The following is a 126,179-nucleotide window of genomic DNA, read 5'->3' on the forward strand; positions in this document are numbered from 1 at the left end:
TTTAACCTCTTCATGGCAAAATTTGGGCTTTCTTTTTAGATACCTCATAACCTGCTTTCCATAGGAGATGCAGGAGGTCCCGGATTCCCTGATAACATTCCTCTTGGATTGGGGCTGCCAAAAGGTCATCCACATACTGTAACAAGGCGCAGTTATCATTTGGTGGGGTATAGGCCTTGAGGTCTGAAGCCAATGCTTCCCCAAACACTGTGGGAGAATTTTTAAACCCTTGTGGGAGCCTAGTCCAGGTGAGCTGTAGAGCTTCTTTGTCCCATTGAAAATGCAAAGATAGGCTGACTAACTGGTGTGAAGCAGATACAAAAGAAAGTGTCCTTTAAGTCTAAGACTGTAAACCAGGTAGCACTTGCCGGAATGAGTGCCATTAAAGTATACGGGTTGGGTACCACTGGATGGGTGGTTACCATGGCCTGCTCCCTTTACGGTGCAGCGCACTCTTACACACTCACTCTTCCTCTCGTTTTGGCTGACTATACCGTCTCCTATTACGTGAGTTTCCAGACGCTGCTTGGTTTTGGAGAGTTCCTTATTCCCGCTACAACTGCTGCAGTCATAGAGCAGCTCCTGTTAGCCGTATGCAGATTGCCACTCGTCTTCGCTGGCCCCACACTTCGCTTGGAGGACACAGTCCATGCTAAGAGATCTGTGACTCCCCACTTCATGACTGATGAGCTTAATTAGGCCCCTTCATTTATACACTTTCACACACTTCCCCACTCCTGGTTCCTGTGTTTCCAACTGGGGTGGCAAGTCACTCTCCCCACCTCCAGTTTCCTTTTCCTAACTGACTAAGTGAGCCACTCCCGCATCCTGTGTCAGTTGGGGTATGAGTTCCATCCAAATTGGCAAGCCACTCTTGCCGCCCGCAGCCCCTCTGGGTCGGATTAATAGTCACACCGTAGGAGGTGATCAGGCTCCTCTTCTGTCCTTATGGGATGGGTCTTGACTTGGGTCCCAAAACCATACCATGGTTCCTGAACCACGCTGTTTCTGGAACTGTCCTGTAGCCCCTCAGTTTCCATTGTGCTGCTGGGTAGAGGCGCCAGGTCACGGGAGAGCTGATTTCCCTCACTGGCTGAAGTTCTCCCAGCATCGCCTGGGGCCATGATCGCCTACTGGACCAACTTTGCCAAAACAGGGTAAGGCGTGGGTTGAGAGCAGGGCGAAGGGCTGCAGCCAAGAAGGGCCTCCCACCACGAGGCCCTGTTCCCTCATTTGCCAGCGGAGGGACTTTGGGCAAGTCACTTACCCTCCCCTGCATCGGAATCCATGTGTGTTTATGAGGATAAGAGCTACTGGCAGAGCCCCAAGCCCGCGCACATGCACAGCCTGTGTCCCGTATGCAGTGAGGGGCCACGGTGCCCAGGGCCAGCTCAGAGGACGGGGATGGCTCAGGCATGCGGGTGCAGAGCAGGCCTTCAGCCCCTTGGGAGTCCCCAGCCCCTGCACAGCCTCTTCTCATTCTGCAGGGACCCCAACATGGGCCACTCGGCTGTGCCCACACACTGGGAACCCTACACCTCGGAAAACGGCAGCTACCTGGAGATCACCAAGAAGATGGATGGCAGCTCCCTGAAGCGGGGCCTGAGAAGCATCTTCCTGTGCTACTGGACCCTCACCTATGTGGCGCTGCCCACGGTGACTGACGAGGAGGCCACCCCTGTCCCCACCACGGGTGACTCTGAGTCTGCCCCCGTGCCCACAAGGGGTGACTCTCAGGATGCCCCTGTGCCCCTCACAAGTGACTCTGAGGCCGCCCCTGTGCCCACCTCGGGTGACTCCAAGGCTTCCCCCATCCCCACTACAGGTGACTCTGAGGCCGCCCCTGTGCCCCCCACAGGTGACTCCAAGGGAGCTCAGATGCCTGCAGTCATTGGCTTCTAGCATCCCACGAGCCTTGGTCTCAAGAGGCCGCAAGGGTGGGACCCCAGGGGCTACCCTCCGTTCTTGAGCTCTTCCAGAATAAAACCTCATTTCCCTGTCTGGCGTGTTTCTTTGCTCCCAGGGCTAAGCTGCAGGAAGGAGTGGCCCTCAGTCACCCTTACAGCACCAGGTGGGGGCCCAACCTGTGACCCCATCATCTCGCACAATCCCCAGGCTCCGGGAGGTCGATGGTGGCATCCTCACTTTCGAGTGGAGGAGGCGGGCCCAGGGAAGTTGATTGGCAGGCCCAGGAGTGGGAGTCAGGCACAGGTCACTCCAGAGCCTGACCTTCCCTGAATGGAACCAGGCTGCTGGCCCCCAGGGGTTAGATTCTGTCCCAAATGGTGGGAGGGCCTGGTGGCAGCTGCAGTCAGAGAAGGAGGCTGTGGCCTCCTCTGGACTAGGGGAGCCCAGCCACACCCACACCCTCTGGGTACAGGGAGTAAAGTCTGTGTTCTGACTGGGGTCTTGGGAACCCACCTGGGAAAAGAAGGGGATTCTGCTCCTCCAGCCGGATCCAAGTCAAAGAAAGAATCACACATGAGTCCTGTAGGTTGGAAGCAGAGGATGGGGAGGGTGCTGGGCAGTAGGCGCTGGGTGGTGGGCCTCTGGGGGGAAGAGTCAGGAAGCACTCCTGCCTCTGCTGGCTCCAAGCCCGGGCACATCACCGAGCAGCTGACCAGCCTGAACTCACTATGGCCTTGTGGGGTGGGTACTGTGCACACCCTCATTTTAGATGTTTATAGATATTCAGAGGAAAATGAGGCCCTGAGAGGGCATCACGTGCCCAAGGTCACTCAGAGCAAGGATTTGAACCCAGAAACCTGACTCCAAAGCCAGTGCTTGGAACAACGTTGGGGGGTCTTCTTCCCCAGTCCTCACCCACCTTCTAAGCAGGCGCTGCGGGGCAGGGTGGGGCTCAGATGAGAGAAGATTCTGGAATCCTGAGCAACTTTGCCTGGGAGGGCTCCGCAGTAGAGGGCAGCAGCACCCAAGGACCAGCTAGCCACTCTCTCTGTCCCTCCAGCCTACAGGTGGGAGAATAAGTCTCAGGGCCGACCAGTCCCGCGGCCCTCATGCCGCAGAGCTGAGCCGGGACGAACCCTGTACCCCGGAGAAGCAGGGGACACCCTGGCTGGCTGTGACCACTTTGGCCACCCTGGTCTTCCTGGGTTGGTCGAGGGGTCTCCGGTGTATAAAGGGGACTCCCTGTCAAAGACTGAGTGAGATGGATCTGCCCAGCAATGTGGGCCTCTCCCAGAGACTGTCCCTGTTCTCTTGGGCAACAGAAGCCCGAGGATACAATGATGTGTCCCTCTTGGCCGCACTGGGACCCACAGGGATTATTGTGTTCCTACCTGTGGGGTCAGCTCTCAGGAGCCTCCAGCACTGTGGGAGAAACCCCTGGGACTCTAGTGCCTCTTCCCAGCCCTCAGGACTGGCACCTGTCTCTTGTTGAGAGAAAGCACAGTCATGCCTGTCATTCAGAAAATCACATCCCTGGATGGCCAGGCCACGTCAGAAGGGATGGGCTGTGGGGATCCAGGTGCGTTCCACCTCTGGGCTGCACCCACCTTGCCTCGGGTTTGGTTTGAATGCTTGTACCCGCCAAAACTCATGCTGAAATTTAATCCTCAATGTAGCAGTATTGAGAGGTGTTGCCTTTAACAGGTGATTGGATCGTGAGGGCCCTGCCCCCGTAAATAGATTCATCCATTCATGGATTCATGGTTAATGGGTCATCATGGGAGGGTAGCTGGTGGCTTTGTAAGAGGAAGAGAGACTAGAGCTAGCATGTGAGCAGGCTCAGCATCCTCACCATGTGATGCCCAGTACCGCCTCGGGACACCAGAGTCCTCACCAGCAAGGCCCTCACCGGATGCAGCCTCTCTGAGGCAGGAAGAGAGGGAGTTAGGGAAGCCAAGGGTTAGGGCGGAAGCAACGGAACAGCAGGTGCAGTCAGTTCACATAAGCCAGAGAACAGCAGGTGCAGCCAGTTCACATAAGCCAGAGAATAGCAAGTGCAGCCAGTTCTAGGCAGGATTGGGGAGCACACAGGCCACATCCTCACTCCTGTGATAACAAGTCAGGAGCTTCCACTTCAGCCTCTGATTGACCGTGGGCCAACCCCCTTCAGCCTTTGATTGGTCCCAGGCTAATCGTTCATAGGCTGTAACCAATTGGAGGCCTCTAAAGGGCATCGGGGGTGTTCTTTATAAAAACCCTGAGAAGCGTTGCAATCACGAGGCTCTTGAATCATTTGCTCGGGCCTGCTCCCACCCTGTGGGTTGTACGTTTGCTTCGTCAATCAATCTGTGCCTTTGGTACGCTGTTCTTTTGTTTTTTGTTGTCGTCGTTTTGGTTTTTGTGTTTTTTTTAGACGGAATGTCACTCTTGTTGCCTGGGCTAGAGTGCAATGGCACAATTTGGGCTCACTCTAAACTCTGCCTCCTGGGTTCAAGTGATTCTCCTGCCTCAGCCTCCCAAGTAGCTGGGATTACAGGTGCCGGCCACCATGCCCAGCTAATTTTTTTGTATTTTTAGTAGAGACGAGGTTTCACCATGTTGGCAAGGCTGGTCTTGAACTCCTGACCTCATGTACCTCGGCCTCCCAAAGTGCTGGGATTACAGATGTGAGCCACTGCGACTGGCCTGTTTTGTCTGTCATTGCTTCGTTCTTTGGTTACTTTGTGAGTTTTGTTCACTTCTTTGTTCAACACACCAGTAACCTGGACAACTCATGGCCAAGACCTTCCATCCTGTAACACCTCAACCTTGGACTTCTCAGCCTTCATAATTGTGAGAAATCCCTTTGCTTTATAAATTACCCAGTTGTAGGTATTCTGTTATAAGCAACAGAAAATGGACTTTAAAAGCCTCTATGGCAGAGGTGAGCCCTGCTGTGTGTCTGGGTGATGCCTGCAGCTGTTGAGAGGGAGGGGACAACTCAGAGTCGCCTGCAATCCATCTGGCTCTTGCCATTACAGACTCCAGAGAATGAAGTTAAAAATACAAGGGCAGGCTGGAGGCTGTCTGGGGTCCTGCTGACTCCCAATCCCAGGAAGCCTGGAAGAGCAGTGGGGTGAGCTTGAGCCAGCGCATGTTGACGGTCACAGGGTAAGTGTTTGAGCGCTTCATTGTAAGGCTGTGGCCTTCTGTGCTTGTGGATCCTCAGTCTCAGTGGCCTCCCTCTTCCCCCCACCCCAACTCCTGTGTCTCATGTTTAACACCCCCACCCCCCACCAGGACATAACCAAATCTCAGGCTGTGGACAAAAATACAGTCATCCCAGGAGGCTACAAGCTCTAAAGGCTCAGGGCCCAGCTACCCTTTTAGGATGGGTCAGTAACAACACGACTCAGTCTGTAAACTGGTGATCACCTGAGACTGGACCTCAGCACCACCGGGCCCCGGGCTTCACCTTGGCCATCGGGGGAGACGATAGAGGTCTGCTGGTGGCAGGAATCAACACCCTTATCCTGGCAACCAGTGCTCACTGGGCATTCATGAGGCTCCAGCAGGACGAGTGGCCACAGTGTGCAGGGCAGACGGGCTGGGGCTTTCCAAGGTGTTTCCGGATGACATCAATCACACAAGGGGTTGTAGGAATGCTGGCGTCCTGGTTCACAGGTAGACGCTAGAATAACACGTCACTCTGGAAGGTCAGAAGCAGAGGATGCCAAGGGTGCTGGGTGGCAGGTGCTGGGTGGGGGGCCCCTAGGGGGTGCCCAGTGGCTCGGGCAGAGATGTTGGGGCAGAGGGTAGGGTCGGGACCACCCACATCTCTTCCGGGTCCAAGCCCAGGCACTGCACTGAGCATTTGACCAGCCTGACCTCACCATGGCCTTGTGACGTGGGCACTGTGGGCAGGAATGCTTATGGAATGAGGCCGACTGTAGCCCTAACACAGCGTCACAAGTCTTTCCCCAGACAGAAAACACACAGGCAATGGAAATCTATGGTTAGGAGCAAGGATTCCCTTCTAAGAAAAAGCGTGCACCACAGGCCTCTAGAGGGGACTGAGGGGGCAAAGTCCTGCCCGTACACTGGCTAACACTCTTCCTTCCGCTTTTCTCCCGCTTTCCATATTGTACATTTTCTCTGTTTATAATTTGTCTTAGTGCTGACTAAATTCCAGAGTTAGACCTTGAAATCCACAAGTTCCTAATTGGTGGTCAACAGAAACCTCAGCAAGACGTGCAGAAAATGCTCCTCTTCCCCTAAAGCTGTAGAAAGGCGACCACTAACCTGGGCTAGGAAATGGTCCTTGCACATACTATTTTTTTTAATTGTGGTAAAACATATATAACATAACTTATGCTAATATAACTGTTTTTAAGAGTAGAATTGAGTGGCATTAGTTCGATTCACTGTTGGGCAACCATCACCACTATTTCCAAAATTTTTTTCATCACCCCAAATAGAAGCTCTGTATCCATTAGCTAACTCCTCATTTCCCCTCCCTGTAACCCCTGGTAAGCTCTGTCCTTTCTGTCTCCATGAATTTGCCTATTGGAGATGTTTCTCATAAGTGGGATTGTAATGTTTTCAAAGCTTATCCATATTGTAGCATGTGTCAGCACGCCGTACCTTTTTTTTTTTTTTTTTTGAAGCAGAGTTTCCCTCTTGTTGCCCACGCTGGAGTGCAGTGGCACAATCTTGGCTCACTGCAACCTCTGCCTCCTGAGTTTCAGCAATTCTCCTGCCTCAGCCTCCCAAGTAGCTGGGATTACAGGGGCTCACCACCATACCTGGCTAATTTTGTATTTTTAGTAGAGATGGGGGTTTACCATGTTGGTCAGACTGGTCTTGAACTCCTGACCTCAAGTGATCCACCCACCTTGGCCTTGCAAAGTGTTGGGATTACAGGCATGAGCCATTGCACCTGGACTTTTTATGACTGAATAATATTCCATTGTATGTTGCTGGCATGCAATGGTGCATTCTCTTAGAAAGCATTCTCTTCTCATCCCTTTTATTTCTGTAAAGTTAGTAGGAATGTTCCCACTTTCATTCCAAATTTTAGTAATTTGAGTCTTGTCTCTTTGTTGACCTAGTTAAAGTATTGTCAATTTTGTTATTTAGAAAGAACCAGTTTTTGGTTTTGCTGATTTTCTCTATTTTTCTATTTTCTATTTCGTTTATCTCTGCTGTAATCTTTATTATTTCCTTCATTCTACTAGTTTGGGTTTAGTTTGCTCTTTTTCTAATTCCTTAATGTGTGCAGATAAGTTGATTTGAGATCTTTCTGCTTTTTTAATGTAGTCATTTACAGCTATAAATTTCCCCCAAGCACTGCTTTCAATTCACTGCATACTGTAAGTTTTGGGATGTTGTGTTTTTGTTTTCATTGTCTCAAGGTGTCTTCTAATCTCCCTTGTGACTTCTTTTTAGACCCACTGGTTGTTTAAGAGTGTGTTAAGGCTGGGCGCAGTGGCTCATGCCTGAAATCCCAGCACTTTGGGAAGCCGAGGCAGGTGGATCATGAGGCTAGGAGTGCAAGACCAGGCTGGCCAACATGGTGAAACCCCATCTCTACTAAAAAAAAAAAAAAAAAAATTAACCAGGTGTGGTGGTGCACGCCTGTAATCCTAGCTACTCAGGAGGCTGAGACAGGAGAATTGCTTGAACCTGGGAGGCAGAGGTTGCAGTGAGCTGAGATCACGCCACTGCACCCCAGCCTGGGCGACGGAGCAAGACTCCATCTGGATTTGGGGAGGGGAAGGGTGTTAAGATCCTTTTTGTAGTTGATGAACATGATGGGGTGTTCACACACTTGTGTGAGGTGTGTCATCCTCAAACCCTATTATGGTGGCACGTTAACCATCTGACGTGAAAAAGAGTGTGTTAACTTCCACATATTCATGAGTGTTCCAGTTTTTCTTCTATGGATTTATAATTTTATCCTATTGTAGTTGGAATGATACTTTGTATAATTTCAATTTTTAAAAATTTATTGCTGGGCACGGTGGCTCATGCCTGTAATCCCGGCACTTTGGGAAGCCGAGGCAGGGAGATCACCTGAGGTCAGGAGTTCGAGACCAATCTGCTTAACATGGTAACACCCCATCTCTACTAAAAATACAAAAATTAGCCAGGCGTGGTGGCAGGTGCTGTAATCCCACCTACTTGGGAGGCTGAGGCAGGAGAAGCACTTGCACCTGGGAGGCGGAGGTTGCAGTGAGCCGAGACTGCACCACTGCACTCCAGCCTGGGCAACAACAGCAAAACTCCGTCTTAAAAAAAAAAAAAAAAATTAAGACTTCCTTTATGGCCTAACATATGGTCTATCCTGGAAAATGTTCCATGTACACTTGAGAAGAATGTGTAGTCTGCTGCTGCTGGTTTGAGTGTTGTGTACATGTCTGCTCAGTCTAAGTGGTTTATAGTATTGCTCAAGTCCTCTTTCCTTATAGATCTTCTGTTTGGTTGTTCTTATCCATTATTGGAAATGAGGTATTGAAATCTCCAATTGTGTATTTCTCATTCAATTATGTCAATTTTTGCTTCATATATTTCGGGTGTTGTAAGTGTGTATGTGTATATAATTGTATCTTGATACGTTGAAGCTTTTGTCAGTGTATACTGGCCTTGTCTTGTTACCGTTTTGACTTAAAATCTGTTTTGTCTAATAATACTATAGCCATTGTTAAAATATACTATTTTCATAGAATAACTTTTTCCAACCTTTTACTTCCAACCTTTTTGTATCTTTGTATTCAAAATTTGTCTCAGCCGGGTGCAGTGGCTCACGCCTGTAATCCTAGCACTTTGAGAGGCCAAAGCGGGTGGGTCACTTGAGGTCAGGAGTTTAGCCACAGCCAGCATGGTAGGCTCCCTGTCTCTACCAAAATGCAAAAAAAAAAAAAAAAAGCCAGGTGTGGTGGTAGATACCTGTAATCCCAGCTACTCAGGAGGCTGAGGCCAGGAGAATTGTGAACCTGGGAGGCAGAGGAGATTTGCAGTGAGCTGAGACTGCACCACTACATTCCAGCCTAGGCAACAAGAGTCCAGATTCCATATGCAAAATAAAAATAAAATTGTCTCTATAGGCTGGTATTGGCTCCACGCCTGTAATCCTAGCACTTTGGGAGGCCATAGCGGGTGGATCACTTGAGGTCAGGAGTTTGAAACCAGCCTGGCCAACATGGTAAAACCCTGTCTCTACCAAAAATACAAAAAAAAAAAAAAATAGCCAGGTGTGGTGGTAGATACGTGTAATCCCAGCTACTCAGGAGGCTGAGGCAGGAGAATTGCTTGAACCTGGGAGGCAGAGGTTGCAGTGAGCTGAGACTGCACCACGACACTCCAGCCTAGGCAACAGAGTCAGATTCCACCTTAAAATAAAATTTGTCTCTACAGGCTGGGCGTAGTGGCTCACGTCTGTAATCCTAGCACTTTGGGGAGGCCAAGGCAGGTGGATCACCTGAGGTCAGGAGTTCAAGACCAGCCTGGCCAACATGGCAAAACCCCATCTCTTCTAAAAATACAAAAATTAGCTGGGTGTGATGGTGGGCGCCTATAACCCCAGCTACTTGGGAGACTGAGGCAGGAGAATTGCTTGAACCCAGGGGGCAGAGGTTGCAGTGAGCTAAGATCATGCCACTTCACTCCAGCCTAGGTGAAAGAGCGAAACTCCATCTCAAAAAAAAAAAAAAAAAAAAAAAAAAAAAAAAAAATTGTCTATACAGCATATAGATTGATCAAGTTCTAACAAATCCATTCTGCCAATCTTTTTTTTTCCTGAGACAGGTCTTGCTCTTGCTCTGCTGTCCAGGCTGGAGTGCAGTGGCAGGATCACAGCTCACTACAGGCTTGACCTCCTGGGCTTAAGTGATCTTCCCACATCAGCCTCTTGAGAGCTGGGACCACAGATGCACACCACCATGCCTGGCTAATTTTAAATTTTTTTAGAGACAGAATCTCACCATGTTGTCCATGCTGGTCTCAAACTCTGGGGCTCAAGCCATCTCCAATCTCAGCCTCCCAAAGTGCTGGGATTACAGGTGTAAGCCACTGCATCTGGCCCAATCTCTGCTTTTTAATTGGAGAATTTAACCTATTTATATTTATAGTAATTAATGAGAAAACCTTTACTTCTGCCATTGAGCTGTTTGTTTTCTGTATGTCTTATGACTTTCGTTCCTCAATTCCTCCACTACTGCTTTTTATGGATTTACTTTTGTACAACTGATTCCTTTCTTTGCTTTCCTATATACTTTTTAGTTATTTTCTTACTGGTTACCTTTGGGATTACAAGTAACATCTTAAACATATAACAATCTAGTTTCAATAATAGCAACTGAATTTAAGTAATATACACTGCTATTATACATCTTCCCTCTTTATACTGTCAGTCACAGATTGTATCTTTACACATTGTTTTCATTAATGTGGATTTATAGCTTTATGAATTTTACCTTTAAATCATAAGAAAAAAGGATGAGTTACACAAACCCAAAGTAAAATAACACTGGCTTTGCTAACTACCTGTTAGTTATCTCTACCAGTGTTCTTTAGTTTTTCATATGGCTTCAAATTACTGTCTAGTGTTAATTTTAACTGGAAGGACTCCCTTTACCATTTATTGTAGGGCAGGTCTACTAATAAAACTCCCTTAACTTTTATCTGAGAATGCCTTAATTTCTCCTTCATCCTTAAAGGATGTTTTGCTTCTTCTTTCAGCACTTTATTTATTTTGAGAATATTTTTTGAGATGGAGTCTTGCTCTGTCGCCCAGGCTGGAGTGCAGTGGCGTGATCTTGGCTCACTGCAACCTCTGTCTGCTGGGTTCAAGCGATTCTCCTGGCTCAACCTCCAAATAGTCGGGACTATAGGCAGGTGCCACCATGCCTGGCTAATTTTTGTATTTTTAGTAGAAACGAGGTTTTACCATGTTGGCCAGGTTGGTCTCGAACTCCTGACTTCAGATGATCTGCCAACCTTGGCCTCCCAAAGTGCTAGAATTACAGGTGTGAGCCACCACACTCAGCCTTCTTTCAGCACTTTAAATATGTCATTCTATTACCTTCTAGACTCCTTGGTTTCTGATGATAAATCAGCTGTTAATCTTGAGGATCTCTTGTATGTGATGAATCGCTTCTTACTGCTTTCAAGATTTTCTATCTTTTGAGAATTTGACTAATAATTTTGGGTATGGATCTCTTTGAGTTTATCCTGTTTGAAGTTCAATGAGCTTTGTGGATATGGAGATTTACATCTTTCAACAAATTTGGGAAGTTCTGGACCATTATTCAAATAATCTCTGCCTTTTCTGAACTCTCATTAAATGTATGTTGGTACATATGTACCTCTAGTTCTGTTCATTTTTCTTCATACCTTTTTCTTTCTGTTCCCTAGACAGTAATTTCTATTGCCTTATCTTCCAGTACACTGATTCTGTCTTCTGCCTGCTCAAATCTGCTGTTGAACCTCTCTAGTACATTTTTCTTCTCAGTTATTAAGCTTTTCAGCTACAGAACTTCTAGTTGGTTTTTATAATTTTTTTTTTTTTCTTTTTGAGACGGAGTCTCGCTTTGTCGCCCAGGCTGGAGTGCAGTGGCCGGATCTCAGCTCACTGCAAGCTCCGCCTCCCGGGTCTACACCATTCTCCTGCCTCAGCCTCCCGAGTAGCTGGGACTACAGGTGCCCGCCACCTCACCCGGCTAGTTTTTTGTATTTTTTTGGTAGAGACGGGGTTTCACCATGTTAGCCAGGCTGGTCTCGATCTCCTGACCTCGTGATCCGCCCGTCTCGGCCTCCCAAAGTGCTGGGATTACAGGCTTGAGCCACCGTGCCCGGCCGGTTTTTATAATTTCTATCCCTTTATTGCAAATCACCCATTTGCTCATACATTATTTTCCATGGTTTCCTTTAGCTCACCAAGCATATTTAGGACAGGTGATTTAATGTCTCTGCCTAGTAATTTTAATGTCTGAGCTTCCTCAAGGATAGTTTTTGTCAAATCCTCTTTTCCCCTGTGAATGAGCCACATTTTCGTTTCTTTGTAATTTTTTGAGAACTGAACATTGAGTATTATAATGCAGTGACTCTGGAAATCAGATTGTCTCCCTCCTCAGGAAGTGTTTTTTTACTTATTGAAGGATGCAGTCTTCTGTCTCCGTAGTAACTTCTCCAGGCTTAGAGTTGTCAGGCTTATATTTGTATTTTTGCCAGGCTTATATTTGTATTCCTTGTTGTGTACAGTCACAAAGTTTCTGTTTTGTTGTCTCTTGGTCAGCCTCTGACTTGATGGAGATTCCCTTAACTGTTAGAGTTCAGCAGCATCTCCCTTCACCAAGTGTTCTCGTGGTGACTATGTCCGATCAGGTGCGAGTCCCAAAACAGTCTATTCTGATAGTTTTCTTTTTAATCGTTGTTTCTGTGGAGAGACTGAACCGTGGGTTCTCCTACTCTGCCATCTTTTGTCACAAATATTACTTTATTATTTTTTGAGATGGAGTCTCACACTTGCCTGGGCTGGAGTGCAGTGGCGTGATCTCAGCTCACTGCAACCTCTGCCTCCCAGGTTCAAGCGATTCTCCTGCCTCAGTCTCCTGTGTAGCTGGGAGTACAGGTGCCTGCCACCAGACCTGGCTAATTTTTTTAATTTTTAGTAGAGATGGGGTTTCACTACGTTGGCCAGGCTGTTCTCAAACGCCTGACCTCATGATCCACCTGTCTTGGCCTCCCAAAGTGCTGAGATTACAGGCATGAGCCACCGTGCCTGGCCAGAAATGTTACTTTTAAAGACAGCTAAATTTCAGAAATTCTTGCTATGCCTTGTGAAAGTACCTCCAACCTCTAGCCCCAGGAGTTCTGAGGGCTGTCTCAGCACATTCCCAATTGAATGATGCCGAAAGGAACATCTGCTGTATGAAAGGTAAACTTTGTGTTTCCTTCAGTGTGCTGAGAAAGGTGGCTGGCTTTTCCTGTGCATAAAATCACTGGATAATCCTGCAAGAGTCCTTATTTTAACATGGAATGTGAGAGTCTCTATCTCATTTTAATTAAGACAGGCAATGAAAGAACAAATCTGCAATGACCAGGCTATAGTAGAAACAGGATTTTAATATAATATTCAAGTCTAGCATTTGCTATTTACAACAAATAAATATTGCCCCTCCCCAATCAGTAAACATTTTTTTTTTCCTTTTTGCTTTTTATACAAATAGTCAATTGCCCCACCCCCACCCCAAATCCTCCTTCCTCACTAACCCCCGTCTTGCATGGTCTGGTAAAGCCCAGGACGCAGTGGTGAATGGCACTTGCAGTGGCATGAGATTCAACATCGATGGGACTCAGCTGGGACTGTCCTCATTCACTGGGTGCAGAGTCTGGTCCATGAAGAGGGATTCTCTCTCTGCTCCCGGGGCAGGGCTGGGGTAAGTGGTGGGTGAGACTCCCTCACTCTCAGTTGGCCCTGATGATGGAATCTTTGGTGCAGCCTGAGAAAGGCTAGAGTGGTGGGAGGGGCCGGGACCCCCGCAAAGGTCACAGGCCAGTGCCCGTGGGCATGAGGAGAGAACTGCAGTGGTCAGACATGGTGGGTGAGTGGGTGCTCTAGGGTGCCCATGGCACAGGTGGCAGTGACCCACACCTGGGAAGGTGTCAGGGAAGTGTACAGAGGTGGTGCCCGGGGGCAGGCAGGGCACCATGCCCGTTGGCACTGCTCCTTGGCAAAAGTCAGCTAGTCCTCTGGTTCCAGAGAGCAGAAGGCACCTAAGGCAGCAAGTGGTCCACGGGAGGCCAGGTCAGCCTGACCAACGGCAGGCGTCAATCCCAGCGGCAGGAGAGGTTCAGGATGAAACTGGAGTCTGGGGTACCCTGGGCTGGCAGGTGGGAAGAAGGTGCCCAGCTGGCCTGGGCCACTCTGGTCCATAAGTGCTCGGCTACCAGCCAGCCAGACCCTGGGGAGATGCCCTCAGAAGATGCCCTTGGCAATCTTGAGTCCTTTCTGCTTCATGCGAGGGAGGGTTGAGCTGGCTCCATGCTTGACCTTCACTCCCTTGGTGAAGGTCCGCTTCTTCAGGACAAAGTCATAGTTGGCGGTAGAGTTCATGGCATAGAAGACGTTGGCGTTTTCAGGGATCTTCAGCTCTGGTGGGGGAGGGGCAGAGGGGTGATCAGTGGTGCTCCTGGGGGCCCTGCAGGATCCCCCTACCACTTGACAGCCCCTATAAGGAGCGTCTTGAGCCACAGACCTGAGATCCCCTTCCAGTACAGCTCCGGGACTCCAAGGACCCCTCTCAATGACTCTGCCTGAGGACAGACTGCTGAGGTCCTCACAAAACCTGGTGACTCTTATTTAAACAGGGACTGACTCCAGAACATTCCGGCTTGGCCTGAGCTGGCAGAGGGTCACCCTGTCCTGCCCATACTGCAGTGCTGGCTGCCCAGCTGGAACAGACATTCTAGAATCCAGAGCACCTTCTGGAATCCTGCCCCACTCAGGACAAGGGCTCCAAGGACCAGGAAAGGACAGGCTTGCCCCAGGGCTCTGGCACCCATTCCAGGGAGGCCTCTACTCCTTCTGCAACCCTGGCACCCAGCAAGCACTTCCTCTTGGCTCCATTTCCCACCCTCTCCTCCGGCCCACAGCCCGCTGTAAACCAGAGCTGGCCTCGATTCGTGCTCCTGCCGACATGCTGTGGCTTTTGGTCATTATCTTTAACCTCTCTAGGCCTCGGTCTTCCTTTTCTGTAAGATGGGGGTCCCACCTACCTTGCCCACCTAACCAAAATGGTGCAAGAAGCTGCCAGAGGATTTAGACTATAACTTCTAGGGATCATAGGAGTCATTGCTAACTGTCTGGGCTAATGGTGGGGGGTGGTGTTCAGCTCACTGGAAAGAGAACAGTTGATAATATTTGTAGTTAACTTTTATGGTGCACATAGATGCTTTATATATACATGCACATATATATATACACGTATATACGTATAGATTTTTATATATACGATCAACCCACTGGCTACTTTCATTTCCATTTGGGGAAAAGAAGAGAAGCACAGAGGGCTTAAGGAACTTGCCCAGCATCTCCAGGCCCAGGACACCCCACTCTGAGCCTGTGCTGTTCTTGACACTTTCCCAGTTTCTAGAACACTGAGTTGGCCTCCTAGTAGCCTGTTCTGCTTTTAGAGTCTCACACCCATGGATTTTAACACTTGACACTTTGGTCTACAGCGGTCACCATTCTTTCTAGAGTACATGTTTTCCTGTCTTAGCCAGAAAGGGTCCCTTCCAGTGGGCCACCTGGCTAACCTGTCCCAGTGAAAATGCCTTTTCTCTTTGCTCCTCACTGATGTGAGTTTTGAACTGCCTATTCACGCCTAGGGAAGGGCACACACTGGGGAGGTCCAGGGGTCACTGGGGGCAGCAAGCAGACAATGGGGGTAGCCAGGGCGGCCCTGTCCACAGTGTCCACCCACACTCTGCTGATGAATTTTCTGGGGCCAAAGACTTCCGACCTGGGGCTGGGGAGTGGTGTGGACCTGCCCCCTCCGCCATCGCCCTCTGGTCCTCTGACTTACTCCGGTCATCGGAGAGAATCTGCAGCAGCTCGTAGTCCTCCGGCTCATCCCCCTCCAGGTGGTGTTTGTCCATGGCCTTGCGGATTACGGCCGGAGCCTTGTCTTGGCTGGTCACCTGCATCGCGGCGGGGGATGGACCATCAGGGAAAAGACCCTGGAGCAGCTTCCCCAGAGTGCAGTGGCTAAGGACCCTCTGGAGTCCCCTCAGCACCGGGCACAGGCACTCACAGCCTCTGGCCAGGTGCTTGGTCCAGAGACGGCCTTGTCACCCTCTCCTGCTCCCCAAGTGAGGTCTCCGTGGAATGAGAACAGGTCTTTCCCAGCAGTTCCTACCCTGCTTCTATAAGAGCCTGTTTCTTCCTCCCGTGCTTTCCTGGGAAGCACTTGCCCCTCCAGGATAACAGCATCATTGAGCCTGGGGAACAGACAGTCCCTAGTCGAAGCCATGGAGGTAAGAAAGGAGGGGCCGGCCAGGATGCTCAGTGCGGTCAGCACAGGCCAGGCCCCTGCTCCCTTGACCCTGAGGCCCAGAGCACAGGCGGAACTCGGACACAGGGCCACCGGTGACTGCTAACCATGCTAGCCCCCGGCAGCGAGAAGCTCGGGAGGGTGTGTGAATAATGGGGCACCTGGCCCAGGGTGGGGTACAGAGAGTGGGAGTTACAAATGGCTCATCTGTTGCAGGATACCTGGAAGATGAAGAGTGAGCCTCCAGACAAACCCATTCTGTGGGCACCTCCCATCGGCTGTCTGCAAGTGCTATCCAGACTCTGACCCTGCTGGCCCCCTCCAGGGCTCCCAGCCTGGTTGCCACAGAGGCCTCCTAACCAACACCCCTGTGGTTCTAGTGCCAGCCCACGCCAGACAGAGAAGCCAGTCTTCCTCCCTGAGAAAGTCGAGGTCCTGACAGTGCTCGGGGCCTATGTGGCCAGGCCCCAGATACTTCCCTGACCTCATCTCCCCCACAGCACTGCCCCTTCACCTCCCGGGGGCTTTGCATAGCTGCTCCTTCCCTCTCCCTCTGCCCTCAGGCCAGCCTTGTCCCTGATCACTACCTTCTTCATTTCTGTACCTGGCTGACATCTGTCCTTCCCCCCCACTAGAAGGGGGAATCCCAGGAGGGCAGGGATGGTGCACTGTTCGAGTGCGTCTGCCACCAGTGAAGGGAGGGACCCAGGCCGCCCGCCCGCCCGCCCGGCTCACCAGGATGCTCTTGTACATGTTGCCGTTGTCCACGTCCAGGCTGACGCGGATGATGCAGCAGTCGCCCACCTGCTGGTTGTAGAGCGGCAGCGCGGAGCTGGAGTTGCAGAGCCCTGAGACGGAGCGCTTGTGGGTGCGTGTGGCAGCCACAGGTGTGGTGGAGGCTGAGGAGGACGAGGTGCTGCTGGAGGCCGAGCTGATGCCGGAGGTCTCCGGAGATGACTGTGAGGCTGATTCCCAGAACTGAGGGAGACGACAAGATCAGCAGATCTCCCTGCCGCGTGGGGCACCCCAGGCCAACAGCCAGATGGGGAACCTTCTAGAAGCTGTGTTCAGGATCCAGGGCTTCCTGGTCCCGTGCACGGATTTGGAGTGGGGAGATGGGGAAGGATATTGGGGAGAGGGGCAGGCAGTCACCTTCTTTTCCTGGCCATCTGGGGACTCCGGGACGAAGCTGATGTTGATCTCCTCCACGTCAGAGCTGGAGGAGCCGGCCGAGTGCACGCTGAGTGCGTCAGCTATGTCCCCGCTGCTGAGGTAGGGGCCACACCTGAGCTGGTCACAGGACTTGGAGTGGGAGCTGCCGCTGGTACTGAGCTCAGTGCTGGGGGCCTGGCGGCTGGGTGAAGGGTCAGCTTAGTTAAGGGAGCTCCCCAAGGACACACCCCACCCCCGTAGCCCCTGCACTCTGGGCCCGAGGACTGTGCTAAGTGCTGGGCCAGTTGCCAGTACTCCATTCACCACAGCCATCTGGGAGAGCATTTAGTATCACCCCATTTCACAGGAGAAAACTAAGGCCCAAAGAGGTGGGGGGAACTCATCCGGGTCTCAGGGCCAGTCAGCAGCGGGGCAGGATTCCAGCGCCTGCTGCCCTGACTCCTCGAGCCCAGGCTCAGCCCTGAAGCTTCTAAGCCCCACGGCAGCTGCCCCTGCCACCCCTGGCCAGGCCCTTACTCGCTCCAGCGCTTGACAATGGCTGTGTTCTTCTTGGTCCTGAGGGTGTTGCTAGCTGACTCAGATGGGGGCTCCAGCTCGCACGACAGGTTGTAGCTATGAGCAGAGGGCAGTGGTGTGATGACCGGGGGCCATGCTCCGGCCTTCCCCCAGCACCTGCCCAGAAGCTGGAGTTAGGGTGCCCCAGCCTTCTTCAGGCAACAGGGGCTGACGCTGACCATAGGTCGTAGCTGCTGGCCCTCTGGAGCTGGCCCCCCAGGACAGCCTGCCCACGCTGTCCCCATTTGCTGCCCCGGCCTCACCTCTCAGTCTCGCTGAGCCGTTCCACGGCCCGGAACCAGACCCCAAACTGCTCATCTGGCGTGATGCTGTAGTTGTTGCAGGCCGACTGCAGCAGCTTGATCTGGGCGATCACCTCGAACTCCTGGGAGCGGAGGGAAGCACAGGGCGGTGACAAGGCCCGGGCAGGACAGGGGCCAGTCTCCAGGTCTTTGCTCTTGGGGTCCCCTCCTCACCTCTATTCCCATCCAGGCCTTCCTGTTCTCAAAGCTGGGCTCAAACAGCCATTCCCCAGGAGGTGGTCCTGGACTATAACCTCCTACCCCCACCCTCCAGTGGGAGGGGACCCCCTTCTCTCTGTATCCAAATGTCCCATGAATCTAAGAGGGAGAGGGTGGGAGTCGAGTGTCCTGCCCTGGTGGGTCTGTTTTCCACCCCTCCCCCAGTCAGGGCTGCAGCTGCTTACCTTCCTCCTCTTCTCGAAGTTGATGAGTCTGCCCTGGAAGGTGGACACCCAATGGCCATCAGAAAGTGACCCCTTGACCATTACAGCCTCCCCACCTCATGCTTCACTACCAAGAGCGTCCACCAGGGGGCAGGGCACACACACCCCTGGACTGGAGTCCATGCTGGGCACCAGGGCAGGGTCACATGCGGGCAGAGGCTTGGGGACTTCTTGTCCAGCCCTCTCCGAGGACAATGAACTAAGGCCTCGGGCAAGAAGGCCCTGCTCAGCCGCCACATGCTGTCTGATCTTGGAGGGCCTGGCTTTCCTCTGTGCTTAGGGTCACTGCCTGAGGGATAGGCTGTGTCCCACTCAGCCAAACCCTGCTTCAGCTCTGTGTTCGGGCAGCCCTGGGGTGTCACCAGCCGGGCATTGAGCTGTTTACTCATTGCTGGGACAGGCATGGTGGCCCAGCCCCCAGGGCTCAGGGAAGGTATCTCCTCCCGGGCCCCACTCCAGCCTCGCCCGGCATACTCACATACAGATAGTCCTTCATGGCGGTGTCCAGCATCACCAGGTCTGTGAGGAATGTGCCCAGGTAGGGAACGGTGCCCTGGATGATGCCCTGTGGCATTGGGGTAGAAGGATGAGCAAGACCCCTCCCCTGAAGGCTTTCTCAGCCCCCGAACCCAGCTGGCCTCACTTGGAACAGCCTGGGGGCCTCCTGGAGCCCGCTGCCTCCCTGGACCTCAGACTCCCTCTAGCCACCTCCCTGGCTGGCATCTGGGAAATGCCGGGTTCCTGAGTCGTGTGGTCCCTGGTCCTCCCCAGCCCCACGCCCGCCTGAGCTGGCTCTGCCAGGCCTATCCTTTCGTGGCTGCAGCTGGTCCTCCCAGATACCAGCTGATCCAGGCATGGCTCTGCCAGGGTCCAGAGGAGGCCACCTCTAATGGGGCCCACAGGCACCATGGCTACAGACGAAAGGGTCCCTCCTCCCTACTCCCAGGCCAGCCCCCTTCCCCTCCGCAGCCTCGGGCACTCACCGTCTCCTTTGGCCGTTTCTGGGCTCTCTTGGGGTTCATCTCCAGGGTGGCAAACTTGGAGGTCCCCTCCTGCCAGGGTAGAGAGGACAGGGTCAGCGAGGCCCTATCCCCTCAGCCCTTAGCCCTCAGGCACCCTGACCTGGGGCGCTGCCAGTGTGCTTGGGTTCCAGGGCTGACCCTGGTATCAATACTCATTAGTGTGGGGTCCTGGGCCAGCAGCCTGGCCTTCCTGAGCCTGCCTCCCCCTCTGGAAAGTGCGGATGAGAACTGTGCCTGCTGCATGGTGAGGTGGCTCACGCCTGTAATCCCAGCATTTTGGAAGGCCAAGGCAGGTGGATCACTTGAGGTCAGGAGTTCAAGACCAGCCTGGCCAACACAGTGAAATCCCATCTCTACTAAAAAATACAAATATTAGCTGGGCATGGTGGTGCACACCTGTAATCCCAGCTACTTGGGAAGCTGAGGCAAGAGAATCCCTTGAACCCAGGAGGCAGGGATTGCAGTGAGCCGAGATCGTGTCGTTGCACTCCAGCCTGGGTGACACAGCGAGACTCCTCTTAAAAAAAAAAACTGTAGGCCGGGCGCGGTGGCTCAAGCCTGTAATCCCAGCACTTTGAGAGGCCGAGAAGGGCGGATCACGAGGTCAGGAGATCGAGACCATCCTGGCTAACACGGTGAAACCCCATCTCTACTAAAAAAAAAAAACAAAAACCAAAAAACTAGCCGGGCGAGGTGGAGGGTGCCTGTAGTCCCAGCTACTTGGGAGGCTGAGGCAGGAGAATGACGTAAACCTGGGAGGCGGAGCTTGCAGTGAGGCGAGATCCCGCCACCGCACTCCAGCCTGGGCGAAAGAGCAAGACTCCCTGTCAAAAAAACCTCTGCCTACCTTGCAGGGCCTCAGAGACTGTGCGCTACAGCCCTGTTTTGGCTGAACACTCCTTTTCTCCCTTGAACCTTCCGTGAGGTCAGTACCCCAGGGCTGGCATTCCTCCGTTTTCCAGATGAGGAAACTGTGGCCCTGAGATGGGCAGCGACTTGCCCAGGGCCCCCAGGGACTCAGAATAGGCTTTTCTGTCCTAGCCAGAGGCTCTGCCCCACCTGCCTTTACCCCTGTTTAGCCACTGATTGGGATACCATCCTCTGGGCTTCTCGTGCGTGCCAGGGCCCCCAGCAGAGCTGTGCCACGGAGGGAGAGGGACAGCTGTTCCAGACCCCCCTGCGATACTCCTCTGTAGGGAACTCTGCGTTCGTCCACGCAGGAGGGGGGCCCTAGATGTCATTTCACTGACCGGGCACGCCGGGGCACCAGGCAGTGACACTTGACTCCCTCTGAGGCCTCGTGAATCCATTAGTCCCTGAAAGTTCTCCTCAGTCATCTGGGGTATCTGCCATGGCTAACGGGGTACCATGAGAAGAATGCTACAGGGTTCTCTGGTCAGTGTCTCTTCTCAGGGCAGGATGGGGAAGCCACACAGGGCCTCCAAATCTACCTGCCAGGTACGGTCAGCTGGCCCTTGGCATCCCCTGCAGCTCCTGTCCCTGGGATAGGCAGGCTGCCCTCTCCTTGGGTGTGCAGAACAGACAGAGGTAGGAGCCTGGCCTCCCGGGGACAGACTGGGCCAGTGTGGGGGCAGGAGCTGCATCCCCTTCCCGACCAGCGAGGAAGCCAGAGCCCTGCTGGTCCTGATGCCCATCTACTTCTGGAACCTCCACTGCCAGCCTTACTGTGTTGGATTAACCAGGGCCCTGTCCCTCAAACGCCCAGGGGCCAAACAGATCCCTCTTCCCTCTTTGTGCACACGGGAAAGGAACTTTTCCAGCAAGAAGCGAATGCCACCACCCCCTGCCCCAGCCCCAGCCCCAGCCCCAGCCTCAGCCTCTGCCTGCCGCCACTCCACCTTGATGAGCAGCTCCCGGCTCAATGAGTAGTTGTTCTCATCTGAGAAGATCTCCGACAGCTTCTGAAAGATCCGGAAACTGTCCCTGTCAGAAGGGCAAAGAAGGAAGGAGAAAGCTAGCAATGGCGGGGAGGGGTGTGAGTGCAAATCCATTTTACTTTAGAGTTAAAAGACCCCAGGCTGCCTGAATGCAGCACACAGGGTTCCGCAGAGCACCCAACGCTCTGCACGTCTGGGGAGCGGGCCTTCATGTTGGTGCAACAGGACCCCTGTTCCCATTTCCACTGAGCAATTATTTCCGAAGGGTGTTTTTTCTTTTTTTGGAGACAATTTCAGCCACCCAGGCTGGAGTGCAGTGGTCCGATCTCGACTCATTGCGAGCTCCACCTCCTGGGTTCAAGGGATTCTCCCGGCCTCAGCTTTCCGAGTTGCTGGGATTACAGGCGTTAGCCACTGCGCCTGGCACAAAGGTTTTGATATCAATAGCATAAGGGTTCTGTGGCTACAACATGAACACCTGAAAATCTCTGATGTGGCTCAACCCAGCATCTGACAGCTTAGGAAGCCGAGCTCTGAGGCAGAGCTGCCAGCTCAGGTCAGTGGAGGATCCCTGCGCTCAGGGTTTGTGGCCTCCCACCGGCTCACTAAGCAGGCAATGCCAGCTCTGGGGGAGGTCCCCAGTGTAGCAGGAGCTCCTATAGAGGCATGCCCACCTGGAAACGTCTTCCCACGTCTTCTTCAGCCGGTGGATGGAGTTGCTCTGCAGGGCGGAGAGGATGGCATACAGCGACGAGAAGTTCTTGAGGATCCGGCACTCCTGGGGCGGGAAGAGCAGGAGGCGTGAGGTGGGGCTGGGGTTCCCAGTTTGCCTGGCCTCAGTCACCCTTGGCCTCCCCTCCCCTCCTAATGAGACAGACGCTCAGGGAGTCCCCAGAGGGCACACCTGCGACCCAGGGGTGACGGGAGGATTTTAGCTCAACTTAAGGAAACGGCGTAAGGAGGATGTGAGCATCCAGGCAGTGGGCTGGGAGAGTCAAGGAAAGCGTGCCCCTGGGAAGAGGGGACTGGGGCCTGTACAGGGGCTTGGACTGCAGACTACAACCTGAGAACAGATGAAGGCAAAGAGGGGGCCCAGGCCCCTCCTGTGGCATACCCTGGCCACCTCGATCCAGTGCTCCACCACCCTGGCCCTGTCTGGGGCTTTCGTGCTTCGGTCCCCGAGGCAGGTGGTGATGACGCAGTTGGCCACGCTGTTGAACTGGGTGACAGTGGCGCGGATGGTGGGTGCCAGGTGCTCCTTGCCCTTCTTGTCCCGCTGGGACCAGATGGAGCCCAGGCAGTGGTAGGGCACCACCTTCTTGAACAGCTCCTAGGGAGGAGGGTAAGCGTCACCTGGCCGTGCCCCAGCAGTCTGGGCTGGTGCTGGGGAAGCTGAGGATGTAGCTTGAGCCTTGTGGGGGGTCTCTGGATTTTATCCCATGTCCATGCAGGGTGCCTAGCACACAAGTGACCCAGGACAGAATGCTGGTGGGGACAACAGGAGCACTGCCTCGCACATCCTCACCAAGCCCCAGTGCCGACAGGCGGCTCGCACCTGCATGGACCAAACGGCACTGCCTGCCCACGCCCCAGTGCCCCACCCCCTACCCCCGCCATCCCCATGGCACGCCTCAGTCTGCTCCCCATCCAGACGCACATCTGCTGTGGGCGCTATAACTAGGGCCTTTGTCCAGTGTCTGCTATGGGCTCCAGGACACACCAAATGCCTAATGAGTGCTGAGGCTGGTGCGCCTCCTAAACAGATGCCGGAAGGGAGGTCCACCCCTGCCCTGCCAATCTGAGCTGCTCACCGCATCCATCAGTGTAAACTGCTCTGCCACCAAGTCGGGAGGGAACACCAAGAGGTGAGGCTTCTCACTCAGCCCGTTCTCTGCAATCACAGGTGAAGGCCAGGAAGGCTCTAATGCTGGAACTGGCACTGGAGCTGGCTCCAGCTCTAGAGTTTGGGAGGGAGCTGGATCCTGTTCTGGAGGTGGTACTGGAGCTGGCTCTAGTTCTGGAGCTGGTGCTGGAGCCGGTTCTAGTTCCACAGCTGGCTCTAGAGCCTGCTGGAGCTTCGGAGCTGGTGCTGGAGCGACCTCTAGCTCTGAGCCTAGAGCTGGTGTTGGAGCTTGGGCTGGCACTGGGCTGGGTGTCCGAGCTGGTGTTAGAGCTAGCTCTAGCTCTGGAGTTGGTTTTAGAGCTGGCACTGGTGACAGAGCTGTAAAAGGAGAAAAGTTCGAAAACATGCCAGCCTTTCCTGTGCCTTTTCAAAGACAGAGAACAGCCCCGGCTTCCAGAGAAGCAGCTCCCCTCGAACCCACAAAACCTGCACCAGGCTGCCCTCCCACCTGTGGTCCCTGCCTGTGTGGTCTGAGGACATCTGTGCCCCTGGCCCAGCACCAGACCCTGGAGCCGCCTCCTCGTGTGGCCCAGCACTGACCCCTCCTCATTCAACCTCTGGCACCCACCCCAGTCCTCCTCACCCTCAGGCTCTGCCTCAGTGGGTTCCGAGTGCTCCAGCTGGGCCAGGAGAAGGTGGGCACGGCGCTCCAGGTCTGAGCCTGGCATGTTGAGCTGCACATAGGCCACCAGCTGCTTGAGGCAGGGAAAGTCCGGGGGTTGACAGAAATCCTCCGAGTACTGGTCCAGCCAGGTGCCCAGGATGGAGGAGATGGCACTGGGGACAGGTGGGTGGGCAGCAGAGTCAGAGGTCTGGGCTCCCCTTCCCCATGGCCCTCCCATGGCTCCGCGAGCCAGACTGGGCTTCTCCGCTAGCCCCTGTCCATCCGGAGGCCACCCGCCCCAGCCCAAGCCTCAGCCTCCTTGGCTGTCCAGGCAAAGAAGCAAGGAGGCCCCTGGTCAGTGGTGACACCTCTCCCCTCCTCCAGGGAAGCCCCGCCCACGCCTCTGCATGTCTCCAGCCCCTCTCCTCGCTGGACCATAAACTCCATGAGGGATCTGTCCTCCTGCCTGGCATCCCAGGTCCCTGGCGACTCAACTTGTAGCTCGGGGCTGGTGAGTTGCCTCGCTCTTTGAGAACAGTGTGGGTCTCATCTTCCCACTGATCCCCTTCTCCCAGAGAGTGGGGTGCAGCCTGCCCGCTAAGCACTCATTGAGGGGCGAGGCAATGTGAGAGCAGAGGCTCACCCCACCTCCTGCCCTGGGCCCCTATATCAGGGCACACTGAGCCACGCCCAGCTGGGATGAGGTTATGGTGGGATGGGTTCCCGCCGGCGGCTGCTCTGAGCCCCAGCCACCCCAGGACTCCTCCACAGCTCCTGATCTTATTTCCTCCTGCAGGCGAAGCCCCCAGACCCCAGCCCTCCAGCAGGAACCGCAAGAGGTGTGGGAGCCACGGTTCTGTCCATCTGGCTCCAGCCCCAGCCCCAGCCCCATGCACTCTCCCACTGTTTGCTGGAGACAGGGTCCCTTCCTCTGGGCTGAAAGCTCACTCACTTTTTAAGTTGGTCCTGGGGTCCGCCATCCTCGTCGGAATAGGGGAGGACGCAGCCGTATCTAGAGGAGGCCGTGAGGGCATCACATCTACCGTACCTGCTTACGACGTCGTGTGTTACTGTCTGACTCTCCGACTAGAACGGAGGCCCAGGAGGGCAGGGATTTTTTTTTTTTTTTCATCAAATTATATTAAATGCCTAGAAATGGGCCAGCACACAGTAGGTGCTTCATATACATTTGTTCAATGAATGAGCCCCAACCAGCTCCTTCCCAGCTAGCTGAGTGCCCCTCGGACCCCTCCACCAGCCCCCGGGTACAATCTGGAATGTCCTTGGCAAGTGGGAAAACTGCTTTGTCCAAGGCCACATACGAGTGAGGCTTGGGGCAGAGCGCTTCCCCATGGGGGACAGGAAAATCGTAAATACAAGCACCACAGTCCAGCAGCCCCTTCCCTAGGGCCACGTGGTGGGGGAGCACTTTCCACCCCTCATCCCGCGCAGGCCTGATCACCCCATGAGGTCCTCTTAGCACCCAGTTTTTCTTTCGTACAAGCAAAGCGAGGCTCAGAGAGGTGAATCAGCATTGCCAAGACCCACAGCCGGGCGGGGGTGAGGGGCCCTGTGCATCCCATGCAGTGGAGGGTGCGTGCTCACCTTTTAAACAGCAGGTCCAGGACCTGTTGGGTGGTGGTGAAGGCTCTGTAGGTACACAGGAAGATGGTGACGTAGGAGAGGTCGCTGCCCTGGAAGGCGGGCACCAGGTGCTCCACCAGCTTCTCCAGCGTGCCAGCCTTCACGGTCCGCACCTTGCAAGTCTCATAAAGGTTCAGGGCCGACTCATTCTCATACTGGGGTGGGACAGAGGAAGGACAGTGAGTGGTAGCACATGAATCTCCTGCAGCTCATATGGAACCCTGAGCCCTCAGTGGCTTGTGGCAGGAGGCAGGACTGAATGTCTCTAGCAGAAAAAGGTTATCAGCTTTAAAAGTAGAATTTCAGGCCAGGTGTGGTGGCTCATACCAGTAATCCCAGCACTTTGGGAGGCCAAGGTGGGAGCATCACTTGAAGCCAGGAGTTCGAGAGCAGCCTGGGCAACAAAGTGAAATCCCATCTCTACAAAAAATTGTTTGCAAAACTTAACAATTAGCCAGGGCCAGGCATGGTGGCTTACGCCTGTCGTCCCAGCATTTTGGGAGGCTGAGGTGGGCAAATCACTTGAGGCCAGGAGTTTGAGACCAGCCTGGGCAACATGGCAAAACCCCATCTCTACAAAAAATACAAAATTAGCCAGGTATGGTGGCGCACACCTGTAGTCCCAGCTACCTGGGGAGCTGAGGGGTGAGGATCGCTTGAGCCCAGGAGGTCAAGGCTGCTGTGAGCTATGATCATACCACTGCCTGGGTGACAGAGTGAGACCCTTTCTCTAAAAGACTGAAAAAAATGTAAAGTAGAATTTGAGGTACGGGAATGATTTAAATATTAACACCTTCAGGTCAGTCAGTTGTTAACTGAGTAATGGTAGCTGCCCTGCGGGAACAGCGTCACCTGAGAGTTCTAACAAAACATCCCCATTCTAGGCCTGGCGCAGTGGCTCACGCCTGTAATCCCAGCACTTTGGGAGGCTGAGACGGGCGGATCACGAGGTCAGGAGATCGAGACCATCCTGGCTAACATGGTGAAACCCCGTCTCTACTAAAAATACAAAAAATTAGCCGGGCGAGGTGGCGGGCGCCTGTAGTCCCAGCTACTCGGGAGGCTGAGGCGGGAGAATGGCGTGAACCTGGGAGGAGGAGCTTGCAGTGAACTGAGATCGCACCACTGCACTCCAGCCTGGGCGACAGAATGAGACTCTATCTCAAAAAAAAAAAAAAAAAAAAAAAAGTGTATCCTCATTCTAGAGATGAGGAAACAGAGGCTTACCCAGGGGCTGGGAGGGACTGGTCCATTAGGACACACGGCATCTTCCCTGTGGCACTGATTTGTTTTGTTTTGAGACAGTCACCCAGGCTAGAGCGCAGTGGGGTGATCTCAGCTCACTGCAACCTCAGCCGCCTGGGCTCAAGCGATTCTCATGTTTCAGTCTCCCAAGTAGCTGCGATTATAGGTGCACACCACCATGCCTGGCTAATTTTTGTATTTTTAGTAGAGATGGGGTTTCACCATGGTGGGCCAGGCTGGTCTCGAACTCCTGACCTTAGGTGATCCTCCTGCCTTGGCCTCCCAAAATGCTGGGATTACAGGCGTGAGCCACCGCGCCTGGCTCCTGCAGCACTGTTGAAGTGGCTCCAGCCTCCCTTCTGGAATATTACGCAGCTGAGTCAGGCACCGGCTCTCAACCTACAGGAACCCCAGGGATGTGTTCTGGGAGATGGAACAGCCTGAAACCCTGTTCTTCTTGGGTGAAGACAGCCCCACTACTCCAGACAGTGTGCACGTCTGGGAGAAGGCATGGAGGATGGCGAGGCTGATAGCTGCACACCCGGAAAAGGGAGGTCAAACATGAAAACTTGCTGCAGAAAACCTGATCAAGCCTGGGCTGGACAGTGGGGGTCGGGAAGGGAGTGAGGGCCATTTCCTTTGGGATCAGAACTGTGGGGCCCTCAAGGAGCAAAGCCCTGGGAGGGATCCCCAGCTGCGCCTCCTAGTGGAGACCCAGAGCGTACTCACCCCGAGCCAGCGCTGGCCCTTGTTGGCTCCGTGGTGCAGCTGCACCTTGCGCAGGGAGATGGAGTAGATGACTCCGTTGATCAGCTCCTCACCGATCTCCTGCGTGGAGCTCTGTGAAGACAACGCCCAGCAGCCGGGCGTGGGGACATCAGGGGCCTGCCTGGCCACCATGCAGGGGATGGACCTGTGCAACCTGTTCCCCAGACAGGGCACAGACTGGTGGCTGCACAGACCTATAGCCCGGGGTGGAATGAGATCACAGCTCTACGGTCTGGGTTTAACATCGGCACAGAGGGCCACTGTCCTGGCACTCCACTTGCCCAACCTGGCTAGCCACCACCTGGGGCATGGTCATGATGGGTTCACCAGGCTTCCGATCCCCTAGTAACTGGCTCCTGTTCCTGCCCAGGACGGACCCACCCTCAAGTCATCCCCCTCCATAGTGGAGACTGTTATTCAGCCATTTTACAGATGGGTAAATGGAGGCTGAGAGAGGAACAACTGGTCCAAGGTCATGCTGCCTTGGGTGAGGTGGGGATCCCAGGGCTCTGACACGGCTGACTGCACCCAGGCGGTTATGCCCCGAGAGAAAGTTCCCCCACCTCCCCAGGGCCAGAGGCCCATGGGCGTCCTCACACTCACCCCTCCTCTGCCCAGCCTGGCGGGCCCTGGCTGACCCAGCAGGAGTGGGCAGCTCCTCCAGGCCCAGCTCTGGCGTGTCAGCAGCTCGGATCTGGGCAGGTGGGGGGCACCCCCGGCGGCCACATCCCAGCCACTTCCTTCCCCTCTGCTCATTCATGCTCTCGTGCCTGCTTGGGCAATGGGATTTCCCAGTTCCCTGACCGTCATCACATGAGGGGACGGGCGTGAGAGGTGACGGTGCCAGTCTCCAGGCAGACGCTGGGGTTCCACAGAACCCTAAACCACAGGCCTGGGCTGGAACAGGAAGGGGGCCTCTGGCTCCAGGCAGTAAGGAAAGGCCCTTGTCTTAGGAGACAGATTCCCCCCACCTGGCAGGCTGGCCTAGGTCACTTAGCCACAATTACCCCCTGCCTCACAGCCCCCTCTGCCACTTGCTCTGTCCAGGAATGGAATGAGCTTGCAGCAGGTAGAGGAGCCGGGGTGGGGGGTGGGGTATGGACACCAACCTCAGAGGTTAGGAAGGAGGTGGGAGGTACTGGCCTGGCCCAGGGTCATTAACCGCACAGTCAATGCCCCAACCCAGGTGGGAGTGGAGCTCAGAGAAGGCCTGGTGGACAGTGCTGACTCAGGTCCTTCCTTCAACCCCGGCAGGAGTCAGGTAGACCGTCCAGCATGCTGTGGACGGGACCCCGGCCTCCTGCCTCCTGCGCACCCTCGGAGGCCCGGCCCTGGGAGGCCCAGGAGCCATCCTGGAAGTCCACTTCCTCTGACCCGAGGTCGCCCTCCCACTCTGGGCTTTGTACAACAGGAAAGCTGTGGGCACCATGCTGGGCTCCTGACCGCCACCGCCTCTGGACAGCCAGCCAGCCCCATTTCTTGGAAGTTAGCAGGGAACCCACAGGCACACTCACACCCACACCCCACAGACAGCCCCGCCAGGGGAGGTCCGGCCCTTCCACTGACAGGAAAACAGAGACATATGCTCAACCCCTTTCCTGACTCACACGTCTGTCCCCTGCCTAGAAGATCGTTCCTTTGAAAAGAAAAGCATTAGCGGTTACACTGCCCAGGGCCCCCAACCACCCTGGCCTCCTCAGGGGTCCCAGACTGCCTCCTGTGAAGGCTGTTGGCTCAGCTGGGAGTCTCTCTCTCCCCCAGGGATTTTAGCCACATCTGGACCAGCTACGAAGCAGACAGTATCCTGAGTGCCCAAGTCACCGGCAGTGGCTCTGAGGTCTCATGCAGGACAAGCCCGCCACAGGGGACTAAACATGAACCCTGGGGGAGCCCGGCACAGCACCCAGGTCCTGGCTGAGCACCACCCGTGCCTGCCGGACAGAGGTGTCCCCAGGCAGGCCAATCTCCAGGAGGGGCTGAAGCCAGGTGGCCTCAGCCATCCCTGAGCAGGTCTAGATAGTGGCTCCTCGGTGAGCTGGCGGGCCAGCAGCTGGCCCAGCCCTGCTTGGTGTCATATGATCCCTGCACCCTTCCCCCACCCCCCGGGGGCCCTCTCCTGCCAGCCGGGTGGTGGGGAGGGATGCAGGCCCAATGCTGAGAGCCACACATGCTTGCGGTGAGGGAGCTGCCACCCTGTCACACGGTCAGGGAGACGCTCTAGCCCTTGTGGAGCTAGTCTGTCTTCTCTGGTCCCTTCCCGTCACAGCAGCAGCGGGCATGGAACTGACCATAGAGCTACGTGGAGCACAGGGGCCGTTTAAACCGCCTGCTCAGATGGTGGAGGTGCAGGCTCCAGAGCAAGCTGCCCTGGGGTCTGGGAACAAAGTGGCAGAGTAGGGCCTCTACCCCTTGCGCTGAGCCCCCCTCACAGGACAGAGAAAGCAAGCCAACAGCCCTGGCAGCTGCCCTGGGACCCTCTGGAGCAAGAAAGGTAGGGTTCCAGCACCCACAGGCCACCCTAGCTCACTCTGTTAGCGGACTCCCCATCTGGGCAGCGCTTGGGCCCCAGGGCACTCTGGCAGGGCTGGGAGTTCAGAGGCGGAGGAGCAGAAACAGCCTAGTGGACAGCTGATGCAGAGAAAATGCTTCCCCCCAAGGGCAGGCGCCCAGGCAGCCGCTATGAGCTGACTGCTAGGAGAAAAGAACACCACATGCTTGGCTGTGTACTCAGGGGACACTCCTGTCCCACCCCCAGCAGGCGTGCTGATGTCCCTGGGCTCTGGGACCCAGTCGGCAGCTGTGCCTGTAAACACACTGCCTGGTCTTCTGACATTTGGGTCAGTGCAGTGAGGGTGGCATGGGGTCCCTGGTGAGTAGGGGCCCCCACACCCCAATGTCCCCAGGGACACAGCCCGGAGCCCTGAAGATGAGGAGGGGAAACAGGGCCTGGTGGCGTCTGGTTGAGTGTGTCACCTGATCAGCCTTCTCAGAGTGACAGGCCAGCAGGATGCCATGTCCCTGGCTGACAGAGGGAGGAAGCCACAGGCCAAACCCAGATTCCCTCTGGGTAGAACAGTGAGGGTCTTAAGGAGCCCCACGAGGCCTGCCCTAGCCCTGCCATCTCCCCGCCCAGGCCAACGGCACCTCCTCCCAGCATGAGCCCTCTGGTGACTGGCACTGGGACCTGATGGCGGTGTGGTACCGGATGACACCTGATACCACATCCTCCACGGGGCTGGCGATGGACGCTGGGCGGTAAAAACCTGAGGGAAACTTGTCTGAGGCCTGCCTAAGGCTTGGGGACCTAGCCGAGGGACACTGTAAAGAGAGGCTGAGTCACCCTGAAACCCAGTGGGTGGGAGCAGCTTTCTGACTTGAGCTTTTCGCTCCAATACAGAAGCCAAACGCGAAACGCATCAGAGAAGGCTGCTCAGTCTCTACAGGGCCCAGGTTCCCGGGACAGTGCGGGGCCCATGCTGCTGTGCACCCTCTCCGTCCTACAGAGGTGGGGACCCAGGCCCGAGGAGGGGAGCCGGTGGGGCGTGTGCTGGCTGAGGTGAGAGCCCAGGACTTCTCAAGTCATGAGCTCAGACCACGAGACCCACCAAGGGAGGTGGAATGCGAGGACAGTGTGTCCGTGACCCTCTTGCCCTCGGGCCTGCCCTCCAGCTCTGGGTGGGTGGACCCAACCCTGATCCCCAGGGCATGGACAAGGCCCCAGGATGACAGGAGGCCAGCCCTGGGTGTGGGTGGGCCATACTCCTTCCTGATCCTGGGCACGGCAACCCACAGAAGTGGCCTCAGACCGGGACGACACGAGGTGCCTGCCCACCAGGATGCTCCCTGGCCTCGGAAAGTGGCGGCTGGGAACCAGCCTGTGCTGAGCCCCCCAAAGGCCAGCCCATCTCTCCAGAAACCCTCCCTGCAGGCCTGTGCCGTGCAGACCTCCAGGTCAGCCACAAGCCTCCAGGGTCCCTGTCCACACCCAGCCCCTGACAGTCAGGCGAACACAGGGCCAGGCCCAGGAGGGGCATGGCTGGTGGTAGCTGAGGAGGAAGGTGGGCTGGTCCCAAGGGAATGCAGGGCAGGGCCAGCTGAAGGTCCAGCCCCAACTTTAACCAGCCACGGCGCCCAGTACGTGCAGGCACTTCCTGGGTGCAAGGCCCTTTGGACACCCATCATGTTTAATCCTCCTAACACCCTGCCTGATGGATAAGGAAACAGCCCGGCAGGAACTCGCCCAGATCGGGAGCCAGGAAGTGGCAGCCAGAACGTGGATTTGAACCCTGGCCTGTTGGGACCCACCCAGGCCTGGCGCTGCCTCTGCCACAGTCTCAAGCTTGGAGCAGAGTCCAACCCCTTGTAGCACAGATGTGGAGGAGGGGCCAGAGACAGGAGGGATTTTCTCAGGTCACACAGCAAGTTCGCAGGGGAGTGTGGCAGGGCCAGCTTTCCAGCACCTGCATCTCCGAGAGGTTTGTGGACATGCCCTGGGCAAAAGGCCTGCAAGACACCAGGCTAGGGAAGTGCCATGCTGAAGGTGCCAGGTGATGCACCCCAGGAGCCCAGGGCACTTGGAAGGCTCAGGCCACTCCCCTGGCACCTAATCAGAAAACCTCATTGTGGCAGCTGCCACCTATCCACTGTGCCAAGTGCTGTGCTGGCCACTCCTCAGACCTCCTGTTTCACTCGAGGGTGCTCACCACAACCCTAAGAAGAGGGCTGGCATCACGTCCATTTTATCGATGAGGAAACTGAGACTCAGGAGCACGTCTACAGCTGCCAGGGGACTGAGCTGGCATCCCAGCACAATTCTCTTCTCTCCAGAGCCCAGGCTCCCTGCCTCTCGGTTGAGATGGATAAAAGTCTCCAGGAATGACTACAGGGGAGGCTGGCAAAGCATGCAAGCTTCCCCACGGAGGAAGACGCCAAAACCCTCCAACGCAGGTGTCCTGCCCTGCCCGCCAAGCCACCGTTGGGCTGCCATCCCCCTGCCTCCCCGGCCCGTGGGCAGGCAAGGTGTGCGGAACTGGAAGAACTGGGTCTGCTCAAAGCTCAGTTTGTCCTGCATGAGGCTGCAGGCTTCAGTGTCTGCCCCTTGACAATCAAATGGGGACCACTGCTCTGCTGGTGCTGCGTATCTGTGAACACAGCGATTCTGGGCCTGCAAGGCTGGAAGTCCAACCCTGGGACTGGGTGGCCACAGCATGGTGGCACCATGCCATGGGAGTCACCTGGGTGGCCAACCGGCAGCCCCTGGAAACCAGTCCTTGACTGCCTGGGCGCAGCTTCCTGAAACCGCTCCACTGGCTCCTTCCGAGCCTGACTGCAGAGGGCCAGGGACGAATCTCCCAGCTCTTTTTCTCACTGGCAACGCAGACAGGCCCGGCAAATGCCCAACTTCCAGGTTAAGAATCAGACCCCAGCCCTGCCAACAAGCAGCTTCATATCTCCCAGGGCCATTCCTGAGCTTCCTGGGAAACAGACCAGCATGCCTGAGCATCCCCCACCTGGAGAAGAAACAAAGGCCCAGGACCAGCCAGCCGGGTTGCCCTCTTCTCCTGGGGGACCCTCCCGAGGAGTAGAGCAAGAGGGGAACCTGAGGGTCCTGGGGGCTGCCCCTTCGGAGTCACCTAGGAAGCTCTCCTGGAAGACCAGTCTGCACACATGCACGCAGGGACACACACCCACACAGGGACAGACAGGCTCCTTGCCTCGGGTCTTCAGCGTCAAAGTGCTCATGAGCCCTGGCGATTAAACCAAAGACCTGCACACAGTGTGATCAAGAGATCAAACAGTGGGAAGACGTGGGAGGCTGAAGGGAGATGCTCCCTGTGAATACAGAGAGGCCCTCTCCACTCCAGCCCACCTACAACTGCCCTCAGGCCTTGGGTCAGAATCCTGCCCCTGCTACTGACCAGCTTGGTCACTCTGCACAATCTAATTAGCCTCTGTTGCCTCAGTGACTTTATCTGTCAAATGGGCTCTTACCAGTCTTGACCCCAAAAGGAGGTGATGCAAATTACTTAGCTCAGAACCTCCCCAAAACCTGCTGACTCCTATTAGCTGTCATTTTAAACCTGCGGGGTCCAGTTCTGGGCTTGCTTTCTCCGGGTAGCTCTCCCCGGCGTCCTGTGGCCCAAAGCACTTTTGCCTTCCTCTGAGCCATAAGCTTCCCTACTGCTCGGGGCATCTGGGCTGCCTGGGCCTTCTCGGATTCCTGACGGCTCCTGCACACAGTAGGTGCCACAGAGAACATAGCCCATGCTCAAATCCCGGCTGCGGCCCTTGTTGGCTGCACGGGGGTTTAGGTCAGAGACTTCCCTTCTCTGACCCCCCAGCCTCCTAGAAGGTGGTGTTGGCACCTACTCTGTAGGGTTGGTCTAAGGCAGATGAAGTGAGGGGGTGGCCCACAACCTGCACTTTTTGCCAGGCCAAAGCAACCGCCTGTCCAGAGATGGGGGCACCAACCAGGTCACCTCCAGAAAGCAAGAACTGTGCAGGCCAAGCTGGGTCGGTGGTGGCTTGGCTTAGAACCGAGAAGATAAGCGGAAGCCCAGATGTGAGGACATCTGGCAGCCCAGAGGGAAGCACCGGGTGGAAGCTAGGTAGGGAAACACGGGTGTGGGGGAAGGCAGAAACTGTCTGGTGGTTTCCAGAGGACAGGGACCAAGTGCGCAGCGTCAGCTCTGGCAGGCCACATAGCCACCAGGAAACCAGCCCCAGGATAGGGGGTGCTGGCAGGAGGGACAGGGACTTCCCCGCCCCCTCCCTTGGGCCCTTGGTAAATGGTCATTGTGTTCAGTTTCCGGCAGTGGCCTCCTCTCCTGCCAGGATCCTGGTTTTCCTGACCCAGCCAGAAGTTTCCCCTTTGATTTTTAAATAGCAGCCACAGGCTGGATCTCAGAGCTGAGGCTGGGCCAGGAGGGCCAGGGCCAGAGAGGGAAGGCAAGACCCCAGGCAGGGGTGGGGCTCAGCTCTGCCTCTCCCTTGGTTCCTCAGGGACCGAGAGAGCGAACCTGCACGGCCCCTGTGAGCGCTCCGCCAGACCCTCCCAGCACACAAAGGCCGAGCTGCTGCCAGAGGTAATGAAAGCCAGATGAGCGCTGGGCTGCTGTCAGCCTCCCACTCCCACCCCCACCCTCCCAGGGGTCCCTCTCCAGCCGCCAATGAGGACCAGAGCCCTGGGTAGATGAGGGTTGAGGGAACACGTCTGGTCCGGCCATCTGCCAAGCTCAGGAGGAAAGGGTCTCTCAGGCGTGGGGTGTTCCCCCACCAAGAGCTCTTCCCAACACTGGGCGGAGAAACAAGTCTCATCCAGGCCCTGTCTAGGTACCAGGACACCAAGAGGCACGAGACTCAGGCTAACAATCGCCAGCAATCACAACACGCCACAGTCTAAAGCCATAAAGGGACTGGAGATGCACCAAGGCGACAGGATGCAGCACGGGGACTCAGGAGGTTCACTGTGAAGGCTGCAGCCCGGCCAGAGCTCTGATGGGCCCTGAGCCCCTGATCCAGGGATGACCTCTGTGCAGGCCCTGTGCCCAGGCAGAGCAGGGCGAGGGGGGCGTCTCTGAATTAAACCAAAGACCTGCACACAGTGCGATTAAGAGATCAAACAGCGGGAAGACGGAGGCTGAAGGGAGATGCTCCCTGTGAATACAGAGAAGCCCTCTCCACTCCAGCTGTGCAGTCAGGTGGGAGGCAGATGGCACCACCCAGAGACCCAGGGCACAGGAGAAACAAGCCCCAGCCCTCACCTGGTCACCCTCCCATTCATCCATCACAGGTACACCACTTCCTTCTCTGAATCCTACCCAGTCCTTACAGATTCAGGGTGTTGGCACTCTTTCCAGTTAAGCAGAAACAAGTCTCGCCTGCTCTGGGCCTGGGCTACCTTCCTCCGCTCACCACCAGGACATCTGGTCCCACGTGTTGGAGGCCTGCTGCTCCGCCTCATTCCCCGACCCTCCCCCCAAACCCGCCCCCGCTATGAGCAGCCCCGATGTCCCTGGTCACCAGATCCACATCTGCCCCAAGTAGGGTCTGTCTGGAAGGCCCCTATGGTCTCATCACCTCTGAGGATTCTAGGATTCGGCCCTCCCGACCACTTGTTCCACACCTGCATCGGAAAGGCTAACGACGTGGTGCAGGCCCTGGGTGGGCAACTGGGTGAAATAAGGCACAGGCCACCGATGTAAACAGTGACAATGCCGCAGGAAAAGGTCCACCTGGGTTGCGGGGACTCGGTGACAGCAGGCCCTGGGACGGTACTGAGGGGGGCAAAATCCCAGCCGTGGTCCCTACTGTTGGACGGGGCGGGGCGGCAGCCCCCTGGCCCACCCTGCTGGCTGATTTCTGCAGGAGGCCCCGACCCCCACCTACGGAGGAGGGAGGAGGGAGGCGGCCCGCTGGGATCGCCCGGCCCCGTCCAGGGCTCGCCCCGGCCTGCCCAGCTCTGCCGTGGGTGGGGAGGCTCCGACGCATCCCCCACCCGACCGCCCCAGCTCACCCACCTCCGGGCGCGGCAGGTCGGGGTCGAGCTGCGTGAAGCTGTGCAGCACCACCGGGCAGCTGTCGGGGACGCCCACCTCCAGGCGCACGGCGTCCCACACGCTGCGGCTCCGCCGGGAGCCCGGAAACAGCGGCTCGGCGCCGCCAACAGGCCCGGCCGCCTCGGCCCACATGCGCTGCACCATGGAAGGCTCGCGGCAGGGGCCGGGCCGCGGGAGCCGGGGCAGCGCGGGCGCGGGGCCGGCCCGGCGCGCGGCGGGGGCGGCGGCGCAGCCCGCGCGACTGGGCTTTGCCTCCGCTGTGAGCCCGCGGCCCGGCCCCTGCTGATGTCAGGCTGGGGGCGGAGCCGGAGGGGTGAGGAGGGCGGGGCCAGGGAGGGGCGGGACCTGAGAGGCCCAGGGACGCGTGCGTGCGTGCGCGCGCCCGCGGCCCCGCCCTCGCCGAGGTCAGACCCGGGAGCCTGGAGGGGCGGAGTCTGAACAAAGAGGGCGGGGCCGGGGAGGTCGAGGGGCGCGCGTTGGCTGGGTTTCCCTAAAGGGCCTGTTGTCACGTGTGTCGTCGGGCCTTGGGTACCCCGCTTAGGCACCGTCTGCGTGTTACGCTGCTGCAGTGCGTGGGTTGTGTAGGTCTGAAATCTGTACGTACTTATGATGTGTGGGGAAGCCGCCCTGGTGTCGGCAACCCCGAATTCCAGCAAAGCCTCTCCCCAGCTCTGTGGCCTTCCACAAGTTGCTTAACCCCTCTGAGCCTCACTGTTTCTTCATCTGCAAAATCTGGGTAGTGAAAATGACTTCCTCAAACAACTGCGGGGAGGATGACATTACGTGAGGGACATAAAGCACTCAGCACCTGCACCTGACTACAGGCTCATGCGGAGTTTGGAGAGGCTGACTATGTGTTCAGTGACCATGTCAGTGCAATTGGAAATCCTGAGTGCGGGGCTGTGTGTGCAGTGGGGGAAAGAGTGGGGCCCTACCATTTTTGGGGTAAAGCCCCATACTATCCCCTTTCAGCCTTACAGACACCCTCAGAGGAGGGGAAGTCAGGGAGGTGGGGGAGAGCGGGAGGCGCCAAGGTTGGGGCTGAGAGGCAACTGAAGAGGAAGGCATCAAGAGTGACAATGCTGGGCAGATCACATGGCTGCGGGGCCTGTCAGCTGGGGCTGCTTGTCGCTTGGACATCCCTGGTCTCAGGGTGGAGTGGGGCTGCTGGGGCTGAAGGGGAAGCAGGGACAGGGAGATCCTCAACTACTCTTTCTAGAAGCCAGTGAGGAAGGAAGACAACCTGGGGCTTAACAGCAGGGCCAGGAGAGTGGATGAATGAATGGGACCCTTCCTCGTGCCTCACCCACCACTGGGCCTGCCCCGGCCTCAGCCCTCAGTCCTCAGGGAGGCCAGCAATCGCTGCCAGCAGCCCTGGCCATGCCAACCTCCCCACTGGTCCGGACCATTGCGCCTCAGTTTCTCCATCTGTAAACTGAGAGGGCGGGACCAGACAGCACATTCCACGAGCACATCTTGCCCCCTTCCCAAGTGCCAATCCTCAGACACCCTCGGAAAACGCTTCCACTGTGACTGGAGTGAGGTGGCAGGTCATCCTTTCAGAACCAGACCCCCATGTGCACACGACTAGAAGGGCCTACTTCACAAAAATTATGGTGGTAAGTTGCAGCTGGGTAGAGAAGCTATACTGGCTTTCATTTTACTTCCCTGAATTTCTAATTTCTAAAATCAGTATTTTAATAATCAGCTGTATGTGATAAATGCTATTTTTGATTTTGTTTTTTAGACAGAGTCTCGCTCTGTCACCCAGGCTGGAGGCTGGAGTGCAGTGGTGTGATCTCGGCTCACTGCAGTCTCCGCCTCTTGGGTTCATGTGATTCTCCTGCCTCAGCCTCTCGAGGAGCTGGGATTACAGGCACCCACCACCATGCACAGCTTGTTTTGTATTTTTCGTACAGACAGGGTTTCGCCATGTTGGCCAGGCTGGTCTTGAACTTCTGGCCTCAAGTGAAGCGCTCTCCTTGGCATCCCAAAGAGCTGGGATTACAGGCATGAGCACCACGCCCAGCCTGTTTTTGTTTTTTTTTAAGAAGCAAGATGGGTAGATTTGATTTGGGATGGAGATCCCTAGAGGCTGTTTAGGAAGCCTCCAAGCCCTTTGGCCAGGGAGGGTAATGTAGGTGAGGTACATTTAGAGGCAGGAGGTTCCCACAGGGCCACAAAGAGGTGACCTAGACACTGCCCTCTGGCTCTAAGCTCCTCCTCCCATCCCTTTCTCCTGGGGCCAAGCTCCCAGTGCCTCCAGAAACTGAAAGTCCAGAAGCTGCCTGCCACTGACTTTATCTCCTCTGCTCTTTATCTCCTTCGCTGAGTGATGGGCCTGGGAACAAGCGCCCACCCGTTTTATAGCCCAGAAGGACAAGTGACTCATGAGGACACAGAAGAGTCACCACTATTCTGGCCTTGAAGGTCCTGGGTGCTGGGGCGAGGGGTGGCCCCAAGGAGGCTGGAAAGGTGAAGAATAAAGAATTCATTACACTAAACCCTCCAACGCGGCTGGCCTGGCTCCTTCCCATCTGACTATATCATCTACAGGAGCCAGGGTCGGGGAGGGCATTACTTAGCCAGTCCCTCTGGCTGGTATCTGTTTTTACAAAGTTCCTCTTCCTGCCTTGTTCACCTACCTTTGGGACTCCCCTCCCAACTCCTGGGAAGCCTGATCACTGCTCTGGCTGTATCATGAGACACACACACAGACATAGAGACAGACACAAAGATACACAGAGATGCACACACAGAGACACATACATAGAGAGACAGAACACAAAGATACACAGAGATGCACACGCAGAAGACACATACATAGAGACAGAGACACAAAGATACACAGAGATGCACACACAGAGACACATACATAGAGACAGAGACACAAAGATACACAGAGATGCACACGCAGAGACACATACACAGAGACAGAGACAAAGAGACACAGACACACAGAGACACATAGAGACAGAGACACAGACACACACACACAGAGACAGACACAGGCGCACACATATACAGAGACACACACACAGAGACATAGGGACAGAGACATACATACACACACAGAGACAGAGACACACAGACAGACAGACATACTTAGAGACATGGAGACAGACAAAGAGACTGGGCCTGGTGGCTCATGCCTGTAACCCAGAGCTTAGGGAGGCAGAGGCAGGATTTCTTGAGCCCAGAAATTGGAGACCAGCCTGGGCAACATAGCAAGACCCCATTCTCCACAAAAAGGGAAAAAACAAGTTTGAGATAGACACAGACATATATAGATATAGAGACATAGACACATAGAGAAACACACACATAGAGACAGAGACACAGATACACACACCCCACTAATGAATGTACTGGTAGAGTTCCCTGCACAGGATGTGTTGCCCAATGCCCCCAGATCGGGCAGGCCTGACTGCTCCATACTGTTAGCAACCGGGCTTGGTTGCAAGACCCTCTCCTGAGGCCTCCTGTGCCTCCTGTAAGCTGTGGGGACACCCTAACCAAGGGCAAGGCCATCCTGGGACAGCACATGTCACCAGTGGAGGAACATAGCACCACTCACAGTGTTCTCCTCAAAACCCAAACCTAAATCAAAGCAGGCCTCTGCATATAACTGCCATTTTGGGGATTACAGGGGACAGAGGAACATGTTCAACACACCACGAGGCTGCAATCCACAAATCCAGGCTGTGGGAACCTCTACAGGACAAACAACCCAGTTTCTTCAACAAATACATTTCAGAGGAAAAAGGGGGAAACTGGATTAAAAGAAGGGTAAGAGACATCTAACAAATGCAATGTGTGGATTTTGGATCATGATGTCGGCAAGACAACTGTTTTAAAAAAAAAAACAACAACTACAAGACATGTGGATTGTCTGAACACTGCTGCATACTGGATGACATTAGACATCTTTTTAGGTGTGAGAATGGTGTTGCGGTCACTAGCAGTGTTACATCTTGGGCTATCTGTGGATGGTATCACATGCCTGGGATTCATGTAAATGTCTCCAGGGATGGGCAGGGAGTGGGGCAGTGAGAGGTGAACAAGAGTGGCCCTGCACCGATGGTCGTGAAAGCTGGGGGTCTTTATGTAATTTTCTCTACTTTTGTGTCTATTTGGAATTATCCATAATAAAAGTTATAAGAAAAAAAATGGCTGGATGCAGTGGCTCACGCCTGGAATCCCAGCACTTTGGGAGGTTGAGCTGGGTGGATCACTTGAGGTCAGGAGTTCGAGACCAGCCTGGCCAACGTGGTGAAACCTCGTCTCTACTAAAAATACAAAAAAATTAGCCTGGCATGGTGACGCGTGCCTGTAATCCCAGCTACTCGGGAGGCTGAGGCAGGAGAATCGCTTGAACCTGGGAGGTGGAGGTTGCAGTGAGCCGAGATTGCACCTCCACACTCCAGCCTGGGCGACAGAGCGAGACTCCGTCTCAAAAAAAAAGAAGAAAAAGGACACAGCTTGAGACTCGCCCTCTGATACCTCTGAGGCTCCCAGCAGTCCTCCAGAGAGGACTACAAACTTCTGACCCCGGGCAGTGACACTTGGCCAGGCTCACCATTTCCTGTATTACTCTCTGTGTGCTCAGGGGTCACTGATGGCATCTTTACTACAAAAGGGGTTGGGGGCCCTGCTGCAGGGAGTGAGGCCATGGGCAGCTAGAACCCAAGTCCAGATGCCCAGATGGGGCTGTCAGAGGCGGCTGGGGGCAGCTCGGGTCAACTTGGGTGGGTTTGACGCTCAAGGCTATGGACAACCCTGTGCTTGGCTGTTGGAGCCTCTGCTGGGAGGAACTAGGGACTCTCGACAGCACTAAGCACTGTCCGGAAGTGGGGGTTCTTAGGAATCAGCGTCGGTCCCTTCCTCCCTCCTGCTCCAGCTCATGCCCCCCACCTCCCAGGTTCCCAACCTCCCCCTGGGACATGCACCTGCCTTTCCTTGGGGGCTACCACCACAAGCCCCTAGAGCACAGCTGCACAGACCTTTCGGAAGCCGGGACGCTGCTCACAGGGGAACTTAAAAAGGCAGGCTGTGAACTGACAGATGGCAGCCAGCTCCCGCCCACACACGTGTTTTGTTTGGCTTGCGAAGTGTTTTTAAAATTTTAAGCCAACAGTAAAAGGTCAGGTGATTTCATATAAAAATCCACATTTCCCACTTCTCCTGTAACTCTGGCTGACCTGACCATACCGGGTCTGTGTTCCCAAGTGTCGCCGGAAGCTGACTGCAGCTGCCTCCTGTAGCCAGGGCATGTGTGGGGATCGCTCTGACAACTGTCCCCCACTCCTGCAGTGCCCAGGCCCGACACCCAGGGGAGTCACTGCCACCCTGGAGGGGCCACCAATTCAACATGTGACAGCCCGAAGTGGAGGGAAGCAGAGGAGGAAGAGACAGAGGGGGACACACAGATGGAAACTGAGCCCAAGAACCAAGAGTGAGCCTGAGGACCACAGCGAGGGACAGCGCGAGAGGGAGGCAGCAGGCAGACGGTGGCGAGGAGAGACTCCCTGGGCATCTTACGTCACTCTTCAGCCCCTGAGCAGCTGTCTCATTTAAGGAAAAGATGTGTTCAGGCTGGAACTCTGTGGTCCCTCTTCTCCCTGCTCCCATACCCAGACACTGTGGCCAGTGGGGTCTTGATCCCACTGCCCTCAGGCAGAAGACCACTGGCTCGGTGTGGTCCTAGCTTCCCCCTCCAGGCTCCCTCTCGGCAGAACTGCTGCAGCTCCTTCTTCACGCTGCCCCTTTTCTCTGGCTGGTCCTTCCCTCCTTCCACCCGTTCCTCGGCCGGTACATCCTTGGCCAGTACCTGAGAGGCAGATCATAAAAGCTGCCCCTGTGCACCTTCAAGTCGGGACCCAGGCCTGCCTTTAGGCAGGATCCCAGGGAATGGGTTTTGGGCCTGGGGTGCAGTTCTAGGGACTGCCAGACACACAGCAGTTCAGAGCGGGAACCGGGCACAAGGCAGTGTCTGGGTGACTGTGGCCTTTAACTACCACCCTTTTCAACCTGGGCTCGGCCAAGGCCGGGAGGAAAGGCAGCCAGGTATCCAGACTCAGGTCAGGCCCTGGTGGAAAACCTGTCACCTCCTGTTGGGCAGGTGGAGGTCACTGACCCCTTTCTGTCTCTTGTGATCTATATTTAGAGCCTGGGGAGGACATGAAAAGGGTGAGGCCTGAACACGCTCCTCGGTCATTTCCCAACACTGGCGTCACCATTCCTAGCCTGCCTAGGTCCTGGGGTGACCCTCTGTGGACGGGTGAGCACACACCTTGGCAGGAGGTGACGCAGCTGGACCACGCGTGGGAACTCCCGGCACAGCAGGCGGGCCTGGCTCAGCCCCACCTCCCCTGCCACTGGGTTCCTGGCAACCTCTGGTAGCTTCTTCCTCCTCCTTCTATCCCCAGGATGCAGGGGTCCCCACAGGCGAGAGGCTGAACTCAGAGCTAGCCAGGTGAGAAGCGAAGCACCGAACCACTGAAATCTTCAGGAGACCACACTGGGTGGCGGGGTGACAGCAACCCTCTGACCTCACAGGGCGCTGCTGTCTCAGCACAACCGGAACAAGGTGTGCCGATGCCGGGAGCAGCGGAAACGGCCCTGGATGGGGATGCAGAGGGCTCCGGATCAGCCTGGGACTCGCTGTGAAAATGGGTACACCCACAGCATATTGAGGGGTAGGCACGCAGAGGAGCAAACATGATAAATGCATCCATGGGCTGCAAACCGGGGGCCGCTGGGACAGCTGTCCCCCACTCCTGCAGTGCTCGCTGCCTGGCACCATGACGAGTCACTGCCACCCCCAAGGGGCTACCAATTCAACATGTGACAGCCTGACGTGGAGGGAAGCAGAGGAGAGAGGAAGACATAGAGGGAAACTGAGCCTAAGACCCAAAAGTGAGCCGGAGGACCACAGCGGGAGAGGGAGACAGCAGGCAGACGGAGGTGAGGAGAGAGAGTGGCAGAGGGGCTGCGGGGGCGCTGGGCACACCTGGCTGAGGAAGGGACCAAAGGCCCAGAGGGTCCCATAATCTCAGCCTAGTACCTGTCCCCAAGCCCGGGGGCCCTGATCAGGAGGCAGCGACGTCTATCCCACAGCTGTGATAGGCGGGGCACATCACACCCCGAGGGGCCCCAGCATCCATGGTCTCCCCTCCTGCAGGGTGGTCAGCCGCCAGCCTGGCCCCGGACTCCTTGGAAATGCTCCACAAAGTGCCAGCTGGAAATGTCATAGCACAGGGGGCCTTGGGATGAGCCAGCCCCAAGGGGCCATTCTTTCTTGTGGGTTTGGGGAACTCTTTTAAGATCTAGAGCACAGATTCAGGTTCCAGTGCCTGCCCTGTGTCTTCCTAGCCTTAGTTTCACCTCTTGGGGCCTCAGTTTCTCCATCAGTAAAATGAGGACAGTAACCGTCATAGCACCAGGCTCTCAGGCTTCTCAGGAGAGCAGACAGTGAAGTAGCGCACAGAAGTCCTTGGTAATCCAAGAAGCACTCTCCGGACAGAGCTTCCGGGACAGCCCACAGCCACCCTGGACCGACCCACGGAGCACGGGGCAGCTGGGGAGGCCAAGTGGGTGCACACAGGCACCAGCAGCAGAGCAGACCCCCAGTCTCCTCTCTCATACCCGAGATGGGAGATGAAGACTCCACTGCGAGTTCCAAACTCCTCCAACCAGTTCTGACGGGGAAGAAGGGGAGTCCTGGGAAAGCAACTCCTGCGCCCCTGGGGCCCGGCGGTGACCCACCCAGCCCCTCCCCGGCAGAGGCACTGGTTGCCCTGGAAACTCACCTCAGTGGTGGCCGGTGGTGGCAGAGGTGCCAGCCAAGGTGTCGGGCTTTGGAGAGCGGCACGGCGGGCGATGGCCCTCCTCCTGGCAGTCACCACAGAGACACAGGCAAAGAACACGGAGCCCTTCCCCACTCTGGGCACGGCAGGCCTGGCACAAACCTGGCCTGCTTCCCGGGCCATGGTGGGGCGAGAGCCAGGTGGGAAGTGGGCCCTGCGGGAGGCCCTCTGCCAGTGTGCTTGTCGCCTACGTGCCTTAGTGGAGTGGAGCACCCGAGTGCCTAGGCCTCGTGTCACCTGCGTGGCTGTCATACCTGCTCCTGTGACAGGCAGGGCCAGGAATTCCCGCTTGTACCAGGCCATGGGCCAGCCGAGGACAAGTGGAGAGGCTGCCCCAAGCTAGCCCAGCTTTCTCCCTTAATTCTCCAAGCCCCCACTCCCATTCCTTCTGTGTCAGGGGACTGGAAACCACTACATAGAGTCAGAAAGGTGACAGATACAAGTAACCAAATCAAAACAGGGCTCAGTCAGCAGAGCTACCAGGTGGATGTGAGTGTAGCCAGAGGCACTGGGAGGCAGGCAGGAGACCCCTACTCACTTGTTCTGGAAGGCTTCCCTGCCCCCTAGACCTGAGCTCCTCCATCCCTGGCACCCAGGCACGAGATTTCCTTTCTTCTTTTTTTTTTTTCTCCTGAAATGGAATCTCTCTCTGTCGCCCAGGCTGGAGTGCAGTGGTGCGATCTCGGCTCACTATAACCTCCGCCTCCCAGTTCAAGTGATTCTCCTGCCTCAGCCTCCCGAGTATCTGGGATTACAGGCACATGCCACCATACTCAGCTAATTTTTTTTTTTTTTTTCTTTTGGGACATCGTCTCACTGTGTCACCCAGGCTGGAGTGCAATGGCGTAGTCTCAGCTCGCTGCACCTTCGCCTCCCGGGTTCAAGCAATTCTCCTGCCTCAGCCCCCCAAGTAGCTGGGACTATAGACACGTGCCACCACACCCGGCTAATTTTTGTATTTTTAGTAGAGACGGGGTTTCACTATGTTGGCCAGGCTGGTCTCGAACTCCTGACCTCATGATCTGCCTGCCTCAGTCTCCCAAAGTGCTGGGATTACAGGTGTGAGCCACCGCGCTCAGCCACTTGGCTAATTTTTTTGTATTTTTATTAGAGATGGGGTTTTGCCATGTTGGCTAGGCTGGTCTCGAACTCTTGACATCAGGTGATCCATCTGACTTGGCCTTCCAAAGTGGTAAGATTTCAGGCATGAGCCACCGCACCTAGCCACAAGATTTCATTTTAACTGTTTCATTAAGTAGGATGGTAAAAAATAATAATATCACCAGCACTACTCCCACCATTCAGAAAAAACACCACCAAAGGTAACAAGAAAGGGCTGCCATCAGAAAGAAGGACAGCCATGAAATGAGTACATTTGGCTTTTAGAATAATTTACTAGAGTGACTACTGGAGTTGTAAACAACCACCACCACCACCACAACACAAAATTTACCACCTTGTCCCCATCCCTGTTTTTCTTATTTTGCTTCAAACCAGACATTGGAAGCCATCGGACGCATCCAACACACCCATCTGACAAGTGGAAAGATGAGCCCCAGAGAGAGCTGGGACTTGCCCAAGATCTCACAGGAAAACCCAGGACTCACGTCTGTCCAGCCGCTCTGCAAAGCTTGCAGACGCTCCCTCCATCCTGACCTGGGGGTAAGAACACTCAGAGCCCCAACCCCAAAGCCCAGAGATGCCAGGGTGAAGTCAGAGGCCAAGGGTCTCAGCTACTTCCTTACCTTCCTGGGACCCTGGCTGGGTGGATGCCCAGTCCCTGGCTGTAAGTGGAGGGCACAGGGCAGGGAGCAGGACAGCAGAGGCAGGGAGGAGGGGGTGTGGGCAGGGGCTGTGGAGGGCCCCCACAGGCACATCAGGCCCCGGGGCCCAGCGGCTCGCCCAGACACTGCCCCAGCAGCAGCTTGCTCCCAGCTCTGCTCCTCTGAGCATCTCACATCCTCTTCCGGTGGCTTTGTGGGCCTCAGGGGACCCAGCTGAGCAGGCAGTTCAGGGCCTGGGAGCTCTGCCACCCTTGGGGTGGGGACTCTCAGGGGATGTGGGTGGACATCTGGGGGTGGGGCCAGGCTGGGCTGGAGGGGCATCAGAGAAATGGAGCTAGAGGGTCATTTCAGGGGGGCCCTGGAGCAGCCACCTTCCTGCCTCCCTGGACTCACCCTGCAGCCAGAACAAATCACCTCTGCTAAAATCCCTGCACCATTTCTGTCCCACCCAGAAGAGAATCCCAAGTCCTCACCTGCCCACAGCCCCCTCCTACTAACTCCAGCTGCCAGCATCCTCTGCTGGGAACTATGTTCTTCCCCCTTGGTCTCAGGACTCGGTCCCCACTCAGAGCAGCCTTCTCCAACGCCCCTGTCTTAATGCACCAACACCATCCCTGACCATCCCTGCCCCAGCCACCCCATTCCCTGTCCTTTTTCCATCTGGCACACTTCCTCCTGTGGGCCAGGCTCGAAGGCCCTGTCCCCTGGAAAAGTCAGGCATCACCTCTGGCCTCTCTCGCACACAGTGACTCAACCTTTAGCTTCGAGAAATAGTAGAGCCAACCAGGCTGTGAACCGGTCAGCCCAGGATTGAAATTCTGATCCCCAGGGACTCTGGAACCCTGGGCCAGTGATTTAGCATCTCTGGGCCTCAGTTTGCTCCTCTGTAAAATGGGCACAAGGGCGCTGGAGGATTCCACAATAACTCAGCATGGGCTTGGCTCATGGTCGTGCTTGGCAGATGCGCAACAATCATCTCCCACGGGGATTTGAGGAGTTCAGGTGCCACAGGGTCACGTGCCTGCCCCAGTGCCAGGCACATAACAGACATTTGATCAATGTTGGTGGGTGCTGCCCCTGTGCCAGGAGTGCCATAGCCTGACTCCATCCCTGAGAGCAAGGTCCAGATGGCAGTCCAGGGTCTGCCCAGTGCTCAGAGTGTGGCTTGTATCTGGATCCTAGCAGATAGCTCGGAAATGTTTGCCGATGTAGAAGCACACACAGATGGGTACTGCAAGGCAGGCCTGGTCCTGGGAGAGGAGACCAATGAAGAGGACGCTGTCTGGGTACACACTCTTAACGGGAAAGAAGCCCTGTGCAGACAGGCAGGATCTGGGTGAGGCAGGCGGCAGGGGTTGGTATCCGAGCAGGGATCCGAGACTGTCCCCAGCTTCGGCCTCTCACTCCTGTGTCGCCAACTGCCTGGCCATGTGACCGTGGGCATTGTGTGGTGTGGTTCGGTGCCGCTCCAAGTTTAACAGGGAGCTCACCACGTGGTTTGGGGGGGTGGGGAGGGTTTCCCTGAGCCTCGGTTTCCTTGTATGTAAAGTGTGACCTCTCAGCCCAGCCCTGTAGAAAGGCTCAGTGGGCGAGAAGGTATTTCCTACAGTGTGTGCGCATTTGATTGGGTGGGGGGCTTAAAGAGGCCCTGGAAAGAAGCGCTCAACTTTCTCTTTCTCTTTTTTCCTTTTTTTTTTTTTTTGAGACGGAGTCTCGCTCTGTCACCCAGGCTGGAGTGCAGTGGCACCATCTCGGCTCACTGCAACCTCCAACTCCCAGGTTCAAGCTTGTCTTCTGCCTCAGCCACCCGAGTAGCTGGGATTACAGGCACGCGGCACCATGCCCGGCTAATTTTTGTATTTTTAGTAGAGACGGGGTTTCACATGTTGACCAGGATGGTTTCAAACTCCTGACCTCGAGATCCGCCTGCCTCGGCCTCCCAAAGTGCTGGGATTACAGGCGAGAGCCACCGCGCACGGCCAGAAGTGCTCAGCTTTCATGGTGGGGGACCAGTAGGGAAGTGGCAGGGAACCAGGTTACCCTGCTAGGTGTGTTTGTGAGCTAATGCCTTTACTTGGACAAGCAGCTCCTGGGTACCAGGCCCTGTGCAGGCCATCGCATCTCTCACGCAAGCTTTCTGTGTTATTCTTGAATAGCCCACTCCAGCCCAGCTTCCCAAGCCTGTTACCCCCATATCTCCCCTGCCCCCGCCTCCAGCACAGGTCAGCCTGGCCTCAGGGCCCAATCCTGGGGCTCCTCCTTTTGGAGCCAGGGTGGGCAGGGTTACCCACGGCAGTGGGCACTGAGTTTGCTGAAAAGGCTGTCGAGGGGCTGGTGACACAGTCAGGCTGCAGGAGGAGCAGCACCAGCTGTCACTCAGAAATGCAGGCGTCCTGAGGAGGTGGTGCCGGCGGGAGGGGAGCAGCAGGGCCACGCACTCCTCCTTCCACCCACGTGGTCCCTGGCCCTGCCTCTGCCGCCAGCCTGGGGGAGAGCAGGGTCTTTGTTCCCTGCCGGCCAGGCTGCCACGTGATGCGCCACATCACTGTCACTGCCTGGAACGAAGACCGCCATGGAGAGCCCAGGCGCTGGGGCCTGGGGGTGAGGCCAGTTGGAAGAGCTCCACCTGCAGCCCCCCACCACCCCAACTCTGGCTGCCTTCAGGAGCTGGGCCTAGTGAGGGCCATACACGACACAAACATTTCCAGCTACTGTGTGCGAAGCTCACGACAGCCCTGACCTCAGGCTTCTCCCAGGACACACGACCTGCCAGCGGTCCCACGATGCTCTGCCCAGCAGTCCAGGTGGCCTGGGATAATGCACCTGGCCACACACACAAGCCCAGGCTAGCAAAACCCAACCCACAGGCACCTTTCTAGGTAGGGGCAGGGCCAGGCCGGTGCGAGGCCCATTGTTTACAAACACTGTGCAGCTGTCGCTAGGAGCTGTGACTCAGAGCCAGAGTGGTGACTCCTTGCGAAGCTGTTTACTCGGCACCACATCCTGTCCAGGAAGCAGATAGCAGAGGCTGAGGCCTGGCTTTTGCTCCTCTTTCCTGCTGCTAACTTGACTCAGGGACCTGCTGACCAGACTTGGTATCCAGCTGGGGGGACACTCAGCTCCCCTCCCCCTGGCTTCTGGGAACCTGAGGGCCCGTCAAGTCGCTCAACACACATTCAGGCCCAGCCGGCTCTGCTAGGCAGCGATGGTGCTGTGGTCGTGCATGAGATGGATCCTGCCCCTGGAGGCTGCACCTATGCCTGGCATCTGACTAGGAGACTCCCAGGGATGGGGGCACCACTGACACCTGTCACCGTGCAGCCCAGAGGCAAATTCTTGCCATGTTCAGAAGCCTGGGAGGCAGGATCAACTCCTGACATGTCTTCATCCCCTAAAGCCTAGTCTGGCGCTGCCTTTAGCATACCTCAGTGGGGACAAAGCACTTTTCCACACAGCCTCTGCCAGAAAGATGAAGCCACAGTCATCATCTTTGTTGTAAAACTGAGAAAACTGAGGCCCAGAGAGGGCGAACAACTTGCCTGAGGTCACACAGCATGTTAGTGCCAAGGTAGGGTGTAAGTCCGGCCCCCTTGCTTTCCTCTACTCTGTTCCAAAGCAAGGATCACAAGTAGATTTGTTCCAGGCAGCACACAGACTTGACACTGCTGGGTCCCTGTCCCTGGGGTGGGTGGTCTGTCCCCTGTAGGAGGCCCAGGCTGGGAACTCTGACTTCCATTTCTCCTGATCACTGCTGCCTCCAACCTGGCGCCTAAACCAGAGTCCACAACCCCCGATAATTTCTACTACTCACTGCCATGCCAATGCGGGTATCATTTCACCATCATGATACGTAAAGCAGGTTTTGCAGGTAAGTTTGAGGACAGAAGCTCAGAGATGGCACAAAACTCATCCAAAGCCACACAGCAGAGCAGGGCTTCCAGTCCTGTCTGACTCTGAGACTGCGCTCCCAGTCGCTCCCTCCTGCAAACTCTTAGCAGGAAGACTTTTGTTTTTTTTTTGAGATAGAGTCTCGCTCTGTTGCCCAGGACGGAGTGCAGTGGCGCAATCTTGGCTCACTGCAAGCTCCGCCTCCCAGGTTCACGCCATTCTCCTGCCTCAGCCTCCCGAGTAGCTGGGACTACAGGTGCCCACCACCACGCCTGGCTAAGTTTTTCTATTTTTAGTAGAGACGGGGTTTCACCGTGTTAGCCAGGATGGTCTCGATCTCCTGACCTCGTGATCCGCCCACCTTGGCCTCCCAAAGTGCTGGGAAAAGAGTCAGAGGTGATTTTATCCTCATGGTGCCCTTCTAAGTCCAGGGTGCTGGGAAAAAGAATCAAAGGTGATTTTATCCTCACGGTGCCCTTCTAGGTCCAGGGTGCCAGTATCTCAATGGCCTCTGGTTCACGGGAGGGCCCCTGTGTGTGGTGGGGAGGCAGAGCCTCCAAATGACTTGTGGAAGGCTACACACCCCAATGGGGAGGCCCTTTCCCTCCACAGGACACACCTGCCAAGGCATGTGGAAGGTGGGCCACCCCGGAGCGGGGACAGAAAGGCAAAGAGGGGCTGTGTTTATTTTGGCAGCTGGGGCTTGGCACCACCCCAGGCAGGACAGTAATTCAGCAACTGGCTGATTCACCCACCGCAGGGCTCCCCTGCACTGGCTGCCTGCCTGCCGGCCCCTATTACCAGCCCACTGAGTCACGAAGGTTGCCAAGAAACTGAGGATCCAAGAATCCAGGCCCTGCCCCAGCCGCTCCCATTGGCTTTGAGCCCACCAGGACCCAGCCCTGCCAAGGGCACCGCAGCTCCCCTCCCCCACCCTGCCTGCCCCCCAGGTCCAGCTCCAGGAGGAACCCAACATCTAACTGTAAGGATCCGAGCAGCGGCTGGGAGCTGGGGCCTACAGTGTCAGGAGTCTGGGGCTAAGCCCTCAGAGCTGGGTGAGCCAGGCCGGTCCCTTTCCCTTGCTGGGCCTCGGTTCTGGCCCATAAACAGGGATCACCTCTGCCTGTAAAAGACTGCATGCTGAAACACTGGATGGGAAGCACTCAGGATAGGGCCTGGCACATGCTCCGTGTCAAAACATGGCACGCCAAGGTGGCATCCTCTACAGGGAAGAACCAGAGTTCTTATTTTGAATTCAAGGCCAGCTGATACGTCTGTAAAATGCAACCGAAATGTTGCAGCAATGTCAACTGCCATGGAGTTTCTAAACAATGTCCATTTCTCTACTGAAGTAGATGAGGATCAGTAACAGAGTTTGTGGCCTGCACTGTCTGCGGACCACAGAGAGGGCCCGGGGCACGACTATATTCACACAGCCAGACCATGCGAATTAACTGAACACCTACTAGGTGCCAGGCACTATTCAAGTGCCAGCGATAGACCAGGGAAAAACACAAAACACAAAAATCACCTCTGGCCTGGGTCATAATAAGTAAAATGCATGTTTGAAAATAAGAATGCTCCAGAAGGCAGAAACAACAGAGAAGGCTGATGGGGCCCGTGGGGCAGGAGCAGGTGTTACAACTGCAGAGAGACTAGGAGAGCTGAGGGGGCAGCGCGGGTATGGCTGGAAGGAGGGACATTAAAACATTTCACCGAGGCCAGGTGCAGTGGCTCACGCCTGTAATCCCAGCACTTTGGGAGACCAAGGCAAGTGAATCACTTGAGGTCAGGAGTTCGAGACCAGCCTGGTCAACGTGGTGAAACCCTGCATCTACTAAAAATACAAAAAAACTAGGCCAGGCGCAGTGGCTCACGCCTGTAATCCCAGCACTTTAAGGAGGCAGAGGTGGGTGGATCACGAGGTCAGGAGTTCAAGACCAGCCTGGTCAACATGGTGAAACCCTGTCTCTACTAAAAATACAAAAATTTTTAGTGTGGTGGCGGGTGCCTATAACCCCAGCTACTCAGGAGGCTGAGGCAGGAAAATTGCTTGAACCTGGGAGGTGGAGGCTGCAGTGACCAAGATGGTGCCACTGCACTCCAGCCTGGGCAACAGAGCAAGACTCCATCTCAAAAACAAACAAACAAACAAACAAACAAACAAACAAGCTGGGCATGGTGGTGCGTGCCTATAATCCCTGCTACTCAGGAGGCTGAGGCAGGAAAATGACTTAAATCTGGAGGTGGAGGTTGCTGTGAGCTGAGATAGCACCACTGCATACTCCAGCCTAGGTGACAGAGCAAGACTCCATCTCAACAAACAAAACAAGGCTGGGCGTGGTGGCTCACGCCTATAATCCCAGCACTTTGGGAGGCCGAGGTGGGTGCATCACTTGAGCTCAGGAGTTCGAGACCAGCCTGGCCAACACGGTAAAACCCCATCTCTACTAAAAATACAAAAAATAGCCGGGTGTGGTGCTGTGCCTGTAATCCCAGCTACTCAGGAGGCTGAAGCGGGAGAACTGCTTGAACCCGGGAGGTAAAGGTTGCAGTGAGGTGAGATCATGCCACTGCACTCCAGCCTGGGCGACAGAGCAAGACTCGTCTCAAAACAAAACAAAACAACACAAGTCAGAGGTTCTTGTGGGAAGATCACCAGGAGAGCTCCTTGTAAGAGGTGATGAGGCTGGCGAGGAGCCTGAGGGAAGGCAGGGGGGTGGAGGGCCAGGGAAGGGCGGGGTCGCCTCTGCTCACCTGGCTCCCTCCCATTAAAGTGCTTTCCTGGGAACCAGGCTGAGATGAGAGGCAGAGGCAAGTTCAGGCGGGGGAAGAGCGAGGAGGAAGGCAGCCAGGCTTCTGGGAAGCAAGAGCCCTTTTTCTTAGAAGCAGGGCCCTGGAGTTTCCCAGAAGCCAGCCTGCCCTGGGACGGTGGAGGCAGTGGTAGGTGGTCAGGTTGGCCCTGGTTTAACCTAGGGGATTTTCCCTTCCTAAATTCCTGGCCCAGGAACAACTCTTGGGCAATGGGTCTCTGTTCACAGGTAAGTAGAAGTTGCTCTGGTGTGGGCAGAGACCCCTCTGCACCGCACAGCCGTGGCTGGTGAGGATGGGGGATGGGGGCTGAGCCCACAGTCAGGCCCCTGTGTCCAGCAGGCCCTGGTCACCCAGTGCACTGAGGCCAAGGGAACCAGGACAAACGGGCCCTTGTGGTTGGGAGGCTGCCTGCCGTGCCAGGGACACTGCGTGCCCGGTGCTGCCACCAGCCTGCCGCCTGCCTGAGGGGGCTGAGGGCCTGGGAAGTGGGGCTACCCTTTCCGAAGGGGACCTCCTGAGCTGCCCTGGCCTCTGGAGAGGGCACAGGGCCTTGGCTGGCTGCCAGGAGGTGGCAGGGCTGGTGCCCGCTGCCCTCTTTCTCACAGTCCTTTGCCTGCAAGAAGTTCCCCAGGGCTAGAGAAGAGCAATCCCTTGGGACTCTAGGGCCCTGGGTCTGAGGGACACTGCTGTGTCCCCCCCTCCTGCCACCCACTGTCCCGTTAACCCCTGGGCTTGGCTCCTTCCTTAGCTTCTCCCCTGGAAGGTAAGACTCAAGGGCCTCTCCTCTCTGCCTCACCTGGGACATCTGACAAAGGACAGCAAGGTACCAGCTGCCCTCCCCTGCCCAGACCCTCCGAGAGCTGTTCAGGTCTCCATGCCAGCACCACGGTGGGCAGCTGGGTGTACCAGGCAGTGGCTGAGCAGTTTCCAGCCACCACAACCCTGTGAGCTGGGCCTGGCTGTCAACCCAGTAACGGATGAGAAAACGGACAGCCCTGCTCATGGTCACGGCTCCAGCCTGGGCCTGGTGCTTTCTTTGTTTGTTTGTTTGTGACAGAGTCTTGTTCTGTCACCCAGGCTGGAGTAAAGGGATGTGATCTTGGCTCGCTGCAACCTCTGCCTCCCAGGTTCAAGCGATTCTCTTGCCTCAGCCTCCAGAGTAGCTGGAATTACAGGTGTGCGCCACCACGCCTGGCTAATTTTTGCATTTTTAGTAGAGATGGGGTTTCACCATGTTGGTCAGGCTGGTCTCAAACTCCTGACCTCAGGTGATCCACCCGCCTTGGCTTCCAAAGTCCTGGGAGTACAGGCGTGAGCCACCGCTCCCAGCCAGGTCTAGTACTTTAAAAAGGCAAAATGCAAACCCCCACTCCCTCTCACACTCACTGTGGCAATGTGCTCCCCCTCCCCGGGCAGCAGCCATGTGTCCCCACACGCAGCCATATGCACCCCTTCATGTATGTGCTCCCTCAGCCACTGTCAAGCTTGTCACCTCTGGGCACATGCATGCTGCAGATATACAGGGTCACCCAAAGGCAGAGAGATGCCCCTACCCCGACATACGTGCAGGAATGCATATGTGCCCCACGGCATCCCACAGCACACAGCCCCTGCGCCTGCAGGCCCAGAGGCCCCGGATACACACCCTGCTCCCTGCATATCTGCCAGACAGCAATGGGTGCCCCAGCATCCGCAGACCCCTGAGCACACTCCCTCAGGGCTCCATGCAGGGACTCCCTGGCCCCAGCAGCTGGGAAGAAACCTCCTCATGGAGGCCTGAAGAACGGCAAGCATCTGTTTCGAGGGGGTAGGGGGACCACGCAGGCAGCGCTGCCAGCTGGGACCTTCCACACTGGGCACTACCTACCTGCACACTACCCCCAGCTGTCACCTCCCCAGTCACCCAGGGCCTGAGGCCAGGTGGACTGCTTCACCCTTGAACTCCAGTCCTGAGCAACTGGGCAGCCAGGGCCTGGAACTTGGCCTCAGGGAAGAAGCGATGCTTGGCCTAGGCAACTTTCTCGCCTCCTCTGGGCCGTAGTTCCCCTACCTGAAAAGACCTGTGGATTCAACTTAGGGCCTGCAAGTGTCCCTGCCCTGCGCCCACACCCTGAATCCCCAAGGGCAGCCGGAGCTGGTGGGCCATTGGCCATCTCCCTTCTGTGAAGGGGAACGGACATTGGCTGCCACCTGCGGAGGGCCTGCCCATGTCGTGCCAGGGGCCTTAGGAGCATCTCACACTCCCCCACATTCGTAGGTCTGCAGAGGAGGCAATGGGGGTGCAGAGGAGTTAGGGAGCCCACTTGTTTGGGTCCCCTGAGGCCAAGCCAGGGCTCCCATCCCACCTCCCAGGCTTCTCTCCCCTTGACCTCTAGACAGCCCGAACTTCACTGGGGCTTCTGTTCCTGGTGATCATCATGACAGATGACAGCACTCATCAGGTGATAAATCAGCCAATCACTTGATCATCGGGACAGATAAGTGCTGCTCAGGGCTGGGGTTCTCCCTCCCCGCAGCCACAGCCCAGCAGCTGTGGGGTGGGAGCTGGAATCCCTCTGGAATGGATTCAGGTCAGGTGGTGGCAGCCCCCAGGGCTTAAATACCTTCCACCGCCCTCCCCACAGTCTCACCCTCCCCCCAGTCTCACCCTCTCATGGTCTCACCCTCCCAGTTTTTTATGTGCCCACCAGGCAGTGCAGGGAGGGGAGGCCAACGTGGGGGTGGCGGGGGAGGGTCCTTGGTGCAGCACCCAGGCAGGGTGGGTGGGGCTGCATGCCTGAATCTTCCCTCCCACCAGCTGAAGCGGCCTCCTGCCGCCTGTTCTTCAGTGCTAGGCTGGTGCTCACCTCGTCCGCCCGCCTTCTTGGCGTGGCGTCTGGCATGAACATGGGCCAGGGCTGCACGCACCTTGGGCTGTGGGCCAGCAGCTCCCCGCCACTGTCTGTGCTGCCCCCTGCCCTGCCCCTCCTTGTGTGGCACTCCAATTGGGGGCAGCTGGGCAGAGTCCCATGGGAGCACCCTGAGCCTAGCCGATGACCCCCAAGTGAACATACGAGTTCAGCACCCAACTCCAGAGGTGGGCACGCCCCTTGTCCATTTGACAGATGGGGCAAGGGAGACTCAGAGGGGTGAGGTCATGACGCAGGGTCACATAGTGAGCAAGTGATCAGGGTCAGACTGGCATCCTGGCTCCATGAGAGCACCGGGAGGCCCCGGGGGGTGGTCACCAACAGTCCTACCCTCACTGTCATCCCCAGAGAGAACATCTGAGGCAACCAGGTCTCACATCCTTCCCATCTCCAAAGTCCAACCCATTGGGCAGTGTGGCCCCACCTGCCTTCTCCCACCATTCTGCTGCCCCACCCTTTCCCAGGGTCTGGGGCTCCACCTCGCTCCTTCCAGGCTGGACACCCCTCATCTGTGTTCTCACCTCGGCTCCCGCAGTGCCCAGGTCTGGGTGCAGGGTGGGCGCCCACAAACTAAGGCAATCCCTATGGGAGCCCAGAGGGCAGGGCTTCCTTACACCCTCACAGCAACTGCGTGGGCCTCAGGGCAGACAGCAAGGCTCAGCGGGGTCCTGTGCTGCTTCTAGGATGCCCGGCAATAAGCGCTGAGCTGGAATTCCGACCCAGGTGTCCTGCTCCAAAGCCACCTGCCTCACCTGAGGACCGGGGGGCCTGATAGCTGAGGTGGATGCTGGCAGGTGAGGAGGAAGGGCAGTGGCTGGCCTGGTCCTGGTCCCCTCATTCTCCTGCCCCAAGGCCCCAGTAGGTGACATAATTCACAGGGCAATGTTTATGCATTGAACGGTGAACACACAGGCAGAGGGGTAGATGAGTCACCAATGGGGAAACTGAGGCCAGTGAGAAGGGACACACTATGGTCACATAGTCAGTCGGTATCAAAGTTGGCCCAGAACCACAGTCCCCTCTTCCAGGGGCTCTACCCAGCTCAACCACACCCTGGCATGCCAGCCTGCCCCAGGCCACGGCTGCAAAGCACATGGTACCACATATGGTACCCCATGGTCCCACACACCCTGGCTGGCACCAAGCCATTGCTGTGCCTTCTGACCTTGCATTTTCTGACATTCTGCCACTGTCAACTCTCACTCAGGTATCCAGGAAGTGGCCTCTGTTGCTAGGGGACCGGCTTGATGCCGGGTAGCTGGCAGAGCGGGGAGATGGGGAGAGGGGAGTGGACTGGGGTGTGCCTCAAGAAGGATCCAGGGGCAGAGGCTGCTGGGTCCTGTCTCCGGGTGGAGGTGGAGGGCGGGTGGGTCATGAGAAGTATCTGAGGAAACTCAGCAGGTCAGGCCCCTTCCTCCCCAGGCTCTAATGAAGGTCCTGGACCCCCGTCTCTGCATTTTCTCTTTCAGCCTCAGAGTCTTCTCTTCGGGTCAGGGGTGGGTGTGCACTGGCGGGGGTTGGAGGTGAGCCATCGGAAAGCCCATCGGAAAGCCCCAGCCCTGAGCCTTCCTGCAGGCAAGTATTTTGGGGGCCAGCAGTTGCCAAGCAACTGCTCTGGGTTGCCATGGGAACACTCCCTTTTTCTGGGGCTTGTAATTTTTAGGGGGATGACACGATGCTTTCCATGCCCTTTCCTCTCCACTTCCTCACCCTGGCTTGGCTGCCCTGGGAGGGGACACTGGGAGTCCATAAGCTCATACCCCACCCCTGTTGGGGGGCCTACATATCCCTGGCCCTAAGACTCTTTGAGGCTGCAGAATCAAGAACCCCCAAAATGCAGAGCCCAGAGTCCAAGGCCTTCATTAGAGCAGGGAGACGATGAAAGGGGCTCATTAGCTCTGTTTACGTCTCCTCGACGCCATTAACCACCACTTGGGGCCTGGGGCCTCCCAGCCCCGCCCTGCCCAGCAGCCAGGCCCAGACCTGACCGTTGGAAGGCCGCTGTAATTGGAAGGAATGTGGTCCTAGTGCCTGGCCCTTCCCAGGCTTGTGTGCACACAGGGAGGCGCCATTGCCAAACTGCCACTACCTAGCTGTGAAGTCCCTTCCCCTCCCAGTGCCTCAGTTTCCCCACCTGGAACGGAGGATGGCAGTGGCACTTATCTTGCAGAGTGCTGAGCAGATACAAGGGACACCTTAGCACAAGGACTATGGGCTGGCTGTCACCACCAGGCACCCCTGCAGCACGGGACAGAGGTGCAGGGATGGCCTGGGAAGGACTCTGTGGAGCATGGTCCTGTGGCTAGCATGCAATGGTGACTGACCACGCCGCTGATGGCAGAATAGCCACTGAATCCAGGTCCCCAGGCTCCCAGCCCATGCCTTCTCCACAAGATCTGTCTGCCCCATATCCCTGACCCTTCCACAGGAGCCAGGGTGCTCCCCACAGGCCAGGCACCCAGTGCCAGCCAGGTGTACAGAGGCCAATATCTGCTATGTGAATCAATCACTGAACCAACTGTCAAGGACCAGCAGCCTCAGGGGCGGGCCTGGTAGCTCCGTGAGACAGGAGTTGGTGGGAGGGCCTTGTGCAGGCAGGGAGGAGACAGTAAGAAATGGCCTCTGGCTGGATGCAGTGTCTCATGCCTGTAATCCTAGCACTTTGGGAGGCCAAGGCGGGGGGATCACTTGAGCCCAGGTGGTTGAGACCAGCCTGGGCAACATGGGGAAACTCTGTCTCTACAAAAAATCCAAAAATTAGCTGGGAGTGTTGGGGTGCGCCTGCCACCCCAGCTACTCTGGAGGCCTGAGCCCAGGAGATCGAGGCTGCAGTGAGCTGTGATCCCGCCCCTGCACTGCAGCCTGGGCCACAGAGCAAAACCTTGTCTTTAAAAAAAAAAAGGAATGGCTTCCACTCATTCCACTCCCGGGCCAGCGGCTTGCTGTGCACTCCGCTCCCTCTCACCGATGCCATGTAAGCGGCTCCATGGCAGGGACCTGACCCCTGCACCTCAGCCCCACACTGCCTCGCCCCTTTGTATATCAAAGGGGCCTCTGTGGGGCCGTGCTGACCCCCACCAGGAGCAGCAGGACCACCTCAGGCATCCCAGCTCCCCTGAGACAGGATCTGGGGCTGGGGTTGGGGGGAAGGACCCCTCAAGTCTCGATCTGCACAGACAGCCCTCCCCTCCCCCCCGGCCCGTGCCCAGGGCTACCTTCTGAGCACCCGCAGACCTGCAGTAACAGGAGAGCTATTTGCAGGTGTAATCAGCCACAGGGCCTCTGGAGAGGCCTGAGAAAGGCCGGCTCAGCTTGCAGGTGAGGAACCAAACGAAAGGCAAACTCCTGGCCCCTGTGGGCCCGGCCCCTGCAGCCTCCCAGGTCCTCTATCCCTCGTCCCTGCCTTCCTTTCCGCCCCGCTGACACCACGGTCTGCAAACCATGGTTCTCCTCGCCACCCCTGTCACCTCCTCCTCGGCCCCCCGCCGGCCTCTGATGCAAAGTCGCCACCCAGTCACCCCGCCTCGGCCCCGCCTGGTTTGATTTCCTCCGGTGTATGTCACCCATAAGGTGGCCGTGCCCCTGGCCTGTTTACAGCTGTGCGCAAGCTCCTTGCAACCCAAAAGCGAGACCTTTGTCTGCGGCAGCTCCGCGCCTGGCTGGGCGGCCGCACGGGAGTGCACAGTGCCACCTGCTGGTGCTGCCGCCAAAATGCGCCAAGCTGGGGAGCAGGAGGGCTCCGCTCACGCCCCCACATCCCCTAGCTGGGGGCTGGCTTCCTGGGATGTCCTCCGACTCCCCGCTGCTTCCCTAGTCCTCGTAGGCACGCGGGTACCCGGCCTGTGGGAAGGGAGTCATTCCCAATACTCCTGTTACGGGTTGAACTGTGTCCCCCAAAAAGATCCCTGGTACCCGTGAATGAGATCTTATTTGGAAATAGGGTCTGTGCGGATTGAATCCGGATGAGGTCATACTGGATTAGGGTGGGTCTTAATCCAGTGACTGCTATCCTTATGATAACAGGGAAAATTGGACAGTCACGCACAGGCGGCCATGTGATGATGAAGGCACAGTTTGGAGTCACACGTCTACAACACCAGGAACGAATGCCAAGGAAACTGGCAGCCACCAGAGGTTGGAAGACGCAAGGAAGGATCCTCTCCTAGAGCCTTCAGAGATAGCAGGGCCTGGCTGACCCCTGGATTTTGGACTTCGGGCCTTTAGAACTGTGAGAGAATAAATTTCTGTTGTGTTGAGCCACCCAGCACTTTGTGACAGCAGCCCGGGAAACTGACCGGATAGACAGCGGCCCCAGTCATCGCCCTCTGCGCCATCACACCTCCCCTCCGCGAATCAACCATGACCACAGGACACCTCCTTCTGGAATCTCTCTGTGCCCACTCACTCCCCAGATGAGCACTGCCCCTTCCCCTGGCAACTCCCCGGACTGTGTTACCCCCTCCTCTGGCATGGCCTGGACCCAGGAGACAGATGCAAAATGAATGAGTGAATATCCGCCTTTGCTACTTCGTCATATTCAGATGTTCATAAAAATCAAGTGGCAGCAGTGCTGGGGGTTAAGGAAATGGGGAGAGCGATGGCAGGTGTGTGAGGGGGGACAAGGGGCACTTCCAGGTACTCACAGCCACTCTGGGAGCTGGGACAGCCAACCATTGTGTTCTCATGCTCCCAGCCCCTGAGGCTCAGAAAGGGAAAGCCATCTGGGTCACCAAGCCCCTGCTTCTTGCCAGTTCTGTAATCCCAAACTAGTCATTGTGCCTTTCAGGGCCTCCCCAGTCTCCCGACCTGCACAATGGGGATGGTTCTAACATCTACTTCCTGGGGACATCACCATGCTAATGTGAGACAATACTACAAAACCTGTTAGCTACTGCACAGACTTCGAGATGGAAGGATTAGGAAGGGAAGGGGTCTTCAGAGACAGCACGGCCCTGCTGACCCCTGGATTTTGGGCCTCTGGCCTTTACAACTGTGAGGAAAGAAACTTCTAACAGAGGTGAGACACAGCCCGGAATACAAGTGGGACAGGCTGGGCACTGGTGCTGTATCTAGGGAGTCACTCCCTTCTTAGTCTGGTTTCCTCGTCTGCACCATGAACGGGTTGAAAATTAAGCAAACATCAGATATTGGCTCCCTGTGGCATATGGAAGCATCTTCCAGTGGGAACACCTTCCATTGGCTCCCATTATGTTTGTTTGTTTGTTTGTTTATTGAGACAAGGTCTGGCTCTGTTGCCCAGGCTGGAGTGCAGTGGCATGATCTTGGCTCACTGCAACCTCCACCTCCCAGGTTCAAGTGATTCTCCTGCCTCAGCCTCCGAAGTAGCTGGGATTATAGGCACCTGCCAAGACGCCTGACTACTTTTTGTATTTTTTTTTTTTTTTTTTTTGTGGAGATGGGGTTTCACCATGTTGGCCAGGTTGGTGTTGAACTCCTGACCTTAAATGATCCACCCGCCTCGGCCTCCCAAAGTGCTGAGATTACAGGTGTGAGCCACCACGCCTGGCCTCCATTATGTTTAGAATCAGGCCTGACTGCCTCCTCTCAGCCTCTGTCCCAGGCAGCCTCTGCACTGGCTCCAGAGATCCCTGCCTCCTGATACATAAGTTGCTGAGTGATCCCCTTCCTCCAAGGGTGACGGGATTTAATGACTGGCTTCTCACCAACAGAATACAGCACAAGTGATGTGAGGTCACTTCCAAGATTTACAAAAAACCATGACTTCTGTCTTGCTTGTTTGCTCTCGTTTTCCTTCCTACCCTCACGCCTCACGCTGGGGAAGTGAGTTCTGATGCCGTGAGCTGCCTGCCCTGCAGAGGCCCACATGGCAGTGAACCAAGGGAGGGTCCCCACAACAGTCACAGAGGAACTGACACCCTCAGTCAAAACTGAGTCCTGCCAATAACATGAGAAAGGCCTGAGGGCCGGTCCTGCCCAGTCCAGCCACGGCTGAGACCCCAGTCCCAGCCTCCCTTGAGACCTGGGGGCTGAGGCACCCAGCTGAGCTGCCCTGGATCTGGGTCCACAGAAACTGTGTGATGATCAGTGTCTGTTGCTGAAAGCTGTACATTAGGGTAGTGGTGTCACACAGCTGTCTCCAGGCCCCTGGGCTTCCCCTCCCGCCCCCAGCTCACTTGGGCCATACTGGCCTGCTTTCTCACTCCTCTCTGGCCAAACTCATTTGTGCCTTCCAGCCCTGTCTGCTGAGGCTTCTCCATCACACTGTCCAGACTTGTGCAGGGCTGGCCCATGCTTTGTCTTCTGGTCACAGCACAGATGTCCCCTTAGCAAGACCTCTCAGACCCCCACCCAGCAGGCCCCAGCCCTCCCTGGCAGCACTTCCTTTTTCCTTTCTTTGCCTGTTTGCTTTTGTGCCCTATCCATCGCCCGCTCCCGACTGCCAGCTCTGGAGGGCAGGCCCACCTGGGCCATTTTCAGAGCCACGCCCAAGCCCAATGCTGCTCCCCCACCCAGAGTGAGTGCTTGGGCACACCTGCTGAAGGGAAAGAGGAGGCTCTCGGAGCCCACTTCCGCATCTGAGCAGCTAACGTTGTGGAGAGGGATGCTAGTAATGGGGGGTGTGCATTGGGTGGAGGCCGGGGTCACCAGAGGGACCCTGCGGGGCTCTCCCTGACTCCAGTTGCTCCGTGGAGCACAATGGGCACTGCCTCCCCCTGGTGGCCGGCACTAGCACAGCAGCAGCCTCGGGCAGAAAACCCAGAAAACAAAACACACACCTTTGTTTGGGTGTTGTCAAGGTAGCAGCTGTCCTGAGTCCCAGAGGGTCAAAGGAGCAGAACCTGTAGGCTCCAGGGGTAATTCAAGGAGCCTCAGAAGCTTCATTTGCTCCCCTCTTTCCCTCTGCTGGCCCTGGGGTGTCCGGTTCACTCGTGAGGCCTCCTCACTCCAACCAGGGCAACGGCTCTGGCCCCACTTCCAGATAAGAACCCTGACGCTCCAACAAGGACAGTCTTGCCCCACAAGAGTGGTCCAGTGCTTGGGCGCACTCTGCACCACCCCAGGCCCTCAGCCCTTCAGCCCCCCAGGCTTCTCTTGCTCAGAAGGACCTCCAAGAAGAAGGCATTTTCCACAGACTTCGGTGGGTAGTGGGAGCATCCCCAGTGGAGACCCAAGGCTGACAGACACGTCAACGAGCCTGTGGGACCCTTGGGGTCACCCAGGCCGAACATTCCAATTTATAGAGCAGGAATTTGAGGCTTCCTTTCCTACAGTCCCCTCCACACTGAAGGGGTCTTCTCCTGCTTCTAGGTGATCACAGCGGTGAACACAGAACCCCACAATCTGTCCTCTCCAGGCTGCCCCAGCCCACACAGATCCTGGAAACCCTGGAGAACCCCCGCCCATCAAGCCGGCGTGTCCTCCCCTTGCCCCCTAACCCCGTGCCATGGCCCCGGGCATGTTGTTGGGTACTGGATGCACCTGCCCATGACAGAGCAGCCCCCGCCCTCTTTCATCTTTCCCCCAGTCACTTCCCCAGCGTCCCGTCCTACTCTGAGTCCCAGGAAGTGTGTGGTGTGTGTGTCTGCGTGTGTGTGAGCATGTGTGCGCAGGCCTGCGCCTGTGCGTGCGCGGAGAAGCCCAGGCAAAAGAGCCCACATGGGAGATGGGCAGGGGTCCTCAGGATCTTAGAGGCTGTCATTCCCAAAGCAAACCCCATGCGAAGGGTGAGCCGAGCCCTTCCTGGCCTAAGAGGTAGGAACCCTCCCTTCACCTCTGGACTCCGCCCACTTCGTGTGCCCCGGGCCAGTCCCTGCCCCTCTCCTGTCCTCAGTTTCCCTACTGTCCCGGGCGGGGTTGGACACGGAGCTGCGTAAGCGCACGCTCAGCGTGGACGCCGCGCCGGGCTCCCTCCCCCCGGTGGGTGTGGGCGGGGGCGTGCGGTCCTCCCTCCACCCGCGACGCGGGGCTGGGGCCGGCGCGCACTCACCTGGCAATCTACCATCATCCTCAGCCTCGGTGGCTCATCGCCGGCCCCACGGCGGGGCCCGGGGCTCGCAGAGGCAGCTCGCCTCGGCCCGCGCGCGGCGCAGGGGTGCGCCCGGCTGCGGGGCTCATGGCGCGGCCTCCGGTCCCCGCCGGGCCCAGGACTCTGTGGCCCCCGGGGCCGCCCCAGCCGCCGCCAGCGCCGCTCCCATTGTCTGCGCCGCGCTGCGCTCCGGCCGCTCGGGCCCCGCCGCTCGGTTCCGCCCCGGCTCCCGGGGCTCGGGCCTGGATGGGCGGGGACAGCTGCGGCCCCGCCCCAGCCCGCCCGCAGGTGCGAGGGGCGCGCCCCGCCGCGCGAGCTCGGGGGCGCGCTCGGGGGCGCGCTCAGGCCTCCCTCCTGCTGGCCGACGCGGGTGTTCCCAGCGCGGGGCAGACGGGCCTGGAATCCAAGGCCGGGCGCGCACACGGGGCCTGCGCGGGACCGCAGACAGCGCGTGCACGTCACTCCGCCTCGCCGGGCGCACGCGCCACGCGCCACGCGCCAAGCGCTGTGTGCGGCCGATCTCACGTGTCCCTCCGCCCTAGCCGCCTGCTCAGTACTCCCCACCCCGCCAGGACCTAAGGCCAACCTCGCCCCAGTCAGGCGGGGGCCGCTGACTCGGCGCGCCGGCGTCACCAAATATACACGCTCACCCTCTTGCCCAGCACCCCGATGCCACCTGCTGGACTCGGCTTGGCGGACGGCTGGGAGCTGGGGGACCCAAGGTGACAGCGGACTCAGCCTGGGCAGGGAGAAAGTCAGGTCTTCCCTTCCCCACCTCCATCCTTGTCTTCCCTGACAGCACCCGGGACCACGAGGTCCAGCTGCAGCTTCAGCTGGTGTAAGATGGGGCTCGAGGGAGCCTGGGGGAAGGAGGCCTCACACAGGGGTTGAGCTAGTGTTGGGGGTAGTCAGTGTTATTAGGGCTCACTGATTTCGTCCCTTTTTATTATTTATTTATTTATTTATTTATTTGTGTTTTGAGATGTAGTCTCATTTGTTGTTTTTTGAGACAAAGTCTCACTCTTGTCCCCCAGGCTGGAATGCAATGGTGTGATTTCGGCTCACTGCAACCTCCGCCTCCTGGGTTCAAGCAATACTTCTGCCTCAGCCTCCTGAGTAGCTGGGATTACAGGCACCTGCCACCACGCCCGGCTGATTTTGTATTGTAGTAGAGACGGGGTTTCACCATGTTGGCCAGGCTGTTGTCGAACCCCTGACCTCAGGTGATCTACCCACCTCGGCCTCCCAAAGTGTTGGGATTACAGGCGTGAGCCACTGTGCCTGGCCATCCCTTTTGATTTATTTATTTTTTTGAGACAGAGTCTCACTCTGTCACCCAGGCTGGAGTGCAATGGCACAGTCTCGGCTCATTGCTACCTCTGCCTCCCAGGTTCAAGTGATTCTCCCATCTCAGCCTCCCGAGTAGCTGGGACTACAGGCATGTGCCACCACACCTGGCTAATTTTTGTATTTTTAGTAGAGATGGGGTTTCACTGTGTTGGCCAGGCTGGTCTGGAACTTCTGACCTTGTAATCTGCCCACCTCGGCCTCCCAAAGTGCTGGGATTACAGGCGTGAGCCACTGTGCCCAGCCCTTTTTATTTTTAAAACAACTATGTAGAGACGAAGTCTCACTATGTTGCCCAGGCTGGTTTGAAACTCTTGGGTTCCAGCGATCCTCCTGCCTTGGCCTCCTAAAGTGCTGGGATTACAGGCGTGAGCCACCATGCCCGGCCTCATTCAACTTTACACCAGAGCCAAGGCACCAGCATTGCAGGCCACTCAGCTCTGACTGGCCAGGCCCTGCTGTGCGTGGTGACCCCCACACTTCATGGCTCTTCCCTGTTGCTCATCCCCGAGCTGGTCATCAGAGGCCTCATCCTGTGTTGGGGCCTCGCTGGCCAGGTTTCCCCTGAGTCCAGCACTTGGGCCCCATTTATATTGATCCCCCTGCTGGGACAGACCGGCAGTGACCCCCGCCTCCTTGCCTGGCATTCAGAACCCTGTGTGACCTGGTCCCTATACCCCAACTCTAGCCTCCTGGGGCCATCGTGACCCAGGGACCCCATCAAGCTCCTGCCTCTCTCAGAGCCCCCTGTCAGCACTGCCCCTCCCTGTATCGTCCTCCACAATGCACTCACCTTCAGAGCTGCACTCCTCCCACCCCATGCAGTGCACAGTCTTGAACCCAGATGACCTGGGTTCAAACCTGCAGCTGGGCCACATCACAGGCAAGCTCGTGGGGACCTCTCAGAGTCTCAGTTTCCTCTACTAAAAATGGCTCAGGGACTCCCATCCGGGAGGGTGTGCCAGGGGTAAAGCTGGGTGTAAGTGGGCTGAGGGGGGTGTGGGGGGTTTCTCCCCCGCTAGGCGGAGCTGCCCAAGCCTCAGAGTCTGCTGTCACCTCGGGTCCCCCATCTCCCAGTCATCCACCTAGCTGAGTCCGGTGCTTCCAAGGCCTTCTATGTGCTTTCAACAGAAGCTCCCCAGAGGCAGGGCCTACTCCTTCAGCACAGCCCCCGCTCCCCTGGAGCAGGCAGGCGCTCCCTATGAGGGACACAGAGGCCATGGTTCCATTCCTGCCCCTCTGCCCAGGAGGCACCCAGAGCCCCTTCTAAACTCCAGGCCTCTCCAGCCCAGTCTGTCTCCTCCAACTAGTCACTCCATCTGTCCACACTTGGGATCGGTCCCTGCTCGCCGGCCAAATCACAGGTGCAGGAAGAATGAACTCAGGGCTGGCCCCAACTTTTCTACAGGTGACCAAGTGGGTGGGTGCCTGCCCATTCTGGTATGACCAGAGTCTACCCCACCCTCCTCTCTGTCTTCTTCCATGAAAAAGATGCTGCTGTCTCCAGGGCAGTAAGCACCAGGCCACCAAGCCCTGAACCCATACCCCACCCGATCTCTGCATGGCCTGGCAGACAGAACCGCTGTAGGCCTCTGAAGTCCTTCTGGGTCCAGACTGGAGAGGTCATCTTCCTAAGCCCTCTAATCCTGGCCTGCACCATTGGCACAGAGTCCCATGCCCACTGGTGGCCTCACAGGGCTGCAGTGACCCTGGATACAGGAGCTCCCAGGGTTGTCCAGCTGCTGGGCTCCATATCCCTCTGCACAGTCAGGAGCGTGGTAATCTGCCAGCATGCTCCGCTTCACCCAGTCTCCCTGGAGAACTGGAATGAAATACTGTCTGTAGCTTTAGCTCTCCCTCTAGCTTTAGCTCAGATTTTCTGGAGTAACTATATCCCCTACCCCCCACCCCCATTCGATTGTGTTTGAAATCCGGTCTGCCCGTGTCCCCACTGCCTGATGGAACAGACACTAGGGACACAGGCAGGCTGGATGTGCAGGTAAAAACCACCTTAGTGGCCGGGCACGGTGGCTCACACCTGTAATCCTAGCACTTTGGGAGGTCACAGCAGGTGGATCACTTGAGGTCAGGAGTTTGAGGCCAACCTGGCCAACATGGTGAAACCCCATTTCTACTAAAAATTAAAAAATTAGCTGGGTGTGGCAGGCGCCTGTAATCCCAGCTACTTGGGAGGCTGAGGCAGGAGAATCGCTTGAACCTGGGAGGTGGAGGTTGCAGTGAACCAAGATCACGCCACTGAACTCCAGCCTGGGTGACAAGAGCAAAACTCGGTCTCAAAAAAAACAAAAACAAAAGCAAAAGCCAAACAAACAAAAAATCACCCTAGCTAGGGTGGAGCACACACCGCCTTTATTATAAACTGCCCCAAACCCTCTTAAGAAGGAGGTGGCTAGTCCCCTGAGAGTGCGGTTCACTTTGGGGCGCGGGAAACCAGAGGGAGCCTAGACCTGCTCCATTTCAAAGGCTTGCTCTGGGGGCCTGAGTGAGGAATTGGCTACACGTGATTGGGAGACATCAAGGGATCCAGGACCCCTGTGACCAGAGAAAAGGGGTCTAGGGTGCCCTCACACTAGGGTATTAGAAATGCTATGTTAAGGGCAATATGCAATAAACGGGAGGCTGGCGCTGCAGGGTTCAGGCACTCTGAGTCGGGCTGAGGCTTCGGAGCCTGCCCCACAAAGGCACGGCTGCAGAATGCGGCAAGCCTGCCGGGCCCTGCCTTTGTAACTGCGCCTCCCCTCCCCCGTCTCACCGTTCCTGTGCCACATTACTGTGAGATCTTGTGTGCTACTGTGTGCACAGCCCTCTGCAGTTCACAGTGGCCTTTCCACGTCCCTTTTCCAGTTGAATTTGCGTGACTGACAGAGGGAGGTGGGACAGGGCTGGTCTGCACACTAGTGAAGTGCTGGTGGCTGCAGGGCTTTGGATCCCCATCCATGGCAGCCCCAGCCCATGGTCAGCTCCTCAGGAGCTGATATCGTTGTCCAGTGTAGAAAAGCGGATCAGCTTCAGGCTGGGCGGCTGGGGCTTCCTGTCATTCCAGAGGTACTCGGGGGACAGCACCTTGGACGGCTTGTTTGAGATGAAGCGACGATTCAGGTGGCTTTCCTCTCGCCAGGCTGCCATGATGCCATTGGCCTTGTCTGCCAGGATGGCCATGTGGCAGCCCCTGGTAAACTCATATACCCTGGCCACCTGCCCCCCGAAGACTTTCCCACCATAATAGAAGTCCCCTTCGCTGTCTGCCACAAAGGCAGTGGAAACACGCCTGCGCTCGTAGGGAAACTGCTGGCGGGGTGTGGTGTAGTAGCTTGGGTGAATGGCAGCCACCAGGTCTCCCAAGGTCTCAGGGCCCCACGGGTTCCGAAACACCATGTCCACATCAAGGCAGAAGAGGTAGTCCACCTCCCGGTGAGCCCTCTTAGCAATGTGCTGGCTGATGGTCTCCATCCGGCGCATGGATGTCTCTTCGCAGTTGGAGTGACCCTGGATGGGGATGGTGCTGAGGAGCCGGTGGGGACCCAGTAGGATCCCGGGAACGGCTGCAGGGTTGTCAGTGAAGATGTAGTAGTGCACCCGGTACCCACGCATGAAGAATTCCTCGGCTGACTCCAGGAAGGACTGGATGAAGTGAGTGTACCTAGTGATGATCACCGGGTCACCCATCGCTACCCCAGCAGCCTGCCTGGGTCCCCACTGTGTGCTGGGGCCAGCCAGGCTGGGGTCCACTTACCAGCTCCCCATCTCAAGATGTCACTCTGCTCCGACCCTCTGGGTCCTCATTTGTCCAATTCCCAAAACGCTAGTACCAGCCTCTTACGGCTGTTGTAAGCATGTTCCTGGTAGAGATTCTTTTTCTTTTTCTTTCTTTTTTTTTTTTTTGGAGACGGAGTCTCGCTCTGTCGCCCCGGCTGGAATGCAGTGGCACGATCTTGGCTTACTGCAAGCTCCGCATCCCAGGTTCATGCCATTCTCCTGCCTCAGCCTCCCAGGTAGCTGGGACTATAGGCACCTGCCACCACGCCTGGCTAATTTTTTTTTTGTTTTGTTTTGTATTTTTAGTAGAGATGGGTTTTCACCATGTTAGCTAGGATGGTCTCGATCTCCTGACCTCGTGATCTGCCCGCCTCGGCCTCCCAAAGTGCTGGGATTACAGGCATGAGCCACCGTGCCCGGCCTCCTGGTAGAGATTCTTATGCTTCTAGACCAGGTGAAGTTTTATTGAGCAATTTCTAAGTGCCCAGCAACGTTCTAAGAATTCTTATGATCTTTGATCTTCATAAGCTGCCTTAAAGCGTGCCCATTACACAGGCAGGAACATTGAGTACCACGGAGAAGAAAGTAGCCAACAAGCAGGTAAGTGGACGAATTAAGGGAAAGCAGTTGAGCTAGATGCTGGGGGCATGGAGTGGGGTGTGGTTGACACAGCCCTGCCCCCAGGCCAAAACTCACTGGACAAGGGGGTCACCTGACCCTAGGTGGGCCATTCATCATCTGGCCATGCTTTAGGGCTTGGGGCCCCAGGAAGTTCCAGGAAGGAGTCCCAGGGGCCCAAAGGGAGGCTGCCAAGCGGCAGCTCCTAAGGAAGGCCGGTGGGGTCAGGGAGAGACGAGGGCAGAGGAGGGGTCCAGATGAAATAGGGAGGGGCAAGGGGGCCTCCTGACAAAGGCTCCTGCTGTCCTCTCACCTGGACTCTGCCTCCCATCTATGCTAGAGCCAGACCCCCTACCCCAGGAAGCCCCCATCCCACTATCACACCCTACTCTGCACTTTCTGTCTGCTCGGCACCTCGTTCCGATCCCCCCGGGTGCCCAGCAGGGTCCTGTGTGCACGTCTGGTCTCTTCCTGACTATAAACTCCTGTGGCTCAGGGAGACCTCCCTCCCCTTCCCCAGCCCACTACTCACTTCCCCACGGCAAACACCGTGACCCCAATGGTCAGGTTCAGTGGCTGGTAGATGTGCTGCAGAAGCTCTGGGTTGAAGGTTCCCTCGGAGACGATGGGCGCTAACCAGGGTGTGAGTGTCAGCAGCTGTGTGGGCCTGGCAGCAGGGGGGCCGTGGGCACTGAGACCCTCCCCTGTGAAAGCCTAAGTCTCCTCCCGGCCCTGGCTCTCACAGTGTGACCAGGGCAGCTTCGTCCCCATCTCTGGGCCTCCCTTTCCTCACATGGAAGGTGGGAATAATGACAGTCACCTCCCAGCAGCGTTGGGAAGAGCAGGAGTTAACGCACATCAAGGAGGAGCCTGGCATTGTCCATGTGTGCCGAGCCCCTAATAAGTGAGGGTCATTAAAAAGGGCAAGACAACATTGTTAAGAACAATGGCCCGAGCACCTACTGAGTGCAGACACCGCAGATGTTACAGTACCTCTCATCTGCTCCTCCAACCTCCAGGGAGCTAGGTACTATTATCCACCTGCACAGAAAAAGCTCAGAGCAGTTGGGTACCCTGCCCAAGGTCACACAGCCCAGGTCCCTGACTCCCAGCCCTGTGTCTTTCCACAGTCCCTAACTCTCTGGGCCCCAAGGCCACCCTGATATTGGCACCTCCACTACCCAAACGTATAAATCAGAGCTCTTTCGGCCCCTCCCCCCACCCCCTTCAGGCCTCTCCATGACACCTACCTGTGCTCCAGCAGCTTGGGCTCGGGGTACTGTGACCTGCAACCAAGAAGGACCAGTGGTGGAGGGGAGCCACCACCCTCAAGGCCACAAAAGGGGAAATGCCAGTCTCCTTACCATGCCACGGGCTGGAGTGGCTTCTCCCTCTTGCAGTGCAGCTTCATGTTGCTGGTGACAGAGGCAAGAAAGAGCCATCATCATGGGACTGGGGACAGAGATACTCAGCACAGGAAGAAGAAGGAGTCAGAGGTCCCTGCAGACGGGCACCCAGGGTCCATGCAGGCTCCCTCTGACCTTCCCCCACAGCCCCACCCGACTGTACGGAGGAGCTGGGGACCCTTGCAGAAGTGATCTGTCCAGAGTTGTTGAGAGAGTGAGTGACAGGGCAGTGACTCGAGCCCAGTGCTGCTTAGTCCCAAGGCTGATACTTTTCCAACCATGTCGCTCTCGTTGTCCGAGAGAAGGTTTGAAAAGCTGAAAGGGCCGGGCACGGTGGCTCACGCCTGTAATCCCAGCACTTTGGGAGGCCGAGGCAGGTGCATCACGAGGCCAGGAGATCAAGACCAGCCTGGCCAAGATGGTGAAACCCCGTCTCTACTGAAAATACAAAAAATTGGCCGGGCGTGGTGGCAGGCGCCTGTAATCCCAGCTACTCGGGAGGCTGAGGCAGGAGAATTGCTTGAACACAGGAGGCAGAGGTTGCAGTGAGCCAAGATCGCACCACTGCACTCCAGCCTGGATTTTTTTAAACCACGCTCCAAAAAAAAAAAAAAAAAAAAAAAAAAAGGCAAGAAAAGCTGCAAAGGCCTGGTGACTGGGACCTCGGGTGAGCTAATTAACCTGAGCTCACTGTAATGGTCAGTTGTATGTGTTAACTTGGTTAGGCTGTAGTATCTGGTTTCTCAAACACAAGTCAAAGTGTTGCTGTGAAACTTTTTTTTTTTTTTTAAGAGACAGGGTCTTGCTCTGTTGCCCAGGCTGGAGTGCAGTGGTACAATCATAGCTCATTGCAGCCTCAACCTCCTGGGTTCAAGCAATCCTCCTACCTTAGCCTCCTGAGTAGCTGCACCTGCCAGGCACTCATTACCACCCCCGGCTGATTTTTTAAAATTTTGTAGAGATGGGGTCTTGCTATGTTGCCCAGGCTGGTCTGTGAAAGTATTCTGTAGATGTGATTAACATTCTATATCAGTTGATTTTATGTAAAAGAGAGTATCTTAGACAGCCTGGGTGGGACTGATCCAATTGGTTGAAAGGCCTTAAGAACAGAACTGGTGGCCAGCCCAGGTAACTCACACCTGTAATCCCGGCACTTTGGGAGGCCGAGGTGGGCAAAGCACTTGAATCCAGGAGTTCAAGACCAGCTTGGGAAATATGGCAAGTCCTCGTCTCTACAAAAACAACAAAAATTAGCTGGGTGTGGTGGTGTGCACCTGTGGTCCTGGCTACTTGGGAGGCTGAAGCAGGAGGATGGTTTGAGCCTAGGAGGTGGAGGCTGTAGTGAGCTGTAATCACACTACTGCACTCCAGCCTGGGCCACCCACAAAGTGGGACCCTGTCTCAAAAAAAAAAAAAAGAACTTTCACCTGTGGGCTGCAGTGTCCACTCCTGTCTGAGTTTCAGCTACCTAGCCAGCCTCACCATCACATAAGTCAATCTTTCCAGGTACGTTGGCCTGTCTGTCTACCTGCCTACCTCTTACTGGTTCTGTTTCTCTAGTGGATCCCTGACTGCCATTTCTCTGCATCTGCAAAATGGGCAAAACCATCCTTAGCCCTAGCGGTGGTGAGAATAACACAAGGTGTGTGAAGGGCTCTTGGCCCATGTCCGGCATGGAGCAAGTACTCAGTAAGGTGAGGGATCCTGGGCAAGTCTTGGCAGGCAGTCTGCATGGTCACTTTCAAAGTCAAACTGGGTGGAGAAGAAAGAAGGGGGTCCATGAAGGAGGTGCCAGGGCTGCAGGGTCAGACCCCTGGGCTCACCTCTGGCCCTGCCACCAACTGGCCCAGGGACCTGGAGCCAGACATTTGACCCTATGAACTTTAGTTTCCTCATCCACAAAATGGGGACAATAAAACCATCCACTTAGAGTATTTCCAGCAGGTGGAAGCGAGGCGCAGAGAAGGGAAAGACTGGCCGGGCGCAGTGGCTCACGTCCGTAATCCCAGCACTTTGGGAGGCCGAGGTGGACGGATCACAAGGTCAAGAGATCAAGACCATCCTGGCCAACATGGTGAAACCCCGTCTCTATTAAAAATAGAAAAATTAGCTGGACGTGGTGATGCGTGCCTGTGGTCCCAGCTACTCAGGAGGCTGAGGCAGGAGAATCGCTTGAATGCGGGAGGCGGAGGGTGCAGTGAGCCGAGATCCCGCCACTGCACTCCAGCCTGGCAACAGAGGGAGAATAGTCTCAAAAAAAAAAAAAAAAAAAAAAAAAAGAAAAGGGAAAAGCCACCCAGCCAGCAGCAGCAAGAAAAGGCCCGAGGCCGATTGTCCCCAGGCAGAAGCTCGTAAGGATCCCACCCACTGATGACACAGTAGTCTGCCAGGTCCTTGTAAGTTTCTTTTCTTTCTTTCTTTTCTTTTTTGAGATGGGGTCTCTCTGTGTTGCCCAGGCTAGAGTGCAGTGGCACAAACTCAGCTAACTGCAGCCATGACTGCCTAAGCCCAAGCGATCCTCCCACACCAGTCCCCTGAGGAACTGGGACCACAGGTACCCACCACCACACCCAGCTGTTTTTGTATTAATATTTTTGGTAGAGACGACGTTTCACCATGTTGCCCAGGCTGGTCTTGAACTCCTGAGCTCAAGCGATCTGCCTGTCTCGGCCTCCCACAGTGCTAGGATTACAGGCATGAGCCGCCTTGCCTGGTCCCCTGTAAGTTTCAATATGTCACGTATGATGGGATGACTGAAGCCTCCTTGACTCTTCCACTTCTAGGCTATGCTCTTTTATTTGTTGTAAAGTGTACAAAACACAAGATTTACTACCTTAGCCAACTTTTAAGTGTACAGTTCAGTGGTATTAGGTACATTCACATTGTCATGCAACGATCCAACATTTGTGTCCAGACTTTTTCATCATCCCAAAAGGAAGCTTGGACCCTCATTAAACAAGAGGTTGCCATTGCCCCTCCCCCAGCCCCTGAGAACCGTAATTCTACATCTGCCTCTATGAACTTGAGTATGGAAGGTACTTCCTATAAGTGGAATAATTACGTTTTTGTCCTTTTGTGAATAGTAGCTACTTTTTTTTTTCTTTTTTTAGATGGAGTCTCAGTAATCTTGTCTTCCCAGCTGGAGTGCAGTGGTGTGATCTTGGCTCACTGTAACCTCAGCCTCCCGGGTTCAAGTGATTCTCCTGCCTCAGCCTCCCAAGTAGCTGGGACTACAGGTGTGTGCCACCACACCTGCCAATTTTTGTATTTTTATTAGAGACGAGGTTTCATCATGTTGGCCAGACTGGTCGCAACTCCTGAGCTCAAGTGATCCACCAGCCTTGGCCTCCTGAAGTGCTGGGATTATAGGCGTAAGCCACCACACCCAGCCACGTTGCTACTCTTGAATCAACAATTTTTTCAAGTCAATTCGTCAAACGGGCCCTCTGCCCTAGTTTCCTACAAGCAAGCATATTTCAGAGCCCTGCCCAGAAAGTCCTGGGATTTCAAGAAGGGGTCAGGAGTTAGAAGGGGCACCAAACAGCCCATTACCTCCCTGGCTCCTCTTTTCTCTCCACAAGCCCAGACACACTCCAGCTGCAGTGAAGAGTTATGCACAAGAATACAAAAGCAGGCCGGTGTGGTGGCTCACACCTGCAATCCCAGCAAGGGTGAGTTGGGAGGATCCTTTGAGGCCAGGAGTTCCAGACCAGCCTGGGCAACATAGTGAGATCCTGTCTCTACAAACAAATAAAAAATGAGCTAGGAGGTGTGGTGGTGCGTACCTGTGGTCCCAACTACTCGGGAGGCTAAGGTATGAGGATCACTTGAGCCCAGGAGGTCAAGGCTGTAGTAAGCTGTGATAATGCCACTGCACTCCAGCCTGAGTGACAGAGCCAGACCTTATCTTCCCCCACCACACACACACACACACAAAAGATAGACAAACTGTAAAGAAGAAAAAAAAAGTTGTAGGTATACTCAGCCAAGGGTGATGATAGAGAACCCACAAACGGACCAAACAGAGAAGGTAGGGAGGAAGCACTTCACACAAGAAAAAATTCAATTAATGGGAAGACATAGGGAAATGACACTCTCACTAGTAATAATAATAATAATAATAAAATTAAGTCCAGGGGTGATGGTTCACGCCTTTAATCCCAGCACTTTGGGAGGCCAGTGGTGGGGGCAAAGCCTGGCTGAGGCGGGCAAAGACCAGACTGGCCAACATGATGAAACCCCGTTTCTACTAAAAATACAATAATTAGTTGGTGTGCGTAATCCCAGCTGTTCAGATGACTGAGGCATGAGAATTGCTTGAACGCGGGAGGCGGAGGTTGCAATGAGCTGAGATCACGCCACTGCACTCCCGCCTGGGCGGCAAAGCAAGCCTCTGTCTCAATATAATAATAATAATCATCATCATCATAAATAAAATTTATACCAAAGAGGATAGCATTTCCCTCTCCCAATCAGCAAGGCAGGTTCATTTTTGTTTTAATAACCCCTGGTGTTCCCAGCAGTAGCCCATGTGTATTACAGGGTGGCTTTGCTGAGTACTACTCGGGCAGGGCACATGAATGAGTGACTGATGTGCTGTGGTCCTTCTGAAATAACCCGATGAGATGGATCAGAACCTATCCACATCCTCTGGCCACTAAGGGAACATGTCTGAACAAAACGATCTTTGAAATGGAGAAAGGGTTATGCTGCTCATCACAAACTTAGAACCCTGGGAAACTGGGAGCAACATAAATGCTGAGAGCAATTGGTGGTGGGAAAGAGAGAGGGACTCAAAAATTATGTGCCAGCCCCTGAGTGGAATAAGATGATGGTGATCAGGCCGATGCGGTAGCTCATGCCTGTAATCTCAGCACTTTGGGAGGCTGAGGCAGGAGGATTGCTTGAGCCCAGGAGTCCGAGACCAGACTGGACAACACAGTGAGACCCTATCTCGTTTTGAAAAAAAGAGGATGGGACACACATTGAAAAATAAAGTTCATTCTGGGAAAACAGAATAAAAACTGCAAAAACAGTATGACCACAACTGTTCTAAATAGCAAGCAGCCATTTTGCATGTAGAACCATGTAAATATCTAATCTGTTAAATTTGAAAGCGGAACAAACAAGCAAAGCAAACAACGAACTTTGGAATTGGAGTGTAATTTTTGACAGGTGAACCTGACAGGGTTTTCTTTTTCTTTTGTCTTTTCTCCTTCCTGGCTTCCTAATTTACTGTATTCTATGTTTACAATATAAAACATGCCTTGTTAGTTAGTGGTCTGTGATTCAGATGTTTAACTTTCCTTGAGTTGTCATGAAAAACAAAAGACCAGATGCTCCTCTGAGATTATCCCAACTCATTCTTTCAGTCTTAACTGTTAAAAAGTCAGACTCAGCCAGGCGCAGTGGCTCACGCCTATAATCCCAGCACTTTGGGAGGCCGAGATAGGTGGATCACTTGAGATCAGGAGTTCGAGACCAGCCTGGCCAACATGGTGAAACGCCATCTCAACTAAAAATACAAAAATTAGCCAGGTATGGTGGCAGGTGCCTGTAATCCCAGCTACTCTGGAGGCTGAGACAGGAGAATCTCTTGAACTGGGGAGGTGGAGGTTGTGGTGAGCTGAGATGGCGCCACTGCACTCCAGCCAGGGCGACAGAGTGAGACTCTGACTCAAAAAAAAAACAAAAAAAAAAAAAACCAAAAAACAAAAAACAAAAAAAACTCCTTAAGTAAGGAGGACTTTGGTCACATGTTCATTTGTTCCTTGAATCCATGGAATACAAAACTGAGCAACAGGGTCAAGTCCTAAAAGCACTGAGCCCCTGGCTGGTCACCAGGAGCAACAGCAGGCTATTTATGGGCATCATTGCACTCCCTGTTCTCAGTGGCCAGACACAGCAAGTGAGGCTCACAGCTGTGCAAAATGTGGAAGATCAGACCATGCAGGGAGCTGCAAGGATGCTGGAAGACCAAAATGGGAATTTCACTTCACATTTGTCACAGCCCTTAAATTACCTAAATGCTATTGCATTTATCAGAAACATGAACTTGGAACTCAGGAACCGGCAGATGAAGTGAACTTAAATACTCTCCTGTCTCCCCAACTGTGAGCAGCCCACAGGGCCCCCAGTTCTCCTAGCCCCACCCATACTTACAAGATCTCTGGGCAGGGGAGATAATAGGGGACATAGGAGACTGGCAGCCAGTTCTCAACGTATACCCTGTGAAGAAAAAAAAATCTGTTGATCCACTCTGCTCCAGAGGCTGAAAACACACCTCACGCACATCACTGGGAGTGAAGGTCTCCCACAGTGCATTAGGAGACCAGGTCCCCTGTCATTCGGTAGGTCTGGCTGACCTCGGAGGACAAAGCCTACTGGTATTCCCCGCATGTGTCACAGGGCCTGGCATGCAGTCATTCATTCACCCATGCAGTCATTCATTCCCAGGGAGTGTATATTCTTTTTTTTTTTTTTTTTTTTTGAGACAGAGTCTCGCTCTGTCGCCCAGGCTGGAGTGCAATGGCCGGATCTCAGCTCACAGCAAGCTCCGCCTCCCGGGTTTACGCCATTCTCCTGCCTCAGCCTCCCGAGTAGCTGGGACTACAGGCGCCCGCCACCACGCCTGGCTAGTTTTTTGTATTTTTTAGTAGGCACGGGGTTTCACCGTGTTAGCCAGGATGGTCTCGATCTCCTGACCTTGTGATCTGCCCGTCTCGGCCTCCCAAAGTGCTGGGATTACAGGCTTGAGCCACCGCGCCCGGCTGGGAGTGTATATTCTTGATGCCAGGCCCCCCACACAAACAGCAGGTTGAGGGGCAGCCCCAGGAGCTTCATGGAAGGACAGAAACAAAGAGTGAATTTGGGAGTGTGAACAGGGATTCCCCATCAACATTGGTTGAAGGATGGTCCAGGCAGAGAAAAGAGCAAGTCAAGGGCCGGGCGCGGTGGCTCACGCCTGTAATCCCAATACTTTGGGAGGCCGAGGTGGGTGGATCACAAGGTCAGGAGATCGAGACCATCCTGACTAACACGGTGAAACCCCGTCTCTACTAAAAGTACAAAAAAGTTAGCTGGGCGTGGTGGCGGGTGCCTGTAGTCCCAGCTACTCAGGAGGCTGAGGCAGGAGAATGGAGTGAACCTGGGAGGTGGAGCTTGTGGTGAGCCGAGATCATGCCACTGCACTCCAGCCTCGGCCACAGATCAAGACTCTGTCTCAAAAAATAAAAAATAAAAAATAAAAATAAAAATAAAAAAAGCAAGTCAAAGGCCAGGAGACCAGTACAAGACAGAATTCAGAAGCCAGGGACACTAGTTGGGTCTTGCTGGAGCTGGGATTGGAGGACAGGTGAGTCAGGAGGGGTTGGTGGGATCTGGAATCCTAGGAGGAGATCAAGGTTTTGGGGTTGACCTTCAGAGACAGTGGGAGTCCTGGGTGGGAATAGAGACAGGAAGAGTTCCAAGGGGCAGACTCACCACAGGACACTGAGGCTTGTGCCCGCCAACAGGCAGAACCCCAGACCCAGGGCCAGTCTCCTACGATGCATTGCTGGGGGCTGCACCAGAGCCTGGGCACCTGCAGAGACCTTACCGACCTGGGCAGATGAGGCTGTCCCCTTGCGGGGATGTCAAGCTCTGAGCCTGGTCTCTGAGGTCCCGGGAACACCTGCAAAGGAATGCTTTTTTTTGAGATAGAGTTTCACTCTTGTCACCAGGGCTGGAGTGCAGTGGCGCAATCTCAGTTCACTGCAACCTCTTCTCTTGGGTTCAAGCGATTCTCTTGTCTCAGCCTCCCGAGTAGCTGGATTCCAGGCATAAGCCACCACGCCCAGCTAATTTTTGTATTTTTAGTAGAGACGAGGCTTCTCCATGTTGGTCAGGCTGCCCGAGCTCAGGTGATCCTCCCGCCTCGGCCTCCCAAAGTGCTGGGATTACAGGCGTGAGCCACCTCGCCGGGCCAGGAATGCTCTTTATCGGGAGACGGTGACCCCAGCCCTGCAGCCCTGCCCTCCCCTTGGTCACCCACTGGGGTCATGTGGACTCTGGGTCCCGCTGGATCCCGGGCTCAGCTCTGGCAGCTCTGGGAGGCTCACGATGGCAGTGGCTCGGTGCTCAGCTGTTACTTCCAGGAGCCCTTTGGGAAAGGGGCTGGGACTGACTTCGCGGAGGTGGCGGACCCCTGCCTTGGCTCCCGCGTCTCCCTCCCTAGGTCCATTCTCGGAAGTGAGCCGAGGCCGCCGGGAGGGGCGCATGGGCCAGTCCACCGTCCGGTGGAAATCAAGCCTCGAGGCACAGCGAGGACACACGCAGTCCCAGCGCAGGATGAGCCATGAGGGGCGCCCAGGATTCCCCGAGCGGAGCGAGGTGGTCGCTGTCCACCTCTCTAGGAGGCAGGGCCCAGGTTCTCCACGGAACAATGGGAACGCGCCTCAACCCGCTGGCTTGGTGACCTTGGGTCAGTCATCCCCTGCTCCCGGCCTCAGTGGATGGGGGCCGTCACGCGGCGCCCGGGGGGAAGACGCACGGGAAAGGCTGTGAAACGCTGGGCGCAGCCTGGGCCACAGTGAGCGGAGGGCCGGGGTTCTGGGGATTAGGCCGCTGCCACTCGGGAGTGTCCGGCAAGCCCTCTCCCTCTCTCTTCCTCTGGGGCCTCAGTTTCCCCACCTGGGCCTCCAAGCCCCGTCTCGCCCCCGCCTCCCGCGAACGCAGAGCCCAGCCCCGAGCGCCGCCGGCCCCAGTCCGTGGTCGGGACCCGGGACTCTGGGTCCGAGATGCGCACCTCCTGGGCTCAGGGCCCTCCTCCTTGGCCCCCTGCGCGGCAGGGACTGGTGGGGGCCGAGGGAGCGCGACTCTCCCTACCGGGTGCAGACTTACTCCTTGCTGCCGGACCGGCGTTAGGACGGATGGAGGGGCGCCACCCTGGCGCAGAAAACGGACTCAGCTAGCCTGGGCCCCGCGATACCTGGGCGATCGGCGGCGCAGGCAGAGGTTGGAGCAGGGCAGGCGGCGAGGCCGCGGGCGAGGCTGGAGAAGCCAGGCAGGAAAGACGGAGCCGCAGCCCCGCCCACCTACCGCAGGCCCCGCCCCTGCGGTCCGAGAGCCCTTTCCCTGCGGCCCAGGAGCTGGATCCCGGGGGACCAAGCGCCTGAGCTGACCCCTGGGCCTGGCTTCCGCTAGCTGCCTAGAACTCGGCCTAGGATGCAGCAGGCGCAGCTCGGGGGGCCAAGAAGCGCAGGTCCGGGGGCAGGGTAGGGTGCGGGTGGAGAAATGAAGCGATTTGTGGGGAAAACCTTACCTTGTTTATAAGAGCTTTGAAGCAGTCACGAAAAGGGAGAACCGGCTGGACGCCACTTGTTGTCCGGTTTAGGATCTGTCCTCCTTTGCTCGGGGCCTCTGAGCCAGGCGCCCCTGCCCAGCGAGGGGACACAAGTGAGTGGCTCCCGGAATTACCGGGAACCTCCGTATCCTCTTCTGTGAAATGGCACTGGTCGCACTTTCTTTCCACGGCCTGTCGGGGTTGCATTATCCCTTCCACGAAGGGCTGCCCTTGTCCACCCCAGGGACTCTGGGACCCCAGGAGAGACCCTCTTGCAGCTCACCAGAGGTCAGCCAGTGCATAGGGTAGGAGGTTTTTGTAGCAGAAGCCTCTCTTAGGCAGGGTGTCGGAGGGGAGGGGCAGGAAGGCAAAATGAAGGAGCCCTAAGGGAAAATAAAGGAGAGAGTGACCAAAGGGGTAGGGGGTGGGACCCAGCCAGGGAGGGGCTCAGAGAGGTTACGGGTGTGCTCCAGGTCACAGTGTAGCTGGAAGTTGGAAACCCAGACCTGCCTGGTGCCTGGCCACAGCCTCCCAGTCCCTTCAGAGGTGTGATGATTACCTGTGTCCTTGGGGTTTCTCTAGAGGACCACAGGTTCCTGTAAGGCACGGCCTGTTTTCTTAGTCTGCAGGAGCCTGGCACCGGCCCTGGGTGCTGGTGAATGCTGTTTAAAAGGTCATGCTTCCACCTTTTAGCTGCAAACACGAGCTCCCTGGGACCTGGTCTGGGATCTGCTGATTCATTTTCGTTACTCAGTTTATGTTTGCAAAGTTCCCTGGTCTGCCTTCCAGACACTGATGCTTCTCTGGGAATTGTTTTCTAATACAGCTTTAAGGTGACCAAGACAGGGCCGACTTAGCCTTATGGCTCTGCCTACTGGCTGCAGCCCTCCCTTGGCCCAACTAGCAGTGTCTCCATCCCTCCCTGCTGCACCCCCAGAGGAGAAAGAATTTGGTCTAAAGACAGCACTGGCCTGGAAGGGGCTGGATGCAAAGGTAAAGAAAGACAAGAGAGACATCCATGACTTAAAAATATAATAATCAAAGGCAAGGGAGGTAAAAGGAAGATGGGAGAAAACGCTGTAGGTACATGTGGACATCTTTCTCATCCGGGAGTGAAGTGGGCTGAAATAGGAATGTAGGCAGAGACTTGCGGTGTTCAAGGGAACCAGAAAGAACAAATCCAAGCCAGGCAGAGTGGAAGAAGAACAGTGGGGAGAAGAGTCACTGCTAGCCTTCCAGTTGTCTGTCTCTATATATGACTTAAAGAAAACTCTCATTAAATGTTACTTAAGGCCGAGCATGGTGGCTCAAGCCTGTAATCCCAGTATTTGGGAGGCCAGGGTGGGAGGATCATGTGAACCCAGGAGTTCAAGAGCAGCCTGGGCAACATAGCACAAGCTATGAGGCTGGAGCCAGGGTGCCAGAGTGAGACTATGTCTCAAGAATAAGCAAATAAATAACATTTTTGTTTTACTTAAGTATCTTTTTTTTTTTAATGGAGTCTCGCTCTGTCACCCAAGCTGGAGTGCAGTGGCATGATCTTTTGAGACAGGGTCTTGCTCTGTCGCCCAGGGTGGAGTGCAATGGTGCAGTCTCGGCTCGCTGCAACCTCTGCCTCCCAGTTCCAGCAATTCTCCTGCCTCAGCCTCCTGAGTAGTTGGGATTACAACACCTGGCTGATTTTTATATTTTTTTTAGTAGAGGGTTTCACCACGTTGGCTAGGCTGGTCTCGAACTCCTGACCTCAGGTGATCCACCCACCTCGGTCTCCCAAAGTGCTGGGATTACAGGTATGAGCCACCGTGCCTGGCCTTACTTAACTATCTTTTGAGGAGGTGGTGGGCCACTGAAGCTGGGACCCAGATCGGGGCTTCCACCGCTGACTGTGGGTGAGATGCTGTCCCTGCTTTTGGGCTGTGAGCTCTCAGGACAGGAATGGTGTCTGGGGTTCACTGTCATATTTCAGGTGTCTGCACACAACAGGGGTGCTGGATGCGTGCATGAGTGAAGGAATGAATGAACCCAAGACTTCTTTGTGTCTCAGATTCCTCCTCTGTCAAATAAGAGTACCTGCTTCAAGGGGCTGTTGGGAGGATGACACTTGTTCATTCATGTATTTATTCAATAAATGTGAAGTGCCTCCTGTACCTGAGGCTCTGTTCTAGAGGCTAGGAACACACGGTGAACAAGCACATTCCCCGATGGTGTGGAGCACCCACCCCCAACGCCCAACAGGGTTTAAATGAGGAAAGGTGGGTCCCAGGCACGTGGTCCGAGCTCAGCGAGAGCAGCTGCTGGGATCGGGAGGTCACGCGCAAGTTCCTGTGCAGCAGCTCAAGACCAGCCTGGGTGGGGTCCGCAGTGGAGGGGATGTAGGATCCTTGGTCTGAACTCCCAGGCTATCCAGTGTCCCTACGTAACCATTCCCCTCACTGGGCCTCAGTTTTTCATCTGGAAAATAGGCTTGTGAGGATATCCATCTCTCAGTTTCTCCATAAATTGGTCTTGATCTTCGGAAGCAGACAAAGAAGGGACTGACTTCCCACTGGTAATCCTGGAGGGCTGAGGTGTGCGTTCATGAAGGGAACAGGGAAACGTGCTCTGCTGGGGGACTGGCTAAGTTCCCCCTTCTGGTTAGCGGCAGAGCTGGGCTGAGACCCCTTGGCTCCAAAGCCAGTCCTTGGGCTCCCCACCATGCACAGACCCTCTGTAATTGATCTCCAGCCGTGACCTACCTCTGGGATGCCACAGAATGCTCCAGACTGTTTCCCAGAAATAAGGGAGTTCATGGTCAAGTCTGGGAACTCAGGTGAGCAGGAGTGGCAGAACCCCCCAGACCTTTCATCTCTAAGGGGAAGTGGGGAGAGTCTGCAGAGCTTCCCTAAAGGTGGAGCTGGGGTGGAGGGACTGGGCGGGGTGGGGGCAGGCCCCGTGGCCCCCCGTGTGGGCCTCACTCTCCTCACCTTAGGAGAAGCTCCTGTCTGGAACAAGAGCCAGTGTTCCCCTGAGTGGCCAGCAGGCATCTCTGCAAAGCTCAATTTGGACCCAGACATTGATTTTGGCTCGTCTTGGCCTTGGAACCTGGGGATGGGCAGCAGCAGGAGGGTCCTGAGGACAGATCCCAAGTCTCAGTCCATCACCCGAGGTTCTTGCCCCTGCTTTGCTGGGTGACCTTGGACAAAGCCTCAGTGTTTTCCACTATGCATCGCGGTGACAGCTTCCTTTAGTGCTTGTCAAGCTTTGCCTCTCAGAGGCCTAGGAATGGGGTGCCGGGGAGGAGATTCCTGTCGTGTGTCTGGGTTGGGGGTAGGGAGTACAGGCCTCATCCCAGCTCCACCCTGAGCAGCTCTGTCCTGTGTTGGATATATTGGGGTTCTACATCTATATTATCAGAACAATGTATCACTGCCTCAAAAAAGTGGGGTTTAAAGACTATAGGGCTGGGTGGACTCTGGGCCAGCCCTGCCCCTCTGGGGCTCCCTGCACTCTGTTCCTCTTTGACCTGGTGGTTCAGGAGGACAGGTGCATTCACATCCACACAGCTGGCCCACCCAGAACCCAGCAGCATCCAGGAGCCAGCCTCTGATCCAAGCCCATCATCCTGTACTAGCTAAGGCCTGGCCTGGATACAAGCAGAACCCACAGCACCCTGTCCCAGGGGAGCAAATCCAAGCACTAACTGAAACCTGCAAGCTAGGCCCGGAGGAGGGAACTCAGGGCTGGTTCCTGGGCCCCCAGCACCTGGGAGAGGAGTTTCTTGGCTGTGCTGGAAGCCACACCCAGACTTTGACCCCAGGGATGCCCAGAGAACACATGTTCAGCAGGCTCCCCTGACAGCAGAAGGGGACACACTTCAGAAATGGTGGAAAGATAAAAATCCAGCCTCCGCCTGCATCAGGACAATGAAATAAAACAGTGAGTTAGATGGCATGTCTCACCTACCAAGTGTGCTGCCTTTTCCCCTAAAGCCCCTTGAGTGGAAAACACACACAAACTCTCTTTCTCTCTCTCTCTCCTTCTCTCTCTGTCTCTCTCTCAAAGGGCTTCTTCTCTTCCGTCATTCAACGTCAACACAGGAGACTTCTGTGGCCCAATGTGTGGGGTTTTCCCACACACACAGGCGACAGACACCAGTTGGATGTCCTGTAATTCAATCTGCTTCTGACACTGTCTACCTGGAGGTAGCATCAGATCCCCCAGGTTGAGATCTCAGTCCCACAAGGCTGCCCCCTCCCCCGCTTCCCATAGACACCGTCGCAAATCTGGGCTTCCAAGGACAATTGCTTGAACCCAGGAGGCAGAGGTTGCAGTGAGCTGAGATCATGCCACTGCGCTCCAGCCTGGATGATAGAATGAGACTCCATCTCCAAACAAACAAATAAGCAAACAGACAAATCTGGGCTTCCAGGGCTTCTGACCCACCAGCTGCAAACTGGGGTTCCCACAGCCTCCTCTTTGGGTTCAATTAATTTGCTAGAGCAGCCCACAAAACTCAGGGACACATGTTTACTGGTTTATTATAAAAGATATTAAAAAGGATACAGATGAAAGAATGTATAGGGCGAGGTATAGCGGAAGGGGTGGGAAGCTTCTCGCCCTCCCCGGGCACCAACCCTCCGAGAGCCTCTACGTGTTCAGCCCTCTGGAAGCTCCCTAAACCCTGTCCTCTTGGGCCTTTTATGGAGGCTTCATTGGATAGTCGGATAGGGATGACTGAAGCATGGACAACTGTGTAGAAACGTGGTTGGACAAAAAGAGCACGGTTTAGCATTAGAGCACGATCTAGCATTAGCACATGGTCTAGCACTGGCCCACGGTCTAGCATTGCCCCACGGTCTAGCACTGGCGCACGGTGTAGCACTGGCGCACGGTCTAGCGGCGCACGGTGTAGCACTGGCGCACGGTGTAGCACTGGTGCACGGTGTAGCACTGGCGCACGGTCTAGCGTTGGCGCAATGTCTCGCGTTGGCGCACGGTCTAGCGTTGGCCCACGGTCTAGCACTGGCACACGGTCTAGCACTGGCCCACGGTCTAGCACTGGCGCCCGGTCTAGCATTGGTGGAGTGGGAAACTCACAAGGCCTGTCTGTGCAGATTCTTCTTGGCTTCTCCCTGCAGCATTCCTTCCTCCAGGGAATGGAGCAGGACTCCTAAGATGGGGATCTCCTGACCTACAATTAGACAAGGTGGGTCAGATAATTTATGGCCAGACAGAAAGGCAGGGGAAGATTCTTGCCCTGGGGAGAAAAAGGAGCAGGTGAAAGGAGGGCAGGAGAAGGTCAGAGAGAGAGAGAGAGAGATACTCTGTTTTCTGAGGCCTGCTTCTGAGGCCTAAAACACCCCAACATTATAACAAGGGCTATGGGAGTTACGAGCCAGGAATTGTGGCTGGAAATGTGTATATATATGGCATGATATCACACCCCTGAAATTCGAAACCCTTGGAGTGGCTGAGGGGGATGGACACTTTCCCCTGGCAGTGGGAGGGGGGGTCTGGACTCTCCTCCTGGAGGGTGAGTTGGCACTAAGATCCAGCACAGCCCGCCTTGGATTCAGTTTGTCTACTTCTAGAAAACAAGAAAGCTTTAGAGGCATGAACAAAGGGTTCAAGTTCGAGGAGAGTCATCTCTGCCCATCTCAGAGCCCTGAGTGGCACACTCGCCCCCTAGCCTTGAGCAGGGGGATCTGGTGTCCCTGGAGGAGGAAACGCCCTGCAACCATTAAAGGTGCCACTGTTGGCGGGGATGCGGTGTGATCCCAGCTACTTGGGAAGCTGAGGCAGGAGAATTGCTTGAACCTGGGAGGCGGAGGTTCCAGTGAGCTAAGATCGCGCCATTGCACTCCAGCCTGGGCAACAAGAGTGAAATTCTATCTCAAAAATAAATAAATAAATAAAATCCCAGCCTACCCCATTAACTCAGCTCATGCTCCACTGAAGGGTGTGCTGACCTCTGTCTGACACCAGCATTTTTTTTTTTTCTTTGAGACAGGGTCTTGCTCTGTCGCCCAGGCTAGAGAGCAGTGGCATGATCATGGCTCACTGGAGCCTCAACTTCTTGGGCTCAAGCCATCCTCCTGCCTCAGCCTCCCAAGTAGCTGGGACCACAGGTGCAGGCCACCACACTCAGCTAATTTTTCTGTAGAGATGGGGTATCCCTATGTTACCCAGGCTTGTCTTGAAACCCTGGGCTCGAGTGATCCACCTGCCTTGGCCTCCCAAAGTTCTGGGATTACAGGTGTGAGCCACCATGCCTGACCTGACACCAGCATTTTTTTTTTTTTTTTGAGATGGAATCTCGATCTCTCAGGCTGGAGTGCAGTGGCGCAGTCTCAGCTCACTGCAACCTCTGCCTCCCGGGTTCAAGCGATTCTCCTGCCTCAGCCTCTCAAGTAGCTGGGACTACAGGAGCATGCCACCATGCCTGGCTAATTTTTTTTTTTTTTGGTATTTTTAGTAGAAATGGGGTCTTACTATGTGGCCAGGCTGGTCTCAAACTCCTGACCTCGTGATCTGCCCACCTCGGCCTCCAAAAGTGCTGGGATTACAGGTGTGAACCACCATGCCCAGCTTACTTTTTGTATTTTTACAAACATACAAATCCAGGCTCCTGGCCTGGATTTTAAACAAAATAGAAAACATTAGAGAGTGGTCTCCCAGGAAGGGCCAGGGTTTCGTGGACTGCTGGTCTCAGGTGTGTGTGTGGATGCCATCAGACATGAAGTGTTCCAGATGGGGGACGGGGCAGGTGTGGCAGGTGTGGGAGGGCGTTGGGGTAGCCCAGGACACCTCTGACATTCTTGCTCAGGGCTCCCCATTCCCAGGAGAGTGGGAAGCCTTGTCTTTGAGCCAGACAGACCCAGATAAATCCCCAGCACCACTACTTACTGGCCAGGCGGTTGTTTGCATTTCCCACTTAGAGCATGGGGGAACCATGGTCCCCACCTCAGAGGCTTGGTTGCAGGTGACACATGGTTTGCTCTCCAGCCCCTGGTGCACACTGATAGCAGCTGGTGGGTGACTGCACCTGCGTCTGACCTGGCTGTGCTAGGCAGCTCCCTCACCCAGCCCACTGCTTCGAGCTTGACCAGGCACTATGGTTACCTCTCAGTCACCAGGTGCCCTCCCGGCTGAGCCGTCCTGGCCCGAGGAGACCACTTACTCCTGCCTCTCACAAAGGGGATGCATGCAGAGACCCCAGGGAGGCAGAAAGGAGGCAGCCTCTGGCTGTGCTGGGGTTTTTCTACTTACAAAGCTCCTGGTGCATTCGCTTCAGGCTCTGTGCCGAGGCAGCCCGAGCTGGGCAGGAACCACAGGTGCACCGCTCTCTGGCTGAGAGACTTTACTCATGACCGTTTCCCTCTCTGAGCACCAGCTTCCTTGTTTAGAACAGAACAGGGATCCATGGTGAAGACCCCTGCTCCCAGGTCGGATGGCATCATGTACTTCAAACCCCGCGGGAGCTTCCTCTTTTGCACGCCAGCACCAGCCAGCAGAGCAAGAGCATTAATGCCCCAGGGACGACCCTCTACCACAGAGGCGGAGCCCATCCAGGTGGGACACTGGGAGGCTGAGCCGAGACTGAGCCCAGGCGCCCACCGCGGAGCTCGCTCATCAAGGCCACTCTCTGGCTCCCCTCCTCCGGGCTCACCTTCCCATGTCCTCACTCAGGTGTCCTGGGATCATCTGTAGCAAATGATGTGTCTCCAAGTCCTTGTCTGCTTTCAGGGACCCAGACTCTGCCAGGGTTCCCCACTGGCTGCAGGACTTGAACAGGTGGTCTCCACCTTCTGGATTTGAGTGTCCTCGTCTGTAAAATGGGAACAAAAGTCCTAACTCACGAAGTCATTAAAGGAGACACGGCATGTGCACGTGCAAAGTGATCCACAGTCAAAATGCCAATCAATTGCAAAGCGATATGCAAATCGTGGGAAGAAACCGGAGCTCGCCAGGCTGAGGAAGGGCTGCTGGCAGCCTGTCCAGACATAGCAAGCCACTGCCAAGGGAGACCCTGGCAGAGTGGGATCACTGAGCAATGGAATAAGAGACAACTGACAAAAAAGATAAGGCGACAGAGGTTTTCAAAGAGAACAATTTAAGCACTAGAAGATGTAAGAACCCTTAGGAAAAGTAATGAGGTCCTAGAAGATTTCTGCTGATACGTTATAATTTCGTCGTAAAAACTGTGTCACACATGCCTAATCTACAGCGGACTTATTCATTGTTGTTTCTAAAACTCAGTGTATACTTGCAATTATAGCTTCCTTTTTTAGGGGGAGGTGGGACAGTCTTGCTCTGTCACCCAGGCTGGAGTGCAGTGGCACGATCTCGGCTCATTGCAACCTCTGCCTGTCAGGTTCAAGCAATTCTCAGCCTCAGCCTCCCGAGTAGCTGGGATTACAGGTGCCCGCCACCATACCCGGCTAATCTTTGTATTTTCAGTAGACACGGGGTTTCTCCATGTTGGCCAGGCTGGTCTCAAACTCCTGACCTCAGGTCATCCACCCACCACAGCCTCCCAAAGTGCTGCGATTACAGGCATGAGCCACCGCACCGGGCCACATTTTGTTAAATATACATTTGGCTGGCCGTGGTGGCTCACACTCGTAATCCCAGCACTTTGGGAGCCTAAAGTGGGCAGATCCCTTGAAGCCAGGAGTTCAAGACCAGCCTGGGCAACATGGAGAAACCCCACTTCTACAAAAAATACAAAAATTAACTGGGTGTGGTGGTGTGTGCCTGTAGTCCCAGCTACTTGGGAGTCTGAGGTGGGAGGATTGCTTGAGCCTGGGAGGGAAAGATTGAAGTGAGCTGAGATCGCAATACTGCACTTCAGCCTGGATGACAGAGTGAGACCCTGTCTTAAAGCAAACGAGCAAACAAAAAAGGCTACATTTATTTTTCACATTTTAATTATTTCATTTTTCAAGATCAAGTGCCAAGTAGGCCTTTTCTCCATTATTTCTTTCAAGTACAGGCCTCTCTTTTGGTAAAGTGGCCAATTCCCGGTGCCCATCATCCCCGCTAACCTGATGGACCGCCCTACACATCACAGAGTGGGCGTGAGCCCCACGTGGGGAGTGACCTTGTTGGGTCATGCCCACTGAGGCACACAGCTGGGCACACAGCAGGACCAGAGAATATTTGCTGAATGAGTGAATGAATCAGGAAGCTACGGTGCCGATGTTACCACCTGTTAAAAGAAAACTTCAGATAAGTTAAATTTGATGGCGTTTAATTGAAAAAAAAAAAAAATAAAGAAATGATTCACAAATCAGGCAGCCTCCAGAATCACAGCAGATTCAGAGAGACTCTGGGGGTTCCTCGTGGTCAGAACAAATTTATAGACAAAAAAGTAAAGTGATGTACAGGAATCGGAAGCGAGGTGCAGAAACAGTGAGATTGGTTGCAGCTCGGCATTTGCCTTAGTTGAACACGGTTTGAACACTCAGCAGTTTCTATGAGTGGTTGAAGTACGGCCACTGAGATTGGCCAACACTCAGCCATTGTTATAGGTGCATACTACTAAGTTGGGTTTTCCATTTTGTCTGCCTATTAAGCCAGGTAATGGTTGATCCACCAGGACTCAAATATAGAGGTAGGGAGTCCCTTCTTAGGCCATATTTAGTTTGCTTTAGCAATTCCCCTCTTTTGGTCAGCCTTTCAATTTAGAGAGATTGACCGAAACTTTGGGCATTGACGCCACTCTCTGTCACCATCCTAAAGACTTATTTGGTCTCAGCGTGGAATTCACAAGTCTTCTTTAGCTTCAGTTTGGAGTCTCACAAGTCTTCTTTGATGTTAATATGGAATTCACAAGTTGCAGCTTTGTACCAGCTAAGTGATTCTTTATGTACTTTTTGACCTGGTTGGAATGAGACCATTCAACTCTCAATGGATGGCTGCATACGAAACATTTAATACTTGAGAGGATACAGTGTAACAGGGTGGCGATTATTATGACTATCAAGAGGATACTATCAACATGCCAAAGCGTACTCCTTAATAAGCGTGCTTATGAAACGAACCGAACCAAATTAGCCAAGTGAAGGTTCAGACAATACAGGCAGTTGAACAGTATTAGGGTCTAACTGGTCATTATCCTCGTTTGGAGTATGATAGCGATTAAGGATCATGGTTTGCTGTAAAGTAGCGTGACTTAGAGTTACTCATTTTCATTGTTACACTGGCAATACAAGTTATCATGACTTGGAAACCTACTAGAAGAATTATAAGGATTAGAAGCCCTTGGAAAACCCAAGCTTGCCATCCACCCTTAGGCGGCCTGCAAACCGTTAGCTGCTCCTGTAAATACGTCGTGGGCTCTTTCCTCTTAAGAGATGTCTTTAATGTATTTGGTGGCAGTGTCTAAGGAAACAGCAGTATCAGCACCTTTTAAATTAAGCTTCCTGTGGTAACAAAATCAGGTAAGAGATAAGTACGATATTCAGTTTTGTTTAACACCAAACCTAGGCTTCCAGCTTGAGCAAAAAGAGGATCTGAGGCTGCATGATGTTTCGTTAAGTGTTTTTGTTGAATACGTGTGTTGTCATCTACCTTTTTTTTTGTTTGTTTGTTTTTTGAGATGGAGTCTCACTCTGTTGCCCAGGCTGAAGTGCAATGTTATTATCTTGGCTCACTGCAACCACCACCTCCTGGGTTCAAGCGATTCTCCTGCCTCAGATTCCCAAGTAGCTGGGATTACAGGCATGAGCCACCATGCCTGGCTAATTTTTGTGTTTTTAATAGAGATTGGGTTTCACCATGTTGGCCAGGTTGGTCTCAAACTCCTGACCTCAAGACATCTGCCTGCCTCTGCCTCCCAAAGTGCTGGGATTACAGGCGTGAGCCACCGCGCCCAGCCCTGTCATCTGCCTTTCTGAGAGTAGCTTCTACCCATCTGAAACCCTGGGAGGTCTGATTGGATTACAAAATCCAAGATTTTTCCCAATTTACGAAATAGCTTTAAATTCCATACAACTGGTATCTCACTACCACCAAGAGTGCGCCCGCAGGAACCCCACTGGAATCTTTCTTCAGTAGAAACTAGCTTATCCTTTGCCGGGTGCGGTGGCTCACACCTGTAATCCCAGCACTTTGGTTTGGGAGGCCGAGGCAGGTGGATCATGAGGTCAGGAGATTGAGACCATTCTGGCTAACATGGTGAAACCCTGTCTCTACTAAAAATATATATAAAAAACAAATTAGCTGGGCGTGGTGGCGGGCGCCTGTAGTCCCAGCTACTCAGGAGGCTGGGGCAGGAGAATGGCATGAACCCAGGAGGCAGAGCCTTGCAGTGAGCCAAGATGGCACCACTGTACTCCAGCCTGGACGACAGAGTGAGACTCTGACTCAAAAAAAAAAAAAAAAGAGAAACTAGCGTGTCCTCGTCTATTTCAAGGCTAGTGCTAATTTCAGTTATTGATCATTGTGGCCTCCAATCATAAGGGCCATCATGAGAATTTTCAGGGGAAGCTACTTGAAAGGCAGGAGCAGGCCAGGCCAAATAACAAGAACCAAACCAGTGAGGAGGTAGAACAGAATATGTAGATTCTTCACAGACCCAATACAAACCTTTGGGGATCGGAAAAGAGGGTCACCTAGTTGCATCTGAGCAGAGATCAGTCAGGTTTGTTCAACCATAAATCTGCATACCTCCTGAACAACATCTAGTGGGAAGTTTACTTTTATGTGGCCCCTTTATAGCATCTTGTAAGGGTATATAACCACATCTAGTAAAAAGAGATCCTACTGGATTTAATTCAGTTACATTATACAAGCAACCACTTGTATCAACATAAATAATTCCCAAATCTTGAGTGTGAGATGCCTGGAAGCACAATATACCTTTTGCTGGCATCACTTGGATTTTTTTCTTTTTTTTTTTTGAGACGAAGTTTCGCTCTTGTTGCCCAGGCTGGAGTGGAGTGTAATGGCACGATCTTGGCTCACTGCAACCTCTGCCTACCAGGTTCAAGTGATTCTCCCACCTCGGCCTCCCCAGTAGCAGGGATTACAGGCGTGTACCACCATGCCTGGCTAATTTTTGTATTTTTAGTAGAGATGGGGTTTCACCATGTTGGGCAGGCTGGTCTCGAACTCCTGACCTGAGGTGATCCACCTGCCTCAGCCTCCCAAAGTGCTGGGATTACAGATGTGAGCCACTGCACCCAGCCTTGGATTGGTTTTTTATATTTGGTAATGATCGAGTTGTCAACTGAAAAAGTTAGAGTGTTGGTTTTAGTGAGTGTAGGAAGCAAGTAGCAGTGATGTTTAGAATATCAAGAACTTTCTATTCTTCCCTTGGAGTTTCAGGTAACTCTCATTGGGAACGCAGAGGGGCCATGGGCACCAGTGGAATCATTTCCTGATTTTTTGGCATTAGCCCACAAACCCAACAATTACTCTTGTTTTGTGCTAGAGCATAAACTTGAGCTAAAGCCATCCACTGATTATGGTGCCATAGGTTTGCCTGTAGGCAAAAGGACAGGATTAGGGCAGAAGATGAGGAAAACAGAAAAACACATAAGGCTTTCCTGATGATTGAGAAGTCTTGATCCATGATCTTGGGAAAGCCGTCCAAAACTAGGATGCTGTCTGCTTCTGAGGAGAGGTTTCCTTGGTCAACTTTACTTTAAAGTCTGCAACAGGTGTACAGTTCCAGGAGTCTGAAGGGGCCTATTTTTTCACTTTTTTGAGACGGAGTCTCGCTCTGTCACCCAGTCTGGAGTGCAGTGGCGCGATCTCGGCTCACTGCAAGCTCTGCCTCCCGGGTTCACACCATTCTCTTGCCTCAGTCTCCCGAGTAGCTGGTACTACAGGTGCCTGCCACCACGCCCAGCTAATTTTTTGTAGTTTTAGTAGAGACGGGGTTTCACCGTGTTGGCCAGGATGGTCTCAATCTCCTGACCTCGTGATCCGCCTGCCTCAGCCTCTCAAAGTCCTGGGATTACAGGCGTGAGCCACCGCACCCGGTCTGAAGGGGCCCTTTTGACTTATGAGACGTGGACCCAAAGTTCAAGGCCCTGAAGCTTCACTGCAGTGTGGGTGGTGAGGAGAATTTGGTATGGTCCCTTCCAACGAGGTTCAAGAGCGGTCTTCCTCTAATGTCGTTTCCAGAAGACCCAGTGTCCAGGTTCCAGATCATGGAGAATTTGATTGTCCGCAGTTGGTGGATCTGGAAAACTTCCCATACCTGGTGGAAGTATACTTTGGTATAATACATTAAAGTCTTGCAGTATTTAGTCATATCAGAGCTCAAGAGATCAGGAGAAGCACGAAGTGCTGTTATTAGGGACATAGGCCTTCCAGTGACTATTTCATAAGGGGTCAATTTGTGTTTTCCAGTGGGAGTGGATCTGATTGCAATTCAAGTTATTACCTTTGGCCAAGGCTACCCAATTGATTCAGTTAACTTTGCCAATTTCAGTTTTAATTTGCCATTTGTTCTTTCAACTTTCCTGAAGACTGAGGGTGATAGAGACAATGGTAATTGCACCCTGTCAGTAACACCTTATTGAATTGCTTTATAATTTGCCCAGTAAAAGGAGTTCCTCTATTGCTGGAGATTTTTAGAGGGATCCCCCTTAAAGAAAATACATTTTAAAATAATTTCTTAGCTCCGGTCATAGCATCAGCTTTCTTATATGGGAAGGCCTCTATCCAACCAGAAAACATACAAACTGTTACAAGAACATACTGATACCCCATTGCGGGTCACAACGGAATTAAGTCCATCCGTAAACGCTGAAATGGTTCATCAGGTGGTGGAAATATACGACCTGAAGTTTTGATTGTTTTTCCAGGATTATGAGTTTGACAAGTCAAACATTGATTATAAACCATTTTAGGGATGTTGGAACAGTCACCCCACCAGTATTTTTTCATAATTTGGATTATTTTGTCTGTTCCATGATGAATTGTGGAGTGCAGAGTTTTCAACAATGGAAGCTTCAAAGACTCAGGAAGGACCAGGCGGCCATCCGGGCCCTCCGTAAGTCTGTGCTTCACATTAAATTTACATCCTTTTTCAGCACTAGCTGATTTAGCAGAAAAATCTGCTAAAACATTTCCCTGATATTTGGGTTCAGTTCTACAAGTATGAGCTTCAATCTTTTTCTTTTTTTTTGAGACAGAGTCTCGCTCTGTCGCCCAGGCTGTAGTGCAGTGGCTGGATCTCAGCTCACTGCAAGCTCCACCTCCCGGGTTTGTGCCATTCTCCTGCCTCAGCCTCCTAAGCAGCTGAGACTACAGGCGCCCGCCACTTTGCCCAGCTAGTTTTTTGTATTTTTTAGTAGAGATGGGGTTTCACCGTGTTAGCCAGGATGGTCTCGATCTCCTGACCTTGTGATCCGCCTGTCTCGGCCTCCCAAAGTGCTGGGATTACAGGCTTGAGCCATTGCGCCCGGCCATGAGCTTCAATCTTAATAACAACGATCTACAATGGTAACAGGATAGCAGAAAGGGGCTCATTTACTAGGAGTCCATTTTTGATGGAGGTCCCACTAGAGGTGAGAAACCCTTGTAGTTTCCATATCATGCCAAAATCACGTACCACTCCGAAAGCATATCTACTATCGGTATAAACATTTACTGACTTGTCCTTAGCTATATGACAAACTTGGGTAAGGGCAAAAAGCTCTGCAGGTTGGACTGACTTAAACTGCGGAATAGTTTCCTTCTCTATTAACTCATTTTGGGTGGTAACAGCATATCCTACCTGGGATTTTCCTTCTGAGTTTTTAGGATAGGACCAATCAACAAAAGGTATTAATTCAGGATTATCCAGTGGAGTATCTTGTAAATCAACAGGAGGGGCCACTATTTCTGACACTACACTTACACAATCGTGGTCTTCACCATCGGCAGGCAGAGGTAACAGAGTAGCAGCGTTAAGTAGATTACAACATTTTAGATGAAGATTAGGAGACAGCAGTAATTCATAAGATGTTAGTTTACTTACCGAAAAAATGCTGGGCTTGGTTGGAATTTAACAGACTTTCCACAGCACGTGAGATTTACAAATTAAGTTCACTTCCTAAAACCAGATCTGAGGAAGATTCTACCAGCGTGGCAGTTGCTGCTATTGCTTTTAAACAGTTAGAATAAGCCTTAGAGTCTGGGCCTAATTGCAGGCTATCGTATGCAATGGGCCTATGTTTAGCACCATGTTCTTGCGTAAGGACTCCTAATGCCTCATTGTCACACTCACGAACAAACAAGGTGAAAGGCTTAGGGTAATTTGGAAGTCCTAAAGCTGGGGGCTGTTGTAAGGCCAACTTCATTTGGCTAAAAGCCTGCTCATGACTATCTTCCCAAGGTAAAGGCTCTGGTACGCATTTTTAGTGAGTTCATACAATGATGAAGCTATTAAGGAAAAATTTGGAACCCAGGATCTGCAATATCCTGTAAGTCCGAAAAAGCCTCTTAATTGTCTTTTGGTTTCAGATCAAGGAAAATTTTGAATAGTTTTTATCCTCTCAGGTGAGAGGAAATCCCTTCAGCAGTCAAGTCATGTCCCAAATAGTAGACTTTTTTTTTTGAAAACTGAAGTTTTTCCATTGAAGCCTTGTGACCTTTATATGCAAGTTGCTGTAAAAGGTAAACTGTGTCCATTTCAGAGCACTCCTTAGTGGGAGAGCACAACAGTAAGTCATCTACATACTGAATGAGAGTAGAATTTTGAGGAAATTGTAGTGTTATTAAGTCCTGATGCAATGCCTGGGAAAAATATGAAGTGGCTTTGGTAAACCCTAGTGGCATTACAGCCCAGGTGTATCACCTATTTTTCCAAGTAAAGGAAAACAAGTATTGACCATTTTTTTTTTTTTTTAAGATGGAGTTTTTTTTGTTGAGATGGAGTTTTTGTTGCCCAGGCTGGAGTGCAATGGCATGGTCTTGGCTCATTGCAACCTCTGCCTCCTGGGTTCAAGCGATTCTCCTGCTTCAGCTTCCCAAGTAGCTGGGATTACAGGTGCCTGCCACCATGCGTGACTACTTTTTGTATTTTTAGTAGAGATGGGGTTTCACCATGTTGGTCAGGCTGGTCTCGAGTTCCTGGTCTCGAGCTCCTGGTCTCAGGTGATTCACCCGCCTCGGCCTCTCAGAGTGTTGGGATTATAGGCATGAGCCACCAAACTTTTTTATGAACTGGAATGCTAAAGAAGGCTGAGCAGATATCTATTACTGTGGACCAGTTGGAACTAATTGGCACTGTAGATAATAAAGTATCAAGATTTGGAGCTCCAGGAAATCTTGTTATTACAATTTTATTAATTGCCTGTAAATCTTGAACAAATTCCCAGCCTCATCCATTTGGTTTTTTAACTGGTAGGTCTGGAGTGTTACAAGGGCTGGTACATGGGATTATGAGTCCTTGTTTAATTAAATCTTCTATAATTGGCGAGAGCCCTTGAATTGCTTCAGGTTTTAGAGGATATTGGGGTAATAGAGGCAAAGGTTTAGAATGATCTCTTTGTACTTTTATAGGTTCCAAACTTTTAATTCTTACCATATAATTTGGGGAAGAGGTCCAAAAACATTTAGATATTTTTGAAAGATCAGGGATATTACGGGCCTGAGTTTCTATCTTACAGATTTCTGCCTGTAGACAGCATACGATTCTAGTTCAGGAGAATCAGGAAACTCTAAGATTATTTCTCCTGAGAAAAATTGTATGTGCCCTTCTAGCTTTGAAAGTAAATCTCGCCCTAACAAGTTTACTGGAGCAGTATAACACAGTAAAAAAGTGTTTTTCTGAAAAGGGGCCCAAAGTTAATTGGATTGGTTCAGATATGGGAACCTCCTGAACTTGATTTGAAACTCCCACCACAGAAATGACCCTGTTACTCCGAGGGATTTGTTGGCTTTTTAAAGTGTGGTTTAAGGTAGATAGAGTAGCCCCCATACACCCAAGGACTGTACACAACTCCCCATTTATTTTAACCTGTTTCTCCACGTTGATTTAAAGGTGTTAAGGAGAGCAATCTACTGGAGAATCCCTTGGAACCTCGTCAAGGTTGATTTTTATCAGGAGGACTAAGGTCTCTTGGGCTCGCTCTAGTGGTAAAACAGTTTGGCCAAAAGGGAGGCTCATTGGTGAACTGATACAAAAGCAGACAGTCCCTTTTCCAGTGCCCTGGTTGTTTGCAATACAGGCAGACATCCTGGGGTAAAGAACTTCTTGTTCTACGACCTCTTGATTGTGATTTAAAATGACAAGGAGGTGGGGCGCGGTGGCTCACGCCTGTAATCCCAGCAATTTGGGAGGCCAAGATGGGCGGATCATTTGAGGTCAGGAGTTAGAGACCAGCCTGGTCAACATGCTGAAACCCTGTCTCTACTAAAAATGCAAAAATTAGCTAGGCACGGTGGCACACACCTGTAATCCCAGCTACCTGGGAAGCTGAGGCACGAGAATCGCTTGAACCTGGGAGGTGGAGGTTGCGGTGAACCGAGATCTCGCCACTGCACTCCAGCCTGGGCAATAGAGGGAAACTCCGCTCTAAATAAATAAATACAATGATTGGTTCCTTGGGTCCCAGTCCCTGTAACTGTTGTCATTGAAGGGCCATAAGCTTGTTAGCCTTTTGAGTTTTTTCTTGCTCTAGATCCTCTCAAAATGTTCAGCTAAGGCCAACAATTCAGTCATATCTGTAACTTCCTATCCCAACTTACGTATTTTAATTAAATTGCTGAGTTCGGGATGGAGTCCATTTACAAATAGAGCACTTAATGCTGTTTCAGTCCCTGTAGGAAATACTTCTTGCTGTACTTGGATCCCAGAATGTTTCACAAACAGCATTTCTAAGTGAGTTCTGTAATCCGAAACAGGTTCATCCTTTTTTACTATTGTTCACAAGATTGTATGATGGACCAGTCAATTTTTTGTGGACAAATTTTAGGAATTGAATTTAAAAGGTTTTCAGCAATTTTTCCAGTGACTTTTGGTCCTTCTTGTGAGGAGCTTTTGGAAGGGTCTTTACCATCCTCCTCAGGTTTGTCCCATTCTGCTGTTGCCATCCATTTCCAAGCTTTACCAGGCCCCACTATCACGGGAATACATTAGTAAAGGTCAGGAAGTCCTGGATCATAAGCTCCTATGAGGACTCTAAATTCCTCAGTAAATTTTTGAGGATTTTCTCTTGGATCAGGGAAGTCCCTCACAATGGCTTTAAGCTCAGTTTTAGGCTATGGAGTGAAAGTAGCTCCTGCAGGCAGTCCTGACTGATCGGAAGGTCTCACTTTGTAAGGTGCCTAACTTCCTTTTTTCTTTCTTTTTAAATCATCTTCAGGGTGAAAGGGTAATTTATTTATTTTTTATTTTTTTATTTTTTTGAGACAGAGTCTTACTCTGTCACCCAAGCTGGAGTGCAGTGGCGTGATCTCGGCTCACTGCAACCTCTGCCTCCTGGGTTCAAGCAATTCTCCCGCCTAAGCCTCCCGAGTAGCTGGGATTACAGGCGCACAGCACCACCCCTGGCTAATTTTGTATTTTTAGTAGAGACAAGGTTTCACCATATTGGACAGGCTGGTCTCAAACTCCTGACCTCAGGTGATCCACCCACCTCAGCCTCCCAAAATGTTGGGATTATAGGCATGAGCCACCATGCCTGGCCTGAAAGGGTAATTTAGCAAAAAGGTTAGTGGACTCAGAGTATGTAGGTAGAGAAGGATAAAGAGAAGGAACAGTTGGGATGAGGTCAGTCACAGTATAGTCCTCTTTCATCATTTCATCATTTCAGTCCTTAGTCTGTTGCTTAAGCTTTTCGTTTGCTTTTTGCAAAGAATCTTTTAAGGAGTCAATTTTTGATTCATTTACTCTTTTAGAGTAAATGCATAGCAGTAAAACAATACATTCTACTGTTTTCGTGGGGTTTTTTTTATTCCCCTTTTTCTAATATGCCTCATAAATAAACAATTTTATCCAAATTAAAACTTCCCCATTGTAGCCATCTTAATTCTAAGTTTTCTTTAGTTAGGTTAACCCATTTTTCTAAAAATGCACAAGTTCTGGACCCATAATTTTTATGCATAAAATTAGCTGGAGTCCCAGAATGTGGAGTCCAGACTCCTTGGATTGACAGTGAAATCCGAGCTGGTTCCAGGACTTAGAGTAGGGGCTGCTGCTGGTCCTAGGCTCCATGCTGGGGGCCTGGCGGCCAGATGGAAGGTTCAGCTTTGCAGCGGTCACACCTGCTGGGTGGATGGGTATTCTAAGGGTGCTCATTGGCACAGGTGGCTGTTACTCATATCTGGGAAGGTGTGAGGGAAGAGCACAGAGGGCAGCCATCCCTTGGTGTCAGGGCTCCATCCACATGGGCAGTGCTCCTTGGAAAAAGTCAGCTACTCCTTTGAATCCTGGGGAGCAAAAGGCACCTGAGGCAGTGAGTAGTCCACAGAGGCCAGGTCAGCCTGGTGACCAGGAGGTGTCCTACCCAGCAGCAGGACAGGTTCAGTGTGAAACTGGAATCTGGAGGTGGCCTGGGATGACAGGCGGGTGGAGGGTGTCTGGTTGGCTTTGTCCACTCCAGTCTGTAAGTGCTTAGCCACTCTGCGAGTGAGCGCCTAGGAAGGGAAGCCCTGGTTGTTGCCCGGGGTTGATTAGAAGATGTCCTTGCAGGCACAGAGGCTCCTGTCTGTAATCCCAGCACTTTGGGAGACTGACACAGAAGGATTCCTTGAGCTCAGAAGTTCAAGACCAGGTTGGGCAAGATGGTGAAACCCTGTCTCTACAAAAAATTCAAAAAATTAGCATGTACTTGTGGTCCCAGCTACTTGAGAGACTGAGGTGACAGGATCACTTGAGTCCATGAGGTCAAGGCTGCAGTGAGCCAAGATGACACCACTGCACTCCAGCCTGGGTGACAGAGTGAGACCCTGTCGTAAAGCAAGCAAACAAACAAAAAAACCCCAAAACCCCATAAAGTTAGCAGATGAAAGGAAATAGGAAAGACTAGAGCAGAGATAAATGGGATAGAGGACAGAGGAGCTCTAGAGAAAATCAGTGAAAACCTGTTCCTTCTATGAAAGGTTTACAAAACTGAGAACGCTTTAGCCAGTTGACTAAGAAAAAAAGAGAGAAGACTCAAATTACTAAAATCAGAAATGACAGTGCGACATCACCAATGACGCCACAGATAAAAAAAGGATTTATAAAGAGAATGCTAGGAACAATTGGAGGCCAACTAGTTGGTTAACATAAATGAAATGGGCAAATTCCTAGAAATGTACAAACTACCACACCTGAGTCAAGAAACGGAAAATCTAAACAGACCTGTCAGAGTGAGGAGACTGAGTCAGTGATCAGAAACTTCCCAACAAAGAAAAACCCAGAACCAGGTGACTTTACTGGCGAATCCTCCCAAACATTTAACATGTAACACCAATCTTTCTCAGACTTTTCAAAATCTTCACTATAACACACCGTCTCCCTAGAATGAGGGGAAAACCCACCATCTCAATTCATGCAGAAAAAGCATTTGACAAAATCCAACACTGTCATGATAAGAGCACTCAATAAAAGGGAAATACGAGGGAATTTCCTCGACAGGATAAAGAGTGCTTACGAAAAACTCACACCTACTGTCACTCGGGGGTGAAGGACTGAGAGCTTTCCACCTAAGATGAAGAACAGGACGAGGATGCCCTGCTTTCACCACTTCACTCTAACATCGTGATGGAAGATTGGCCAGAGCAATTAGGCAAGACAAAGAAATAAAGGCACTGAAATTGGAAAGGAAGAAGTAAAAGTATCTCTGTTTTATGTTTTTTATTTTTTATTTATTTATTTTTTTTGAGATGGAGTCTCACCCTGTTGCCCAGGCTGGAGTGCAGCGGGGCAATCTCGGCTCACTGCAACCTCTGCCTCCCAGGTTCAAGTGACTCTCCTGCCTCAGCCTCCCGAGTAGCAGGGATTACAGGTGCATACCACCACACCGAGCTAATTTTTGTATTTTTAGTAGAGACGGGGTTTCACTATGTTGGCCAGGCTGGTCTCAAACTCCTGACCTTGTGATCCACCCACCTCGGCCTCCCAAAGTGTTGGGATTACAGGCATAAGCCACTGCACCCGGCCAAGTATCTCTATTTATTGATGACATGAACTTATGTGTAGAACATTCTATGGAATAAAAATAGTGTTAGAGTTAATAAACAATTTCAGCAAAGTTTCAGCAGAGATGAGGAACACACATACAGATCAGTGGAATACAGTTGAGAATCAGGAGATAAATCCATACATGTATGTCAACTGATTTTCAACATGGCTATCAGGATCATTCAATGAGGCAGAAACAGTCCCTTCCACAAATGGTGCCAGCAGAACTGGATATCCCCAGGCAAAAGAGAGAAGTTGGAGCCTTACCTAATACCATAAAAAATATTGACTTAAAAGGAATTAAAGACCTAAATTTGAGAAATAAAACTTTAACACACAGCTGGGTGTGGTAGCTCATGCCTGTAATCCTAGCACTTTGGGAGGTTGAGGAGGGTGGAACACCTGTGACCAGGAGTTCAAGACCAGCCTGGCCAACATGGCAAAACCTATCTCTATTAAAAATACAAAAACATTAACCAGATATGGTGGCACATGCCTGTAATCCCAGCTACTCGGGAGACTGAGGCACGAGAATTGTTTGAATACAGGAGGCAGAGGCTACAGTAAGCCAAAGTTGCGCCACTGCACTCACTCCAGCCTGGGCGGGGGGAAGAAAAATGACACTCTTAGAGAAAACATGTGAGCAAATCTTTATGCCCGTTGATTTGGAAATGGTTTCTTAAATATACAAAAAGCACAAACAACAGAAGAAAAAAACAGGTAAATTGGACTTCATTGAAATTAAAGCCCCTTAAGTACACCCTGAAAAGAATGAAAAGCGAACCCACAGGATGGTAGAAAATATTTGCAAATTATAAATCTGACCATGGTTTTATATCCAGAATATATACAGAATTTTTACTGCTTAACATCGAAACACAAATAACCTGATGAAAAATGGGCGAAAGACTTAATAGACATTTCTCCAAAGCAGATGTACAAGGAAGTGACCATTAACACAGGGAAAGATGATTGGCATCCTGAGATATTGGAGAAATGTAAATCAAAACCACAATGAGATCCCACTCCACACCCACTAGGTGGCTGTATTTTAAAAAATGAAAGTAACGACTGCTGGAGAGGATGTTGAGAAAACCAAAGCCTCATATTTTGCTGGAGTAAGTGTAAAATGGTGCAGTGGCTATGGAAAGCAATTTGGCCGTTCCCCAGAAAATTCATCGTAGTGCTACCATTTGACTGCGTGATTTCTTTCCTAGGTATATATACCCAAAAGAATTGAATACAAGCTGGGTGTGGTGGCTCATGCCTGTAATCCCAGCATTTTGGGAGGATGAGGTAGGAGGATCACTTGAGGTCAGGAGTAGTTCAACATCAGTCTAGGTAACACAGTAAGACCTCATCCCTACAAAAAAAAAAAAAAAAAAAAATTAGTAGTGTGTGATGACATGGGCCACACGTGATATGATTCCACTTGTATGGAAAATCCAGAGAAGGTAGACAGACAGACATGGGTGGCAGATTCGAGGCTGACAGCAGGGGGAGCTCTAATGCCAGCTCAGGGGCCAGCTCTGGTGCTAAAGGCCGGAGTGGGAGATGGGGCGTGACTACTTACCAGGGGCGGGGTTTCCGTTTGGGGTGATGAAAGTGTTCAGAACTAGAGAGTGGTGATGGTGCCCAGGATGGTGAATGCAGTGAGTACCATTCAGTTGTACAACTGAATCTGTTTTAAAAGGTCATCTTTAGGGTGGGCGTGGTGGCTCACGTCTGTAATCCCAGCACTTTGGGAGGCCGAGGCGGGCAGATCACGACGTCAGGAGTTCGAGACCAGCCTGGCCAACGTGGTTAAACTCCGTCTCTACTAAAAATACAAAAATTAGCCGGGCATGGTGGCGGGCGCCTGTAATCCCAGCTACGCCAGAGCTGAGGCAGGAGAATCGCTTGAACTCAGGAGGCGGAGGTTGCAGTGAGCTGAGATCATGCCATTGCACTCCAGCCTGGCAACAGAGCAATACTCTGTGTCAAAAAAAAAAAAAAAAAAAAAAAAAAGGAAAAAATTAAATTAAAGAAAAAAAAAAAAAAAAAAAAAAGAATGCCTTGACAGGTGAGGGTCATGAAGCTTCTGGTTCTGGGGCTAGCACTGGCTGTATCTTGGGAGCTGGCACTGGAGCTGGTGCCAGAGCTGATTCTAGCTGTGGTTCTGGGCCAGAGACTGGCTCTCCCTCTGGAGGTGATGGCAGAGTCAGGTCTTGACGTGTAGCCGGCAGTAGCCTTAGCTGTGAAGTGGATGCTGGAGTGGCTCTAGGTCAGGAGGCGATGCTACAGGAGGTTCTGGAGCTGTATCTAAAAGGAAAACTCTCACTGGCTCTCTCCTTGAATTGGGCTGGGGCAGGTCATAGATCTAGAGATGGCATCAGAGCTGGCATTAGAGCTGCCTCTATCCTTGGAGTTGCTGGGAGTGGTAGTGCTTGAGCGATTTCTAGATTGGTGTTGGAGCTAGAGCTCTTGTTGCAGCTGGGGTTAGCTCTAGAGATGGTATCCGAGTTGAGAGAGCTGCCTGTATCTCTGGAGTTGCTTTGGTGTTGGAGCTAGAGCTCTTGTTTAGGCTCTGGAGGCAGCACAGGCTCTAGCTTGGAGCTAGTGCTGGAGTTGGTTCTGGACCTGACTCTTCCTCGGAATCTGGTGTTGGCTATGGTATGAACCTGGCATTGACTCTAATTCTGTGCTCGGTTTAGAGTCGGTTCAAGCTCTAGAGCTGGTGCTGGAACTACCACTGCAGCTAGTGCAGCAATTTGTGATAAAGGTGCCCAGACTCTGGATTTGATGTTCAAGTTCATATTGGAGCTAGATCTACCTCCGCTGATGGTGCTAGAGCTGTTTCTGGAGCTGCTTGTAGCTCTGAAGCTGGTGCTGGGGCTGTCTGTAGCTCTGCAGCTGGTGCAGGAGGTGGTGCTGGCCTGGGCTTTACCTCTGGAGCCGATGCGAGAGCCAGTGCTGCCACCGGCTCTTCGCCTGGACTTGGCACTGGGTCTAGCTCTGTGTCTGCTGCTGGCTCCAATTCTAAATTGGTTTGGGAGCTGGTTCTGGCTCTAGATAAGGCCTGTGGGGGCCATCTGCTTCCTCTCAGGCTGGGCATGCTGCCTGGATGGCCCAGAACTGGCTACTTGTCAAAACGGTCCTGCAGGAGAGGTCTGTCTGTAACCAGACAGGCCTGAGTGAGGGGACCAGGGACTGCCTGCCCGCCTGGCTCCCCAGGATGCTCTTGTACCTGTTGCCTTGTCCTTGTCCAGGCCGATGTGGATGATGCAGTGTCGCCTACCTGCAGGTTGTGGAGCAGCATGAGGAGCTGTGGCTGCAGAGCCCTGAGACTGAGCGTTTGAAGGTGGGTTTAGCAGCCGTGGTGTGCTGGAGGCTGAAGAGGAGGAGGTGCTGCTGGAGTTGGAGTTGATGCCGGAGGTCCCCAGGGATGGCAGCGAGATCGATTCCCAGAACTGAGAGAAATAGCAAGATCAGCAGAAGCCTGGATCCTGCAGGGCTTCTGAGGCCAGCATCTACTTCTGGGGCTTCTTAGCAGCTCCATTCAGGAGTCAGGGGTTTGTTGCTTCTTTTGTGGGTGCAGAGTGGAATGCAGGCACCTGGCTGGGAGGGGACGTAGAATGAAAGAGCTGTCCGGGAGAAGGGTGATCAATCTCCTTCTTTTCCTGCCATTAGGGGGCTCCAGGACAAAGCTGACATTGATCTCCTGCACTTTACAGCTGGAGGAGCCGGCTGAGTGCAAGCTAAGTGCATTGGCAATGTCCCAGCTGCTGAGGGAGAAGCCTTCACCTGAGCTGGTCTCAGGGCTTGAGTGCAAGCTGCCTCTGGTCCTGAGTTCCCCACTGGGGGCCTAGCGGCTGGAAGGGCAGCTTCACCGTGGTCAGATCTGCTGGGTGAATGGGTGCTCTAGGATGGGACAAGGTTTCACCATGTTTCCCAGGCCTGTCTTAAATTCCTGAGCTCCAGTGATCCACCCGCCTCGGCCTCCCAAAGAGCTGGAATTATAGGCATGAGCCACTGCACCTGACCTGTATTTAAAACTTAAATCACAAAATATAATAAACCCTAAAGAATGTGAAATAGAAACATCCTATAAAAATTAAATGTTGTCATCCCAGGGAGGGGCAGTAAAGCTCTGGCACAGGAGCTGGCGCTGAAGGTGGTGCCGGCCTGAGGCTCCCGCACTGGAGCTGGAGTGGTGGCTGACACTCAGGCTGCCGGGCTCTGGCTGTGGAACTGGCTCAGTAGCTGGGGCCTGAGCCGGGGCAGGAGCTGCCTCTATCCCGGGCAGTGGTGCTGGAGCTGGATCTAGAACTGGCTCTTGTTCTGGAGCTGATTCTAACTCTAGCCTGGTGCCAGAAGGGGTGCAAGAACCGACACTGAAGATGGCTTTAGCTTTCTGAGTGTTGGAGCTGGAGGTGGCTCTAGCTCTGTGGCTGGCACAAGACCTTAGGCTAGAGCAGGCTCTAGCTCTGTAGCCTCCACTGCTGGCTGTGGGTGAGATGCTGTCCCCTCTGCTGGGCTGTGAGCTCTCAGGACAGGGATGGTGTCTAGGTTCACTGTTATATTCCAGGGGCCTGGGGTTCACCGTCACATTCCAGGTGTCTGGCATTCACCATCGTATTCCAGGTGTCCGTGGTCACCGTCGTATTCCAGGGGCCTGGGGTTCACCGTCATATTCCAGGGACCTGGGGTCCACCATCGCATTCCAGGTGTCTGGGGTTCACCGTCGCATTCCAGGTGTCTGGGGTTCACTGTTGTATTCCAGGAGACTGGGGTTCACCATCATATCCCAGGTGTCTGGGGTTCACTGTGATATTCTAGGTGTCTGGGGTTCACCGCTGTATTCCAGGTGTCTGGGGTTCACTGTCATATTCTAGGTGTCTGGGTTCACCATTGTATTCCAGAGGTCTGGGGTTCACCGCTGTATTCCAGGGGTCTGGGGTTCACCATCGTATTCCAGGGGTCTGGGGTTCACTGTGATATTCCAGGTGTCTGAGGTTCACTGTCATATTCCAGGTGTCTGCATACAACAGGGAGCAGCGCACAGGTGCTGAATGCATGAATGAATGAATGAATGAATGAATCCAAGACTTCTTTGCGTTGGAGGATTCTTCAGAGCACCTCCTTGAAGGGCTGTTGGGAGGATTACGCTGATTCATTCATCTATTTATTCAGGAAACATTAAGCGCCTCTGGTGTCAGGCTCTGTTCTAGAGGCTTGAGAGAATTGCTGTGAACAAGCACGGTCCCCACTGGTGTGAGGCTGCCCGAGTAGGGTTTAAATGAGGGGAGGTGGGTCTCAAACACGTGGTCCAAGCTCAGTGGGAGCAGCTGCCTGGATTGGTAGGTCAGGCACAAGTTCCTGCCCAGCAGCTCAAGGCCAGCCTGGGTGGGGCCTGTGGTGGAGGGGATGTGGGATCCTTGCTCTGAATGGCCATGCCATGCTATCCATGATTCCCAGTGGCTTTCCCTTCACTGGGCCTCAGTTTTCCCATCTATAAAATGGGCATGTGAGGAAATCCATTTCCTGGTTCCATAATGAAGTTGGCCTTGATTCTTTAAGGCAAGCAAAGAAGAACTCCCTGCAGTTTGTCTGTCTTCATGTGACCTGGAGGCCCAGGGTTAGAGTTCACTGCAGGACCTGGGCTACGTCCCCCATGGGAGGAATGGCCAATGTCTCTCTTCTGGTCAGTGGCTGAGCTGGGCCAGGAGCTCTGGCCTCGCCCATAGTGACCGTGATGACCCAGGTGTTGGGGACATGTTGGTAAAGCAATCTCCCAAGGTGCTGGCAAAATCCAACTGGGTGTCTCAGGCACAGAATAGTAAGTGCTAGCCCTGGTAGCAATTGGGTTTAGCCAGAGATCTTTCCAGAGTGATACAAAAAGTGATACAAAAGGCTCCCTCCTTTCACTCTTTCTTATTTTCTTTCCCAACTACATTGTATTTTGTCATGTGGATGGTCATCCTTTATTTAACTAGATCCTTGCTGGAGGAAACTGGGTTGTTTCTAATCTTTTACTCTTGTGAGGAAACCCGCAATCAATAACTGTGAACATATGTCAAGTGTAGAAGTGTTAAGTGGGATGAATTCCCTATGCCGGGACTGATAAACGAAAGGGTAAATACATTGGTAATTTTGTGGGTTTTTTTTTTGTTGTTGTTGTTTTGAGACAGAGTCTCTCTCTGTTGCCCAGGCTGGAGTGCAGTGGTGCGATCTCGGCTCACTGCAACCTCTGCCTCCTGGGTTCAAGTGCCTCAGTCTCCCAAGTAGCTGGGATTACAGGAGCACCATCATGTCCAGCTAATTTTTGTTTTTCTTTTTTTTTTGTAGAGATGGGGTTTCACCATGTTGGACAGGTTGGTCTCGAACTCCCCACCTCAAGTGATCCTCCTGCCTTGGCCTCCCAAAGTGCTAGTATTACAAGTATGAGCCACTGCGCCTGGCCAGTTTGTAATTTTGATAGATACCGTCAAAATGCATCCATTGGCAGACAACTTATATTTCTGTCAGCAATGAATAAAAGTTCCTATTTCTACACAACTTCAGAGTATATTTTCAAACCTTTGGATTAAACAATGTTGTATATTATCATTGAGAATGGACATATGTTCATATGCTTAAAGCCTTCTGTATTTCTTTTTGTGAAGGATCTCATACTCTCCTTTGCTGATCTTTTTCTTATCAATTTCTAGGAGCTCTTTACATATTGGGGATGTGAGTCATTTTCCTGAGATAAGAGTTGCAGGTATTTGTTCCCAGCTTATTATTCCTTCCTTTTCACATTGTGGGGCTCCCCCTACCACGTATTACTGAGTTGAGTTCTCCCCAAATTGATGTATAGATGCAATACATTCTTTATGAAATACAACAGCAGATATTGCTATGTGGAATCTGAGGAACACAAAGGACTAAAATAGAATCAGACGAATCTTGAATAAGAACAAATTTGGAGGACTTATGCTATGAGATATTCAGACTTATGATGCTACAGGAGTCAAGGCAGTGAGGTTGTAGTGCACAAAACAGACACACAGAGCAACAGAAATGAATGGAGGCTTGCGGGGTAGGGTGGCTCATGCTTGTAATCTCAGCACTTTGGGAGGCTGACGTGGGCAGATCTTTTGAGGCCAGGAGTTCGAGACCAGCCTGGCCAACATAGTGAAACCCAGTCTCTACTAAAAATACAAAAGTTAGCCAGGCATGGTGGTGCGTGCCTATAGTACCAGCTACTTGGGAGGCTGAGGCAGGAGAATCACTTGAACCCAGGAGGTGGAGGTTGCAGTGAGCCAAGGTCGTGCCACTGTACTCCAGCCTGACAGAGTGAGACTCTGTCAAAAAAGAAAGACAGTAAGAGAGAGAGAGAGAGAGAGAGAGAGAGAGAGAGAGAGAGAGAAAAGAATGGAGTCAACCCAGACTGAAACACAGACATTTATGAATCCCATGAGCTGAATGCAGGAAGCCAGACACACGAGAGTATGTTCTGAGGATGAAGCAACATATGAACCATGCAGACACATTAGCAGAATGAAGGGCAAACCCCATGGTAATGCCAACTGATGCAGAAACAGCATGTGGCAAAATTCAACATCCTTTCACAGTAAAAACACTCCACACATAGGAAGAGGATGAAACTGCCTCAACACAATGAAGGTCGCTTATGAAAAGTTCACTTCTAACGTCATACTCAATGGTGAGAGACTGAACGCTTTTCCTCCGAGAGTGGGAACAAGCAAGGGTGCTGGCTCTTGTCTTTTCTATTCCAGTTAGTATTGAAACTCATAACCGGATGAGTTAGGTGAGAAAAAGAAGGCAAAGGCATTCAAATTGGAAAGGAAGAAGTAAAATCATCCCTGTTTGCAGATGACATGATCTTATATTTAGCAAACCCTAAAGTTATCAAAAAAAGTTAGAAATGTACATGAATTCAGCCAAGTTGCTGATATAAAATCAGCATTCAAAAATCAATTGCCTTTCCATACACTAACAATCAATAATCCAAAAGGAATTAAGAAAATAATTTCAATACAATGGCATCAAAAATAATGAAATACTAAGGGATAAACCTATCCTACAAGCTCAAAGACTTGTACACTGAAAACTATAAAATGTTGCTGAAAGAAATTAGAGAAGACACAAATAAATGGAAAGATATCTTGTGTTCTTGGATTCAAAGACCTTAATCTTGTCAATTTTCCCTACCACTTGAAGTGATTCAGTGCAATTTCTATCAAAATCCAAATGGTATGTGTTTCATAAATATAAAAATTCACCCTAAAATTCACATGGAATCTCAAAGGACCCCAAAAAGCCAAGACAATTTGGAGAAAGAACAAAGTGGAGGACTCACACGTCCTGAATTCAAAACATATTACTAAACTACAGTTATCAAAACAGTGTGGTACTGGCCAAAGGCAAAGATATAGATCAATAGAATAAAACAGAGAACCCAGACATAAACCCTTGTGTATATGTTCAAGTGATCCTCAACAACGGTGCTGAGACCTGTCACTGGGGAAAGGACAGTTTCTCCAACAAATGGTGCTGGGAAAATTATATTCATTTGCAGAAGCATAAAGGGAGACCCTTGCCTTATACCACATTCAAAAATTAACTAGAAATGAAATAAGAACCTAATGGTAATATCTGTAACTGCACAACCTCTAGAAGAAAATACAGGAAAATATGAAATTGCATATCTGACTTTTCAGATATGACACCAAAAGCACAGGCAAACCAAAGCAAAAACAGACAGACAGAAGTACATCAATCAAATACTTTCATGCATCAAAAAACACTAACGGCGAAGTGAAAAGGTAACCTACAAGCTGAGAGAAAATATTTGCAAATCATCTCTCTGATATGGATTTTCATCTAGAATAAATAAACCCTACAACTCAACAAGAAAACAATTAAATATTCCCACTTAAAAAATAAGTAAAAAAGGTGCTGAAGAAAAAAAAAATGGTAAAGGACTTGAGTAGACATTCTTCTAAAGATGGTTTTCTTTTCTTTTTCTTTTCTTTCTTTTTTTTTTTTTGAGATGGAGTTTCACTCTTGTCGCCCAGGCTGGAGTGCAATGGCATGATCTTGGCTCACTGCAACCACTGCCTCCTGGGTTCAAGTGATTCTCCTGCCTCAGCCTCCCAAGTAGCTGAGATTACAGGCATCTGCCATCATGCCTGGCTAGTTTTTGTATTTTTAGTAGAGACAGGATTTCACCATGTTGGCCAGGCTGGTCTTGAACTCCTGACCTCAGGTGATCTGCCCACCTTGGCTCCCCAAAGTGCTGGGATTACAGGCGTGAGCCACCGCACCTGGCCTTAAAGATGGTTTTCAAATGACCAAGAAGCACATGAAAACATGCTTCACATCACTGATTATCAGAGAATGCAAACCAAGTCCACAATGAGATAATCACCTCACATCCATTAGGATGACAACTATCAAAAAAGCCTGAATAACAAGTGTTGGCAAGGATGTGGAGAAGTTGGAACACTTGCGCTCTGTTGGTGGGAATGTAAATGGTGCAGCCTATGTGGAAAAAAGTGTGGAGCTTCCTCACATCATTAAAAAGAGGAGTACCATATCATCCTGCAATCCCACTCTTGCATATATTGCCAAAACAATTGAAAACTGGGTCTAGAAAAGATATTTCCACATCCATACTCACAGCAGGACTATTCACTGTAGCCAGGAGGTAGAAGCATCCTAAATGTCCATCGAAAGATGAACAGATAAGCAAATATGGTATGTGGTATATATGTATAAGAAAACATTTTTCAGCCTTAACAGGGAAATTCTGACACAGGCTACAACATGGATGAATCTTGAGGACATCATGCAAAGTGAAATAAGCCAGTTACAAAAAGACAAAGACTGAGATTCCACTTACCTGAGGTACCTGAAGTTATCATATTCATAGAAACAAAAGTAGAATGGTGGTTACCAGGAGCTGGGGGCTGGGGCAGGGAGCAAAGGGGATTTGTTGTTTCATGAGTTTAAAGTTTCAGATTTGTAAGACGAAAGTTATGGAGACTTGTTTGACAACTACGTAAGTATATACATTATACTACTGAGCTGCACCCTTAAAAATGGCTAAGATGGTAAATTTTATCTGTTTTTTGACCACTGGGTGGGCTGCATCTGGGGTGGTGCCCACAGAGTTGGCAATGTTCTAGCTTTTGTGGGTATTGGTTACCACATGTGTTCCCTTTGGGTGACGTACCCAGCAAAATACTTATGACTTCCATACTTGCTGGTGCCTATGCTGTGCTTCAGCACCAAATGCAATCAATGATTACGAACTCTTTCTGGTCAGTTCAAAGGCCCAAGAGCATGGTGGTTGGTGCAAGACTCTGGAATTATAGGGTCTGGATTCATATCCTGAATCTAACTTCTTCCTACCTGGGCCAAGTGACTAACTCTCTGAGCTTCTTATCTTGGCCAAGTGAGTAACTCTCTGAGCTTCAGTTCCATCATCTCTAAAATGGGTTGATTTTATGGTACTTCCCTGGTAGTATTCAGAGGACTTACTCTTTGCTGGCACAGAGCAGGAACTCAGTACATCATGGCTGTTGTGGTCGATTTTGCTGTTTTTCGCTCTGGAGGACAGGGAGGCCAAATAACCGCTGCCCGGGCTGCAGGCTCCTGTTTTATATTTCTCTCCAGCCTCCACAGTATCTTCAAACAAGCGCTGCTGAAGCAAGCACGGTCTTCCTTGGTATTTACACTTGGTCTCCATCATCCTTGGTATTTTCACACGGTCTCCATCCTTCTACTTTTTTTTTTTTTTTTTTGAGATAGAGTCTCTCTCTGTTGCCCAGGCTGGAGCGCAGTGGTGCGATCTCAGCTCACTGCAAGCTCCGCCTCCCGGTTTCAAGCCATTCTCCTGCCTCAGCCTCCCGAGTAGCTGGTACTACAGGCGCCCGCCACCAAGCCCAGCTGATTTTTTTGGTATTTTTTAGTAGAGACTGAGTTTCACCGTGTTAGCCAGGATGGTCTTGATCTCCTAGCTCATGATCTGCCCACCTCGGCCTCCCAAAGTGCTGGGATTACAGGCGTGAGTCACCGCACCCGGCCGTCTGTATTTTTATACTTGCACTCCACTCCCCTTGGTATTTATACTTGGTTGCCACCCCCTCAGTATTCACATTTGGTCTCCATCATCCTCTGTATTTATACTTGCATTCCACCCTCCTCAGTATTTACACTGGATCTTCAACCTCCTCTGTATTTTACACTTGCTCTCCATTCTCCGCGGTATTTACACCTGCTCTCCATCCTCCTCGGTGTTTACAGTTTGTCTCCATCATTCTCCCCATTTAAACTTGCTCTCCACCCTCCTCGGTATTTTACACTTGCTCTCCATTCTCCTTGTATTTACACCTGCTCTCCATCCTCCTCGGCTTCATAATTTGCCCCACCACCTCCCCTGGCCAAACTTCGCTCCATTCCCTCCCCTGGCATTTCACCCGCCTCCACCTCCTCGCATTTAATTCATCTCCATCATTTCCCATCTAAACTTGTTTCCACCCTCCCTCGCATTTTATGACCCTGTTCTCCATTCTCTAGTATTTACACCTGCTCTCCATCCTCCTTTGGTGTTTACACCGCTCCATCATCCACCACATTTAAACTTGTTTCCATCGCCCTTTGCGTATTTACACCTGCTCTCCATTCTCTCCTAGGTATTTACACCTGCTCTCCATCCTCCTTGGTGTTTACAATTCGTCTCCATCATCCACCACATTTAAACTTGCTCTCCATCATCCCTCGTATTTCACTTCTGTTTCCATTCTCCTTTTGCAGGTTATGCATTTTGTTTCCTCTAATTTATCCTCACCTGACACTGGCCTCCATCATCCTCTGTATTTTACACTTGATCTTCACGCTCCTTGATTTACACTTCGCCTCGCACCCTCCTCGGCATTTACCCTGTTTCCCCTAACCTCCCCTGGATTACACTTGGTCGCCATCACTCTCGGTATTTATCCTTGGTCTCCATCCTTTTCAGTATTTACACTTGCTCTCCAGCTTCCTCAGTATTTACACTTGGTCTTTATCATCTCGGTATTTACCCTTGATCGCCATCATTCTCTGTATTTACACTTGGTCTTTATCATCTGTGGCATTTACACTTGCTTTCCATCATCCTTGGTATTTATACTTGGTCTTCATCCTTCTTGGTATTTACTCTTGGTTGCCACCCCCCTCAGTATTTACATTTGGGCTCCATCCTCCTCAGTATTTACCCTTGGTTTTCATCTTCCTCGGTATTTACACTTGGTCTCCTCTTCAGTATTTATACTTGGCCTCTATCATCCTCCGTATTTTCACTTGGTCTCCATCATTCTCAGTATTTCCACTTGGTCTCCATCATCCTCTGTATTGGTACTTAGCCTCCATCAGCCTCTATATTTACCCTTGGCCTCTATCACCCTCTGCATTTACACTTGGTCTCCATCATCCTCAAATTTACATTTACATCTCCATCAGTCTCAGTAGTTACACCTGGTCTCCATCATCCTGAAGTTTATACTTGCTCTCCATCATTCTCCGTATTTTCCTTTGGTCTCCACCTTCCTCGGTATTTACACTTTATCTTCACCCTCCTCGGTATTTACACTTGGCCTCTGTTATCCTCAATATTTCCCCTTAGTCTCCATCATCCTCTGTACAATGGACCCATTTTATCTGTGTGTTCCATATTCATGAATTCAATCAACCGTAGATGAAATATATTTGGGGAAAAATCCATAAAGTTCTGAAAAGCAACATTGAGTGTCCTGAATGCCACGTACTACATTCAATTCATGAGAATCAGTTGGTGCATAGGCATTTTATTAGGTATTGCAAGTAATCTAGAGATGATTTCAAGTATAGGAGAGAAGCTGAACTCGGTGGCTCACACCTATAATCCCAGCATTTTGGGAGGCCGAGGGAGGTGGGTTGTTTGAGCTTAGGAGTTCGAGACCAGCCTGGGCAACATGGCAAAATCCCATCTCTACAAAAAATACAAAAATTATGTCAGCAAGGTGGCACATGCCTGTAGTCCCAGCTCCTTGGGAGGCTGAGGTGGGAGGATTGCTTGAGCGTGGGAGGTTAAGGCTGCAGTGAGCTGAGATTATGCCACTGCACTCCAGCCTGGGTGATAGGGCGAGACTCTGTCTAAAATAAATAAATACATGATAGGAGAGGATGTGGTAGGTTATATGCAAATACTGTGCCATTTTATATGAGGGACCTTTGCATTCTCGGATTTTGGTGTTGCGGTGGGATGACTGCATTTAGACTTGCTCTTCAGCACCCTCAGTATTCATTTAATCTCTACCCTCCTCTGTTGTTATTCTTTGTCTCAGTAGTTCATACCTGGTCTCTAGGCCTCTTTTTTTTTCTTTTTCTTTTAATTATTTGCTTGTGGGCATTTGAATTTGAGATCCCTGACCAACAAAAATTCTCAAGTGATAATGTCCCCAAAGTAATAGCGGAAATGTGTCCCCTGCAATTTCATAATTATAGAATTGACATTATTGCTTTGTGAGTTTCAGCATATGATAAGGGCAGGATTTATGTATTTATTTTGGAGACAGAATCTCACTCTGTCACCCAGGCTGTAGTGTGGTGGCATAATGTTGGCTCACTGCAACTTCTACGTCCCGGGTTCAAATGATTCTCCTGCCTCAGCCCCTTGAGTAGATGGGATACAAGCGTGCACCAGCCACCATGCCTGGCTATTTTTTGTATATTTAGTAGAGACTGGGTTTCACCATGTTGGCCAGGCTGATATGGAACTCCTGTCTTCAAGTGATCTGCCCACCATGCATCCATCCACCATCCATCCATTCATTCATTATCCATCTGTTCACCTCCCCATCCATCCATCCACCATCCATCATCCATCCATCCACCGTCCATTCATCCACCATCTGTCCATCCATCCATCTTCCATCCATCCACCCACCTTCCATCCATCCACCCACCTTTCATCCATCCATCCACCCATTCATCCATTCATTTATTAGATGACTGAGCAACATGGGATTGAAACTATTATGATTGTGTGGCTGAGTCTGCATTTTCTCTGACACAATTGAGAGCTCCAGGTCCTCTAACCACTTCTATCACCAAGCCCTTTCCTTAAAATCAAGTGCAGTTTTGTCCTGATGACATGCATAAATGACAGTGCACCACAATCCCTGCCACTTAGACTGACCACCAGGATCTGTCTTTCCAACATCAGCTCCTGCCCCATCCCCGGGCTGCATGGGACTCGTTTTCCTTGACCTCAGGGGTCTCCCACGCCAAAGGTGAGGAATCCCTGGGCCCAGAGGCTGAGGATGACTCTCAGGATTGAATGAGTCTTGTCCCTTTAGGAGTGAGGAAAGAAGGAGGACCTAGGCAGAGGTGCTTACCAGGGAAAAGGCAAAGAGAGGGGAACGCGAGTCTTCTGGCCCAGGTGGGCATGAGTGTGGCTGGAAGCTGACCAGCTCTCAGAGAGGGAAATGAGGGTGTGGAGGCATGGTGGGTGCAAAACAGTGGGAATCTTGGACTCAGAATTAGGGGCCCAGATGCTAGAGATGCCTGGTCCACAGGCCTAAGCATCAGGATTTAAAAAATTTTTTTGTTGACCTGAGCCCCGACTGCTCTCTAAGCCAGGGGTTCTTGGGTTCCTTCCTGGGACTGGGGGAGCTCCTGAAATTGAAGCATCTGTCCTATGACCCAGGGCTGACCCCAGAAGGAGGCCAGGGCTGCAGGTGATGCCAGGCTCACAATGGCATCCTTGTGTTTCCCAGGGCCAGGCACTACCTTCCCCGCCCACTCCCAATTCCCCCGGGTGGCGGCACCATAGGTGTCAGCCTGACCCAGTCATTCCCTGCAGGGAGGGCTGCTGGGGGGTGTCCTGCCGTCCCCAGGGTGGAGAGAGGCAGGGCCACTGCCCTTTCAGGCCAGAGACAAGTGGGCAGGTCCCAGCCCCCAGGGGCCACAGAGAAAGGCTCTGGTGTTCCCTAACCCTGCTGACCTTCTCCCAGTGACAGGCAGGATTCCCGCCCACTACCAGATCTCAGAGAGGGAAAGGTGTTCCTCCAGGCCCTTTGACCATCCGGCCCCTGAATGAGACTCCATGGCTGGCCCCTTCTCAGCAGGAGCCTGGACACTCAGGGACACCTGTGGGGCCCGAGAGGCAGTGTCTGTCCACAGCCCAGCAGGCTCTGTGGGAGGAAACGTGCGGATGGAGGCTGGCAGGCCAGGAAGGGGATGCGGGCAGCAGCCACACGGGCTGCTAAGAAATCGTTTTCTCCACGTGTGTGTATAGGGGTGTGAGCATGTGTGTTGGAAAGGGCTGTACACACACACCATGGAACAGGATAGAACATTCAGAAACAGCCACACGGGCTGCTAAGAAATCGTTTTCTCCACATGTGTGTGTATAGGGGGTGTGAGCATGTGTGTTGGAAAAGGCTGTACACACACACGATGGAACAGGATAGAACATTCAGAAACAGCCGCACGGACAAGGCTCATGTATTAATGGAACCCGTGGCTCAGTTCTATGGAGAAAGGACGATCTTTTCACCCACGGGGGTTGGAACAGCTGCTGGTCCACAGGCAGATCGATGGTCCTTGACATGAGTGACAGGCCTGCCTCACAGAAAACCAGCTCCCACGTGACCACAGGTCTCTATGTAACGCAAGTCTACAACATATTCAGAAGAAAACAAAGGAGAGACTGTCAGTACCTGGGGTTAGGCAAAGAATTCTCAGCTAGAGCACCAGAAGGATGACTCATTCAAGGAGAAGGAATGGGTTGGACATCATCAACATTAAAAACTGCTCTGCAAAAGATGCTGTTAAAAGATTTTTTTTTAAAAGCTACATACTGAAAAATATATCTGCAAATTACATATCCCAACAAAAGAACACACAAAGAAATGTCAAACCTCAAGATCAAGAAAGAAAACAGCTCAGGGCCAGGCGTGGTGGCTCACAGCCTGTAATCCCAGCACTTTGGGAGGCTGAGGCAGACAGATCACCTGAGGTCGGGAGTTTGAGACCAGCCTGACCAACAGGGAGAAACCCTGTCTCCACTGAAAATACAAAATTAGCCGGGCGTGGTGGTGCATGCCTATAATCCCAACTACCTGGGAAGCTGAGGCAGGAGAATTGCTTGAACCCAGGAGGCGGAGGTTGCGGTAAGCCAAGATCACACCATTGCCACCTGTTGCACTCCAGCAGCCTGGGCAACAAGAATGAAACTCTGTCTCAAAAGAGAAGGAAGGGGAGGGGAGGGGAGGGGAGAGGAGGGAAGGGGAGGAGGGGGGGGGGGGGGGGAGGAGGGAAGGGGAGGGGAGGGGAGGGAAGGGAAGGGAAGAGGAGGGAAGGGAAAGGGAGGGAAGGAAAACAGCTCATTAAAAGAAAACAAAATCCTTGAACAGACACTTCACCCAAGAAGACAATCGGATGGCAAATAGGCGTGCGAGAGCCGAAACGCAGCATCGCCAGCTGCGAGGCAAACGCACACCAACCACCAGGAGACACCACTGTACACCTAATAGATGGCAAAACTATTTCCCAAGAACCCTCACACTACAAAATGCTGGCAAAAATGTGGAACAACCGCAACCCTTAGTTTGCTGCTGTGAATGCAAAATGGCACAACTATTTCGGAAAACTATCAGGCGATTTCTTATAAATTTGGATATATACTTACCATATGACCCAGTAATTTGTCTTGTTAGCATTTACGCAAATGAAATGAAAATACAGGACGCACATGTTTATAGTTAAAACTTGTACAAGGCCGTGCACAGTGGCTCACACCTGTAATCCCAGCACTTCGGGAGGCTGAGGCGAGTGGATCACGAGGTCAGGAGTTCGAGACCAGCCTGGCCAACATGGTGAAACCCCCATCTCTAATAAAAATACAAAAAGTAGCCAGGCGTGTTGGTGTGCACCTGTAATCCCAGCTACTCGGGAGGCTGAGGTGGGAGAATTACTTGAACCCAGGAGGCAGAGGTTGCAGTGAGCCGAGATCACACCACTGCACTCCAACCTGGGTGACAGAACCAGACTCCATCTCAAAAGCAAAAACAAAACAAAAACCAAAAACAAAAACAAAAGTTGTACACAAATGTGTGTAGCAGCTCCATTCATAATTGCTAGAAACTGAAAACAACTCAAACGCCTTCACCATCAATTGGGCAAACTGTGGTCCATCCATGCAATGAAATACTTCTCAGCAATTAAAAGGAGCAAGCTATTGATATGCTCAAAAGCATGGACTAATATCAAAGGCAATATGCTGAATGAGTGAAGCCAGTCTAAAAAGGCTACATACTATGTAATTCCATTTATGTGATATTCTAGAGAAGACACGACTATAGAGATGGAAAAAAGATTGAGGTCTCCAGAGGTGAGGGGCTGAGGGAGGATTTGACTGTAGAGGGTAAGCAGGAGGGGGTACTGGGGGTGGCAGATCTGCACTGTGTGCTGATGACAGTGGTGGTTACACAAATCTGTACATGTGGCTGTGCGCAGTGGTTCACGCCTATAATCCCAGCACTTGGGAGGCTGAAGAGGATGAGTCACCTGAGGTCAGGCGTTCGAGACCAGCCTGGCTAACATGGTGAAATCCTGTCTTTACTAAAAATACAAAAATTAGCCAGGCATGGTGGCGGGCACCTGCAATTCCAGCTACTTGGGAGGCTGAGGCAGGAGAATCGCTTGAACCCTCGAGGCAGAGGTTGCAGTGAACAGAGATCGCACCACTGCACCCCCGCCTGGGCGACAGGGTGAGACTTTGTTTCAAAAAACAAAACAAAACAAAAATGTAAAAGAGCTAAAATCCAAAAAAAAAAAAAAAAAAAAAAAAACACACACACTTTTTTTCTCTATGTGAATTTCAAAATAAAATAATAAAAAAATCAGGAAGAGACTCATGTTAAAAACCAAAGAATGAAAAGGAAAATATATTTTCCAAAAGAAGTTGCTGTGAAATATGAGGAGAAACATCAAATGTGAACACACAAAGATGCTTGGTGCTGATAACAGGAATGATCATCCTTAGCGAAAAGAAAGTCACCACCACTGAGCTGACCACACCAAAACAATTATAAATTCTAAATATATGAAGCAAAAACTAATTGAATTTAAGGAGAACATGAGAAATCAACAACTGAAGCGAGATTATTTAACAGAGATATTCAGAAACAAACGGATGAAGTAGAGAAAAATATTTGAGCATTTAAGATGTAAATAATGTGATCAGTTAAGTTCATCTAATAGGTGTTTGTGGAAATATGCAACTACCAAAACCCACAAATTAATTTAAGTACATGAGAAATGTTTGCAAAAACTTTTCAGCCATATATTAGAAAGGAAGTATCAATAGATTCCCATAATTGACAGTGTATACTCTTAGGATTACAAAGGAACTTATGAGCTACTGAGAAATGAATAACAATGACAGCAATCTATATCAACATTTGTTGGATGCAGCTAAAGGTGTCCTTTGTTGCACTTAGAGAAAATTACAGACATAAGCATTAGAAAAATAAAACATGGAAATATGGCCAGGTGCGGTGGCTCATGCCTGTAATCTCAGCACTTTGGGAGGCCAAGGCAGGTGGATCACTTCAAGTCAGGAGTTCAAGACCAGCCTGGCTAACATGGTGAAATCCTGCCTCTACTAAAAAAAAAAAATACAAAAATTAGCCAGGCATGGTGGTGGGCACCTGTAATCCCAGCTACTCGGGAGGCTGAGGCAGGAGAATTGCTTGAACCCAGGAGGCGGAGGTTGCAGTGAGCCGAGATCACGCCACTGCACTCCAGCCTGGGTGACAGAGCAAGACCCTGTCTCCAAAAAAAAAAAAAAAAAAAAAAAAAAAAAAAGGAAAGAAACATAAAACATGGAAATAAATGAACAAAGTGATCAAATCAATACTAAAAATAATAACAGAGCAGGCCAGGCGCAGTGGCTCATTCCCGAAATCCCAGCACTTTGGGGCTGAGGCGGGTGGATCACTTGAGTTCAGGAGTTCAAGACCAGTCTGGTCAACATGGTGAAAACCCCATCTCTCCTAAAAATACAAAAATTAGGCTGGGTGCGATGGCTCACGGCCTGTAATCCCAGCACTTTGGGAGGCTGAGGCAGGCAGATCACTAGGTCAGGAGTTCCAGACCAGCCTGGTCAACATGGTGAAACCCCATCTCTACTTAAAATACAAAATAAATAAATAAATAAATAAATAAATAAGACGGGCGTGGTGGCGGGCACCTGTAATCCCGGCTACTCAGGAGGCTGAGGCAGGAGAATCACTTGAACCTGGGAGGTGGAGGTTGCAGTGAGCGAGATGGCCCCACTGCATTCCAGACCGGGCGACAGTGTGAGACTCCGTCTCAAAAAAACCCCAAAACACAAAAATTAGCCAAGTGTGGTGACCCTCTCCTGTAGTCCCAGCTACTAGGGAGGCTGAGGGAGGAGAATCACTTGAGCCTGGGAGGCGAGGTTGCAGTGAGCTGAGATGGCGCCACCGCACTCCAGCCTGGGGGACAGAGTGAGACTCCGTCTCAATAAACAAACAAACAACAGAGCAAAACCGAAATGAGGAGGGAACGTGAGGCAGGAGTGCGAGCTGGGAGTCAGCACAGGGCAAGGCAGGGACAGGAGTGCGAGCTGGGAGTCGGCACAGGGCGAGGCAGGGACGCTCCTCGGAGGCAGAAGCTGGTTCCTTACAGAGGTGGAAATAAAGAAGCCGACTCTGGGGAGACTGGAGAAGAACAGAAACGCAGGAGGCAGAAATAAATACTGCGGATGGAAGCAGAAACAAAACAAAATGTGAGCTGCTCCAAATCGGCGGTGGAGCGAGTTCTGGAAGAGCGGCGGTGTGGGAACCTCCGGTGCCTTCCTCTCCCAGCTGCAGCTGCGTTCCCAGGCAGGCTTCCCCGGCAGCCAGGGACAGAGGCCCAGGACTCCGCCAGGGGTGGGTCCGTTCCCCTTCTTGGAGGGAGTGTGACCCACAGGCCCCACGGAAAGGCAGTGCCATCCCCGTGACATTCCACAAGGCCCCGCTGGCCGGCCCCTGATCTGCCCCTAGAGAGCAGCAAGCAGGCAATGCCCTGAAGCCTGAGACCTGGGCACGCCGGCCTTTGCCCCAAGGAGGCTGGGGACAGACAGGCTTCCTCCAGGCTTCTCAGCAGGAGATGAGCAAAACGTCCACAGAGCCAGTGACTGCGGGACCCACGACAATCGGGTCACTCCTGCAGGGAGGAGCAGCACCTGGACCTGAGCCCGGGGACGGGCAAGGGAACGCAGCTAGCGAGCGGCCCACAGAGCGGAAACCAGAGCGCCGCGACGGCAACGGAGGCCACCGCGGGCGCCAAACGCGCCCCTTGAGGACAGGCGGCCACGGCACAAAAGCACACTGGGCTCGGAAACACGTGCTTTACAAACGGGGAAATGAGTGAGACCATGCAGGAAAGACCGCAGCTAGACAGCAGGTGAAGGCCACTGCGAAGAGGAAGCTCGCAGCCAGAGCTGAGTGAGAGCCCGCGGGCGGGAGGGGGCAGGGCGCGCGGGAGCCTTCCCTGCAAACCCAGGGCGTTCCAGGAGCAGCGACGCGCAGGGGTGGAGGACAGGAGACCAACAATGGCATAACATTTCGCCGAGCAGAAGGAACGCGCAAGCGCTCACACATTCAGGCAAAGCAGGTGAGGAGAGACACAGGCCTGCCCATCCTGGAAAGCTCTTGGACTTAAAAGATGAAAATAAATGATCCTGGAAAGATCTCGAAAGATCAAGAATATAAAGCTTTTTTTTTTTTTATTGTTGTGTTTTGTTTTGTTTTGTTTTTAAATAAAACGAACTTCTAAATGCTGCCAGAAAGGAAAAACAAGCATCCATGAATTGTTCGGGAAAAAAAGGCTGATATCCAAGAGTGCGGCACTGGGCCAGGAACAGAACAAAGTGAAGTGACCTAGGGGGAGACAAGCGCCCATCCAAGGAGAGGAGCCAGTGAGAGGCGCTCACCAGGAAGCGGATGGGCGGGGGCTTGGCACTGAGCACAATCAGGTCCAAGGGAAGATGCATAGGAGTGATCCTGCAGAGATGGCAGCGAGTGGCAATGGAATCCCCCTGCATTGAGAGAATAAACCTCCGGGCTCTGGTTCTGTTTGGAGTCTGTTGGTGGGGTTAGGGGTGAGTTAGGGGAGGGCACTGCCACCAGCCTTTGGGTATATTTCTCCTGCTGTTCGCTATGCGTAATAGACAAATACCAACAAGAAGAGAAGAGGCCAGGCACAGTCGGTGGCTCATGCCTGGAATTCCAGCACTTTGGGAGGCCAAGCAAGGCAGGAGGATCATCTGAGCCTAGGCGTTTGAGACCAGCCTGGGCAACAGAGGGAGTTTCTGTCTCTAAACAAAACAAACAAACAAACAAAAAATTACCTGGGCATGGTGGTGCACGTCTGTAGTGGCAGCTACTCAGGAGGCTGAGGTGGGATTGCCTGAGCCTGAGATATCAAGGCTACAGTGAGCTGTGATTGCGCTACTGCACTCCAGCCTAGGCAACAGAGAAGGACAGTGTCTCATAAAAGAAAAAAAAAAAAAAAGGAGAAGAAAAGCTTCCCGGACCTGCCCACACCATGGTGTCCAACAGGTGACTGGGACCCCATGTCCTCTGGCCGGTTCTCACCAGGGCCTCATGGGACTTTCCTGCTGGGGCCTGATCTGAAATGCACCGCTTCTTCAGACGGCTGAGGGTTTCTGCCCACTGAACCTTTGGCAATGCCAGGCGAGACGGGCAGCTCCAGCCCCACCATCACTGGCATCCTCTGGGCAGGTGCTCAGTGTTCCCTAGGGCCCAGGAGTGAGCCAGATGCCACCTTTACTTTTGTAGGCAAATTAGAACTTTTTAACTTCTGCCCATCTCTCTTTTGTCTGTACAGTGTGATAGTCTTGCTAACCTACTGCTGGATGAGTGAGTCAGGCTGTCACCAAGCAGCAGGTGCACCGTCCCATGGGAGAGGCAGGGGGTGGACGCACAGAACTCCGGGGTTCTCTGGGCACCCTCTATGCTTCCAGGCCTGTGAATTGGCACAGCAGGAACACAGATCTCCAAGGTGCACAGCCGGGGGCTCAGAACCCTGAAGGTCGGTGCTATCCCACCGGAGAAGCAACCTAGTCCAGCTGAATCCCTGGCCAGCGGTGAGGAGGAAAGGATGGACATCAGCCACGCCTGGCACCGACTGCCACAGCGGGAGCCTCGCCCAGCCCAATAATGTTTCTGTTCTAAGACTTCTGTCTTTTTTGTTTTTTTTAGAAATTATCACAGGCAAATGTCACCTTGAAGACTCGGTGGCAGCTAAGTGTGAGCTCAGTGTGGGGCATGAGTGTTCTGAAGCTGCCAGGGCTGGACTGCAGCGGGTGCCATGGGGTCCGTCATAGCCCCTTGGGTCTCGCCATTGCAGGCCACGCCGGCCACATTTCCACCGCACTTAAAAAACCAACTGTTATGCACGAACTAGAATAACACACAGAAGACTTAGTGAAACTGAATGTCTCACTCAGTGTTCTCAGCTCCTCTCTCTCGAAGGTTTGTCTTTCCACCGAAGCTGCCCTGCCCTGCAGCAGCAGGAAGTGCCAGGAATTAGTGCCCTATGGAAGCATCCCCATCCCATGACAGGCTGGAGCTGGTATAAACCATGGCAACACCAGGGACTGAGCCCCAGTGGGTCGCAAGTGGTCATCTTGATGCTGGACCCCTCACCAGCGGCCTTCCCTGCCGACGTCACCTCCCCCACCCTACTAGAGTCTCCCAGGACCACCTCCTACGTAAACCACTTGAGCTTCCGTCTGTCTCCTCTGCTTCTGGGGGACTCACAGTAGAAAAACAAAATTAATTATTTTTTGCAATATGGAGTGGTGTGATTTGAAATCCTTCCATGGATAATGACTGCTTGCTTATGTCTTTAAAAACATTTTTTTACTTTCTTGAGACAGAGTTTTGCTGTTGCCCAGGCTGGTCTCAAACTCCTAGGCTCAAGCGATCTTCCCATCTCAGCATCCTGAGGAGCTGGGACTACAGGTACCCGCCACCATGGCTGACTCCAGCATCTTTGTTTTCTGAATATTGAGTCCAGACATGGAGTTAGACCACAGCAGGCATGCGGATTACACCCTCTAGCAAGAAGGACACCATTGACAGACATGTAGACTTAGGCTGTACCAGGCCTGTATACCAGGGGGTGCATTGTGAGTAGGTAGGTGTGTGTGCGGGTGTGAGACTGTGTGTGTGTGTGTGAGAGAGGGAGAGCATGTGGCAGTGTGTGTGTGCATGTGTGAGAGCATGTATAGGTGTGTGTAGGGGGGTGTGTGTGTGCATATGTGTGTGCATGTGTGAGATTGTGTATAGATGTGTGCCCAGTCCTCGCAGTAACCTTGCTGGTGAGTGCTCCTGTGGTCCTTGTTTTACGAACAAAGAAACAGAGGTTGAGCACTTTCCGGAAGGCTGGTGACCCACGAGCCCCATGTCACACTTCTCAGTCTGCCTGGGGCCCTCGCTCTCAGCCTGGACACTCGGCCCCTAGTGAACAAGTCATGTCAGAGAGAACCTGTCTGGTGCCCCGTCTCCAGGATACACGTGTCCCTTTGTACATATATTTAAAAATTCATTTTGAAAGAATGCAAAAGCTCCACTGCCCTCCTTCGCATCTGTGATTTCTTGATTTTCAAACACTGAAAGGCTCATTTTGCTTCTGGAGAGATTCTGCTCGGCGCCTCTGCCGTGCTTGGGTTGGGAGTGAAAGTTTTCCTGACTTATTCGGGACACTGTCCTCAAATATTTGAGATGTTGGGTGTCTGTGAAGGCCCCATGGTTATGAGCCATGGGAAGAGGCTTCATGTGACTCAGTGACCGGAGAGTTTGTGGGTGGAATTGGGGGGTGCTGAGCTTGGTAGGGGAAGTCACATGGGGCCGGGGCTCTTGGGAGCAGAAACGAATGATGGGGCCCACGTCTGCCAGGACAGAGCCCCCCCCATCGAGGGCTACATTCCCAGGGCTACAGGTCCATGGTCCACCCATCACAAGGTGGCCAGGACATTGGATGGATAAGGCAGATGAATGGACCAACAGCCCAGGCAGGGATGCAGGGAAACCCACAGTTACCCATGCCAGGCCCTCCAAGTGGGCAGGAACGTACTTCCCAGCTTCTCATGTGCCTACCTCCTGCCAGCATCATTCCTGCACCCACGCTTAGCACTCTGCAGTCCAATCTCTGTCTTTCCCAAGGAGACTCTCCCCACTGCTTAGATGTATCAAAAATCCTTTTCCACCAGGTAAATATTTTTACTATTTATTTATTTTTTCTTCTTTTTACAAATAGAGATGAAGTAACGCCATGTTTCCCAGGCTGGTCTCGAACATTGGCCTCAAGTGTCCTTTCTCCTCGGCCTCCCAAAATGTTTACAGATGTGAGCCACTGCACCCGGCCAATTTCATATATATGTATTTTTTTTTTAACTTTTTAAGTTTATAGCAAATAACCAACCAATCTTGAATTTGTACACACATCCTAACCTTTCTGGAATCTGCATGGTAGCACTGGGTGAGGGAGATGGCTTACTGCTCACCCATCTTTGTGGGGTGAGGTCTGCCCTATCCTCCACATGTGGCCTGTGGACACCCAAGCTGGCTCCACCTCGGCTCGCCTGGGCCCTGCTGGCCTGGCTCACTTCAGGACCACCCTGTAGTCTAAGCCAAGAATCGCGTCCAGGTGGGAGAGGAGGAGGTGAGGATGCTGGTCTGGGCAGGAGGCGGGCAGCGGTTACTTGGTGCGGCCCTGGGGAGAGGCGGTCACTTTGCAGGCTCAACCCCCGGGAGGCCTGTCCAGCTTGGGTTTGTGGCTCTTGGGGCGTGTTTATCACTGCGGTGCAGTGGACTCTCCTCCCTCGCTGGGGTCGGCCTCCTCATGTCCCAGCAGCCCCAGTGTCTGTACAGACCATGGCCCCTGAACAAACCATGGGAAGGCCAGGGTGGGGCCGAGGATCTCGGAGACCGGGGCTGGCTCTGCCTTGCTCTGGGGGTGATGATGGAGGCACCAGTGCCCTTCTCTCCAGCGCTGCCACTGGACCCAGGCTGCTAAAGTGGGGCCGCTCGGAGGATCCCTCTGAGACCCCTGGGACAGGAGCCCTGCAGTGGCCCCACTGCTGCAGCTCTGATGCTGTGTCCCCACTCCTGTCCTCCCCAGTGGCTTTCCAAATGCTCCTGTCCAGGGCCCTGCCTGTCCTAAGCTGAAC

At 53.1% G+C, this 126,179-nt stretch overlaps 3 protein-coding genes and 1 non-coding gene across 20 annotated transcripts; 2 read left to right on the top strand and 2 right to left on the bottom strand.

Moving 5' to 3' along the window:
* Window positions 1–920: 920 nt before the first annotated feature.
* On the top strand, window positions 921–1,999 carry LOC116270083 (bile salt-activated lipase-like). The gene is made up of 2 exons (XM_031654679.1): window positions 921–1,157; window positions 1,488–1,999. The coding sequence occupies exons 1-2, from the start codon at window positions 1,123–1,125 to the stop codon at window positions 1,900–1,902; spliced, it is 450 nt and encodes a 149-aa protein (XP_031510539.1). The 5' UTR covers window positions 921–1,122; the 3' UTR covers window positions 1,903–1,999.
* A 5,676-nt stretch (window positions 2,000–7,675) lies between these two features.
* On the top strand, window positions 7,676–7,774 carry LOC116270180. Its single transcript, XR_004178105.1, has one exon. It is a non-coding gene; the product is annotated as a small nucleolar RNA U13 (small nucleolar RNA).
* Window positions 7,775–12,991: 5,217 nt separating this feature from the next.
* Window positions 12,992–63,541, bottom strand: RALGDS (ral guanine nucleotide dissociation stimulator). Of its 9 annotated transcripts, none has more exons than XM_017954500.3 (18): window positions 63,289–63,541; window positions 27,460–27,570; window positions 25,447–25,640; window positions 24,794–24,853; window positions 23,821–24,014; window positions 23,146–23,555; window positions 22,449–22,664; window positions 22,009–22,112; window positions 21,296–21,380; window positions 19,398–19,466; window positions 18,893–18,979; window positions 18,376–18,408; window positions 17,933–18,054; window positions 17,631–17,726; window positions 17,094–17,295; window positions 16,677–16,919; window positions 15,474–15,588; window positions 12,992–14,040 (listed from the first exon to the last, which is right to left on the bottom strand). In XM_017954500.3, the coding sequence occupies exons 1-18, from the start codon at window positions 63,304–63,306 to the stop codon at window positions 13,865–13,867; spliced, it is 2,535 nt and encodes an 844-aa protein (XP_017809989.2). In that variant the 5' UTR covers window positions 63,307–63,541; the 3' UTR covers window positions 12,992–13,864. The 9 variants fall into 9 exon arrangements, with proteins under 9 accessions (XP_017809989.2, XP_017809988.2, XP_003918677.3 ...); XM_017954499.3 differs by having other exon boundaries at window positions 24,794–24,889; XM_003918628.5 differs by lacking the exon at window positions 63,289–63,541 and adding an exon at window positions 45,670–47,116.
* Window positions 63,542–67,012: 3,471 nt separating this feature from the next.
* GBGT1 (globoside alpha-1,3-N-acetylgalactosaminyltransferase 1 (FORS blood group)) lies at window positions 67,013–79,523 on the bottom strand. 9 transcript variants are annotated; one of them, XM_009198745.3, is made up of 7 exons: window positions 79,356–79,523; window positions 77,958–78,147; window positions 76,638–76,703; window positions 70,434–70,484; window positions 70,320–70,355; window positions 69,602–69,736; window positions 67,013–68,335 (listed from the first exon to the last, which is right to left on the bottom strand). In XM_009198745.3, the coding sequence occupies exons 2-7, from the start codon at window positions 78,026–78,028 to the stop codon at window positions 67,660–67,662; spliced, it is 1,035 nt and encodes a 344-aa protein (XP_009197009.3). In that variant the 5' UTR covers window positions 78,029–78,147; window positions 79,356–79,523; the 3' UTR covers window positions 67,013–67,659. The 9 variants fall into 9 exon arrangements, with proteins under 9 accessions (XP_009197009.3, XP_031510546.1, XP_031510542.1 ...); XM_031654686.1 differs by lacking the exon at window positions 69,602–69,736 and having other exon boundaries at window positions 67,013–68,316; XM_031654682.1 differs by lacking the exon at window positions 69,602–69,736.
* Window positions 79,524–126,179: the final 46,656 nt, after the last annotated feature.

Source organism: Papio anubis, chromosome 13 (genome assembly GCF_008728515.1).
Source record: "Papio anubis isolate 15944 chromosome 13, Panubis1.0, whole genome shotgun sequence".
Lineage (NCBI taxonomy): Eukaryota > Metazoa > Chordata > Mammalia > Primates > Cercopithecidae > Papio > Papio anubis.

What these genes read in the sequence shown, in the direction of transcription:
- GBGT1 (XM_009198745.3), bottom strand. Translation starts at nt 78,028, where the DNA reads ATGCATCGTAGGAGACTGGCCCTGGGTCTGGGGTTCTGCCTGTTGGCG. An exon ending in CTCCCCTGCCCAGAGATCTT is followed by an intron (nt 70,485 to 76,637) that starts GTAAGTATGGGT and finishes CTCTGTCACCAG; the next exon opens with CAACATGAAGCTGCACTGCA. An exon ending in CCACTCCAGCCCGTGGCATG is followed by an intron (nt 70,356 to 70,433) that starts GTAAGGAGACTG and finishes TCTTGGTTGCAG; the next exon opens with GTCACAGTACCCCGAGCCCA.
- LOC116270083 (XM_031654679.1), top strand. Translation starts at nt 1,123, where the DNA reads ATGATCGCCTACTGGACCAACTTTGCCAAAACAGG. An exon ending in ACCAACTTTGCCAAAACAGG is followed by an intron (nt 1,158 to 1,487) that starts GTAAGGCGTGGG and finishes CTCATTCTGCAG; the next exon opens with GGACCCCAACATGGGCCACT.
- RALGDS (XM_017954497.3), bottom strand. Translation starts at nt 46,029, where the DNA reads ATGCCCCTCCAGCCCAGCCTGGCCCCACCCCCAGATGTCCACCCACAT. An exon ending in CACTGAGGCAGAGCCTGAGG is followed by an intron (nt 23,556 to 23,820) that starts GTGAGGAGGACT and finishes CTCCTTTTACAG; the next exon opens with CTCTGTCACCAGTGCCAGCT. An exon ending in AGTTTACACTGATGGATGCG is followed by an intron (nt 22,665 to 23,145) that starts GTGAGCAGCTCA and finishes CCTCCTCCCTAG; the next exon opens with GAGCTGTTCAAGAAGGTGGT.